This window comes from Vidua macroura, chromosome 18 (genome assembly GCF_024509145.1).
Source record: "Vidua macroura isolate BioBank_ID:100142 chromosome 18, ASM2450914v1, whole genome shotgun sequence".
Taxonomy (NCBI): domain Eukaryota; kingdom Metazoa; phylum Chordata; class Aves; order Passeriformes; family Viduidae; genus Vidua; species Vidua macroura.
The window spans coordinates 2789705-2893250 of NC_071588.1; the positions used below are offsets into that span (position 1 = coordinate 2789705).

General features: G+C 48.5%; 8 protein-coding genes and 2 long non-coding RNA genes across 17 annotated transcripts; 5 read left to right on the plus strand and 5 right to left on the minus strand.

Annotated features, from left to right (window-relative positions):
- Positions 1–679: 679 nt before the first annotated feature.
- ABCB9 (ATP binding cassette subfamily B member 9) lies at positions 680–14149 on the plus strand. The gene is made up of 12 exons (XM_053994088.1): positions 680–760; positions 2251–2942; positions 3286–3400; positions 3853–3983; positions 5010–5215; positions 5598–5795; positions 7369–7497; positions 8635–8823; positions 9366–9539; positions 10942–11101; positions 11192–11328; positions 12367–14149. Exons 2-12 carry the CDS (start codon positions 2330–2332, stop codon positions 12703–12705), a joined length of 2391 nt encoding a protein of 796 aa, XP_053850063.1. The 5' UTR covers positions 680–760; positions 2251–2329; the 3' UTR covers positions 12706–14149.
- Positions 14150–16898: 2749 nt separating this feature from the next.
- Positions 16899–19666, minus strand: LOC128816365 (uncharacterized). Of its 3 annotated transcripts, none has more exons than XR_008439868.1 (4): positions 19605–19666; positions 18045–18135; positions 17447–17551; positions 16899–17200 (listed from the first exon to the last, which is right to left on the minus strand). It is a non-coding gene; the product is annotated as an uncharacterized LOC128816365 (long non-coding RNA). The 3 variants fall into 3 exon arrangements; XR_008439867.1 differs by lacking the exon at positions 19605–19666 and adding an exon at positions 18752–19368; XR_008439866.1 differs by lacking the exon at positions 19605–19666 and having other exon boundaries at positions 18045–19368.
- A 307-nt stretch (positions 19667–19973) lies between these two features.
- VPS37B (VPS37B subunit of ESCRT-I) lies at positions 19974–34050 on the plus strand. Its single transcript, XM_053994111.1, has 4 exons — positions 19974–20157; positions 27916–28087; positions 28684–28766; positions 29873–34050. The coding sequence occupies exons 1-4, from the start codon at positions 20053–20055 to the stop codon at positions 30374–30376; spliced, it is 864 nt and encodes a 287-aa protein (XP_053850086.1). The 5' UTR covers positions 19974–20052; the 3' UTR covers positions 30377–34050.
- A 4120-nt stretch (positions 34051–38170) lies between these two features.
- Positions 38171–56225, minus strand: HIP1R (huntingtin interacting protein 1 related). 3 transcript variants are annotated; one of them, XM_053994120.1, is made up of 32 exons: positions 56068–56225; positions 51229–51292; positions 50661–50803; positions 50301–50357; positions 49997–50077; positions 49832–49908; positions 49466–49527; positions 48266–48406; positions 47748–47805; positions 47585–47660; positions 47269–47406; positions 47136–47194; positions 46998–47070; positions 46485–46668; positions 46311–46399; positions 45583–45699; positions 45047–45148; positions 44580–44774; positions 44232–44379; positions 43852–43938; positions 43466–43573; positions 42997–43133; positions 42320–42430; positions 42143–42201; positions 41964–41994; positions 41782–41844; positions 41217–41317; positions 40456–40561; positions 39662–39785; positions 39462–39523; positions 39165–39356; positions 38171–39072 (listed from the first exon to the last, which is right to left on the minus strand). In XM_053994120.1, exons 1-32 carry the CDS (start codon positions 56158–56160, stop codon positions 39067–39069), a joined length of 3144 nt encoding a protein of 1047 aa, XP_053850095.1. In that variant the 5' UTR covers positions 56161–56225; the 3' UTR covers positions 38171–39066. The 3 variants fall into 3 exon arrangements, 2 of the variants coding, with proteins under 2 accessions (XP_053850095.1, XP_053850096.1); XM_053994121.1 differs by lacking the exons at positions 38171–39072; positions 39165–39356; positions 39462–39523; positions 40456–40561 and having other exon boundaries at positions 39696–39785; XR_008439922.1 differs by lacking the exons at positions 38171–39072; positions 39165–39356; positions 39462–39523; ... (5 more) ...; positions 42143–42201; positions 42320–42430 and having other exon boundaries at positions 43042–43133; positions 43872–43938.
- A 2409-nt stretch (positions 56226–58634) lies between these two features.
- Positions 58635–72474, minus strand: CCDC62 (coiled-coil domain containing 62). Of its 2 annotated transcripts, XM_053993611.1 has the most exons (12): positions 72400–72464; positions 72024–72171; positions 71559–71751; positions 70800–70966; positions 70419–70520; positions 69920–70088; positions 69733–69834; positions 68685–68773; positions 67788–67888; positions 63286–63451; positions 62524–62643; positions 58635–58825 (listed from the first exon to the last, which is right to left on the minus strand). In XM_053993611.1, exons 2-12 carry the CDS (start codon positions 72057–72059, stop codon positions 58796–58798), a joined length of 1275 nt encoding a protein of 424 aa, XP_053849586.1. In that variant the 5' UTR covers positions 72060–72171; positions 72400–72464; the 3' UTR covers positions 58635–58795. The 2 variants fall into 2 exon arrangements, with proteins under 2 accessions (XP_053849586.1, XP_053849585.1); XM_053993610.1 differs by lacking the exons at positions 58635–58825; positions 62524–62643; positions 63286–63451 and adding an exon at positions 66282–67197 and having other exon boundaries at positions 72400–72474.
- Positions 72475–73432: 958 nt separating this feature from the next.
- On the minus strand, positions 73433–80221 carry DENR (density regulated re-initiation and release factor). 2 transcript variants are annotated; one of them, XM_053993613.1, is made up of 8 exons: positions 80009–80221; positions 78806–78908; positions 78068–78087; positions 77871–77955; positions 77160–77249; positions 74997–75113; positions 74371–74510; positions 73433–73721 (listed from the first exon to the last, which is right to left on the minus strand). In XM_053993613.1, exons 1-8 carry the CDS (start codon positions 80219–80221, stop codon positions 73677–73679), a joined length of 813 nt encoding a protein of 270 aa, XP_053849588.1. In that variant the 3' UTR covers positions 73433–73676. The 2 variants fall into 2 exon arrangements, with proteins under 2 accessions (XP_053849588.1, XP_053849589.1); XM_053993614.1 differs by having other exon boundaries at positions 79797–80094.
- On the plus strand, positions 80184–84131 carry GPN3 (GPN-loop GTPase 3). The gene is made up of 8 exons (XM_053993612.1): positions 80184–80267; positions 80347–80455; positions 81114–81281; positions 81703–81827; positions 82481–82596; positions 82897–82993; positions 83368–83496; positions 83894–84131. Exons 1-8 carry the CDS (start codon positions 80220–80222, stop codon positions 83954–83956), a joined length of 855 nt encoding a protein of 284 aa, XP_053849587.1. The 5' UTR covers positions 80184–80219; the 3' UTR covers positions 83957–84131.
- Positions 84132–84791: 660 nt separating this feature from the next.
- On the plus strand, positions 84792–89617 carry ARPC3 (actin related protein 2/3 complex subunit 3). Its single transcript, XM_053993615.1, has 7 exons — positions 84792–85015; positions 86086–86185; positions 87155–87231; positions 87485–87553; positions 87814–87940; positions 88245–88339; positions 89098–89617. The coding sequence occupies exons 1-7, from the start codon at positions 84809–84811 to the stop codon at positions 89158–89160; spliced, it is 738 nt and encodes a 245-aa protein (XP_053849590.1). The 5' UTR covers positions 84792–84808; the 3' UTR covers positions 89161–89617.
- A 275-nt stretch (positions 89618–89892) lies between these two features.
- Positions 89893–90872, minus strand: LOC128816201 (uncharacterized). 2 transcript variants are annotated; one of them, XR_008439809.1, is made up of 3 exons: positions 90640–90872; positions 90362–90512; positions 89893–90257 (listed from the first exon to the last, which is right to left on the minus strand). It is a non-coding gene; the product is annotated as an uncharacterized LOC128816201 (long non-coding RNA). The 2 variants fall into 2 exon arrangements; XR_008439810.1 differs by having other exon boundaries at positions 89894–90257; positions 90687–90871.
- Positions 90873–90975: 103 nt separating this feature from the next.
- ANAPC7 (anaphase promoting complex subunit 7) lies at positions 90976–98567 on the plus strand. The gene is made up of 11 exons (XM_053993404.1): positions 90976–91206; positions 92272–92458; positions 92940–93059; positions 94144–94255; positions 94479–94632; positions 94740–94882; positions 95118–95235; positions 95602–95798; positions 96456–96680; positions 97094–97244; positions 98111–98567. Exons 1-11 carry the CDS (start codon positions 91106–91108, stop codon positions 98298–98300), a joined length of 1698 nt encoding a protein of 565 aa, XP_053849379.1. The 5' UTR covers positions 90976–91105; the 3' UTR covers positions 98301–98567.
- Positions 98568–103546: the final 4979 nt, after the last annotated feature.

A 103546-nucleotide genomic window follows, 5' to 3' on the forward strand; every position in this document is an offset into this window, starting at 1 on the left:
CCTGACATCTGTGCCTGTGCTAGTGAGGGTCACAAGGGTGTTTTTAAGCCCAGCACTCCAAAAACACATGGAAATTTTGGGATAATGGCACTGCCCCTCTGTCACCTGTATAGCTCACCTGAATGCATGGGTGCTGTCCAGGGAAGAGCCTGAGCCCTTCCATTCCTAAAGAATTGGAGTGGGAGGTGAAGGGGAAAATAATCACAAGCTGTTTTTCTTGAAAGTGGATTCCTTTATGTTAGGGGTTAATTAAACCCTTGCCAAGTCCCTCTTGAGGGGTTAATTAAACCCATCGAGCCCCTCCTTAAGGATTAACTTAAATTATTATTTCGAGCTCTTTTCCCGATTGCTTTTGAGCCAACTCCTATGTTGTATTTTCCCTCTCTACTGCAGAAATGACACAGAACCAATAAAATAATTTTTAAAAATTTAAAAACGTGTCTATTTGGGGAGGATAAAAAAAACCTTCTAAGGCGGGGAGAATTCCGGGGCTGCCTTTGCCGCGTCGGGGCAGGGTTTACCGGGACAGGGCGGAGCGGGGGGACCGGGGACCCCCCCCTCGAACCCCGAATTTGGGGGTCCCCGGCGCCGCTGCTCGGTCCGGCCGTGGGCGGGGCCGGGCGCGCGCCGCAGGAGGGGGCGTGGCTGGGGCGTGGTCACGGCAGGGCCACGCCCAGCACCGACCTTGTTCCCGGGACGCGCCGCCGCCGCCGCCGCCGCTCGGACCGGGCTGATCCCGCCGATCCCCGACCCGCCGCCGGTAAGACCCGTCCGGGCGGGCCGAGGCCGAGCTGCTCTGAAGGGGGAGCCGTGTGTGGGTGTCCGGCCGGGCTATGGCGGGCACGGCCCTTCCCGGCTCTCCCTCTCCCCGCCTCGGGACATTCTCCTGCGCGGGGACGGCGGGATGCGAGTGGGGACCTTGGGCGGCTCCAGCTCGGGGGCTGGGGACACTGCTGCGGCTGGCGGGGAGCTGCGGTGGCTGCCTCCTACTCCTCCTCCTCCTTCTCCTCCTACTCCTCCTCCTCCTCCATGGGCCGGATCCGCGCAGCTTTGCAGCGGATGGCAGCAGCGAGCACCCTGGGAAGCGTGTGCTGCTCCTCCCTGGCACCGCTGCTCTGCTTTGCGTCCATCCCTCCTTCCCCACCCTCCCCGTAAACCCCCGCGCTTTCCCCAAATTGCAGCCTCTGCCGTGTTTTCCTCCGCTTTTTAGTTTTTTTTCTCCCGCTTGCCCGACCACCGAGCAGCTCTGGCCCAAGGGCGCAGCTTGTCCAGCGCCAAGGGCTGCCCTTCGTCCCGGTGCTTTGGTTTTGGGGCGCTGCGGTCACACAGGCCGGAGTGTGGCCGACACATGGCACCCCTTGCGCGGTGCCTTCCGCACTGAGCGCCGTCACCAGCTGCTGACCCAGCACAAATTTCAGGAGCCGGTACCTCCCTCTTGCCAGTCCTCGGGGCATGGCACCGGAGCAGGTGAGCGGCTCGGCTTAGAGCAAGTCGAGCTTTCCGCCCTTTGCCGTGTCCGTTCAGAGCCTGCCCCGCCATCGCTGCTGCCGGACGGACCCGGGCGAAGGCAAGGGCAGCGTCCCGCCCGCCCCGGAGCCTTCCCTCCCGCGGGACGCGGCTGTGGAATTCCAATCCCTTTTCAATTTCCTCTCGGGATTTTTGTTGTGTCATTGAACTGCACGCTGACTGCACAGCGGGCTCAGCGGGCTACCCCGAATTGATATCCAAGAGGGCTGGGGACAGTAAGGTGTGGCAAGCTGCGGTACATTTGGTTTAGTCTTATTTTGATGAGGGGGATCCGTTGTAGAGCTGAGCTGCTCCCTTGTCTGCTTTCCTCCGGTGTTGACTGCTTGGTTTCAGCTTTGTCCTGGGAAAGGTGGGCAGGGACTCTGGGATCATGCCTGTCCAAGTTTAACACGTACACGGCTCCGTAGTGCGGGACACGTGGCTGCACGGATGTGAGGGCAGCACCCAGCAGCCGCCACAGCAAGATTCCCATCGGGATGTGCAGATTTCTGCTTTGGGATTCAGCATGGGTGAAGGCATCCGGGAGGGAAGTTTGTCTTCCTTTGTGCTGCTCATTTAATGAAATACCGTGTGCAGCAGGGGAGGGGAGGGAGGTGCAGATAGTGGTGTCTGGGGTCAGGATGGGTTGGTGGGGAGCTGGCACGGTTGCCCCCCCATCCTGCTTCCCTTTCCCTGCCTCCTCCCTGGGGTAAATAACCCCGTCCCTCTCTTCTCACCCTGCAGCAGAGGCCGACATGAGCACGTCCTTCCTGTGTTAGGGCTGCCCCTCACCACGTCAGTGACCCCCAGCCCGGCGGCGAGGATGCGCGCCTGGAAGGCGGTGGCCAGCACGCTGGCGCTCAGCGGGGCCGACGTGGTGGTCACCACGCTGCTCTACACCCACGGCCAGGGCGGCCGGAATGTCCTGCAGGACCTGCGGCACTTCAACATCTTCAACTCGCTGCTGGACATCTGGGGGGGCTGCCTGTACCGCAGCTGCGTGCTGCTGGGGGCTGCCATCGGCGTGGCCACCAACACGGCCTACGGCCCCCGGCGCCTCAGGGCGTCGCGGACCTTCATCGCCGTCGTCTGCCTCCTCATGGGCATCTACATGATGGTGAAGCTGCTGCTCTACTCGGAGGTGCGGAAGACCATCAGGGACCCCTGGTTCTGGGGGCTCTTTGCCTGGACCTACGTGGCGCTGGCGGCCACCTTCGGGCTGTGGCAGCTGCTGGCCTGTGTCACCTCCTCCCGCGAGGCGCTGGGGCCCAGCTCCGAGTCCCGCGCCGAGGTGGAGGAGAGCTGTGATGGGGGCACCCCGAGGGACAAGAGGGAGGAGGCAGCAGGTCCCACCATCCATAAACTGCTGTCCTACACCAAGCCAGATGCCTTCTTCCTGGGCATCGCCTCATTCTTCCTTCTCGTGGCTGCCCTGGGTGAGTGAAGGGACCAGGCAGGCCGTGGTGTGCTCCCATTCCCACCAGGAGGGATGGAGGAGCCATGGTGATGGGGCATGGAAGCACCCTAGGACTGCTTTTTTGGGTGCTGGGTGGCATGTGCTGCATGGCGTGGATGAAAAATGCAATGCTGGCAAAATCAAATGCGATAGGGGATAGAATCCCCGTGTGCCACATTCTCAGGGTGTATTGTGTGATTGTGTATTGAGTATCGCTGTGGTGGGGATGGGGTTGTCCACAGGCTGTCACAGCTGGGAATACAGGTCCTGTGCCAGTCCCATGCAGTGGGGCTGAACCTCTGTGTCCTGTGCTTGTCCTGCAGGAGAGACCTTCCTGCCCTACTACACGGGGCTGGCCATCGACGGCATCGTGGTGCAGAAGAGCATGGATCGCTTCTCCACGGCAGTGCTGGTCATGTCGCTGCTCGCCATAGGAAGGTAATGCAGGGGCTGGATTTGGCCCTGGCAAAGAGTTTGGGGTTTTCCCACAGGAGCTCGTGGTGATGGTGGGGACAGGCACCCACTCCACCAGTTTGCTGCCAGGCCCCAGGGATGTGCTGTGAATTCTCTGAGCAGAGAGGCCATGGCTGGTAGTCACGAGGCCTTTGTGTGGCCCTTCATGCCCATCTGCTGTAGGAGGGGGAGCAGGAATGGACACAGGGAATGGGTTCCCTGGGGAGTGCTGTTCCAGCAGTGCTGCGTTCCTTCCCAGAGCTTGTGACTACCATGGTTAGGACCAGCCACCGCTCTGCTGGTGGCACCCAGGAGAGGTGTGGGCTGGTGATAAGCGGTGTCAGCACTGCCCAGGCCCTTGGCCGGGCGTGGGGGTGTTGGTGTTGCTGAGAGGGTTTCGTGTCCATGGCTCTATAACGTTTCTTATCTGCAATTAGCTCATTTGCCGCAGGTATCCGGGGCGGCGTTTTTACGCTCATCTTTGCACGGCTGAACATCCGCCTTCGGAACTGCCTCTTCAGGTCGCTGGTGTCTCAGGAGATGAGTTTTTTTGATGAGAATCGCACAGGTTGGTTCCTCTCTCCCCTGGATTTGTTCTAACCCCTCTATCCCATTCCAGATTTTTTTCCCCGTGGCTTGCTCTACTGTCATACAGCAGACCGGGGGCAGCCAGAGGTGGCACCCACGTGCTCGTGGTTAGGAATAGAGGCAGAAAGCTCTTCCCTTTCTGTTGCCTCCCACCGTGGGGATGTCCCATTGCCATCTATCAGCCTGGCATCCAGAAGTCCCACCCCTAAATCTCCCATTTCCTTCCTCCTATCTGTGCCTGTTGGTGGGCCGCTCTCCAGCTCTGCTCCTGTCCCTGAACCCTCGGATGTGTGAGGCTTGCTGGATGTGCTTGTTGCCTTCCCCGCTTCCAGTTCAGTCCTGTCCCAGTCCCAGGCTGTGTGTGCCACTCTGGTGTAACTTGCACACATTTAATTTTGTCTCAGTGGTATTTTTAGTTTTGAGGCTGTTGCTGTATTTAGCAGTCACTGCACAGTGCCTTGGTAGCTGAGGGCAAGCACAGATGTTACTGGAAGTGGGATACAGATAACCCTGGACTTGCACAAAAGCATGGGAATTCAGCTGGACTCAAACACAGGCCAAGGATTCAGGAGTTCAGTGTGATGTTTGCTGGCTGTAACACTCAGCTCCACCAAAAGGCACCGCCAGAGCTTCATCCCTTAGTAGCTGAGCCATGTCCTCAGGTCCCTTGGGCCAGCTCAGGCTGTGGGCTGCCCTCCAGCACAGGATGCTGCCACAGTCCCCTTTGCTGTCCTACAGCCACCCATGGTGACTCAGGGATGTAGCTTGTGCCTTCAGATGCCACCTCCTGCTCCTCTTGCATGCAGCAATCCAAGCTCCTCTGTTTTGCTCCGCATCCACAGCGGTGGAGAGCTGCCCCCCTTCCATGCCACCCTTCAGACCCCCAGCCGGTTGGATGGGGAGCTCCATCTGGCCCCTGGCATGGGATGTGGGACACGGTTAGGCAGTGACCTGCCGTGGTGACCACGTCCCTGCTCTCCCCTTCCCCGACCCCTCGTTGCTGCAGGGGACGTCATCTCCCGCCTGACGTCGGACACGACCATCGTGAGCGACCTGGTCTCCCAGAACATCAACATCTTCCTGCGCAACGTGGTGAAGGCCACGGGTGTGATCTTCTTCATGTTCAGCCTCTCCTGGAAGCTCTCCCTGGTCACCTTCATGGGCTTCCCCATCATCATGCTGGTGTCTGATGTCTATGGGAAGTACTACCAGGTAGGCAGGAGCAGCTGGCATTGCCACAAGGCTGGGCTGGTCTCCCTGTGAAGCCATCAAGGAGCTTGAGGGTGGCCTTGGATCTGGTGGGAGTGATGCTGGAGTGTTTTGCTGCCAGCAGTGGGGTGACATTAAACCTGTGTGGGCAGACAGGTGTAGCTTGGGCTCTTACCTTGCTTCATGCTCAGGAGTGGAAGCATCTCTGATAGAAGAGGTGGCTGGGCTGTGGAATGTCCTGTATGCATCTGCCTGTCCTCATGCCATCTCTCCTCCCACTTTGGAGTCGCTTGGTGGGGTCCCAGAGCCCAGGGCGAGCAGGGACATGTGCCACGGGCAACCTGCCGCCCGCTGAGCTCCCTCTGCCTCCCCCTGCTCCCTGCAGAAGCTCTCCAAGGACGTGCAGAGCGCTCTGGCCAAGGCCAACAACACGGCCGAGGAGACCATCTCGGCCATGAAGACCGTCCGCAGCTTTGCCAACGAGGAGACAGAGGCCAACGTGTACTGGCAGAAGCTGCAGCAGGTGTACAAGCTCAACAAGCGGGAGGCCATGGCTTACACCTACTATGTCTGGTCCAGTGGGGTAGGTGGATGGCCCTGGGGCTTCCCTCTGTGGGGCTGGGATGGGCAGGGGAGTCTCTCCAGATCCCAAAGCACACGTGGTTCTCCTCTGCTCCCAGGGAGCTCTGTGGGGTGAGCCCAGCCCTGCTGTCTGCTGCCAGAGATCCCCGGGCTCTTGATCATTTGTTATTTTTATCCGTCAAAAAACACATCCCGTTCCACCCTGAGGCAGCGATGTGTCGTCCCATGGAGCTGCCTGTTTTCCCCTGCAAATGGGGCAGTAATTGATAAGAGCTCAAGGTCGTGGAGCGGCCCATGGCTGCGTGGTGCTGCAGTGCGTGCCTGTGCCAGCTCCGCTCCGGGGCTCCGGCTGGGAACAGCCGCGGCGTTGGTTGAGCTTCTGCTCGGGAACGGAGATCTTCTGCGTGTGGGTGGTGGCAGGGGAGGCTGCTGGGCTTTGGGCTTTTTTTCTTTCCCCCCCCCCCCACCCTGCAAAATGCTTTTTCATCGTTTAACACCAGATGGTTTGGGATTTCTCCAGGGCAAAAGCCTCACGTGAGGCTGCCCTTGTCTCTGCACGTTCGGGGATCGAGGCAGTCGCTGGTGAAGGGTCTGTGAGTTATGGTGCCTTCACGCAGCTGTGAGAGACTTTATGGCTTCCCAAGTCTGGAAACAAAATCGAGCATTATTAGCATTGTTTCTGGGCTCCCAGGTGAAGCTGGAGCATGAACTGGGTTGACACTGATCCTGACAAATCTAAGAAGGCAAAAGCTCTCAAAAACCGCTCCTGCAGGGCTCACGTAGAAAGAAGACAATGGATATAGCTCAGCCCTGGTAGGGTCTTTCTTGGAGGGACCGCTGGAGCTTAAGGTCAGGTCATGGCAGAGCTATAGAGGAGGCATTTTTTCCCCCTGTATTTTTGTCTGTGTGAATTTACAGCCTCTTCTGGTCCCACAGGGCACCAGGACAACGCTGCTTTTTTGGAGCACCTGGGCAGCATGGAACAAAACCAGCTGAATAAAAGGGGCTGGTATTTGTCACATCAGAGCTGATCTGTCTCCTTTCTAGAGCAGGTGGTACCCCCCAGACTGTCTTCAGGTGACAGCTGAGGTTATGCTTCAGGGACTTGTACAGGCAAGGAGGATATTCTGCATTAATTCCTGGCTTGATTTTGTGTTCTAAATTAAAATGTGTCACACTCATATAACAGAAAGTTTATTTTAGTGGTAAGGTGACTACATGCCTTGGATAATTTGAACATAGATTATTATGCTTGAGGACCTTAGTCCAAGAGAGAAGTTCATGAGATGCTCTGTTATTTCAGATAAATTCTGCCTCCTTGGCAGTTGTCCCTCGGGACTTGTTTTGTTGAAAGATATCTGCCCAGCTCCTTAAATCAGCCCATGTACTTGAGTTGTTTTTCTCATTTCCATGCTCGCTCCTAGGGCTGTCAGCTGCACTGTCAGGGATCCTCAGCTCAGGGCTCAAAGAATAAATGTCAGCACATGGAAGTTTGGGCTGTTGTGGGAGTAATGCCAAATGCACCAAAATACCCATTTGTCCTTGCTGATTCCGGGGTGTTTTCTTGCTTTCAGCTGACCCTGCTGGTGGTCCAGGTCAGCATCCTTTACTATGGTGGGCACCTCGTGATCTCTGGGCAAATGACGAGTGGAAACCTGATATCCTTCATCATTTATGAGTTTGTCCTGGGGGACTGCATGGAGGTGAGTCAGTTTTAGCAGGGAATCCCAGAACAGGTTGGGTTGGAAGGGACCTTAAAGACCATCTCATTCCAGCTCCCTGCCATGGAATGGCTCCCTGCCACCTTCCCAGGTTGCTCCAAGCCTCATCCAACCTGGCCTTGGACACTTCCACAGATGGAGCAGCCACAGCTTCTCTGGGCAACCTGTGCCAAGGCCGCCCCACACTCTGGGCTACCCCTTCTATCTCCCAGAAGGTCCCAGGGCAGTTGCAGGGATAGATCCAGTGCTGACTTTCCCATGACACGCCTTTGGTGCTGTGGTGCTGCCAGAGGGAGGATTCTCCCCTCTGCTGCCCATTCCCCCCTTGCTGTGGTCTCACAACCTTCATGTTCCTGAAGCAGCTTGTCCCCCCAAAAAGGCAGCTGGGACCAGAGGGGTCAGGCTGGCCCCACTGAAGGGCAGAGCCCTGGCTGCCTGCCAAGCACATTTCCTGGCGTGAAGAGATTACAAAGCTGCCTGTTAAATTTCAGGCTTCATTAAGAACTTAATTATATTACTTTTTTTTTTTTTTTTCTTTCCCTGGAATAGGCTGCAAGCTGTTGTGATGGCAGCACATTAGCAAGATGGGATTGTGGGTGGGATGGTAGAGCCCACCCAGGGCTGCCTTCCCCTTGCAGAGGCATAAACTTGGCTAATCCAGGCAGGAATGATCCAGTTGAGGTTTCCTCACAGCCAAGTGTGGTTTTGGTGGTGCTTCAGCCTCTGTGCAGGGGCAGAGCAGAGCTAGAGGCAGCTCGCCCAGCTCTCACCATCTGTTCAGATGACTGCAGCCTCTGGTGGGGTTTCCAGGCTGTGGTTTTGGTGTAGATTTAGTTTGGTTTGGGGTGGTTTTCCCCCTCCTGGTGGGAGGGGCAGTTACAGTACAAACTGTTCTGGAGCTCTGTGTATAATATTGAAAAACACTCTTTCCCTGGGTTGTCCATATATCCCTTCCATACCCAGCAGAGGAGGGAGAGTTTTCTTTCCCTGTGTCTGATGCCTGCAGTCAACATCGGGCGATGGGAGACTCAGGAATGCTTCAGCCATTCCCCTTTTGAGTGGCACTGGCTGATTTCCCCATCACTTGGGAGGCTCCCACCGCTGCCTCTTCCCTTGCAGTCCATCGGCTCCGTGTACAGCGGCCTCATGCAGGGAGTGGGAGCTGCTGAGAAGGTCTTCGAGTTCATCGACCGCAAGCCCACGATGGTGCATGACGGCTCCCTGGCCCCGGATCACGTGGATGGGAAGGTGGAGTTCAGGAATGTCACCTTTTCCTACCGCACTCGCTCCGCAACCCAGGTCCTCCAGGTGAGCCCCGTGGGCACTGCGCACTCCCAGCACCACGTGCTGCTGCTCCATCCTGGCCAGGAGCAAACCCCAGCCCATGGGGAGTGTCAGCTGCCTGTCAGAGATGTGTAAAGGCAGGCTCAGTGCTTGCTGGAAAACAGATTAAAAGGAGCAGCGGGTGTTTAGGGCCAGCCTTCCTTACAAGGAATGAGATTTATTAATAAAACCTTTGTTCCCCGCTCAGGCATTAAACATGTCAGCGTGGTACGGGGCTTTGTGCCAAGCTGCCTCAGACTGTTTCCCTGGGAGAGGGGCTGGGATCATGAGGCAGGGGGAAGCAGCAAAGATGTCGGTTTGCTTTTTAGAGGACCTGCTACATCAGCAGGCAAATCTGAAGCAATTTGGAGGCTTTTTGCTTCCTCAGAGCCAGGAGAAATGGCTGATGTGGCACATCACCAAGGCAGAGGGGCACTCTGGCCAGATCCTGGCTCCTTCTCTTGCGTAGTGCCCCAGGATGTTGAGAAGAGCCGGGACCTGAGCATGCTCTCCCATCCATGTTGCAGAACGTGTCCTTCACCCTGCACCCCGGCAAAGTGACAGCGCTGGTGGGTCCCTCGGGGAGTGGGAAGAGCTCCTGTGTCAACATCCTGGAGAACTTCTACCCTCTGCAGGACGGGCAGGTGCTGCTGGATGGGCGTCCCATTAACATGTACGATCACAAGTACCTGCACTCCGTGGTACGAGCGACTGATACCTGTATTCTGGTTGTGATACCTGTGTTCTGCTTAGCCCACTTGCCACCTGCAGGGCTCTGAGGGGATGCATGGCACTGCTGCACGTTGCTTTGGATTTGATCTGGCAGCTCCAGAAATGTCCAGAAAGCTGGAGGCTGGAAGTGGTCCAAGAAATGAATTTGGATAATTTGTGGGGGTGGAAGGGAAGGGGATGGAGGGTGGTTTCAAGGGGAAAGGGAAGCCTTCCAAAAACAGAACAAAAAACATCTTTTGTTTGGTATTTTTTGGCCAACACAGTAGAATTATGTTTTTAGCTGTTGGATTAATTACCATCTAAATTGGGTTTGGAAAAAGAGTTTGTATTCCTCCAGCAATTTCTGCCTTAAGATCTTACAGTAATTCTCAGCTAATGGGGAGTTAAACCTCTCAGGATCCTGGCAGCAGCTGGAGCACCAGAAGGGCTGGTGCTTTGCCTAGGAGAGGGGTCTGGGCCCCTCAGCTCTCATCTGTGTGTCAGCACAGATCAGCCTTCATCTCTGCAAGTAACTGCCTCCTTTGTTTGCCCCCAGAGCAAATGGCCTCAGCAGTCAGCAGGAAAACCTGAAAACAATTGATCAGAGACGGGGCTGGAAAGCCAAAGTCACTGTGACTAATTTACATTCCCTGCCTGTACAGAGGAAAAATCAAAGGCCAAGGAAATCTTTCAGTTTAGAAAGCCTGGTGTGGTGTTAGGGGCATGGAGAGAAGTCAATTAAAATATGACCGTGTCTCCCTGGCTCTCTCATGCACAATTCTGAGTTTGAAAGATTTGATTCATTCCAATATCAAGGGTTTGATAAAGTAGCTGAATGTGACAGTGAACAGCCATGGCTGTAAGGCAGGACAGGGAGACTGTTGCTAAGTAATTAAGAAATTGCAGCAGTTACCTCCCTAACTTGCTCATTTGGGACTAAAAGATGCAAGAGGGCTCATTCACATGGCCCAAGTGTGCCTACTGGCCTTGAAAGGAAAATCAGCAAGGGCCTGGGAGAGGGTCTCTCCGGCTTGACTTATCCCAGGAACCGGTTTTCCATTCTGGGAAAAGCAAACAGTGATGGGAATAACATATCTGGAGCAAAACCACAGCAGGCTTTAGGAGGGGGAAGCCCATCCCAGATGCCAACGTGCCAGCATTGCATCAGGTTTCTTTCCTGCAAAATGGCTTTCCAGCAGAAGATGCAAACTGAGCACCCTGACGTTGGCATCCTCACTGGAAGCTCACCTTGAGCACTTCTCTGTCTTGCTTAATGACATTTCTATATCTTGATCTCAGTCCTTACTCAGCAGGAACAAATATCAATGGTCAGAGATATCGTGCAGTGCATTTTCTGCTCCTGACCCCTGCTCTCCCTTTGCTTTCCTGCAGATCTCCCTGGTGAGCCAGGAGCCCGTGCTGTTTGCCCGCTCTATTGCAGACAATATTTCCTATGGCTTAACTTCGGCCTCCTTCGAGTCCGTGGTTCAGGCTGCCCAGAAAGCCAACGCCCACAACTTCATCACCGAGCTGCAGGACGGCTACCACACAGGTACCCACCCGCTGCTGGGCCTGGCAGCTGCGCGTCCTGGCAGCTCTTGATTTTCATTTTGACCCCTTCCTCTCTCCCTTGACCCAACAGAGGCAGGGGAAAAAGGAGCTCAGCTGTCAGGTGGGCAGAAGCAGAGAGTGGCGATCGCCAGGGCCTTGATCCGAGCACCTCCCATCCTCATCCTGGACGAAGCCACGAGCGCGCTGGATGCAGAGAGCGAGCACGCGGTGAGTGGGTGACCTGGCTGTTTGGGCCAGAGAGGGTTTGGAGGACAGACTGTAGCCTCAGTTTCCAGCCAGTGGACAAACTTACTCTTGATACAGTGCAATCAGAGGGTTGAGTAAAGCACGAATTCCAAATTTGCTTCCAATGCTCTTGGAGCCACCGGGAAAGGAATAATTCCATGCTCACAGCAGCCAGTGCCTGACAAACATGATGAGGTAGGGATCTTTGCTGATTTTTTTCAATGTGGAAGGTGTTAATTGGCATACAGAGACTCTGTGCAGCCTTTTAGGACAGGATACAGAGGAAGACCCTATAAAATGGTGCTGCAGCAAGGAGAGTAGGAGTGCCTGAGCTCAAATCCTAGCCGAGGCACCAAAGAATCCACACTTGCAGGAAAAGCCTTGAGCATCCTGTAAACTGGTTTATCTGTCTGGAAGTTTGGCCTTCTTGATGCAATGACTCAAGGGAAAGCCTGTTCAAGGTTGGGATGTGAGGATGTGCCTCCAATCCCAGAGGACAATGCTGCTGGGGTAGCACAAGTATCTGACCTTGGAGCAGCTTGCTGCCTCACGGGTGTTACGTGTGTGGTACCTGGTGCCAGCCCAGGGCTGGCTTTGGCTACCCAGGGGTGTCAATGTGACATGTGCCTGATGGCCACCTGCCTGCCTTTAGACGTCAGTGCTATTGTCTCTTGACTGGGAAAAAACCCTCTCTTGCCTTGATACACTGAGGAAAGAATCCTGCTTTTCTGAGCAGCTGCATTCACCAGGCATCAGCTTCCTGCAGTCTCTGCCAGCACCACGTGGCCTCCAAATTTGGGGCCCGGCTGTAACAAGTCCCCAGCTTGCAGGATCAGACCTGTGCTCATAGCTCACCTGGCTGGACTGAGATGGTCTTTGAGCTGCAGCTGGGAGCTGGGCTGGACATGCTGGTGCTGGTAGTGCTGCAGGGAGCAGAGGAAAACACATCTCCTGTCCAGAGGTTTCTGGACACAGACCACAAAGCTGCTGCCCGGGCACTAACGCCTTTTCTCCCCGCAGATTCAGCAGGCGATTTACGGCGACTTGCAGAACCACACGGTGCTTGTCATAGCTCACAGGCTGAGCACTGTGGAGAGGGCACACAACATCATTGTGCTGGACAAGGGCCGCGTGGTGCAGCAGGGCTCGCACAAGGAGCTGATGGAAGAAGGAGGCCTTTATTCCAAGCTGGTGCAGAGACAAATCCTGGGGCTGGAGGGGGGTGGCATGGACGGTGTCCAGCCTGCAGCCCGGGGGGATGCGGCCAAGGTGCCCGGAGGGCTGGAGGAGGAGTTCAGGATAGACCATTCCCTGTCAGCCGCGGCGCAGGACGATTTCACCAACGCTGCTCCCAAGTGAGGGTGGCCGGCGCTCGGACGCTCCCTGGGATGGAGGTGGCAGAACAGCTGGGATGGAGGTGGCAGAACAGCTGGGATGGAGGTGGCAGAACGGCGCCGCTGGCTCGCCCCACGTCACACACCCTGCACACCCAAACACACACCATAGAGCTTCCTGCAGGACACCTGCCGGCTGCCAAAACAGGGATTCACTCGAGGGAGCTGGGTCTTTAGCAATTCTCAGATTTTCTACTGGGTTTCTTTTCTTACTACCAGTAACTCCTCTCGACTGGGACTTTTCTCCCATCGATCTGCATGTGTAACTGCTACTAACTGTAATGGATGTTAAATGCATGCGTGGAGGGGAAGGTTGAAAATCCCTCCAGGAATTCCAGGGGGTGGCTTTTGTGGCTGGATAGAAAAACAGTGACTGTAAAGCAAGGTCCTGCTCCCTCCGTCAGTCTATGGGGCTAATCCAAAGTTGGCTGAAGCCTGTAGGGAGTTCCCTTTGGCTTTGGTGAAAACTGGATCACTCCCATGGAGCTGAATGCCGAGAGAGTTTTGCACTGAGTGCCTGCAGGCTCAGGCTCTCAACCATTGCTGCTCAGCTTGTATTACGTAGTATCCATCCTTGCTGGGACAAGCCAGGGGACCAGGAGGCAGATGTTACTTTCTGATTTGCTCTTGGTGCTTGGTGGGTGTTTGTTTTTAAGGATGAAACGTTTTACCATAACTGGGTTAGGTTTTGGGGCTTGGGGTTTTTTTGGTTTGATTTGTTTGTAGTTTTTTAACGTTATTTGTGTGCACTGTGCAATGTCTGTCTGGCTCCAGCATCCACTGAAAATTGGTCTGTTGTTTCAGAATGTTTTTTTAACTCACAACCCTGGTGCTGGTGTGAAAAAAAAAAAAAACACTACTAAAGACAGGCAAAAAAACACTAAAAGACAGCACTTTATAAATCCCACCAAAGCTTTGTTCAGCTTCAGGCCATGCTAGCGACTTCACTGCATGGGAAATCCGTTCTGTCACGTTCCTTGAAGTCCAGCTTCAGCTGCCTGAACTTTATAATGTGTTTCTTTGAATATAATTTATTTTAGTATGAGGGGTAGAAAGAAATGTGTTGCTCCTAGCCCTTTGGAGTAATGGCTCTGGCTTAGTAGTGTTATCCTGCTATAGATTGGTGAAAAACCCTATGCAGCCAGGCAAGTGCTATTTTAAAAATAGCATTTCTAGGGGAACACTCACTTCAGACTCTGCATAGTTAAGAAATTCTCTCAAGCACTTTAGCTCTCATGTTTTCTGATACTTGAATGCTGCTGCATTTTCCTTTCCAGCAGGTTTGCATTTTTGTTATTGGCAATGTTTTGTTTTCAGTTAGTGATGTTTTACAAAGTCTAAATTTAGTGTCCTTGAGGAGGGATGCTCAAAAAAAAAAATAAAATACTACCTCTGCCACTCAACATCGAGCCGCTCTGGTTGGGAGTTTTTTTTGCTTTCTGGGTTTTCAAGGTAACGTTCATCTGACACCACAGCTGAATGCAGCTGCTCTTGCACTTGTTCTGGGGAATGACAAGAGGAACCCACAGTGAAGGAGGTATGTAAAACACTTCAGTATCTGACAATGGCTGTGAGCCCAGCAGTCGGGATAACTCATTTCCATCCCAGATCCCGCTGGGTGTCAGTCTCCCAGGGAAGGACAGGCAGTCTAACCCGTTCTCAAAGCACTGTGCTTCCTGACTGGAATCTTTTCAGCTGCTGGCTTTTGTGATATGATAACAATCTGTGCCTCAGAAGAAGAACAAAATCTCCTTTTGTTTTCCCTCCCTCCACTTAGGGATCTTGTGTGGCGCTCTGAGCTCCTCAATCACCCCTTCAGTAAATGGCCAGGAGTTCCTGCTTGATGAAAATTTGCATTGTGGGTATGAGGAGGTTGGGGGTTCCACCCAGTGCTGACAGGCAAGTGATTCATTCTGCATTTTTATCAGTATCTGGGAGCAGAATGTGGCCACCAGTTCATAGAAGTGGAATTGATTTCTGCTTAATTAAAAAACTGGGGGAAAACCCAGCCAAAAAAATTGGGCTGCCTGGGAACTAGGAAAGCCAACTCAGCCTGCAAAGTACGGGTAGGACAGTGATCATTAGTACATGAGATGCCAGGAAAGAGAATTTGATTATGTCCTCTGTGTCCCTCCCAGGCATGGCTGCAAAAAGGGAACTGGAGGATGCAATTAGATTCATTTTATTGCAAAAACTACACTGAATTTCAGGAAGGGAACCCTGTTTCCCAAGGCTGCTGTGATGATAATCCCAGCATTGTATTCCCAGGTTAGGTCCAAACAGCTTCAAGTGAAATGGCACACTGGAAACAGCAGATTGTCTCTGCTGGTGGCACCAGTCCCAGCTGATAACAGGGCCTGACTTTGTTCATTGCCACAGGTGCTGAATTCTCTCTTCTGCATCCAGATAACTCAAGGCTACTTTTCCCCTGAGCCTCTCATCTTGTGGCTTGAACAGGCCCTTTTATTCTGCTGTTGGCATGTGACAAGTGGCACTGCTTGTGTGCTAAAGCTGTGAGGGTTTTCTTATGCCCTGGAAGATGGGTGGGAGCTCCACACACCACCAGAGATGCAGCAGAATTAATCTAATGCAGATCTTTTTGCCTGGGACTGTATAGAAAATCCTTTCTAAATCATTCCAACTACTGCTTCTTTTTGAAGTGAAAATCAGGGTCAGCCGTGCCCATTAGCCAGGCTGAGCCTGGCAGTAAAGCTGTGCTTCCCCAGAGCAGCAGTGGGAACTGCTCCAGTGCTGGAACACGAGCTGCTTCCTGGAGCTGCCCAATCCCTCGGGCCTGGCTGCCTGTGGGCAGTCTGTGTTTCAGGCTGTTCTCCTGGAAACAAGGCCACTGTTCCCTCTGAAACCCTGGACTGTAGAACTGTGTGGCTGTGGCTTTGCCCAGAGTTGGGAACGTGAACAAAATCAGTTTGAGAGCTTCTCAGAGTGATGGAGATAAAAAGTTCCTTTTCTTCAAAGGGAAAAGTCCTCACAGGGAACTCAGAGGGGTTCATCTGAAACCTTAACCTGGGGGCACTGAAGACTGTCCTGGCAGAACTGTAAGCAATTAAGCATTTGAAAGCACAACTGATTGCAAAGTTGACTGTATATATCCCATGGCAGGTTCTTTGCCTCACTATTAATAAGCTCTAAGCATTCCCTGTAATAGGTATAACCACAGCTTTATTTGATTTAAACAACAGTGAACCCCATCCAAGGTGAAATTTGAGAAGAGTGGATCCTACAGTCCCCAGTGCTTCCCCAGGGACAGGGATTTACCCTGTACCTTTGCACAGCCAGGGTCTGTGGCTGACTGACCCAGTAAATGATCACACAGTGATGGAAAAAAACAAAAAAACACAGCTGTGTTTATTCCAACAACTTGTCCCCTGCCACACCAACCTCTGCCTCAATAACCAACTGTGTGTTTCAGTGGCTGCACTTTCTAGGCCTTCAGCAGGTCTGAAAGTGCCACAAGCAAACACAGAGATGTGGTTTAGTCTGGGGAGAAAAAATAAAATCTGCCTCTTCTATTCCAAATTCACTGTGAGCTTAAGGCAAAGAAAATAAGTGCAGGTAAATAAACCTGCTGCTTTTCTGACACCTGCAGCTCCCTGAAAGGAAGGAGTACATTACAAACACCTAATTCCTGCTCTCTCTCAGACAGCAGGGGCAATGATCTCTCACACAGAACAGCTGTTTCTCTGCCAGGATGCTGAATATGCAGGTCATGTCCATGTGTGAAGGAATCTGGGTTGTGAAAACTAAACAGAAGTATGGGCTGTGCTTAATATACAGAAGGAAGTTAAATTGCAAATAAGCCCCAAAACTTATCTGCACATTGAGCAACCAGACTAATAGGGGTTAATGTACACCAGAGATGAGATTTGCAAATCCAATGTGTACATAACCAACCTGTTTGTCCAGGAAAAGAAAGTAAGATGTGAAGGTGACTTGCAAAATATGTCTAAATCTAATAAATATGCATGAGGGCAGTGCTACTGACCATAAAAGGATATGAGGTAACAGGAGGAAATTCAAGATCAAGTTTAAATAGGAAAAAAAAAAAAAAATCTAGCATCTTATTTAAACCAGTCTGGATGCCAGTTCTCCCCAAGACTGGAGCCTGACTTCTTATTCACCATGACATGGTTTCCCCTGTAATCTTCACAATTTTTTATTCCATTTCTCCTGTAATAAGAAAGCCTGACTTCTGTACTTTGCCTGCTTACAGTTCTAATGTACTCGATTGCTGTCACCCTTCAAAAGGATTTCAGCAAAGGCAAATAGGAACCAAGCCTGGGGAGATGATAAATCCCAGCCTGCAGCACTGCAATATTTGATAAACCCTGTAGCCCAAAATCCTGGTTTATCTGCAATCCTTCATATCCTGTCCCAGTGATGTGCTGTCACAAAACCTTTATCTTCCATGAAGACTGCAGAACGGGAAGGCACCCTCCTACCTGTCCAAATAGAAAATATAATTATACAAAAGCAGTTGACTTCTATCTCGTGTCTCAGCCTCAGCTGCTTTTCTGGACAACTGGAGAACTCAATTACATGCAGGTGCTGACCAAAGTACTCCAAAGCAACCCTGATGTTTAATGCAGACTCCTCTCCACCATCACCAGAACCCAAATTATCCACCCAGGGAGAAGCAGTATTTTCAATGTATGTTGTACTTGAGCACAAATTAGTTATGTTCTTACCTGTGACTGAACAGTTCTTATTATCCCACTTTTTCAGCAAAAGGCACCACGGTTGAGAGAATCTGAGAACTCCACTCAGGATCACACAGCGAGGCAGTGGTAAAACTAGATTTACAACATGAAGCTGAGTCAGACTCTTCTGAACCACACTCCCCCCAAACCATTTATTTAGTTATGGTATGAAGTTCAAATTACCAATGTTCTTGGGAAGAAAGGGCTTCTCCTAACCCCTCAACTAATTCCTCTGTTTGCATGTGTGTATATCTATACGAGTGTTTGCATGTGCAGATTTACAGCAGGTTTAACCCGTGGCTGTAATTCTGTTTGATGGGCATGTGCAAATACAGGCTACGGTGGAATGGTGTTGGCAGGGCGACTATCTGCTGGTTTTAAAGAGAAGGCAGGGCTGTGGTGACTGTGCAAAGCCCTGCCAGTGCCCAGGGCACGGCTGCTGACTCACCTGGTGCAGAGCACATACCTGCAGCAGGCAGGTGTGCTGGGGTGGTGAGTGCTGTGATACTGGGACATGCCTGTATCACTGAACACCTTCTCCCCACCCTCGGCTCAGCTTCCTGCTGCACAAACATCGCGCCCTCACCTCCCTCTGAGCACACCCTCGGATCTGCACCCAGCTGTCAAAAGGGCTGGAAGGCTTCCTCTAGCAGGGTCACCTTGCTGGTCGTTATTCCCTGTGGATAATAATGACAAAGAAGGTTTTCAGGAGGGTGGGAGGTGTGGGGAGCTGAGTTTAGTTATAGGACAAAAGAACAACCATAAAGCTGTCACGTCATCACAGTGTCCTGCCAGGAACTGCTGGGTCACTTCCTGAGTGTGACTGCAATTTCATTGCATCAGAATTGTATTTGGTCACTATATGGATTTTTTTTTTTTCCCCCAGTTAGATCAAAAATATCAACTCCAAAGGACAAGGACCATGTGGCCATTCCCTCCCCTGCTCCCTTGGCTCCTGGCTCCTTTTGGCTCTCTCTCCAGAGTTATACACACGGAAATAATACACACACCCACACCCACGCAGGGACAAAAGCAGGCCAGGAAGGTGCTGCATGCCAAGTGATGCATGTAACTTAGGCTCTTTTAACACAATTAATTGTTTCCAGGCATAATTGCCTTTATCAGCTCTGCTAACAGCAGCAGTAATTGGGGAGCTGCTGCTCCTAAGGGTTACCACACACTGCCTACTCCAGTGCTGGTGACATGACTGATAAAAATCAGAAGAACAAAATATATGGTGGTTTAATTGACGCAGTTTTTACTACATTGCATTTCAAAAGTATTTAAATTTACCATGAAACACATCTTTGATGGATTATGTATTGACCTTCACTGTTGAAGAAGAAAGTGCTTAAGATGGATGAAATGGCCTAGCACCAAAGCTTGGCCAGATATGATTTTTAGCTATTTTTAACCTAAATAAGTACTCAGCTTAGGCTTGAGAACAATAACGCAATCACTCTTTTGAGATTTACTCCCTGGGTAAGGAAATGCGAGTTAAATCTAACTGATTTTCCTTCCGAATTTACAGCTCCCGGAGAACAGGGACAGGAGGAGAGGGAACGGCCTCAGGCTGGGCCAGGAGAGGCTCAGGCTGGACACCAGGAGGAATTTGTTAACTGAAAGGGCGATAAAACATCGGAAAGGGCTGCCCAGGGAAGGAGTCCCCATCGCCGGGGGTGTGCAAGGAACAACTGGACGTGGCACTCATGGCTGTGGTCTGGTGGAGAAGGTGGTGATCGGTCACAAGCTGCACTCGATGATCTCAGAGGTCTTTTCCAACCTCAGTGCCTGATCCCTCGGGATTCCGAGGGCCCCGAGCGCCTCACGTGAGCGCCGCACACAAAGTTCGCTTTGTGCGGGGCTCTCTGCCTGGCGCTCTGCCCGTGGAGGGGCTTCACCCCCTCAGAGGGGCTGCCCCCACAGACCCCTCACAGGGGCTTCACCCCCTTACAAGGGTTTCACCTCCTTACAGGGGCTTCATCCTCTCACAGGGGCTTCCCCCACAGACTCCTCACAGGGGCTTCACCCCCTCACAGGGGCTTCATCCTCTCACAGGGGCTCCCCCACACACCCCCCACAGGGATTTCACCCCCTCACAGAGGCTCCCCCCACAGACCCTTCACAGGGGCTTCACCCCACACACCCTTCACAGGGGCTTCACCCCCTCACAGGGGCTCCCCCACAGACCCCTCACAGGGGCTTCACCCCTTTACAGGGGTTTCACCCCCTCACAGGGGCTGCCCCCACAGACCCCTCACAGGGGTTTCACCCCCTCACAGGGGCTCCCCCACAGACCCCTCACAGGGGCTTCACCCCCTCACAGGGGCTGCCCCCACAGACCCCTCGCAGAGGCTTCACCCCCCCCCCACAGGGGCTCCCCTCAGCCCGGGCCCGCTCAGCCACCGCGGCCCCCCTCCCCAGGCCCCTTTGGTTCCGTCCGGCAGCGCCCCCCTCCCGCCGCGCAGCCCCCGTGGTACGCCCCGACACGCCCCCCCGGCAGGGGGCGCTGAGGGCGGTGCCCGCCGGGCCGGGGCGAGACCGCGGCGGCACTTCCGGTCCGGGGCCGGGGCGGGAACGGCAGCGGGGCCGGGATGGCGCTGGACGCGCGGCGCCTGGAGGCGCTGAGTCTGCAGGAGCTCAGCGCGCTGCTGGACGACGAGGAGCAGCTCCAGGACATGGCCCGCGAGATGGAAGAGGTGAGGGGCTGCCTCATACTCCCCGCCCGCGGCCTCTCCTCGGGCCGCCCCCCCCCTCAGCCCGCGGGGGTCCCCGCCGCCCCCGGTGCCGCTCGGTGTTGGGGGGGTTCATGACTCCCCGCTCCCCGGAGCCGCCGGGCGGTCTCGGCCCCGCCGTGAAGCTGCCGGTGCGTGAGGAGCCCCGGGGGCTGCGGGGAGCGCTGCCGGTCCCTTCCTTGCTCCCCTTTCCCTGCCGCCCCCGGCCCTCGTTCTCCGGCCCCGGCCCTCCCGGCCTTTTGTTCGCCGGCCCGCGGCGGGGGGATCGGTGCCCGCTGGGTGCCGTAGGAGGGGTGAGGGCTCGGCGGGCTGAAAACGCGAAATTAAATCAATTCCAACCGCTGAATTAAGAGACTCTGGCGGCCCGGAGGTGGGATCAGCTTTTTGCGTTCGCACAGCCCTTGTTTTGTGCCTTGGCCGTGGTGAAGGATTTTGCCAGGGTGAATTCAAAACAATGTGAAAGAGATTTCTGTGTGCCTCGGTTGGTATGCTGGGCGCAGCCGGGGCTGTCAGGCTTTTCTGCTGCTTGTTTTGCCTGTTTGAAGTGTCTTTGTCAGTGCATCAGGCTCTAAGTCGTGCTTTTGGATCTGTGATTCTTAAAACAAAATAGGAGCCTGTTTTCTTTCTCTGGCTGTGGTTGCCTTTAACTGGCTTTTCTATGTGCCAGTGGACACTGGGTGTTACAGCTCAGATACGAGACTGTTCTGGGTTTATTTGGCCACAGATGTCCCTGAAAGAATCTTACTCTTAGTCAGATAAGAGCAAATAAGATGAAACTATATGTATGAAAACTTGAAAAGAAAAAAATGTGCTCTGCTTCTCTGGGTCCTGTATTTATTGGGGGATTTTTGTTTTCTTAAATTAGAGGACAAAAGCCTCAGGGGAAGAAAAACAGTGGCAACGTGTTCTTGAGAAAGGAGCTTAGTTTATTAAGTGAAATCAGTTATAGTTGTGTTCTCTCAAACTAAGATTCTGGCCCTTTTGGTGCTTCTGAGGAAATTGTTCCCAATCACCTCAAGCCAAATTATCAAAGTATTACACATGGAGAGGCCCACTGAAGGCTGGGGCTGAGTTGATGAGGTGTCCTGGGGAATTCATTTGCTGCATTATGCAACAATTTAAATTTTGAACTTTGTGCCAATAGATTTCTGAGAGTGGGGCAGCCATAACAACTTTTTGTGCAAGCCTGTATTTTGAGAACTTAGAAGAAACAGGCGGTGCTGTAGAAAGCAGAGCATGCAGAGAGCTTTTGGAGGCCGTGGTGTGCAGGGGGCAGGAGCACCCCGCTGAATAAAAGCTATTTAAGGAAACTCAGCGGGTCATAATGGGCTTAACTTGGTGAAGATGTGAAGGGGTGCAGTGCTGCTGGCTCCAGTGTGACCCCTGACAAGGGACACGAGCACAAGGCCTGCCTCGGTGGGCTCTTTATTATTATTTATTTGTCAGTGTGGACTTACTGTAGATCAGAAGTGACAGAAAACCTCATGACCTCAGTAGAAAAAGTCCTTCTTCTCTACACAACCAGAATTCTTGATTTGACCCTCAGGTTTTCCTCTTTTGTTGGCATCTTAAGGCTTTTAAATTGTAGAGTAAAGTTCTGTGGGCCCGAGGGAATATTTTGTGGTGTTTGGAAAGTGTGGCCAGGTTTGAAGGTGCTCAGGCTGTGTGGAAACACGGCTGTGCTGCTGTCTTCTATAATCCTCTTTTATTGCAGGTGGAGGCTTTTACTGGAGTCTGTTCAACTAGAAATGTGTTTACCCATCTTGGAAGGAATTGGCCATGCTTGAATATTTCTTCCTCCTTCTGTTTTTGCCTTGACTGGATTGCTTATTGCCTGTGCTGCTGAGACCTGAGTTTTCACTGGGAAGTGTGTGGCAGGAAGAGGGAGAGAGGGAAATCCTGACCATTAAGGAGGCACCATGGTGACTTCACTGCTGCTTGGCTGTCAGTCCATATGTATCCAGGTTGTGGGGTTATTCCAAAGTCCTTAAATTCCTAATTTTACTGTGACATGCCAATTAAATCATGATTCCCGAATCCCTTCTCTGAGGTCACTTGTATTTTCAGTGGCAAACTTGGTTAAAGCTGATTATCCCACAATTGAAAAAACCCTTTGTTCTCCTTGTTGCAAGGGAAACCCAGCTCAAACCCCAATGTTTTGTTCACAGAGGAGGAGGATTTAGAAAAACCACTTGGCTTTCTTGCTAACAGCTAAAAATAGGCACTTCCAGCCTTAGAGGGAATGAATTCCTGTGTGACATTTGAGCAGGATTTGTGGGGGTGTGTGTCTGTGTCTGTGAGTGCCCACGGGGTGATGTGCTCCCAGAACGTCCTGCACGTGTGTCCCCAGGTGGGTGACACTGTGGCATCAGGGCTGAACTGCTGCTTTTCCTGTCTGAGCTTGGGTTTGCAGGGCTTGAACAACGAACATCTTGTCTGCCAGAAAAAGGAAGGAAGCTGCTTGTCTGGTACTCCCAGTCTTTTAAAACTGAGGAGGGGTTTTTTTAATCATCTTTCAGGTTGATGTCCAGTGCGTGTGCAGCATCCATCTTCATGAAATTGGCAGTCACAGGATGGTTTGGGTTGGGAGGGACCTGAAAGATCATTTAGTTCCAAACCCCCTGCCATGGCAGGGTCATAAAAATAATTTGTTTATAGAAGTCAGTCCTGGTGAGATAACCCTAAAAAGCAGAGATGAGAGAATTTGTGACCTGACACTGGTGATGATTTGATGAATTTCCCTGTGAAAGTGAATTTTCTTTTTATCTCCTGGAGCATCACTTCTGTAACAGTGCAGTATTGTGTTACTGACTGCTAAGGTTCCATGGCCAAAAATTGTTTGCTTTTCAATACCTTAATTATGTGAAATCAAGAAGTCAGAAATGTATTGCCTTCTTCTCATTCCAGCATTTCAGAGTACACTGGCAAGCACAAAAGGAGTTTTTTGAGCATGGTCCTTTTCTCAAAAGCTGATTGAACAGATCATGCAGGGCAGAAAGTCCAAGTTAAAGTATGTGCATTCATGCCCAGATTTCTTGGATTCCTGCTCCTGTCCTAAAACCACATTGTGCAAGTGGTCATGTTCTTGTTGGCCAAACATGAAATTTAGTTGCAAAGTTAGGAATTAGACTTGGTGACAACTACAGATTTTTCTCTTCTAGCTGAGCATCAAATGAGTAACCCATCTGTGTCTGATGAGTGCAAATTGCAGTGCTGAGTGTCTTGCCTCTGCAAGAAATGTCTAGGAATTGCAGCTTACCTTCTAAGCTTTATTTTGTCATTTTCAAGTAATCAGAAGAGCTAAATTTAGCCAATCTAATTACTTTGCAGTATGTTTTAATATTTATTACAGAACAGATGTTGTTAGGGGGTGTATTATTATTCACGAGTCCTTGATGAAAAGCACTCCTAAATCTTTTGTAAAAGAAGTCTCTTCTCCTACTCTGCACCTGTCAGCTCCTGTTTCAGGGGTTAACTTGACACTCCAAGTGTGCATCTTTATACTTCCACAGTGTGACTGCATATTTTCTTCTTAATTTACAAGTATGTGTAAGTGAAAGAGAACGTGGGAATGGTAGAGGCTGGAGAAATCTAAAACTACTGTGGACGTGTCCTATGTATAAAGCAATTAAAACGGTGCCACACAAAGCTGCTTTTTATTTATAGCTCCTTAAGAGACTTTTTCTCGAAGGTACCAAGAGACTCCTCGCCGTGGTGCTGGCCAGAGCAAGCTTATAATTAGAGCAGCTCTTGATGGACTTTGTGGGTAGTCAGGATTGCTCAGTGTCTCAGGAGACAGCTCCTCTGGAAATGTGCTTTGAGATGAACCAGGGTGACGCTTCTCAGAGACGTTTTACACAAATAACTCTTGCTTGCATTATTTTGGAGTAAGGGATCAACATTTATAGTATGAATGTTGCTAAGCCAGTACTAGTTCTGGTTTAATTTTATCCAGCTTTTTTTTTTTTCCCTTTTTTAAAAGTGGGATGAAACAAAGCTGCAGTTCATAAAAGTAGTAGACTCTAAATTCCCAAAGCAGTTCTGCTGCCTGCTCTTGGAATTGCTTATTAAATAAATCCTTGAGTAAAGTTATTCAAATTATGTCCATTAAAGAAATTCATTTTTTAAGCAGCTGAAATTTTGAAGTGCTGCATAAACCATAGCTTTTGTTTTTAATAACCTCCGTGTGTCCATGGCTTCGTTTTCTTGCCGCACAGCTTGGTGTTGAGTGCTCTGCTCAGGAGTGAGCAATCCTTGTACCATGAAAATCCCCTTATAAGCAGCTCAGTATGGTTGCCTTGTTTGTCCCATTCAGAATTCATAGTGAGAGCTTAGCAGTTAAAAAAAAAAAAAAAAAAGTCATATATTCTCCTTAATATTGTCCTGTCTCACTGTGTCTCGTGATTCTGACTGGTATTTTCATCTGGTTTCAGATTAACAGTTCAACAGTTTCCTGCCTGTTGAAGTGCTCATGACCTCAAGAGTCTTGTTAGGAATTCTGCTGGACTCCCATGCTCCTGGCTTTTATCTCTAAATAACTTTTTTCCTTGCACTTCCAGTGGGCAGGTGAACAACCAGCGCAGGAGCAGTTCCCTGCTAATGCACATTTTTGTCACATGTGACAACAAAATACCTTTTGTTGGGTTTATTCCTTCCTCAGCCTTTGTCTTAGGCTTGTGGAAAGCTGTGAATGGATGCTGAAAGCATGCTTTGTGCTGCACTGATAATGTTAATAGACTGCTCATGCTGGACTGTGCCTTTGACCCTTGGATGATTTTGCAGCTGTTTTTTTTGGTAGTTTTAAATTACTCATTTTTAGAAAGCTTTTCTACAGCACACTTTAGGCAGACTTTACAGTGTTTGCTTTCTGATTCCTCAAACTAACTTCCAAATGTAGTGGAACAGTTGCTGTAGTCAGTTTACACAGATCTTAATATGAGTGACAGAGATTATTCTGGTTTATAGATTGTGACTGTTTTCAAGTTGCATCACTCTGGGATTATATCTGCTCTGTTTGTGAAACAGAATTCAAAGACTTCAAAATTCTTTCAGTGACATGAAGTGTTTCAATGTCCTGAAACGAGTGGATGGCTCTTCACCAGCTCCTCCTTAAGTTTCATTAAACATCATTCCTAAGTTTGCTTTGTATCTGAGGAACTGGTTCTTCTCATGGTTTTGGGTTTTTTTGGTTTTCAAGTTTTTTGGTTTTCAAGTTTCTCATCTCTCCAAGTGTGCATTGTTAAAAGAACTTTGACACAGACCAATGCTGGAAGTGAAGACTTCAAGAATGACATTTTAGTTCGCCATTAAGTGTCAATTACCATTTTTGATCAACTTCTGTTAGAAAAAATATGCCCTTCTCAGAAGTGCTCAAGTATGGAGAAAGCTTAGTCCTGTGTAATTTCAAGTACTAGAACTTACAGTACAATTGCAAATACCATAACTTCTTCAGTTTAAAACAAGTATTTTTAAGACTTTTGCTAAAGCTTTGTCTAGTCCATAATTATTAGATATCAGATCCAAAGGACAGGATGTCACTCTGCCTTAGATGTAGGCAGGTCATATTAATCAATTTTTTCTTATTTTTACAAGTCAGATACATAATTTCATAGTGATATTTACTCATCTTCACCTATTTGAAATTATTTAAAAGGGAAGTTATTCAGCAGATCATTATGAAAGATGAGGAATTTGTTGCTGCTTCTTCCTTCCTGGTCCTGTTGAGAAGTATTCTGACACTTGAGCCAGGGACGACATCACTAAAGTCTCATCTGACTTCAGGAAGCCTTTTCTTACTCTGTTTATCTGGAGTTCTACCTCCTCCTCTTTGCTATAAATGATTATACTAAAAGCTTCCTTTTCTTGGTATTTGTCCTCTTGAAAGGCTTATAGGTTTGTGTCCACTGGCTTTTTTCCTGCCCTGGGTAAATGTACATCTTCTTCATCCTAAAAGAGAGATCAAAGTTCACTCATTAAACTGGTCTCTCCTGACTGACTGTGCACCTGCTTTGACATGAGAATATCAGCCTCCCAAGCAGTGAAAATACTGAATTTGCTGTGAGGAAGTAGTGAGCTCATTAAAATGGTGAAAGAGGCACCAGAACCCATCAAGCTTTTTGCACACGATTCTCCTTGGCTGGCAGTTCAGGAGGCAGCCAGTAACAAGGCTTGTGGTGATGGCAGGGGGTTGGTAAGAGTTGGATGCCACTAATTAAGCTGTTAAACCCTGTGTATTTTAGCTCCCTTCATAATTCTTTTTCAAAAAATGTAAAACAAGGGGACTTCAGCTTTTTGAAAGCAACAGTACTAACAGGATCGGATCATATGAGAATAAACAAATGGAAACCAGTTTAATTTAAATGATTTTGCATTAAATTCAAAGGTAAGAACTTTCTTCTTATTCTTTGAAGAGATCCACACTGAAACACAAGCATAGGGCTGGATGCTTATTTAGGCTTGAGGAGACAAAACAATATTGAAAGTGTAATTTCTGAATTTCACATCTTGGAGTAGAACTGGGATTGATGTAGAATTTAGGACTCTGCATTATCCTTGGTGGTTGTTGTTGGGTTCTTAAGTGATTTGGCAAGAACAGGGTGAGAGTAAAGTTTGGTTTTTGAAGAGCAATATCTGGAGACAGAAGTGTTTAAGTAACACCAAGTGAGTTTTGAATTTAGGAAATTAAAGTAGCATATAAATATTGCAAAAGGAAGTAATTGCTCTCAAAGACAGTTGCTGTACTTGGAAAAACACCTGAATTTTGATGCTGACCTTTTCTGGGACTTTTAAACAGCTCATTTGGGTTTCCTCTTTTCCTGTTTGTGGGGTGTGGCTCTGTGTCCACCCAGAAGTGTGGCAGGAGCAAGGTCTGTGCTTCTGTTTGCAGGGGCTGTAAATGGGAGCAGCTGCAGCTGAACAGGGATAACCTGGACTAGAGGGGACACATGGATGGAGGAGGTCACAAAAATGTACCAAACTCCTGTTGGTTTTGAAGGCAGCTCAATAGAATTAGTCTGTTGTGCCCTGGGAGGACTATTCCACTTGTTGATTCAGCCTGAGAATCTGAAATTAAATCCCTTGGTTGTTTTTTTGTTTTTTTTTTTTTTTTTTTTTTTTTGTTTTTTTTTTTTTTTTTTTTGTTTTTTTTTTTTTTTTCCTTTTGATGTCTGAATATTTTAATGAATCTGATGTGACATCCAGGGCAGACTTCTCCAAACACTCAGCTCTCCCAGAGCTCCTGAAGGCTCTCTTGATAAAATCATGTGCATGTGTGAGTGTGAGCAAACTGGAATCTGGCTGAATCTTGGGTGCGTGAGAATTGTCACTTTAGGCTAGGAACTGTTAAGCAGAAGGATTAAACTGAAAAAAAAAAAAAATGAAGGTTTTGGCATCAATCCAGCATTGGTGTAACACAGTTGGGGAATATTTTGGAGGAGGAACAGTCACAATGCAATCCTTATTTTTTACACATTAACAAGATAAGGGATGATATTCTTCTGCACTCATTGTATCTCACTGCTGGAATTCAGATTTTTTCAAGAGCTGTTGCTTTATCTGTCAGTTTTCATCATTTGTTCATCAGGTGCAGATCCAGTACCACAGCACTAATTCTTACATACTTTTGTTTATTTAAAAGTTTTCAAAGTCTCATTTATTGCTTAATAATTTCACTGTCATTTCACACACTTTTCTTTTTTTTTTTTTTTTTTAATTTATGTCCAGGCCCAAAATGTTCAGCACAGCAAGGACATGACTCTTGCCAGCAACCGCAGTCTGGCAGAGGGAAATCTCCTGTACCAGCCAAAGTTGGAGTCTCTAAAATCAAATTTAACTGAGAAATATCAAGAGCTGCAAGTTCTTTTTGAAGCATACCAGATAAAGAAAACAAAACTAGGTAACGCTGGCTGTTGACAATTATGATTTGCTGGTTTTTAAGTGAATGTAAATCTGTTTGCCTGTTTGTTGTTTGGTTTTTGGCATCTCATTTTTAGCTGTGTGAATTAGGGTACAAAGTGAAATGTCATTCTTGTGTAGTGCTGAAATAGATCACACGTCTGATGATTTATTAAGTGACTGTCACAGCTAGTAACAGATACTGTGGGTTCTTCCTGTTACCTACCTGTTCTTGACCTACTCTTCTCTAAATTATCAACTTCAGTTACCTTGCTAAAGAGCAAAACACTTTGAATTTTCAGTGACTATTTATGAATAAAATGGAATATTACATTTAACTTTCATACTGAATTATAGTGTACATTTGGTACTGCACTTGCTGAAGTGCTTTCAATATTAGAAATATATAATTGGAATTAAATTTCAGCTCTTAGCACTCTGACAATATTCCTGAACTTGTTAATGTATTTCTTCCTGTGCATCACCCTGTGTAGAGCTGCAGTCTGCTGGTTGTGCAGATGTGCCTTGGAGGTTGTTGTGTAGTTCCAGGTCACTTAGAGCCAGCTGTCATTTTCTGTCCTTCCTGTGCCTTTGCAGACAGACAATCCAGTAATGCTTCCCTGGAGACCCTGCTGGCACTGCTGCAGACTGAGGGGGCGAAGATTGAGGAGGACACAGAGGTAAGGACAGAGCTCCCCAATTCTGCCACTTCCACCCATCACCAGAACCTTCCAGTGTCCATGGCTGCAGTGCTGAGTTGAGCATGTGACAGATTAAGGATATGGTCTTGTCTCTACTTTGAACTTCAGGCAACAGCTATTTGATTCCAGCAATTTTATTTCTTTTTTATCTGAGTAATATTTTACTCTTAACATCATTGAGTTCAAGAAAGAAAGTACTCTTTTAGAAAAGATAGGCAAACCCTCTTAGTTCCTTGGCTTTGCCTTCAAATGTGTAGAGTTTAAAAATGTGGAATCTTTTTTCAGTGGGGTTTGCCTGGTACATGTATTCCTTCATAATAAATGTCAATTAGTAGCCTAATAAAAAAACCTGTGCCTGTGCTGCTTTTCCTCCAGTGTTTCTGGTGAAATATTCCATTGTGATTTCAGTGTGTCTGTGCAGGTGCCAGTGGTCACCACTTCCTGAGACAAAAAGTGCTTGAAGGGTGGTGTGACTGCAGAATAATGGGAGTGTTTGGTTTTTTTTGCTGATTTGCATGCAGGAATTTTCTGTAATTAATTAGGAGGAAAAAAATGTGCTTATTAGCCTTGAGTTGTGATCGTAAAAAGACATTCCCAGGACAAGCTGAATTTTGTGATTTTATGTTTGTTCAGCACTCAGTCATTAAACATCATTTACCCAAAGCCACAAATAAGGGTGAGTCTTAAGCCTGACTTAGCAATAATCTCTGTGCTGAGTCTCACAGAGTTCCCAGTGTTTCTGTTGGCATTCAGGCAGCACTGAGCTGTAATTCAGCTTAGCTGGCAATCTGGGAAGCTGCTGGACTTGGTTTGTTCCCGTTTCTGGTGATCGGGGGAACACTCAGAGCGAGATTCAGATGTTTTTACTGCTGTTACTTCAGTATAAATTTATGCAAAAGTGATATTTAACTCTCAGTGCTTCTGAGTAATAACTAAAAGTTCTGCTCAGAATTCTTCAGTATGCCAGTCATCTTCCATATGCCAGCTGGAAAATCACAGGCAAAATGCTGCTATTTTTGGGATGTGAGCCATTTAGATTCTGTTGCAGTAGGCTGTTTCCTAAGAGAATGTTCTGTGTTTGACAGAATATGGCAGAAAGGTTCCTTGATGGTGAAATACCACTGGATTCCTTCATCGACGAGTACCAGAGCAAGAGGAAACTGGCTCACCTGCGCCGGGTGAAGATCGAGAAGCTGCAGGAAATGGTGCTGAAGGGACAGAGACTTCCTCAGGTTCAGGCGCCGCCGCAGCCGAGGGCAGCCGAGCCCGCAGCAGCCCCTGCCGATCCCTACAAGGCGGATGCAAACCCTCCTCCCTCGGTGGTGCCGCGGCGGATCCCGCCCCCGCCGCCTCCCTCAGGCCCGGCAGGACGCTTCCCCACTCCCTTCACCGCAGCCATGAGCTCAGGACCAGCTCTCTCTTACCCAGGTGCTCCGTACCCTCCTCTCCCGCCCCGGCCGGGAGCAGCTCAGCCCACGAGTCAGACGGCACAGCCGGGATACCCAGCTCAGTTTGTCCCCCCCTATCCTCCACCTCTGCCCCAAAGACCACCTCGCCTTCCGCCACATCCCGGCTTTATCCTCCAGTAAATATTTGGGTGCGCCTGACTTATGTATTGGTGCTTATATTTCCTTTTCCCCCATCAGAGACTTGCTGTAGGCAATGGGAAGCCTCTGTTCTTTGCACAATGGAGCACAAAGGCCGAGCTGTGGCACAGAGGTTTGCAGTTGCTTTGCTAAATGTGATGATGTTTGTTTGCAAAGGTCAGTGATGACGAGGTTCTCCTAGGAAGGTGATGAGGTCTAAATTCTGTAAATCCATCAAATTGGGAAGGCACTCGCAGTGGATTTGCTGACGTTACAAACAGAGTCGTGCTCTGAATTCCTCAGTGATGGTAAATCAGCATCCTCCTCTGTTCTGATGTATTCCCATGGCAGCTGGATGTATGTGTTGCAAACGGGGAGCTGGTTGTCCCTCTAAGGAATTCTGTGACAGTGTTGAGATGGTAACAACCATACCTGACTGCTGGGCAAGGGGTGTGCACAGGACCCCCCCTGGCATCCTTTCACATCCAGGGCCAGGTGCACGGCGGTTTCAGAGCTCACTGAGCTGAAACTCCTGTCAGAACACCTTGGGGGGATTTAGGCAGGGAAAAGGACAAGAGTTTCATTTCTGCATTTCAGTTGTTACCTTAGTGTGTAATCAAAGTAGGCACTACTCCCACTCCTAAATAGCTCGATACCCTCAAAGTCCTGGTCTCTTGAAATGCAACTAAACTGTTTGTAGAGCCAGTTTAGGGTTTTATAGACACTTTACCAGGCAGTTTTATTTCCTTGCCTATTAAGACTCTTTCTAATGGTTGGTTTTTCTCTCCTTTTCCACACCTTGGATACAGAAATGATTTTTTTACACAGGTGCTTAGCTTTTGCTACCATGTGATTCCAGGAATCTAGGCAGGGTATTTTCTTAATCAAATACTGGATTTTCACATGTAATTGCCCACTTGAATTTCCACAATTTCATTTTATACCTTAACTCTGTCTCTCACTTGGCAGAGCTACTTTTAACTTTTCCATTTAGTTTAGTTTTGCAGTTTGGGGCATGTGTATCTATCTGGAATTGGCAGTTAATGTTTCTCTGCAAGTAGACAAAAAAGAAAAGCCTTTTGAAGTCCATGGTGGCTGTTTGCATCTTACAGAATCTGTTCTTAACTTCTGCCACTGGATGGGAGAGGCTTTTTAGGGCAGCTCAGATTTCACTCTCAATGTGACTTTTGAAGCCTAAGGTGCAGACACATGCTGGTATTTTAATCCAGCACTGGGGGAGGCAAATTTTGACACTTGTTTGCACAGAATGTGTCTGTGAATTTGTTATCAATCAGAAGCTGTCAAAGCCCCTGGTTATTTCAGTTATTTTGGTATCATTGTGCTGGAATGCACTACATTGTTTGGAAGTTTGTACTACAAACATCAGTCAGAATAGAATATCTATTTTTTTTTTCCTTTATGTAAGTCCTGGATTGTCCCTTAATCATTTCCTCTGGAGTGTGGTGGTTAGCAAATACTAATCTGAAATTAAGCTCATAACAGGAAGCTCTCAATTCTGAAAACATGAATATGGTCATTTGGCTTGGTTTGCCTTCTGCAGACAGGGCAGAAGGTTGGTCAGTGTTACTGGCATCTGAACCAATTCCCCAGTGTAAGTCTGGCAAGTTTTTATAGATGGGGGATTTTGTGAAGCAATGTGCATTGGATTTGTTTGCAAAGTGTGTTTTTTCTGTAATCTAGTGATGGTACAGGATGTGGTTGTTTTTTTTTTTTTAATAGTGTGGTATCTTTTCTTGGTATTATTTTCTCACTGAAGCTTTGTGTAAAGCATGGTTAATTATGACTCGTTTCAAAGTAACTTTGCTGTGCTGTTAGTGCTGGTATTTGGGTGGCAGCTGTTGTATCTGGATGCTAAACATGAGTCTGCTGTAGAAATGGTTTGTGTCCTAGAAAGAATTAAAGTGGGTGGGGGCTACCAGGGTGCTGTCTGAATACAGAAATTCATACTTTGAGCCTGCTACACAAAAACTCTAAAACACTCCCAAAATTAGTTTTACTAAGATTTCATAAAAACAACCAGGTATATTTTACACTTATCAAGTGCCAACTTTTTTTCTGAGAGTTGGAAATCCTCAGAAGTGATGGGGGTGATAGATAAGTATATGGTGAATTTGCACTGCATTTTATGTATCAGACTTTATTGGTATTAGTAGTCCAAAAATATTTTTACTACTTGTTGAATCTTCTGTCTTTTGGTACCTTTTGTGATAACAATGACCTTTCAGGGATACTTTATCTAAAAACAACCTCTTGTGCACACTAAATACAGACAAAGCTAATGCAATTTTTTTGTCTGAAAGCAAAACAATGCATTATTGCATATGCATGTGGCTGATGTGCCTTAGGATCACTACTTGTGATTGTAATTCTAGGATATTAGCATTTTTATCATTTGAATGGCCATTGCTTAACTCTAATTTAAGGGCTCTTCGAGAGCACTGACTTTTACTAAAAACTGACCCTCATACTTCAGAAAAAACAGCTGTATCTGCTATTTGTAAGCTTATAGTTGCCTTCACTGATGGGTAAGTTTGAACATAGCTGATGTAACTAATGTGATGTTTCAGTTATTGCAAGCTCATAACTGAAGTCCAGCTGCTCATGGAAAATGTTTTGCCATTAATTTTGTGTGTGTGTGCACACAAACTGTAAATATTTACTTGACTGCTGGTGATGTTCAAGGGTAAAGGAGAAGAATGACTGTGGAAAGCTGTTCAATCCTTTCAGCAACAAACTTGACGAAACACTAACCTGGCAAGAGCTGTGTCAGTGCTTTCAGCCTGTTGCCCTTCAACAGCTTCTCCTGTTCTGTTATAGCTAATAAATTAATTCTGCTCTGGCTAGGATGTTTAGAATTGTACTAATTTGCACTGTTTATAAGATAGTGAGATTAAAATGCCATAGGCAAGCTGAGACTTGAGAGGGGGTGGATCACGATGCTTGCCAAAAAAAAAAAAAATTTATATATATATATATATAAAGGATTTTTGATGTCTGCTACAAATAGCATATACTTCCCCAAAGCAATTGGAGTGGAGAAAAATCCTTTAAATACAATGTGTAACACGGCTTTAGAGTGTTGGTAGCATTGGAAATGCTCTCTTTGGGCAGCATTATTTGTGCCAGTCTTTTGTGTGCAGTTCTGTGAGCTGGGACTTGGAGCTGGGACTGCAGCGAGCAGTTCTGGCTCCTGGCTGGTCTCACTGCACTCGGAGCTGCCTCCCAGAGAAGGTGGAGTTGGTTGTTCCAGCACAGCTGATCCAGACAGGTCACCTCGGTACTGCAGGAGGGAACAGGAGCTGCCCTGGGATGCCAGGAGGCACCTGGGCACTGCCTGGTCGAGGTCACCATCCCCACCCTCCACAGCCTCGGTCTCCACCTCTCCTGGGACTTCTCTGCCCTCTCAAACTGGAATCACAGAGCTCAGACCAACAGTTCTCTTACCCTCCCGTGGAGCTGCGTGGCGGACGCGGAGTTCGGAGGGGGCAGAGTCGTCCTGTGCCTGAACAGTTCCTCTGTGTGATCCTGGACTCTCTTCAGAAGGGGCAGTTTTATAGGCCGAGCAAATTGTGAAACATACAGTGGAGTTGTTTGCATAATAAGTCTTTCTGTTATCTACTGTGTTCTGATTTTAAATAAAATAGCATATCTCTTGGTGTCCTGTCCCCTCGTGGCTCTGTTCAGTCCTGCTGCTGATTGATACTAATGATATATTAATGATTTTCAACCCTAATAGTGTTTTTTTTTTTTTCTGTAGCAACATAAACACTGTTGTAGGTGGATGTAGAACATAAAATTTGCAAAATGCTTTAATTATTCATAGTAAATCTGTTGGCTGTGTTTTTAGTGACTGGATGTAACGAGTCCATTTTGTATGGAGCTGATACAGTATGGGTTTGCTCACAGTAGATTTCACGTGTTGTAATCAGGGCAATGAGGTAGGTGGGCTGTCTGTCAGGTAAAACCCCTTTGCTTTTCTTCTAATTTCCTATAATTAACTAGTGGAAATGTTCAGAATCACCTGGAAAGGCTGGAGGGAGAAAGCCTTTTCTTTTTTTAAGAGAGGAAAATCAGCTATCAGCCAAGTTAGGAGAAATGAGTCAACCAGAGTTATTTAGGAATATGAGTCAGAGGGCAGAAAAGACCTGATGTAATTTTCTGTGATATCTGTCACTTTAGTAGTGATGCAAAATAGAAATCCTAGTGGGGAATAAGCGATCAGGGAAGAAATTCCCTTTTTAAATTGTTCCTTGATCCGTTCCCTTTGTGGTGGCTGCAGAGATTGGATCACCTTCTGCAGAAAAGGGAAAGTGCAGATGAGGAAAAGCTGCTCTGCTGACTCAGTGCAGGTGGGCGAGGGCAGGGGAAGGTGTTATGTAAAAGCTGCAGCTCTTCAGCTCGGCCCTTCAAGAATTTGCTCTGTTTTGTGGCTTGAAGAGCTGTGGGGCTCCAGCTGTGCCTGTTCCAGCCCTGGGGTTCTGCTGGCCCTTCCCTGTGCTTGGTGTCCCAGGAGGTTGTTCTGGCTGGGATTGTTCCCAGTGCAAAGGCACTGTCACCTGCTAGGGCCAGACCTTGCCAGGGAAGGGACTCAGGTGGCTCTTGTGTTTTGGAAACAGAAAAGCGAAATGGCACAATAAAAGGTGTTGTGCTGGGGACACGCTGCGGTGTCTGTGTGGCCTTGGCTTGTCCCTTCCCTGGAGGTGGCTCTGGGGGCTGTGCAGGTCCTTCCCTCGCCCTTGCTCCTGTAATTTGAGTCCCCTCACGTTGTACATTAATCATCCCCCATGCCAGGCTTTTACAGCTTTGCCTCTTCACCCCTCAGAGGCTCAGTCACCAGGAACTGGGCATGTTCCTTGAGGGTTTTTCAGAGATGTTGGCTCTCCACTGAAGTTCTGGAGGTGCCCTGCTGAGGCTGTGCCCCAGGACACCTTGTCCCTGAAGGAGGCTGTCCCTGGGCAGCCTGTGCGGGGCTCTCAGCCTCACTCTCCATTTTTCCCCCTACCTGCAGGACAAATCCAGGCTGCTGAGGCTGGGAGATGTGCCAGTGTATACCCTGGAGCCTGCTGTAAGCTAAAAGCTATTTTTTAAATACTGCTTATTTCCAAACCGCTCAAAGGTGCTTTTTCTGCACTCCTGTAGGTGATGAGTAGGAATTATTTTTTCCTTCAAAGCTAAAAATGTTTCCTTCTCACCACACAATCCCACACCTTGCTACGTGCACTTAAAACTGTACATTATTCCAGCAACCACTGCTGGGGATGAGCTAATTTCTGTTTTGCTAGTCCTGAAGGGAGCCAGTCACAGAAGATGGGAGGTGACAACGTGGCTCCAGTTCTCAGCACTGGAATGAGACCACCTGGCTGAGGAGAAAATGCTGGAAATACCTTTTGGGGTGTGTTGTCTCACATGGTATGAGGGGAATCTGGATCAGCTTTGTATTTTTTTGTTTTTATTTAAACTTGCATAAAGCAAGTTAAACTTCCACGAAGCATTTCTTAAATGATTTGATTAGCTGGTGCTTCTGGGTTACCCCAGTCATTTTCCTGAGTGGGTCATTCAGGAAATACCATCCCTAAATACTGTGCTGCCCAAACTCATCTAATTCATGCCCGGTTGGGCACCGCAGAAAAATAACTTTTCTTGCAAAGAAGTGGCTGCTTTTTGTGGCTTCAAGGGCTCTTAAAAACTTTTGCAGAAGTTTTGTGGTTTGGTTTCTTTACCTGACTTCCTAGAGCCTGCACCAGCCTGTTTTCTATTTGTGTGCTTCATTTCAGTGCACTTTTTGCCCCCAGTGATCTGACACCTGTATTTTGCTAACTTTGCTCTCTGTTGCTGCTGTTGCTGAGCTGCAGCTGCTCTGTGTGCTGGTGTTCAAGCTAATCTGTGGTCACTGGAGGTTTGGCTACTGAGGAAGCCTAGAGGAGGGCTGTGATAACAGCCTGCTTGAAAGCTGCTTCGAGAAAAAATAAACTGTACTTTACTCACCTCGGTGGAAGGGAGCAGAAGATGGATTATTTCACAACTTGGTTATTTTCCACTGCTTCTCTTACAGGTACTGAGCACAATCTGTTCTCAGGAGCACATGAAGTGAAAGATCTTCCTCTCTCCAGAGCCACAATAATGGTATTTAAAAGTCATTAACAAATTGGATCCTGCACAACAGGATGTCTTGATGGGATCTCAAAATAAACCTTTGCAGACACACAGTTTGTCATTCTGATATTTTCGTCAGCTACAAATAGCAAACACTTTCCAAAAAAGTATAGGACTGAAGAAAAAAAAAATTAGACTGGACAGTAAGAATATTTTTTGTACAAAAATTAACTTAGATTACATTTCAAGTGGTTTATAGAGCTTAATTTTATTTGTGCTGCTACTTTTTGAGACTTTTGATTATGCTGGCCTGGATGGTTTTAAGTAAATCAGTGTGACAGCAGTGGGGGTAAACAAGTTCCATTTAGCCACAGCATCAATCTCAAAGCCACATTTTATTTTTGAATTCTTTAAATATAACGAATCCTTTAAGTAGGACTGTGGCTAGACTTAGGGTAGTGAGAGTTTAAAAGTTTGCATTCCTGGTTAATCAATATTTCCGGGATGAAATGTGATGGTGTGAGTGGCTGGGTGACGTCAGTCTCCCAGCAAATATATCTTTATCACTGTCTATAAATAGACCTTGAGCTACTGCAGAAAGCACTTCCTTGAGAGAAAAGGGCTCTGAAAGAAACGCAACTCAGCAGGGAGCTGGCCCCTGTCACTGCTGTGTCACTGTCACTCGATGTGACAGCAGCCACCCGAGGGCTGCGGAGCCCTCTCCCAGGGCTCATGGAAAGGCTGAGCAGGGAATAAACCTCTGGGCTGGGGTGACCTCAGCAGCACCTGCAGGATCAGAGCAGCTGCTCCCCTCGCCCAGCACCCCAGGGGAACACCAGAGCCCTTCTGGGCACTGCACTTTGCCCATACAACGGGCTGGGAAACGAGCCCTGGCACTGCCCATAAACCCATGAACCTGTCCAGGCAGTTTGGTGATGTGTAACCTCAGGAAGCTGCGGCCATCACGAGACTGTTTTGTAACTAAAATAAATAATGAAATACCTTATAAATGTGTTTACCTGAGATACAGCCACTTGTAATTCTTGTTAACTGCTTTACAGCCTCTTGGCAGTCACAGAGATGACTGGGTTTTACTGTGGCTTTTATGAAGTTTGATTGTAATTGGGCCTGAGGGTAACAAGGGATGGGATGTAAATGTTGACTGAACATGACAAGGACCCTCACAAGTCACCACCTAAACACAAGGCAGCTGTGGCCACCTTGTCATGCTGAGCTCTGAATGCTTCAGTCTTATCACCCATATGATATGGTGAATCATATACAGCTGCCTATTATATATATCTCTAATAGATATATAATAATATATATGCAACATGTATAGAGTATGTACTCTTATAAATCACCTAGATTACCTATCACGTATCTATAATAATTATATATAAAATATAATTATCTCTTATAGATTACATTTTATATATAGTGCATAGCAGTATAGGTACATAAAATATGCAAAAAAATATATATATATAGGCACATGGAGAACCATAGATACATAGAGAGGACTCTATATATTTATGTGAATATACAGATATATTTATTCACATTTAGCTCACTTACTGCCTCTCTCTGCTCCACAGCTCAGGCCCAGTTTCCTGCAACCAACCCTGTCATGGCCCTGGCCCTGTCATCAACCCCCTCCCCAACAACAAAGCAACACAAAAGTATTTTAAATATTGCTCCTTTAATAATCTACATCCTGGTAGTTGCTCCAAGGGAAGACACAGCTGACAGGATTTTGATTCTGCCCCCGCATCTCTCCACATCAGCAATTCCTTACTGCTGCAGACTTCTCTAGTCCCTGGCTCCCGTAGGCCACAGTTAGATTTAATTCTGCTAATTATCTTAAATATAAAACATAATGCAACTGATCCCTTGACATTGCTGTAGTAATAAAAAATAGAAAAAGGGGAAAAAAAATAAAAACGTTTGTATCCTTATTGCCAGTTTGTGGTAACTGCTTTTCCCTAACAAAAGCCCTGCTCCACATGTTGGGGAAGGCAAACATTTCCCTTCCTGCTGAGGGCTGATCCCACACCAAAATGAAGTCAAATATTCCTCAGGCTGGAAAAAGGGGAATTAAAAAAAATGGTTTCAAGAAAAGTCCACCAGTTTCCTACTGTAAAACCAGTTCACAGTTCTTGGAAAGGGTCTGAGCAGTACAGTAGAGCTACATTTACTGAAAACTTCTAGTGCTGATAAAGTCCTTAAAAAAAAAAAAATTAACCCAAATGAACCCCAAATTAAATTAAACAGGAAGAACCGGTTGGCAGGCGAGGAGGAGGAGAAAAAGGAGGAGGAAGAGAAGAAGAAGGAAGAGAAGAAGAGGAAGAGGAAGAGGAAGAAAAGAAGGAGGATGAGGAGCAGAGCACTCAGCGGTGCCCGGGGAGCGCAGGAGCCCCGCCACTCTACAGTTCAGAAAAAAAGGAAAACAAAAAATAAAATCTGTTCCTCAAGAAAACATCCAGTTTGGGATTGTTTCCAGGCCGGGCGCTGAGGAGACCCCGCGCGTGAAGGCACAGCAGCGCGAAGGCAACGCGGAGCGTGGGGCCGGGGGCTCGCTAGGGCTGCAACGAGAAGGGGACAGGGACAAACCCGGTCAGAGCCCGTGCCAGGAGCACCCCCCCTGCCCGCTCTGCACCCCCCAGCCGGGCCCCACCTCCCCCAGGCCGGGTTTCTGGGCAATGGGGGGTTTCTTCAGGATCCCTCGTCGCGGCGCCGGCGCCGGCCTGGCCTCCCCGTCCTCCGGCGCGTCCTCGCAGCCCCCGGCCAGGACGTAGTGCTGCTTCCTCAGCTCGCCCAGACGGACCCGCTCGCCCTCCAGCCGCTTCTCCAGCTCCAGCACCTTCACCTGCCCCCAAAAAAACCATCCTGGGACCCGTGCTGGGGGCACAGGGACTGCCACCGCGGGGCCGGGCCCGGCCGCGGCCGCGCTGAATCCACCTCAGGGCCGCACCTGTGTTTCCATCTCTTCCTTCTTCAGCTTGATGAGGGACATGCCCGAGAAGTCCATGGTGTCTGTGGGGGACAGCAGGGCCCCTACTGAGTGCGCCCCTCACATGCCAAAGCAGAGCTGGAACACACCTTGGGGTGTTCCCCAGGCCAGAAAGGGAGTTAGGGTCGGTTTTTCTACCTTTTCCTTGCAAAAAACCTCACCTTTCTCCTCTATCTGCTCTTGCCCTGACTTGGTGGAAGCCACCACGTTTGCTGCCATCTCGTTGACGTTGCGTGAGCACTCCTGGAGCCTGGCCAGGTTCCTGCTGCTCTTCTCAGCCTTCACCTGCAACGAGCACAGGAATGGCTGTGGGTGCCCACCACAACCCCCCCACGGAGCTCCAGGGAGCCCCAGGAAGAGTCAAAGAGCTTTTGGGCATGAAAACCTGGGAGTGGAAAGAATGGATGGATGGACAGATGGGAAGGTTTATCCTCAGCGATCCCATCATGGCCAGACAAGGTGATCCCTGCAAACCAGCTCTGCTCCCACTTGAGCCAAGCACTCAGTGAAGACACAGCTCTGGTTTTTTAACCGTGCTCTTGATTTTAAACCCATATGGTGTAAAAAGCCCTATGGATCCTCCTCCCCTCACACCTGCATCACTGAAAACTCCACCCCTCACTTCCACCCACACCAACAGGAAAGGTGGCCAGGACCGAAGTCCACCATCCTCGACTCCAGCTCCTGCACTGCTTCTCTGGATTTCTTGTTAGCTATTAACATTTCCTTTACATAACCAGCCTGACAGGAGGAAGATGGGAGGTTTTACACATCTTCGTTTCCAAGGCAAGCCTCGGGTGCGGGAATATTAACACACGGATTAAAATCACAGACTGGAAAACAGCAAGAGCTTCCCTTCCCCCTGCTCTGGGAGACTGCAGGATTGGCAGAGAGGAGGGGAACACCCGTGGGACAGAAGGAGGAGACACCCAGAGGATGCTGCTGGGACACCCACCTTGGAGGCAGCCACCAGCTGGGCTGTACTGGCAGCGATTTCGTGGGAGCAGACGATCAGCTCCTCGTACTTCCCTGTGTGCAGGACAACCCTGTCTGCAGACTCCCTGCAGGGGGGGTCAAAGGGAGATTGTGTCAGAGACACAACAGCAAGAGCAGATTATTTATCTCCTGCTAATACCCTCGGAAATCAGCAGCTGGATCCAGCAGCTTTGTAGTTACAGAATCATGGAATTGTTACAGTTGGAAAAGATCTCTAAGATCTTTGAGTCCAGCTGTTATTAAAGCTCATACACAAAGCAATTATTCAAAGCCATGATTCAGGTGATTTGGACCGAGGCAGGATTTTGTTTTCACAACGGATGAGATTTTTACAACTTTTCCCAAGAGACCCCCCTACATTTCCTGCACTGGCACAGGGCAATTTCCAACCACCCCATCCACAACCATCTGAGCAGGAACTGGGACAGGGGGGATTTGATTTCACATTCTGCAGACAGGGAGGAACTGCCATCCCTAGCTGGGTGACCGTGTGGTCCAACCCAGGCCACGACACTCCACGAGGAATTAGCAATGAACCAAACTGAGGGTCCATAAAAACAAAAACCTCCATAAGGAGCCAGCAATGAGGCTCTCCACAAGGAATTAGCAATCCAGCAGTGGGAATTCTGGAGGATGGGGTGACAGGGAAGCACCAGCCAGCCCTGGGTGCAGCCCATGGAGCTGTTTTCCAGGGGAAGCTGCTGGCCTGGGGGTACCTACACGAGCTGTGTGGCTCCCCAGCCCACGGCCTTGGAGGCAGAGATCAGCCCTTCGGTCCAGCGCGAGTTCTTGGCGTAAAACTCCTGAGTTGTTGCTGCCCCCTGTTGTTATGAGAATATTATGGCCTGGATTAACTTGTGTCTAATATACAACAACATATAAATCTCTATTAAATACCCATATAAAGTGTAATAATGTGGAAATTAATGTATAAAGCCGTAAATCAAGGGAGCGACAGCATTCCTGCGCTCTTCATGCTGCTCTTACTGAACTGCTTAAATAATTATCAAGAAAAACAACATCAGAGTCCCAAGCCTATAAATTTGAGCTGGGATTGGCTTAAAACACACAAGTTTGGGCCATCATCTTTAGATGGACAATGCTTTGCAAGGGTGACAGTGATTTGTGCAAGAGAGCACAGGGATGAGCAGCCCATCTCCAGCAAATGGGACTGCCAGAGTGCTGCTAACATGGGAAACCATGAAATCCAGAATGTTTCTGCAATCTGGGGGAAATTCTCCTGTGTTTCATCAGCACAAAGAGATGAGTGTAAGGGAGGACTTACCCGGCCACTTTCCACTATCTCCTTCTGTAGGTTCGTAGATGTTGTTACAAGAAGTCTGATAGCCTGGAATGAAGGAAAACAGGTTTTGGGGTTTGATGGGGGTCTTACAGAGGAGGATTGATGCTGCTGCTGGTGGGAGCTTACAGTTTTGTGCACCCCAGATGGGTTTCTGCAGCACTGACCTTCATTAGATCTGTGCAGGAGTTCAGAATCCTGAAGGGAAGCAAGGGAAAGTGTTCAGTATCCAGGGAAGCTGTGGCCTCAGAAAATGGGGCTTTTTTTGAGACCAGCCAGCCTGTTTTGGAGCAGAGCACACCCCAGCAAGGCACAGACCTGTGACATGTCCCTCCTCAAAACTCACCGCTCATTCACTTCCAGCTTAACCCCAGAGCTCTCGTTCCTGGCCTGGCTCATCATCTCCTGTTGGGAAACACCACAGGAAGGGTTGGATGCCATGTTGGGTGAGGAAGGTGGAGGAGTGATGGACACTCTGCCTCCCCAAGGCCCCAGAATGGCCCATCCTGCAGCTCTGTCTCACCTCTATCCTCCTGACAGCATCCTCGATGGCCTCAGAGGTGGAGGCCATCTCCTTCTCAACCATGTCCCCCAGCTCCTCCTGCTTGATGTCCAGGCTCTTGGGTCTCAGCTCCTGCCAGAGGAGGCAGCAGGCATGAGGAGGTTTTAGGCAGAAAAACAGAAGGGAATATTTATAAGGAATAACTACAAACTAAGATATCCAATTCCTTCCCGCCCCCACCAAATCATTAAAGCTGCAGGAGCAGCATTCTGCAGTCTGCACAGTGAGGGTACATGTGCCACCAGCTTGCAGCAAACATGGCATGGGACCTCAGAGGTAAGAAATGCCCCAAATCAAGGTGACAAAACTCCATCATAGGAGCAGCTTCTGCTCCAGAGGGCCCTGGAGAGCTGAAAGTGGTGTAAAAGAAAAGACTAACAGGGGCTTCACCAGGAGAAATATCTGAAAGATGGGAACTTTCCTTCCACAGGGGTTACTGGGCTGAAAGACTTCAGCTGATCTGAGGGTGACCAGCTCTGTGCACCAGCAGGAAGGGTCCCAGTGCTCAGAAGCTGAGATGGCTCAAGGAAAGCACCAGAACTCGCGGGTGTGGGGGACAAACCACCCTGAAGTGTTCCCTGGGACCCACCCTGCCAGTCCCAAGTGGGAAGGGGGCTGTGCTGGGCTCCATCTCCTACCTGGGCCAGCTGCAGGACCCCTCGCAGCGCCTCCCGCACGTCCCCCAGCTCGGCACTGCCCAGCCTCTGCCTGTCCTTCAGCTGGTCCAGGTACTCCAGGCTCCGCTGGCCGCACTCCCGGCACGTCTCCGTCAGCCCTGCGGAGAGCACAGCTCAGTGCCAGCCCTGCCTGGGCAAGGGGTCCCTTCATCCCAGCCCTGCCCACCCTCATCTTCCTCCTCCCCTCATCCACAGCTGAACACCAGCAGCATCCTGCAAGTGTCTTCTAGGAGACTACAAATAAATTTCCAGGAGCAGCGTGGCCCAGGGAGGGGCACTAGAGGGCAGGGAATGTCGGGAAGGGGAGCATGGGGAATGTGCTGTCCTTGGTAAAATCTGTCCCTGGCAGAGGGGACTTTGTCATGGCCTCCCTGAAGAAAAGGCCCATGAGAAAAAATCCCCCCAGCACCCCCTGCATCCCTGCACTCACGGTCAGCGTGGTCCGTGGGGGCCAGGTGGGAGGTGGCGCTGCCGTTGACGATGGTGTCACCTGTCAGGTGTGCAAAGAGGGCCAGAGCCCCCACCAGCCCCGCAGCATCTGCCACAGACAGCACAGGGTCAGGAGCTGCCAGCCCCTGCCAGGTCCTGGGGGCTGCAGCTCATCCTTGAAGGCACTCAAGGATCACTACAAGACTCTGAGAAGTTGGGATTGACCCCTCCAGCTTGAAGGAGCACACGGGAACCCCCCAGCCCCGCCCGTGTCCCTCTGTCACCAGGGCACCGCTGCTTGCCAGTGGCCCCGGAGCTGCTGGGGGCTGCTGGGTGTAGGGGAACACGAGCAAGCTGGGAGCAATGGCAGTCCCCAGCCCCAGGTACCTGCCATGGAGGCCACGTACTGCGCGTGCCCCTTCTCCAGGGCATCCGTGCACTCCAGCGCCGCCTGCGCCCGGCTCAGCAGGTAATCTGCAAGGAATCCCATTTCATTTCCTTAGCACCGCCAGGCTGGTGGGTGTCTGCACCAGTGCCGACTCCACGAGGCACCACTGAGTGGAAGTGTATCCCTGGCTGGGGAACAGCACTAAAATCTGAGCGAAATAGTGCTGAACATGAGAGCTGAAAATTCATCCTGGGAAGTCTGACCCCAGCCACCTCCGGCATGATGGAAAAAAAGCCATGGGAGAGCAGAGATACAACATTATCTGTCCAGGAGGGAGAAGGCACGGCGTGTTTCAGCCCCCTGCATGAGCAGGACATACCTGGGGAGCTGGTGCAGCGGAGGTGCAGGGGGTCATCCAGCTTGGCCATGGCATCACGGAGGATGGCTTGGGCTTCTCTCACTGTCTCCTGCAGGACTCCAAACTGCTCATCCAGCAGCTTCTGCTGCAGGCTCTGCTCCTGGTTGCTCTGTGAGGCAGGAGGAACAGGTGAGTGGCACAGCACCCCCGTCAGCAGCACATCCCTCGAGAGCCCCTTTCCAGGATCAGACCCAACCATCCCATGACTGCTGGTGCAAGTGATATCCCCCAGGCTACATCAGCTGGCACCCCCCAAACATCTCACCCTGGTGAGCAGAGGGGCAGTGGGCTCTTCACACAGCACTGTACCTTCTCCAGGAGCCTGCCCTGGAGCTCTCGGATCTCCCTCGTGGCCTTGTCTGCCTCCTGGCTCAGCTGCAGCTCCTTCTCCTGGATGAGGCCCCGTGTGGACAGCAGCTCACACTCCTTCTCGCTCACCGACCGCCTCAGCACCTCCTTCTCAGAGTGCAGAGCATCCACCTGGGCACTGAGCTCCACACCTGCCTGCCATGGGGGGCCAGGACACCCTGTCACTGCCCTGTCACTGCCCTGTCACTGCCCTGCCACTGCCCTGCCACTGCCCTGCCACTGCCAGCAGCCCAACAGACACGCAGGGGGAGCTCAGGACATGCCCAGCTCGTGACACTGATGGGCTCAGCCCTGTGACAGCTCCTTGGGCTGCTGCTGAAGCTCTGGCTCAGCAGTGGTGGCAGGTGCAGCCCCCTGTGACAGGGTTTGATGGGGACCTGGGCTCGTGCTGCCCCCCAGCCCCGTACCTGCTTGGCGTGGCTGAGCGAGCGCTGCGCCTGCTCCAGCTCGTCCCGACGGGCGTCCAGCTCCTGCCTCAGCTGCTCCATCTGCATGCTCTGGTCCTCCAGCTGTGCCCACACACCGTGCCCAGGGCTCAGCCCCTGCCCCGCTCGGCACCAGCACCAGCTGGGATGCAGGGCATGAACCCAGCCGTGCTTTGCAGGGAAGGGGTTTTGGGGTCTTGGGCAGGGGGTGTCTCCTGGAAGGGCTCCTTTTCCCACACCAGGAATTTTAGGAGCAGCCCCCATCTTGATCCCCAGAGAAGGAAAGCATTCAAACCCATCATTTTGCATAGTGGCATTTTCTTGGGGGAAAAAAAGGCAGATTTGAGCAAGAGGGAATGAGTCGTATATTAACACCTTCCTGAAGAGCCAGGGCAACTCTTCCTTGGAATCAGGGCACAACAGCAACAACCACCCCTTTCCCTTGCTCCCAAACTTTGCTTCCCAGGCTGGGGAGGGCTCAGTGCTGGCAGGGAAGCAGGGAAGGATCCAGAGCTCACCTTCATCTCGGCCTCTCGCTTGACCTGCTCCACCTGAAATGCCAGCTGCTCCTTGACACGTGCCACCTCCTCCTGGCTCTGCTGTGTCACTGTCAGCTGCTTGGCAGTGTCAGCGTTCTGTGGGGGGACACGGGGCTCACCCGGCGTTCCAAGGGGGACCCTCACCATCCCCACACTCATTCCAACCAAATTCTAGCTCAGAGAATAAATCCAAGATGCTTTTCTCACAGCATCCAAAATGCCAGTGGACATGGATTCAAGGGGTGCCCCCTGCTTGGTGCTCAGAGGGTGATGGGACCAATACAGGGGGACTGGACAGGCACAAGCCACACCAGTGGTGGCAGAGGAACCAAGGGACAAAAGCAAGACTAAAACACCCAAAGCAAAAAAATTAAACATGTGAGTGGCACAACTGAGACACAGGATCCCCATCACCAACGTATCCCTCGAGAGCCCCTTTCCAGGACTGGAACCAAGCATGCCATAACTGCTGGTACAAGTGACATCCCACCAGCTACACTGGCCACAGAAACCAGCAGAAACAGACCAAAGAACAGCAAAACACCCCGAAAAACAACAACAACAACACCCAAAGGGACTATGATGGAAGAGGGAAAGGGTGCTCAGCTCTGCCCTGGACACCCCAACCCCAAAAGGGAGGGGGAGGGATTTAATTCGGGGACACTGCCCTCAGTGTCAGTCCCTGCCTGCAGAGGCAGCAGCGTTACCTTCCTCAGGAGCTCGGCGTGGGTGTTGATGAGCTCGCTGTGCTTCTCCTTCAGCTTCGTGTAGCGGATCTCAGTGGCGTTGGCTTTCTCTGCAGGGGAGAGAGACCTTCAGGGACCACAGCGAGGGCAGCCCCCGGCCCCGGGCACCACAGGACACCCCAGTAGGGCACCTACTCTCGGCCTCGGCGCAGAGCCGCTGTGACCTGTCACTGTCCTGCTTCACCCTCTGCAGCCTCTCCAGCTCATCCCGCAGCTGCTCGTTGTCCACCAGCGCCTTCTGCTTCTGCTTGCGCTGCTCCTCCACTTCTCCCTCCAGGCTGTTCACCTGTGCCTTGAGCTGGGTGATGTAGCGCTGCGCCTGCGGGGGTCACCGGGCACTGGGGGACGGCCCTGCCCTCCCCAGCACCCCCACCCAGGTGCCCCGCTGCAATTAGGGCAAAGCAGGCGTGGGACGCACAGGAAAGCTCTGCCTTTTACCCTGGCAGTCACTCTGTCCCTGTTGGTACCATGAGGACAGCAAGGGACAGGTCTCACATGCCTCCACCCCATCAGGAATCACATCCTGGCACGGGGAGAGGTCCCAAAACACAACACTGGACGCCAGGACCGCACTCCTGCTGCATCCCTTCAGGGTTTCCACAGCACGGCACCAAACCCCACCCCAGCTGCCCCCCAGCCAGGCTTTACCTCCAGCTTAATCTTCTCCATCTCTGCACGCAGCGTTTCCACCTCCTTCTTCAGGCTCTCGATCTGAGCATCCCTGTGGACAAGGGCAGGTTGGTCCCACGTGGCAGCGGCCACTCGCCCCTGCTGGCCCCCCCATACCTGTCATCCCAAACGCCGTTGGGTGGCCCGAAGGTTTGCTCAAACAGATCCGAGGTGATCTGGGGAGGACAGAGGCTGCTGAGCTGAGCCAGGACACGGGAGCCTGCCCCCCATCCCAGCCCCAGGCCCCCACCTGCGGCTCCGTGGTGGAAGTTGTGCTGATCTCAATGAGGTTCTCTGGCTCCTCATCCTCGGGGGCCTCCTCGGGGATGACAACGACCGGCTTCACGTGCTCGGCCAGCGCGGACGCCCGCAGGAAGTTTGGGGGGCTCTGTAGGGACAAGAAGTTGTTGCAGCCTTGCAGGGATTCAGGAACTGCAGCAGGCAGAGTGCCAGGGGAAGGGAGGGAGCCAGCCCTGTGCTGCTGATAGGTCCCCCTGCAGTGTCCCCAGACCCCAAACCCATCCAGGGGGGCACCCTCAAGCTCTCCACACCAAATCCTGCCCTACCTCCGGCAGCCGAGGGATCTGGATGAGCCGCTTGAAATACAGCATCTCAGATGCCTTCCTAAAGAAGTTTTTAAGGCTGCAGAGGAGGGAAAGACAAAGGGGAGATGAGAGGGGGCTTGGAAGGAGAGAGGGGACCCCACTGCCCCACCTGGGCCCCGGTTACCTGCGGAACTGCTCGTGGAAGCGGTCCCGGTGGCCCTGCAGGGTGTCGGCCGGCAGACCTGGGGGAGGAGGGACAGCTGTGAGTGATCCGGGGCTGCACGTGTGTTTACAAGCTCCCAGACCCCTCCTCTGCAAAAGCCAGCAGGGTAAAAGCCAGGAGGGAGTGGGATGTGAGGGGTCAGGATGGGAGTGGGGTGTTCCCATCCCTGGCACAGGGATCAGGGATGTGGCACAGGGAGATGTGGGTGTGGGAACTCCAAAATACCCACACGAGGCTGCTGGAATTGTGCTGCCTGTGTGGGGGGCTGGCAGGCCAGGGGACGTGGGTTTGAATTAATCAAGAACAAGTCCTTCTAATTCCTTTATCCAGCATGTCTGTGTGGGACAGAGCAGACCCCTAGAGCCCAGCTGGGATACAGGGACACGGAGATGGATGCCTCAATCCACACCAGCCTCATCCCCAGACCCAGAAGCCCACCCCAGGGAAACACCAGCACAGAGCACACCCCCGGGACTCACAGGAGTGCAGCTTGAACATTAACTTGACGGAGTAGTGGTAGAGGTGGCTGCAGTCCTGGATGACCTGGATGAGGGGGGCCAGGCGGCACTGCACCGCCGACATCTGCGACACGGCCATCGAGGTGTTGAGCTGCCTGAAAACTGAGGGGAGCCGTGTTTGCAGAGCCGCCCGCGCCCGGCCACGCCGCTTGATCATTAACCACGGCGGATGTGGGGCACGGGGAAGTGCCAGGGCTGCTGCCTGAGCTGAGAACAACCCTGCTCCGAGCAGCAAAAACACCCAGAGGGACCATGCTGGCAGAGGGAAGGGGTGCTCGGCTCTGCTGTGGATACCCCAACCCCAAAAAGGAGAGGTTTAACTCCAGGATGCTGCCCTAAAGCTGCTGCTGCATGACACAGCTGGGAAAAATGAGAGGTTTTGCTCCATTCTATTTAATCATGCAAGGATCTGGGAGAGGATGCCAGGGCAGGGGACGAGCCCGGCGGCACCGCAGCCTCGCCTGCCCCTGCTCGGAAACAGATCCCTTCCCTTGGCAGGGATCCAAGCAGCATATCCACCCTGGCTTCTTCCCTGCTTAGCTTTAAAGTATTTATGAATATAAATTCTCTGTATAACTGGGTCAGGAGGAGAAGCAGGAGGCTATTGGGAGCTCGGTCTCTCCCGCTGTGCCGTTTTCCAGGGCAGCTCCGTGTTCCTCACTCTAAGCAGAGGAAGAATCTGCCACCTCTCTAAGCCATCTAAAAATTCCTAAGGAGGTGAGAGACAAGAGCAGGGGCCTCCAGACCTCCCCGGAGGCATTTCAATGAGGGGAAATGAGTCTTTAAAAAAAAAGTACAGCCCCATCCTCTGCTTCAGAGGGACAGAAGGCATTTGTGTAATGGATATGATTAATGTGGTTGCACAAAAAAGAAATAAAAACATATTTCAGAGCAGTTCTGCTCTGAAAACAACACTCTGCCTTGCTCAGGTGGGTTCAAAGCAGCCACATGCTCTAAATATTTTCCTACAACCGCCCCTACAGAGCTTCAACGGGGGAATCCAGCTGAGAAACCACCTCAGAAATCTCGTGGGAGGAGGAGGAAGAGGGACCTGAGCCTCCAACCTCGGCCTCCCGGAACTCCATTCCCGACCAAAGAGTGAAACTATTGCTCAAGAGCCCCGGGGCGAGCGGGAGGGACCTGCCCCTGCCGCCTCCTCACCTGACTCCGACAGCTTCAGCTCACAGTCCAGGTAGTCAAACAGCTCGACCGTCAGCTGGAAGCTGCCAAAACAAACCAAAACTCCATCACTTGACAGCAGAGACATCTTTGCTCCAGCTGCTCGTGTTCATTGAGAGTCCTCATGATGGCAAGGGCTCTGACTGACAAGAATTTGGGGCTTTTTCTCCCTGCATTTACACCCCACAGTACTCTGTGGGTGCAGAGGGATCGGGCACCATCCAAACAATTCACAAAATCCTGGTGACCGCCCCATGCTGGGGTGGTTTTGTCAGCAGGACACTGCCAGCAGGGGGTCATGGAGCTGGTGACCACACCCTGGGCTCTGGGTCCCACCAGGACACTCACATGTTGTTCACATCCGTCCCTGCAGTCTTTTCCAGCACCTCATCCGACACTTCGAGGCCCGGGGGGAACTCGGGATGCTTTGCAAAAGGAAGGAAAAAGCCATCAGTTGCTGCTGGCATGGCACATGCCCTCGTTCTGGTGGCGTGGAGGTGGCAGAGGCCTCACCTTGACGTGGAAGGAGATCTTGGTGAGCAGGAGCCGTGTGTAGATGCTCACCAGCTGCCCGTACCTGTCGTGCAAATGGCCCTGCAGAGACACGAGGGGAGATGGGGAATCCACAGTGAGGTAACCAGACCCAGCAGATCCCACACGAGCCGGTGACCTGTGGCTCCACCATGCACACAACCATCACCCAAAGAGACAGCAGGTTGTTTCAGGCAGTGCTTCACCCTCTCTGTGCCCACCGTGTTCCTCAGCAACCATCTCCAAACCCCCTGGGAGGCTCAAACCTGCGCTCTGCCCCACTCACCCACAGGTCCCCCGTCTCTCGGATGTTGCTGCGGTACCTCTGGCAGTCCTGGAGAACCTGGGGACACAAAAGGGAAGGATGTGGCACAGTGGGGCTGGCTGTGTGCCCTGATGCTGAGGAAGAGGAGGGATCCAGCCCCTTACATCACTCCAGCTCTGGGAGAAGTTCCAGACTTCCCTCAGCACCCAAAGGTCGGGGATTTGCACGGGGAAGTTTCAAAGATGTGAGACAACAGAGCGCCTGGGGAAGGTGGCTGGGGCAGGGAAGGGATCCCACTCCCTGTGCAGAGGGATGTTGGCAAGAGCCAGAAACTCCCCCCTGGCAGCGAAGCAGGAGGGACGCTGCAGAGGGGACACTCACGTTGGGGTGGCCGTCGCGCAGGACCTTGTGCAGGACGTGGCAGAACTTCCAGCTGAGGATGGCACTGCTGGGCAGGGGCAGCCCGATGGCGTAGGACCAGAAGGTGAACGCTCCCTTCTCGTGGTGTGTCCCCAGGATGATCCCTTCCAGGGAAGTCAAGGCCAACTGGGCACACACAGAGCAGGGGACAGGCTGGGCTGGGGACTGTTCCTGTTCAGCTTTCATTGAAAAGGGGACACTGAGTGCCCCGTGAGCACAGGGATCACTGGCACAGTGCTGCACTCCCAAATAAAACCCCCAGATAAGATCACCAGTTGTCATTTTTGGGTGCAGCTCCCCCTGCTGAGGGCACACTGGGGCCCTCTGCATTTTACTGCCAAAGAAATGCAATTTTATTGCACTGCTCGTTCTCCTTTTCACTGATGGATGAACCCAGGTGATGCCAGCCCCCAGCTGAGCTCTGCACAGATCTTTGTCTCCCAAATCTCCTGTGGCTCCAGCATCAGGGGGTGACACCCCCAGACCCCAAACTCCTCTGTGCTGTCCTGGGAGCCAAGGGAAAGGATACGGCGGGCATGTTTCTCCTTCACTGGTGCTTCCTGTGTGTTTATGGCTTTGCTGATGCTGATGGCCTGCAAGAGGAGGGGAGAGTGGCTGTCAGGCATGGTGTGATCCCCATGGCTACCCCGACACCCCGAAGTGCAGTGCTGGTGCTCTTGGGGAACACCCTGAAGTTTAGAACACATTTGTCACCTCAAAGTCATTTGTAATACATCAGAATAGGCCTTTTTATTCACAAAAAAAGCATCCATTAAAGCCCCCATCCCCAGCAGGATCTGATCACTGCTGCTGGTGCTCCCGGCTGTCCCTGTCCCAGGAAACCAATTTTTGCATTTTTGCAGCCTGAACTCAGCGCCGTGCTCGGGGAACATTAAAGCACAATAGTGAGATGCCAAATTCCAGGGTTGTTTGTGTAATCACAAGGAGCCTTTGAACCACGGGGGAGTGGTTTGGGTTCTTCTGAAGATGTTGCTGTGTGCAAACAGCACGTGGGGAAAAGCAGCCCCCAAGCAAGGAGGGAGTGGCAGCCTCAATGCCCATCTTGATGGAGCAAAAATCCAGAGCAATGTGATTATCAGAAGAGGATTATCTATATTTTGATGTGTTTGATCACAGCAGACTTTAAATTAGGAATTTATTCCAAAAGATGACCCCAGAGTGGGGTCGGTTGCATCCCCCACATGTTGATGGGCTGCAAGTACAAGTTGCTGTGTTTGATGAGGATCTTCCTCCTCCTCCTCAGACTCAGCTGAGCTGCTTCACCCTCGCAGGAGTGCTTGGGCTGTGCCTGTGTCCCTGAGCCCTCTGTCAGCAGCAGAGGAAAAAGGTCCCAGCTGGGAAGGCAGGAAGCCGCCACTTGTGCCGGAAGAGGAACTCGGTCCCTCCCTGCAGCTCCACAGCACTAAAACCTTATAAAAATCCTATCTACCTGCCCAGGAAAGCACCTGCTTCCACATGGCTGCTTGTCCAGGGACACCTCTGAAATGCAGGAGGAGGAACCTGACCCCGAGTTATCGAGTGCTCCTGACTTATGCAGGAGGAACCCAACACCAAAGGGGCACCAAACTCACCCCAAAAGAGTCCAGAACAGCTTACCCACGAACTGACCATGACAGCAGCAAAAGTCTGAATCATCCCAAGGAGTGATGTCCCAAAAGGCTGAGCCCAGCTGCTGGGGAGAGGGGCTGGCTTTGCCTTTCCTGCACCAGGAGAGTCCCGGTGTTACCCCGCCATGTGGGGCCGTAAAGCAGCAGTGGAGTTAAGCCGGTGACTTGCTGTAATCCTCTTATCCCCAAAGGTTAACGAGCCTGGAGTGCCCGGGAACAGGCACTTGCAGCACAGTTGCCTCTCCAAAAGTGCCTTCACAGCCACCCAAAAGCCTGGAGCTGGCAGAGGCTGTGCCCTGGATGGCAGCTTGGCCAGAGAGATGTGCCACAGCTCCTCAGGGATGCCAGCACCTCCCACGGGATACTGACAGAAAGGATGGTTTATCCCTGGACCAGGCAAGGAAGGATTTGGAAATGCATTTACAGTGAAGAGCCGCTGAAGGAGTTACAGCATCTTTCCTGAAGTGTTTTGCATAGAGGGAGCAGGGCAGACACACCTCCCAAACAAGGAGTTTTGCTGCCTGCCCTAAGACAGGCCTGTCCCAGCCCACCATGCTCATCCCAACCCATCCATGGAACCCCACGGGGGTTGGAGGAGGCACAGCCAGAAGGGTCAAAGTGTGAGATGGGCAGACCCCCAGGAAAGGAAATGTTGTCCCCTATCCCCAGGGACAGGACCTCAGCTGCTCAGTGAGCTGACACCCTGCTGGTCTGTCCCAAAACAGGTCTGTAATGCCCACTGGCAATGGTGGTTTTATTGCATTTATTGCCCTTAGTCTCACTGATAGCCTGACCAGCCAAAATTCAGCCCAGGAGCTGCTGGAGAGGTTGGTTTCATCCCTGAGGATTCAGTGCAGAGGTTTCACTGAGCCATTTCATGTCCAGCACACGGACATGCAGGGGCAGCCCCAGCCCACCCACAGCACCACAGGTCCAGCATGGTCCCAAATAAACCATGGTGGCACCAAACCAATGCCAGTCCCTCAGGGCTGCCAGCTCACGTGTGCTTTCCCTGCCTCCAAGCATCAAGCTGGCCAGGAGATCCAGGAAAATGGGATGGTGGCACCAGCATGGGGCAATGCTGCAGCCTGGCACACGTGTGCTGTCAGATTGCTCCTGCTGGCTGTCTGGCAAAGCCAGGCTGTGGAGGATGGCTCCAAAACGGGGAGGTTCACCCTTGACCCAACCTCTTGGGACACCACTGGCACGTCCGGAGATGGGCAGGTCCTGGCTGTCACTGCAGGTGCACAATCAGCCCGGCCAAAACTTTGATGCAACCTGTGGACTGCTCCCCATCACTGGCAGGCCAGCTGGGTGAGGAGCCAACCCCAAAACCTGCCGGGCCGTGGGCTGTGGGATCCCACAGGGCTGCAGCCCCAGTGCTTTGCTCACAGCCCGCACGTACCAAGCCGGTGACTAAAGCCGGGATCAAAGCGCCCAAATGAAGGAGCGCAGTTTAACATCCACCCTTTCATTCCTGGCTGCTTTTAATTAGGGCTGATCCTCCCGCCCACAGCTCCCCCGGCATCCCAGCGGGTCCCAGCTCCCTCCGGGCAGTGGATGCCAGGTCCCAGCACGATGCCACAGCAAGAGAGATTATTTGGCAGCTGGAAACCTCCCTGGCCAGGCAGCACGAGAGCTGTCAGAACAGCTGAGCCATGAACTCCAGAGTTCCCTTCCTAACGCTGCTCCTTCCCAAATTACACCAGGAAAACGCCACTTTGCAGTCACACACAATGCAATCCTGCAGGTTCCAGAGCTCATTGGATTTTTAACCTGTTTGTTTAAGAAAAGCAAAAACTGGCAGCAGAAAAGGACAAGTTTTTCCTCCTGCCAGGCTGCTGTGGGATGGTGATTTCCTACTTCCCACGCACAGCTTCTCCAAGGGGGACATCTACATCACCCTGAGACAAGATATGGAAAAGCATTTTCAGGGAAAGCAGGTGACCTTCGTGTCACCCACAAGGACCTGGGATCTCATCAGGGCCAGTAACTCCTGTCTGTAACCACAGACATCACCTGAGCCCTCACAGGGGAAAAGGTGATGGGGCTCTGGACTCTGGTACAGAATCCTCAGGCAGCAGAGGGGACGTGCCAGCAGCACCTATGTGACACAGAGATGAGGAGGGGACGTGCCACCAGCACCCCTGTGACACAGAGGCGACCGGCGGCCGGCTGGGCAGCTGCTATAATTAGAGGTAAAAGGCAGATCAATACCCACGTTCTGACACTGAACAGTTCTGCTCTCACTGAAGCGCCACTACAGGAAACCACACCAGGGTAAAGCTCCTTTAGGACAGTTTTTAGCAGTTGCTGGAAAAAAAGGTCAGTTCTGGGCAGTGAATGTGACCACCAGCCAGCGAGCAACCACCTCTTTTCCCTGTCCCTACCTCCGCTCACAGCATCCCTGTGACTGCGCGGATTTCCAGAAGTCCCAGTGAAAAGCCCAAGGTGCCCTGGAAGGGCGGGGGAGGAGGGTCCCGTTGGTGCCGGGCACGGGCAGCCCCCGGAGCACGGGGCAGCGCCGCGGCCGCGATCGTTTATCAGCGGGGCCCAGCGGGACGACTGAAGGAGACGCGTCCAGAGGGAACCGGAATTGCCGGTTTTCTCGTGTTGCTCCCCAAACCCAGCAAGCTCCGTTTCCTACCCAGCCCCGTGACCCTGCGAGGCCTGAAATTCCCACCTGCCTTCGCTGGCGCTCTCCGGGGCCAAATCAACCCAGGGGCTGAGGAAGGAACCGCAAGGCAAAGGGGCAAAGGGGAAAACATCTGCGATGGATGCACAGCCTGCAAAAGCAGAGGGGTCAGAGGAGGCACGCGGGAGGGCACTGTTATTTTTGCTGGGGCAGCAGCGAGCCCGTCACTCTGTCCATCCCTCTGCCCATCCCTGCCCACGCTGGCTGAGTACTTCATTTCCCACCAGCCATATGCCAGCCCCATCAATGCCCGACCACTGAACACCCTGTGGGGGCCACAGCAGCACGGACACCCCCGCCAAGCCGGCCACGATGGAGCACAAACGCCTTCGGGCTTTGTTTCCACTCTGCCACCGTCCGTGGGTGCAAACACCCCGATCCCCGCAGGGTGACCCGCGGGTGACCCGGAGCCGCGGGGCAGGGGTGAATCCACCCCCGGCGCGAAACGTTCCCCGGTGTCGGTGGGGCCGGGGCTCGGCAGGGATGCGGAGATGCCCATTCCGGGGGCTCGGCCGCGCTCCCGCCAGCACCGTAAAACTTTCCCCGTGTGCTGCCGGCCGTGTTTACCTGCGATAAGGCCCGGGAGGTGCGGGGGGGGGCGCACGGCCGGCGCGGGGCCCGGCTGCCCGCGGCAGCGGCGGCGCACGGCGGGGCCGCGGCCGCGGGTCCGGGCGCGGCGGGACGGGCGGGCGCCCACGCGGGACCGTCCCGCGGCCGCGCCGGGAGGAAGCGGCGGCGCAGGTGGGGGCGGGGGAGCGCGCGGCGGCGGCACCGGGGACGGACGGGCGGACACGGGGACGGGCAGAGGGACGGCGGCCGCGCTGCCCCGCCGGGGCTTCCCCGGAGCCCGGCGGGGACCTGCGCCCCCCATCCCGTCTCCATCCCATCGCCCGAGAAGCCCCCGCGCCCAGCGCGCCCCGAGGCGATGCCCCGCGGAAAGGGCCGGCCTGCCCCGTCCCCGAGCCGGGAGCAGGACCGGGATTAAAATCAGGACCGTAACCGCGGCCGGTCCCGCGGCCCCGCCGCCCCCTCCCGCCGTCCTTGCCTGGCTCTTGTCGAACTGCTCCCGCTCCGCCTCCAGGCTGTGCCCGCCGCGGCGGCTCAGCACCCGCGCCGGCACGCTCTTGATGCTGTTCATGGTGGGCCGCGCTGGGAGCTCCCCGCTCCGGTATCCAGGCGCCGGTATCCGCGCTCCGGTATCCGCGCTCGGGGCTCCGCGCTCGGGGCTCCGCGCTCCGGGCAGGAGCGACCGGCGCCGCCCGCCCCCCGCCCCTCCCGGCCGCGCACTGCGCCGCGCGCCGCCGCGCCCCTGGCGGCCGCGCTCGGAACTGCAGCGCCGCTCCCCCCGCGGGCAGGTGGGACCGCGCAGCCCCGGGGGGACACGGAGCGGGGACACGGACACGGAGAGGGGACACGGAGAGGGGACACGGAGAGGGGACACGGACACGGAGAGGGGACACGGAGAGGGGACACGGAGAGGGGACACGGACACGGAGAGCGGACACGGACACGGAGCGGGGACACGGAGAAGGGACACGGACACGGAGAGGGGACACGGAGAGGGGACACGGACACGGAGAGGGGACACGGACACGGAGCGGGGACACGGAGAGGGGACACGGAGAGGGGACACAGACACGGAGAGCGGACACGGAGAGGGGACACGGAGAGGGGACACGGAACGGGGACACGGACACGGGACACGGTCACGGAGAGGGGACACGGAGCGGGGACACGGTCACGGAGAGGGGACACGGAGCGGGGACACGGACACGGAGCGGGGACACGGACACGGAGAGGGGACACGGAGAGGGGACACGGAGAGCGGACACGGACACGGAGAGAGGACACGGACACGGAGCGGGGGACACGTCCCTTAGCGGCCCCCGCGGGGCAGCAGGCACCGAGGCGATTCCCCAGCTCAGGAAACACCAGGAACGGCGGTCACCGCCAGCGCGACCGCCCCTTCTCAGCGCCCACCTTCACCCTTCTCCCACTGCACCTGCACACACGCGCAGCTCGTTCCGAGCCCCGCAGCTCCAACACCAATTCCCGTTACCAAAGTCAATGACCGGAGCTCGCGTCCACCCTGCGGAAAGGCCGTGGCTCAACAGAAGCTTTGTTGTCTTTAAATAATAATTCAAACCAAGGATACAATAGCAAAGGGCTCCCTGGAGTATTTGAGCTGCTTCCAGAATTAAGGCACCGAGTTTGAAGCGTTTCCATTCGAGGATCAGAGTGTGGTCAATAATGTAGTTGGGCTTTAAGTCACTTAGTGCTGAATAAATTAGCCCAGTTATTCCCCTTCTTCCCATTCCACAAATCCAGAGCAGCCCTGACACAAAATCCTAAGGCTCTGCAGATCCTTGATGCATCACTTGAGCTCAGTTTTCTATATTGATTTAAAAGTCATCATTTTAAACTCTCCAGGGGTTTAAACTCAGTTAGTTCATCCAACAACCTCAAGACCTTGCACCAATTTCTCTGTGTAGCTGCTGGACAGCTTCAGGGTGAGCATCATGGCATTGTCATCATTGGCTTTTTAGGGGGAATTCTTGTCATACCCACAGCAAGAGATTGTGAGGATGGAGCCTGAGAAGGTTCTGTGCAGGTAGAGGAATAAATGCACTTTAAAGGCTTGAGGAAACTTGGAAAGAGCTGGAGCAGCTGAGCTTCCCTCTGTGGGTAATGCTGGTGAGCAGGCAGGGAAAGAGTCTGGAGAACAGCAGCTCTCATCAGAACTGGCCACCGACTTCTGGGGCCATTAATACCTGCAGGAAAGGCTGCCCCTGGAGTAATTAAAGAGCAAGCAGAAAATGAAATGAAAGAGTTAACAAGGAGACCAAAGGGTGTTGTGTTTCTCTGCAATAATTGGTGGCAGTGGATGGAGCAGAAACTCCCACCCTTGGCTCCCCCTGAGCAGGAAAAACGCTGGCACAGGGCTGTGGGAGGGGCACTGGTGTCCCAAAGTGCTCCCAATCTACTCAGGACTGGGCAGCCCACTCATGTCTGTGCTGAGAAATGTCAGAAATCAAGTGCTAAATGTGTTAAATAGGCAAAAGAGAAACAGCAAAGTATCACCTTTATCAGATTATTTGATCTCTACGTTAAAAAAGAAGTTCAAATTGTGATAACAGCACATCTTGCCCAATGAGCAAACATAAATCCAGTTTAAATGCTAAAAAAAGGTTACATCATACTTGGCTACCTCTACAGTGCAAACAGAGGCCATACACACCTGATCCCATAAACTTTTGTTGGAAAAAACAGCTCCTGAGTGTGGAGACTTGTTCTGCCCATCTTGTGGGTGACAGCTCTCCCATTTCAGCAACAGCAGAGGCAGTTCCTGCTTACAACACTAATTGGGAACTTCCTATAAACATTATTCATCTGTCTCTACAAGGCAAGAAATCCAGAACAAAAACAATGTGCTAAAAAAAAAAAAAGGAGAATGCTTGGCTGTGTCATACTCTATAAATATTTCTGAGCCACCATAAAAAAAAAAAAAAAAAGAAAAATAGTTCCTATGTTGTAACAATTACACACTTCAGATTCTTAAAAAACAAGCTAGTGTTTAACCTGAGCTCTCAGCTATAAAAATAGCTTTGTAAATCTTGGCGTAATTCTGTGTTTTATTTCAAGATAAAATACATTCCTGCAGAGTCACATCTTCTTGCCACTTGTGAGACTTTCAAACACTCAGGAGGACCACGGGAAAAAATTAGGTAACTTTGCACTGTAGCTGCTGGGTCAATGATCTTCAGTCCTCAGAATTACCTCTGTGTTGGAAACAACTTCTTCCTCTGTAGAAAATTGAGAAGTTTTTTATTAAAAAGCAAGAAGATTTCCTCTGAAATATCAGAAGCAACCACATTATGTGAATTTACTACACAAATTTTCACACTGCAAACAGAGTAAGAACATGGAGTAAAAATATAAAGAGGAAAAGGTAAACAAAGTACTTCACAGAAAGGCAACAGTCTCAGGGCCACCACTGGGGTGTTGGGAAATAAAACCTTTCCAGTTGGCTTTGAGGAAAGGAGTGATCTTTGTGCCCCAGGCCAGCCACTGAGTCACCATTTATGAGCACTGGCACATGCTGCTGTGTCCAAAACTGAAAATAGCCTTTTCCTCACTGCTCTCCTCCTGAGTTCTTCAACTCCCCTCCCACCCAACCTCTCTCTAGAGGCAAAACAACTGACTGACGAGAATGGCTAAATCATTGGCAGCTAGGGAGGAAATGTTTATCAGCGCACCTGCCCTCAAATGAGTTTCAAAGCAATTTAAAACTAAACAAACACAACCAAAATCAATTCAATCACTTCTGTATATGAAACTGCACAAATGTTTGGCTATTTCTGGACCTGCTCTGCTTCAGATCTAACTGATCAGAGTGATTCAGTGCCTTTTAACACAGAAAGAAAATGAGAATTATGCATTAGCCAGTGACTTGGAGAGCCACTCATTCTTGTCATGGATCTACAGTGGATTGTGGCGTGTTTGTTCCACCTGCTCTTTCTCACTTGAGGCAAATGTGATTATTTCTGTAGGCTCAGCGTGCTCTCCCCACTCTGCTGCCTCAGCACGGGGCTCAGCACTTTTGGGGATTTGCTCCTGAAGCTTTGTAACATCAGTGGTTTCAGGATGCAAGTCACAGTGCTGGCTCCAACCTATAAAACCTCTGTCTGCTTTTACCTCAGGGCTCTTTTCAGGAAAAGAAGAGCTCTCTCTGTGCACAGGAACGTTACAGCAGAGGAAGGTTTGGCATTCCAGCTCCTCAGCATCCATCTCCCCCAAGTGCCCCATCAGCTGCACTCCACAGACCCCACGGACTCTCAGAGGAGTCTCAATGTCTCCAGGCTTAATGCAGAACCAGCAGAACATGAGTGCAGCAAGCCAGCCTGACTCCCCAGGGCACAAACAGCTCAGGGACTGCAGCTGGAATATCCAAGAGAGAACTGAGCACCAGCTCCCCACGGGCTGGAGGCTGACCCACAACTGGAGTCACACAGTGTCACAGCCCAGCTGGCTCTGGGGTAACCTCCCTTTGCAGGCACGAGCTTGGGCTGTGTCAGCACTGGGAGGTTTCTTTTTTTTTGCCAGTTTTTCTCCTCATTGTTGCTGGTTCTTATTCAGTTTCATGTGGCGTTCAGGATTTTAACCATATCTGGTTACTCTTTTGTCCTCAGAACCAGACAAGGTGGTGCCTACTGCAAGCACCCAATCCACAATAGGAGAACAAATAATCAGAGAGTGAGAAATTTCCTGACTCAAAAAGAAAAAAACAATCTGCTGTGGGCAAGGCTGCTTTGGATATTCTGAAACAGCTCTATTCAATACATTCTGATTTTGGGGCTCTGAGCCCAAGAACAGAATCCTAAAACAGCCCTTGGCCTTGGCACTGGAAAAAACGTCCCAGTCTCTCATTCAGCAATGTTCACATCCTTGATCCTGTTATCTGTAACACACAGAAGGGTTTTAACTACAATAAGGAGAGTGCAGGTACTGGGGAATGAAGCTGTGAGATCTGACCGCCCCAAGGATGAGGAACACGCTTCACAAAAGTTTAATTATTTGACTAAAGGAACTACTTGCTGACTTAATATCTGTTTGCTGTTACAGTACTCACAAAAGTTTTATTGGAAATGCACTTAGAATCCTCTGCCAGGCCCATCTCAAAAATCCATAAAGTGTATTAATATTGCAGATGCATTTATAAAGAGGGAAGCAAACAAAAAAAGATCAAGCTGAAAACACCTTCCTGCTCAGGGAACATCACAGAGAAAAAAAGGAAGCTTGGCATCTCTTTCTTCTGCAGCAGGTAACTGGCTTCTGTGAAGAGTTCCTGCAAGTTCTGTTGTTTCTATTGTAATGTAAAAATACTACATGGAAATCATAGGACTCAGAGAATAAAATTTCCAGAGCTGCCAGGTTCAAGCTGGTGAGCAGCAGGGGTACAGCTCTTGATTCCCCCTTCTCCTCCCCGCCCCAGCAGGGCACAGAATCCAACATGTACCACTTCCCCCTGATTAAATTCTAAAGGCTGTATCTCATATTTATTCCGTTCTAAAGCTCAGTTTAAAACAGCCCCAGGTAAGCCTGGTTTTAAGCACAGGTTAGCTGGCCTGCATAGATTAACTCAAACACGCTTGACGAGTTTTTGCCCAGAACTGCTCTGAAAGTAGATCAAAGTTCCACAGATGTGGCTCAGGATCTGCTCCCGCCACTACACACGAGTTTGCTTCATTTTCTATCCACTAAAGCTGAAGGAGAAGCCAATTTCCAAGCTCAAAAATGCAGCATCAGATCCTAAAGCAGAGTCATGGGCAGACTGAGCTGTGACGTGCCAAGCAGTGAGCAGGAGCCAGACAGCTGATGGGGCTGGGCAAGAGCCACAAGCAAGCACTGTGTGCAGGGAGCTTTTCAGGAATCCTCCTACTCAGGAGTCTTTGCAAAAGACTAAACTGCTGCTGTCTTTGCCACTGAATGAAATCCTGCAGAGGAACTTCTGAACAAAATATCCTTTCAGTTTATGCAAACGCTGGCACACAACCTTTACAGTCAGGCCCAGCACAGCGAAGGGTTTATGGTTCTGAATGTTATAAAAATGGCTTTGTCTGCTCCTTACAGCAACGTTGTTCTGGTCAGGTTCATCTAAGGCTAAAAGGAGTGCAAATTTTTAGAGAGAGGTGAAATGTGTGAGGATGAAGATGAGGGTTCAGCACTGCTCTGAAACCAGGAGCCTAAATCCTCCTTTTGGGATATACACCAGCACAAGTGTGCTCATTGCTAGGGACAAAAGGTACAATGTCCTTGTCAAACAAGGTAGAAATTCTTATGGATGTTTACCCACTAAACAAGTGACCCTTTCTCTGCTTACTTCTGCTGCCCAAATACTCAACAGGAACTTTATCAGCACTAGTGCTCATAAAATAAACTGCCATGACAGCTACATACAGGTTCTTTTCTTTGACCACTGAATATATTTTCTGACCCTGCAATGAAGGAGTTAAAACTACTAACACACAAGAACTCTGCCTTTATTTAAGCTGAGTTTCTGGTTTAAATTCACACCCAAAGTATCCTATATATTCCCTATACTGCCCTCCTTTCCATGAATATAATAATAAACCAGTTCTGACTGCGAGTCTCTGGGACAGCAGAGCAGTGAGTGTGTGCTGAGCCTGAGAAGTCATCTCATTTGCTTCAAGTCAGAAAGAACCAGTGTTCACTTTTTTCTAGACCTCCTGCAGCTTGCCCCAAAATGACTTCTGCCTTCCATCTGTTCAGACAGACACAGGAGTCAAATCCTGTCATGACCTTGAGCAGCCAAACAGAATCCTATAAAAAATTCAAGCACTAAGGCATGCAGGAATTGTCTCTTCACAACCAATACCCTCCTCATGCTTTGCTAATGCAGTGCAAGCCAAGCATAAGGGAAAGGATGTTCCCACTCAGTATTCCTGAGACCTCAACTTCATCCTGGGAGAGCAATCTGTACCTTACTCATGTTGTTGGTGTTGGGAATGCTTGCGTGGAGAAGGCTGAGCTCCAGATCAGCCAGCATCTGTCGGGACTGGGCCAACGAGCGCTCCAGCTTCCAGAACAGGGAACTGGTGTCCTGCAGGACACAGAGAGGGAGCCAAAGTTATGGAAGGGTCTTTTTTTTTTTTTTTTTTGGAGGATTGCAAAGAATTATAACACACCAAGAATCAGCATTTTGATTTTGAAATGTTTCTGTTCAGAATACTGCAAAGTAACAGACTCTAACTGCTGGTGTTTCTGATAAACACAGAGCTCTTTCCTAATGCCATTTTAAACAGATTTCCACACGTGGGTATATTAAGCACTCACAAGAGAGGTACTTCAGGGATAAAGGGGAGAATAAAGACATGAGAAAGAGGGAAAACAAAGCAGAACAGGAAAGAAACAATGTCCAATAGCTTCTGCTAACTGCATCCACATGTACCCAGATATTTAGTGGAATTACCAAATAGCCAGCATCCATTTTCCTCAAGCTTTTCATTCCAAAACCTTATTCATTTTTAAAAAACTCATTTATATTTATGCTGTCCAAGACATATTGAGGCAACAAGGAGCTATTTAAAAAAAAATGTTATCACCTTTACCATAAGCCTGCTGTCTCATCATTTGAGTACCCAGTTCTTCCATGCCTGGAGACATTTGCATTCCTACCATCAGTCATAATTCCTCATAATTCCCCTCAAAATCAGTCAAGGACACTGTGCAATAAGATACTGACTGTGTTCATGCAGTATCTCTTTGCTGGTTTAGTCACTGCCAGGTCACTGATGTCCAGAGGGGAATCTTCATCAGAGAATTTCCCAGAACTTTGGGTCATGTTGCTCTTAGTGGATGTCAGGGGAGGAGAAGTCAAGCAGAGGGAATTCAGTTCCACGTTTCCTTCACTGTTAAAAAAAAAAAATCAAGACATTGGCAGAAACAGCATCACCATCCTTTTTAAACTTTCAAGGGAAAATCATGGCACAACATAAATAACTGTGGGCCCTGAGCCAAGGAAACCAAGAAGCTTGGGAGATTACCCTGTTCCTCAGAGCATTCCCACATTTAACAACTTCCCCAGATCAGTTTCATCCTCTGAGCACAAGGGTTTGACATTCAACCAGTCTTAACCAGCTCCATGACCATGTGCTTGAGTGTGTATTTAACCTTGCAAAGAGCACACAAAGGGAAAACTTTGCTCTCCCCAAGATTCTGCTACTGGCTCTCCTCTCACACCCAAATCCCTTTCTGGTTCTAATCAACCATTAGGCAAATTAATATTTGTCGGTGTACCTTTCAATGTTTTACAGTCATCATCTCACAGAGATCACAGGAGAGCTTTCCCAAAGAGGCTTGAGTTTATTTTTAAATATAGGAGCAAACCACATTCATCAACACAACAGAAGCAGAGTGCTAGCCCTGCCTGGACTGGCGAATAATGAAAAAATATGTGTATTTTAAAGCAAATATTCTCTTTGAATTGATGACATTTCAGTAGATACTCTTTAGATACTTATTTTGGTGTGACAATGCATTCCATACCTGGCAAGACTGTTAAAAATAGGTGTATTTTAAACTGACATTCAATCTAGGAAAAAGCCCTCATGAGAGCTGCCAGCTCATGAGTGTCTGCTGTGTCCCATTTCACTTCTCCCATAAAACACTGGAATAAAACAGGCTCTTTTAAGAGAGAAAAGCCATTGTCTGTGTTTCTGACAAGGAAAGGTTCTGTGGAGATGTAAGGGAACAAGCAGCCTGGAACAGGGATGTGAGGAGATGAGATGAGATGAGTAGGGCTGTCCTGGAAAACACACAGGTTGGAAAGGAAGGGGACACAGGCTTGATTTTGAGGCAGGGAAGTGGCTCGGGAATCGGTGGCTTAGTCCAGCCCAGGCAGACTCAACAAGTACCTGCTGATGCTCCATCTGTAAAATGAGAATAGAGATAAAAATCCAAAAGCAGCAAACGTTGGCCCAACATAAATGAAGTCACCAAGTCAGAGCACACAGAAATGGCTCCTGCACTCTGGGATTTCACAATCCCCTCTGCCATTGGGGAAGGCATTTGACTGTTAACAGCCTCCTTGTTGGCTGTTCCAGAACTCAGGAACTCATGGCAAAAATATTTGCTGGGATGACAGGGAGGTGCCAGCACCCTTCCCTAAACACAAACTACATCATCAGCACTCTGAAAGCAGCAATGGAAAACTGGAGGATCCAGATCCAAGTCCCAGGAGGAATGTTGTGCTGGTCTCTGCCATTAATCCCTTCACAGAAGCAAGGCTCCTGCCTTCCTCCCATTTACGGGTGAGGATTTATTGCCTGCCAAGTCCGAGTCAGCAGAGGCTGGAGAGCAGAGAGTCAGGGATTTGCACTGAGTCAATCCATCTCCAATTAGCTGGGCCCCAGGACCAAATGTGGGCATCAAGAAACCTGGAGAGCTCAGCAGTAAATCCCACAGCTCCCCCCTAACTGGAGGATATCTTCTAGCTGCACTGCCCAGGATGAATTTGTTCCTTTCCCCTTAAAATTCACTCAAGGACAAGACAAATAGGGCAAGACAAAAAGTGAAAGCAGCTTTCATGATGCAGCCTCAAAAGGGATTTGGAGGGATGGCAGTATGTCATTGGTGCTGCTGGGGGAGTTGATAAGGAAGGTTGGTGTAGACAGAAGGGGAGTGGAGTCTTTCCAATGATTTATAGGCAGTGGAAACTAGAGAGAGCCCACACGGAGAGTGAAGCTCAGCTAAGGCACGTGGGAATGTGCCAGGCCAGCAGTCTTTTTCAGTGGCTGCCCATTCACCTTGTTTCTGAACAGGTCTGTCTCACTGCAGCAACAATTCCTACAATATTTCTGTTTCAAAAGCCACACAGAATGAAAGCATCCATACATCAGACCTTTCCATTCCATTACATTAATCTGTTTGGGTGCTGGGCAGGCTTGCTGGCAAACACTGTGAGCAGGTTTAAACAGCTGTTCATTTACTGTGCTTGTCAAACCACCAGCTGGAAGGCTCCTCTCCTCTGGCTAAAAAGCAGCTATGAAATCGCTGTGAAACTTCAGAAATCCTTCTAAAGTAGAGCTGGGTAAATCAATTTTTTGAACAGAAATAGAGGAACCAACAGAACAAATCCACAGCAAGTCCCAACTCTGAATGCCTTTGCTTATGCAGGCACAAAGCCACTTCTGTAAATGCAGAGCAGGTTTTTTATCTCGGAGACATTCCAACATCACTGAGGTACCTGGGTCTTCTTCTGACACTTCTCAGCATTAGAAACCTCATCCTGCTCGTCCCCAACCACATGTCCTTCTCCTCCCACAGCACAAACAGAAGGATAGAGTCCCATGAGCTGGAGAGTGGACAGATTGCCGTCCTTTAAATCTTGCCATCTCATTTCTTGCCCTGACAGAGGCAGCAGCCTGTGCTCAGAGCTGTGTCCTACATTCTTGCCCAGCCAAGATGTGATTTCTCAATAGAAATAACACAGTCACTAAAGCATCACACAAAACCTGCATCTGTTTCTTGCCTCACAGAAACATCACTGTGCAAGTCCAGCTCTGGTCAGAACATATTTTACCCATCAGAGTTACGAGCAACACCTGGGATTTCAAAAAATTGTAAGACTTTCTCAGTTAATTTATTTGGCTAAGTTATATGGTATTGCAGCTTCTCCTGCCCACACAGCTCTTGGGGATAAGAGAGGAGAAAAAAAAAAGCATAAAAATAGAATCACGATACTTTAAGAGCTATTTTTATTTTAAATTTCTTACTTTTCAGGTTGAAAAACTATATTTAAAACAGCACTTACTCTAACATAGCTTGAGATAATACTGAGAGTTTATACACCTAAGTTGCTACGCAAGTCTAGCTTATGCTTATTTCTTAAAGGCAACAAACTCATAACCTTTTTGAGCAGGTACATTTCATCTCTTGTGCAGTCTCCAAACAGCTGTAATCTCTTCCATGGTGCGTTTCTCCATCTCTCTTTTTGGATTTGAAAATCTCCAGCCATTCCAGATCTGAGAGTGGCTTCCACCGTTTATCTTCATTTACAATGAAGTTATTAATATCAGAATCAGAGTCAGACTTGCAAGTCACAGGAGTCTCTCTGCTTTCTTGGCCAGACTCAGCGTCAGATCGCTCTTCCCAGGTTTTGTTTCCATTATCAGTTTTGTCAGACCTGGTGCTGTTCTGGATTAAAGTGCTTTGCAAATCTACATGAGATTTGATTTTAAGCCAACGATCATATGAAGGCAAAGACACCTCAAAGGTTTTTTGGTCTCTGCTTTTCACTCTATTCTCTCCAATTTCCCTGTTTCTCAATGGCCTTGTGTTGTTTACCTCATGAAATTTTTCACTGTCTAGCTCATCAAAGCTTGATGCAATATCCTGCTTTTCTCCTTCTTCCACAGGCAGGGCCAAGCCTTTCACAGCTTTTTGACACTGGTTTAACAATGCTGAGGTAGTTTCCTCCAAGTCTGAAGCATTCAGTAACTGTCTATTATCTACTTCACACATCTCAGGGGTGGGTTTTACCCTACTTGCTGGAACTGGTGCAGTTCCACACTCCTCGCACATCCTGTGGCTGCCCTCAGTCCTACCCTTGTCTGTCTCGCTGGGGCTTTCAGAGGCAGGGAGTGTGGCCCCTGAGCTACAACGGCACGACAAAAACAAGTCAGAAACACTGCAGGTAAAGAGCATCCCCAAGTGCACTCCTAAAGCTCTACAGAACACAGGCTGCTGCCACGGTTCTGCAGCAGCTCACACACCACCAGTGTGCATCCTGCCAAAACCCCACAGAAAATCTGCCCAGATTTGGCTGTTACTTTTCAAAATCAGTCTGAGAGCTCCCTCATGTTTTAATCACAGTATGATGATTCTGTCTGAACCTCCAGGGTGTGCACCAATTCTCTAAGTTTACTTCCTAAAATAAACGTTGCTTTTTAAATAAAAGTAGCAGGGAGCCAGGTTAACACCCCTACCACCAGACTAGTTCACTTTCTAAAAAAAATCATGAGCTGTCTGGCCTGCTACAACACTTGGTCTGTGACTAATGTTCACGGACTCTCCTGACCAAATAAAACACAAGGTGCTTGACAGCCTCACTGGATGTTTGTGGTCGACTCTAGCAAAGCCATCCTGACCCAGCACACACCCGTTAGGATGTTAGCTGGGGCTGAACAGTGAAGTCTCTCTTTGAGGACATATTATTTAAGAAAAAAAAAATTAAAATGTCTTTACCTCCTTCTACTTGATGCATTTTCATGTTTTTGCCTGGAGTCCTGAGAGCTATCAAAGTTGACATGAAGGAAGTGCAAGTCCCTCTGCTGTTTTGCACAGACCTGTTAGAGGCAGTGAAGGGCACTGGTGAATGTCTGGGTGCAGGAACATCATCATCAGGTAGTACCACAGTGCCTGGCTTCCAAAAACATCCTAAAAATGTTTTTATAAACCAATGCCTGTAGTCAAATTATTGACAAAGACTTTCAAATCTAAGAGGACATCCCTGCATATATTTAGGAAAAAAATGTTTTGCAGCAATAAACAGGATTTCTATTACAAGATTAGAATATTCTTCTAAGAGGGAACCACACTGAACAATAAATAAAATATCATTACTGTTACCTGATATTTAATACATGCTGTTATTACGTTGTTCACAGCTACAGAATTACAGGACATGGATGATGATCATGGGATTTGGCTTTTGCTGCAGGGGATTTTTTGCGAAGCTAATGGAGAAGGTAACTACCCATCAATTATTTGCAATTAAAAAGTGGAACATGCTTTGAGAACCTCAGCTGAGAGCAGGTGAACACACAGGGTTTAGGTTGTGAAAAACAGGCCTGCCAGGACACTGTGTCCCTTACTCTGCTGAGTTCACCTTGGGCAGGTGTGCAATCCCAGTCCTGCTGCCCTTCACGTGACCTCCCAAGCCTGGAAGCACCATGGGCTTTTCAGCATAACCCCAAATGAAATAAATCAACATTCTACAGGGATCCCAGCAAGGCACAATCAGATCTGTGTTCCTTAATCAATAATATCGCAGACCTAACTGTTTTACACTGTTCCACACAGGTCTGATGTAACTGAAAATGCTCCTCTGGCCTCGGAGCAGAAACACAATCAGGGCTGTACCTGTCGCAAACTGGACAATTCTTTTTCAATCCGCACTTGCTTAGACTTGGCAAACTGAAAAAGTTGGTCCTTTCTCTGTGCTTCTTCCACTGTTTCAAAAGATAATAATTATTTTTATTACTTCAGGTGAATAGACACAAAGCAAGTGCATTGCTAATGTTGTGTCTGTAGCAGTAGGAGGTGGTACTGAAACAAAACAGAAGCAGTTTCTTAAGATCAACAGATAAAAAGAGCACAAAACCCCCAAGAAAACAAAAAATCAAGTATTTTCCTTGGACTTTTCCTCAGCACCTTTTTAGTGCTTCATTTTACTAGCAGCAATACTGTGCTTTGCTGACTGATTTATTTAACGTTTTCAGAAAGGAAAAGAGAAAAGGGGGAAAAAAAAGAGGAAAGCATAAAGGAAATTCAGTTAATTAATTTTAATTCATGCGTGTAGAGAGAAGTGCAGCAAAACAATTCCCCATTTTATTGGTTTTAAAATAATGAGACATGGCATCAATATCTGACAAAGGTCAAATAGCAGACTAAAAATGATAGGCAAGGAAATTATCTCACAGCAGAAGACACCTTTGGCCACTTAGTCTTTCAAGGTCTCTGTGGTTATCTCCAAGAATATTGCAGTGACCTTTCCTATCCACTGCAGCACCAGATGTTCTTCCACCCAAAACCAAAGGTATTATGGAGGGCAAGATGCAGTTTACCAAGGCCTGAATACTAAACCAGACTAAACCAATTCCATTACCTAAAGGAAGCAACAGAGAAGAGAAAGTCTCCACATTTTCAGGAGAGAGTCCCCCGAGCCACTCACTCCTCCCCGTGCAATCACCTTGGTGAACTTTGTGCTTTCACAAGATTTTATAAAGTGTCCCTGCAGAAGCTCCAGATATTGCTTCATAGAAGAATGGCACACAAGGGATATACTTTTATTAAACTGCAAAGAGGGCAGGTAACAAGCTGCCTCCTTCAGAGGTATCAGTGAATTGCTGCCCAGAACTCTCTGAGCCGTTGAAAGCCAAGGCATGAAAGGCCAGCTGCCCACCCTCACCTGCCAGGATCAGCTCACTCCTCAAGCAGCCATTTTCTTGTTTCAGGTGACTGATTTCTTCCTGGTTCTTGCTGCTTTCTTTCATCTTTTCAGAGAGGATATCTGTAAAACAAAATGTAGCATTTCCCAGAGTGAAAAGGAATCGTGCTGGCCTACACTAAATTAGGTGCCCAGCAGAAACATTTACCTTTCATCTTATTTACTTGACACATGACATCGTTCAGTGTCAGGTTGAGGTCTTGCTGCTCCCTGCTGTTACTGAATTCATCCTTTGCTGTACGCAGTGTGTTCTCCAGTGTTTTAAATTTAGATGTAACCTCACTAATCTGATCAGTTGTTTCAATTAAGGCCTTGTCCTGAAATAGGAAATACAATGAATTCTTATTTTTTTCTATCATGGATGGGTTTGGACAAAACAACAGTACATCCTTCTGCAGTTGTTAAAGTGATCCACAGACTTCTGAGCTTTTGAGGAAAAAACCCACCCAAACAAAATCTTGGAAACAAGCTTGTTTGTGAAAACAAACCAGTTTATTGATGACCATTTTTCCCTTCTCAAACAAGCCTAAGAATTAACCATGAGTGAGATCACCAGTGATAGAAGCCTTGTGGCACAGTCACCAACAGCTGCACTGCAGCTTGACCACATTTAGTGCCCATGAGCTGACAGATGTTACAGATGTTACCTTCATCTGAAGCATAGAGAGAAGCTCCTGCTCCCTCGCTTGCAGCTGGCCTGTTTTAGCAGACAGTTCCAAAATTGAGCAGTGGAGACTCTGATTTTTCTCCTAGTGAACAGAAATATGTGTCAGCTATTACTTCAGTGATTCAAAGTTATTTTTTTTTTCCCCAGTAAATGCGTCCACAACGTTATTTAAACATTGTGTATAGCAATGTGAGATCCTGGAGAAAAGAGGACTGGAGTAAAATCAATTTTTTTGATCCCCAACTTGCTTGTGATCAAGGGTCTTAATACCCTGCATGTCTCAGTTTTGGAATGTTACATTTCATCACAGGCATCCTGTAAATGCATGGACTACAAAACCAGACCATTACTCAACCCCTACCTCCAGAGCCTGGCAGTGAACAGATGAATCTGTTACTTTTTGAGTGAGCTCTTTAAACTTCTGTCTTGTGCTTTCAAGTGTTATCTTACTGTCATTATGCTGGGATTCTAATAACTTCAACTTTTTGGTCAGTGATTTTATAACTGCATTTCTCTCGTTCAGCTCACCTGAAAAGGAAGGAGACAAAGTTATACGTGAGAAAAGAGCTGAGAGGCTGTCATGCAATTTCTTAAATCTCAGAAATAATTTAACCCAGTGTTTTAAAATCACACAATTCAGACCTGGATGCTTATGTTGCACACCATGAAGGAGGATTCCCTGGCTACCCAGGTCAGATGGAACAGGAACTGCGTGGTGAGCTCTGTACTGAGCCTGTTCAGAGCCACCAGGTGTTTTGCTGGGCGGTTTGTGCTTGTTCAGAGCTGTGCAGCAAAACCTCAGGGCACAAGGCTCTATAACTCGCTGGCAGGTTGCAAATTTTTCTCTTCCCCCACGTTTATTTAATCAGATTATTTTTTAAAGAATTCATAGAAGCAATTCACACATTCAGACAAGAAAGAGTCACCCAATCATCACACCCCCTTCAAGATCAGATCACTTCAGCACCATGTGGAAGTTTAGATCTCAGAGAAACAATAAAATTTAAGGCTGAAGGGCAGGAAGTGGCTCCTTATATGATGCAAAACTGTTATTGAGGGGTTGAAGCACTTGAACATGCTTATAGGAGCAAGATCTCATTCTTTACATCACAACACTTACTAGTTAATAAGCTGCATTGTTCTGATAAAGTCAGTATCTTCTGGCGATCATCTTCCCAGGCCTGAATGTGTCTCTCATGCACTGCCACCATGTCATTGAGCTCCCTGTCACGATCTTTCAGTTCTGCAATTAACAGCTTGAGCTCCTGTCTCTGCCTCCTAATGATGCTGTTCTTGCGATCAGGGCTAAATGCCTACAAAAGGTGAGACACGGAGTGCATTTCAACACAAGGGAAGTGACAAATTCTCTCATCATAAACTCGAGGGGTTTATTTTTAGTTGAGCTATGTTTATATTATAAATAGAGACCGTTCCAAGAAGTTCCTTGTACTCGTGGCCCTTGACCGAAGCCCTTTGCAGAACAAGGTGGTACCACCTGCGCTCCATGACTCAACCCGGCAGCAGCACAATGAGTACCCTCCTACCGAAAATAGAGCCGATTGTTAACGGCACTTTCATGTTTTACCTGGGGCGAAGCAGAACGCTGTACTGATGAACTCATGGGGGACTGCGGGCCAGAGCTCTGCCAGGCATTCGTGGAACCGGGAACGCTTCAAGGATGTCACGTTCAGCATGGAAGCTCCCCCGCTGCACACCCGCGCTGCGCGCCGACCCTGAGGGAGCACAAGCGGCGTTGGAGCGGACGGGCCGGGGGGGCGCAGGCCTGAGGCGGGGCCCTGAGCTACCACCCCCGGGGAGCGACTCCCGTTCCCGGGCAGGGCTCCCCCGCTGTCCCGCCCGGCTGGGGCGGCCCTTCCTAAGCGCAAGGGCTTCTCCTGCCCTCCGCCCTCGCTCATTACACCCCCGGTTACCCCCGGTTAGCCCCGGCCGCCCCGACCCACCGGCACCGCCCGCCGTTGGAGGAAGCTCCGCCCCCCGCAGCGAAGGGGCCGCGGGTTCGAGTCCTGGGGCTCCCCGGTTCGGGTCCTCCAGCCGCGGGTTCGAATCCCGCGGCCGCCGCCTCACCCCGGGGCGCTGCTGGCGGGGCTGGAGCTGCAAGAAAAATGTGATAATTAACAACGTTGTTAATACGGGATGAGGAATAACCAGGCAGGAATGGTAAGGGTTGGAGGCAACTTCCCTGTCCAGCGTTAAATGGGAGGACTATGGAGATGCAGGCAGCTCTCGAGAGACACTATTTCCAACGACAGGGATGGAGTTATCTCTCCAGATACACCCATGGCTTATAAATAGAAATCACTGAAAAAAACAACCTTACAGGAAGAGAACAGAAAATCTGATGCATCACCCCCTTGGCTTTCAGCTCACCGAGGTTCTGCAGTGACAGGAGCATGTCACTTCCAGGACCCTGCCACCAGGGAGCATTTATTGTTATTAAATGGAACAGTGAAACAAAAAGCACCAAATCGATGCTCGAGGCTGTTTGTGGGAGTACAGACAGCAGAGCTGGCACCCCACCCGCTAACATGGCCTGTGGAATAGTGCTCACTATTCATTTGTGTTCATTACTACCATTCTCGAATGAGCTGCAGGTTAAAAGCATAAAGGCATTACAATTGCAGGGTTAGGAGATCTTTGGAATTACGAAAATAGGATAAATTTCTAAGTCATAGTCACAGATTTCTCAGTGTTTCCACTTAACAAAATAATTAAATCTGCAGGCATGTAGAATGACCCCTTCAGGATTCACTGTTCTTTCACAGCTAACAAACCTTGAGAATGTTTGTTCCATTCTGATTTCTAAAATTCTCTCCAGGTAAATGAAAGGTAAAAGTGTCTATATCAGCCACGTGCCTTATTCAGTTAAGCTCAGCAGAAAGAAGAGCAGATGAAAAACAAACTTTTAATGCCTTAAATTCTTATTTTCCTGTAAGATAGGTAAAGGAAAGTAGATGCAAAAAACCTCAGAAACTATTCAGTGAGGAACAGTAATTTTATTTAAATCTACTTCATGCTTAAGCATGGTAGAACCTCAATTTAACTTTGGCAAATATCACAAAAAACCCCCAAGAACAAAAAAGAAAACCAAGCAGCCTATACAGAGAAAGCCAAGGATATGGGTCCTCCACAGTTTCACTGCAGAGCAAATGGATTTAGAAGCCTCACTTTTGCTATATCATTTATAACCATGTAATTAAATAAAGGTAGTCTTCCACTATCACTTCTTGACTTCTCCAAGATCTTCAATGCTGTCATCATCCACCTAGGGAGAAAAAGGCACAACACAGCAAATTAAGTATTTTTGTTTTGCATGCCTCCTTCAATGTGCACCCCTGTACGTGCAGTGAAGTGTGGGAGAAGCAAACAGCCCCATTCCAGATCCCCTGCTGTAAATCCTGTATGAGTGACATGTGCTTACAGGACACAGCTGAGCCTGCAGGGCTGGGAATAAAGACAGGCCTATGGGGTTAAACCATAAAGAATTCCACTTGGGAAATGCCAGGACAAGGGAGAGTCAGAGAAAGCCCTTGCAATTACAGCTCTCAGCCTTACATTTCAGTCCAACCCACACTAGCTGATCTCTTTTGAAGCACAAATGTGTGGGGCTTGGGGCTTTTTTGTTTATTTTAATTTTGCAGTATTTTAAGAGGTGTTGAAAAATAGGATGGCAATGTAAGAATACTTAGACACTCACTGTTAAGAAATGGTCACAAAGAAGGCACAGATATTTGACAGCTGCATTTATTCTGACATGCCTCCCTCACTGTAGGGTGGGAATGCAACAACTGCTCTTTTATTTTTGTGCAGCAATCTGTGCTGCCAAAGATGAAACCCTTTTCCAAAATCATTGGTAAATCACAGGCTAGTGTGGAAAAGTGTGTGTCTTCCTGAGAGAAAGAAGGGTTTATTACCTCAGGCCACTTCTCCTGGATTACATCAATAATGTCATCTGTGAAGTCCCCCTGAATGATGATTTCATCTTCTCCTGTTACTGAGGCACCGCAGGAAAATTTCTGAGCAAAAAACCTTTGTGCTTCCTTAAGATCGATTTCTGCCCAGGGGAAAATGAACAATTTAAGTACAGTTGTTGTCATAAAAATATTTCCTCAAGATTAAAGCCAAAATCTTGTTTTAACTTGAAAAAGTAGTGGCACTTTACAGTTGAAGCTCTGCTAGAGTTTCCCCTGAAAGCCAAGTCTGTTGTTTACACCCAAAACATCTGACTCTACAAATGCTTCAAGGTAGAAACTGCTGAATGTCCTCTACATGTTCTGTTGAGGTGAGTCTGCACCATGTTTCAAAAAAAACTGTAACCCTCTTTGTCTGAAAAATCATGGCAGTAAATACCTTAATAATTTATCCCTGTGGGAAGTCAGTGTACCTTTGACATGCTTTGGAACTGCTAAAAGCATCTTTAATGCTTTTATGCTGACTTTAATCTCACAGCTGGAAGCAGATTCCCCCGTGGAATACAGCCAGAAGAAGCATCATGAGGTTAAAGGCAGGCACATCCAATACCAGGAAAACCCAAACTCACCAAATGTGGCAAGGCCACACACTCTTGTGACATATTTTTTCTTTGCTCTGGGAATTTTAGCTATCGTAACTTTCTGTGGCACAGTCTTCTTCTTCTGTTTTATCTGACCTCTTCCACCTTTAAAACAGCATAAGATTACATGATTAATTAAATTATGTCATAGTTCATCAAAGAAAAAAGCATACAAGGTCAGATTTTGTCCCTATAAACAAAGAAACTGTTAACTCCCCAACACAAAAATGTATTTTGCTTATTGTCTGAGATTTACTATTATTTAAGAAAGATCCCATGGTATCAAAGTCCAGTCTGATGGGAAATAACAATATATACATGTGAAATGTGCATTCAAACACAGGTTGCACAGCAGACCCCCACTACAATCAGCAAAAAAAGGGGCTTTTCCCCACACTTTACCAACCACTGTGTTTGGTCTACATTTACATTGTTCCTTGGGCGTAGCTCGAGAAATAAATTTTTCTTTGATATTTTCCACAACTATTTTAACATCCTCATGGTTTGTGTCTGAGGCAAAGCAAGCTGCTCATGCCCATTTCCTGAGGCCACAAGGTCTCGCTTTCCTCAGGCTGCTGGGTTAAACAGAGGATCAAGTTCTGGACACCTGTGCACGACCCCACAATGAACCAGACGTGGAAATGTGAGCCAGCAGCCAACCCCACACCTGTGACAGCAGCCAGCCACAGCACCCCAATTCCACACCATTTAACACCACCCTTCCCCCTGCCTGCTCCTAGGCCAGCCTGTGGGAACACTCCCCATCTCAGGCATTTCTGAGTCAGAGCAAAGCATGCAAAAGATACATTCCACTCATTAGGATTCCTCAAGCCAGATTAAGATCTCAGCTAACTTTGTGTACAGTCATCATGTTTTTCCAGGGTAACCAAAGTTTCATGTTTCTGAGCCTTCTCAGCATGAAAACCTAAAGAATTTATGACAAGTAAACCAACCCCTGTGACTGTTTCTGTTTCTAACACGCAGCACTTCCAATTCTGTTTTATTATAAACTGGCGTCTGAAAATTTTTAGACAGTAAATTTATGCCTTAAATTTCCTTCTGTGAGTTTCAGCAGTGTCTTATGAAGTTTGTTCTTGTTTTCCCTCACACTCTTATAGTCACTCTTACATCATCCTGCTTAACACCATACTGTAAGTTTTCATGGAACTTAAGATTCTAGGAGAAAAATCACCAAATATTTTAAACGCTATTATTTTAGAACCAAAAGCCAGACTGAAAACTAATCATACCACCCCTCATAACAAATTAATGTTGAAATAAAATCTCCTGAAGTCTCTGGGAAAAGCATCCAAGTTACAGAACACGAATTACTGTTGTCACTACACATTGCCTGCTGAGAAGGTAAATTAAACTGGTTACCAAGATACCAAAAATAAAACAGAAATATACGTGGCATAAAATATGACACTTACTGGGTATTAACCATAATTTCTGGAGCATAACACACAACTGACACTGCACAGGCAAATGCATATTAACAGCTCCAGAACTCTGATTTATGGTGGAAAGCATGTTAATTAATTCAGCAGAAAGAGCTCTAAGGATCGAAGATAAAAGTGTGTTTAAATTGTTCCACAGAACTTTGTATCTTCCAAAGCTGGGTTTTGAAAATGTTTTTCATTAGTACTGCTGGGAGGAGACACAGCTGCTAATGGAGACACAGGTAACAAATTTAAAACATGAAACCAAATCCTGTTCTGTGAATACAGAGAGGTGGAAGGAACAAAGGCAAAAGCAGAGTCATGAGGCATTAACAGAGGGAAGCAGCCTTTGTTCCACTCTGCAAGCAGCCCATAAAGTGCTGCTCAACAGGGCACAGCATTCCGGGAGAAATGCCAGCTGATTTCAGCTTGGGAGGAACTGCTCCCTGAGTGAGTGTGACAGTGGTGACAGGGACAGTGGGGCACAGGATGCTGGTCACCTTTCCCTGCCTGGCCCTCCTGTCCAACATTTCCACTGGCACAGACCACAGGGAGGAAGATATTCCCTATATTCCCTATATATTCCCTATATTCCAGAGCTAACCACCAAAATGCAAGGGATTCGTGCCCTGCTGCAGACCAGCAGGTGAGAAAGGGATGCCCCAAACTGCTTTGAAATCAGTACCACAATCAACTATTTAGACCTTGCCTCTCTTTTGCTTCTTCTTCTCCTCTTCTTCTCCTCCTCCCACATTTCCTTGGCCTTCTCCAACCCCAGCTTCCTGTTTAGGTGAATTTTCTTAAATGCAGCAGAAAGGAGAGAGGGGAAAAAAAAAAAAAATTAGTGATCAAATACCCGCAGCTTTACAGGAACAGAAAGTAAGGTAAAGTGAGATTTTGCTGAATCAGTAAACTATGCTGAAGTGCAGCAGCCTTTTGACTGATGCATGTTACATCTTCATTACAGTATTTATGCAAATTAGACTCCAGAAAAGCCTCAGCTCCAAGCTACAGTGACAATTTCAATAAAGGCTCTTGAACAGAGAGAGCCTTTAATGATAACATTAATAATGAAATTCCAAATGCAAACAAATAAGTTCCCCATTATTAAAGACCTTTCCTCCAGCCATCCACTGCAGACTGGAAAGACATAAAATCCAATAAACTAACTCTGATGGGAAACATGTGCATGGGTGACTGTTTATGGCAGGAACCTTAAGAAAGCTCAAATATTATTAATGAAACTACAAATTCATTATTTAGTGTTTCCTGACATTATAAAATTCATTTCACAGCATCCAAAGCATTAACTTTCACATGATACATCAGGAAAAGGAAAGAGATAAGAAGTGGACAAGCTCAGATATTTCTAAATATGTCCAAGGACACATATCAGTTAGAAAATAGAAAATACTCTTACCAACTGTAAGTTTTGCAAACTCATCTGGAAAATTCTTTTCTAACCATTGTCTGCATTTAGTCACATCAGGCATGTATTCACAGTACTAGAGAAAAGTCATATGAATGTTGTTAGTGGAGGAATGACAAAATGCATCACAAATACACCAAAACAGGGCACAATAGGACAGAAGGAAATTTGGACAACAATTAACTCACCTCTGTTGGCAACGAACAGACTGGAGAAAGAAGGAGGAATAAAAAGAACAGATTACAAAAGGAATTTTTACTTTTCACCTTTTTACTTACAGCTTTAGTAATTAAATTCTAAATGGTGTTTCAAAGTCAGGGATGAGTTCTTACATAACTTCTGGTTATAACCACACACTGACTCAAAAACATTTCTTTATTGTTGCCATTCCACATTTTAATCCCTCTCTCATTAGACCTGTGCTCACACGCTCTGCATTAGGATAAAACCATCACAGCAAGAGCTGCCAGTCACTGAGGGAAGGGGAGGAGAAGTCCAAGGTTGGGAAAAGCTACAGAACAAAACACCACATCTACCTGAGGCAAAAGAGACACTGAACAAAGCACCAGGTGGTTTGGTCAGCTTTCCTTTCTCCAAGAGCTGCCAATGTCCCCGAGAGGGGACAGCCAAACCAACTGTGCAGATTTTCACACACAACAGGGCTGTTTCCTACTCTATCCCAGCCTGAAGCAAAATTACATTCCCATCTAAAAACACACCTGCCCAGGTAATTTACTTCTCTTTAAATTTCACCCACCTAACTACAAACGGAACGAGCAAAGAACGCTTCTGAACACAGTACAGCAGCTTAATGCATTCCATTTCTTGCTATCCCACTAATTCCCAGAGGCCTTTTCCGTGCCAATGCCAGTGGCTTCCTGCAGGAAGAGATGTGTGCTCCCACTCCCACCCCAGGCAGGACTTGCCTCCGCAGTAGAGGACCCGCAGGGGGTAATCGGCGTCGGACCTGGCACCGCTCCTGCAGTCAGGGACCACGGGCTCGGCCACGTCCGTGGCCATGTCACAGGCCTGGGGTCACAGGGACAGAATCAGCACCCACGCTCCGGCTCTGGGTCACTCACAGCCCTCCCAACCCAACAAGAGCCCCGGAGGAAATGGGGGCGAGTGTCAAAAGAGAGTGAGAGGAAAACGGGAGTCAGAAATAATGAAGACATGGGGAAAACTGCTACAAAGGGCACCAAGCGGTACTGGAATTCTAGCACGTAAGCCAAAACGCCACAAAATGAAGGGAAATCTTTCAGAAACCCACATGGAATTACAGAACACACTGGGTTAAGGACACCGTGAAGTATCATGTTAAATCAGTGGCACACGAACAGTGGGGGCACTGGGGGCAGGTACCTCTTGCATATTAGCAAAGGAAAGGGGTCATTTAAATCAGTGCCTGAAGAGTCACTATCTGATCCAAGAACACTGGCGAAAAAAACAGAGCATAAAAAAAAGGAAAGTAAACTCAAGCCACTAATGGATTTAATAGTGGTCTACACACACGTTTTAAAGAAAGGGACTTAGAAGACAGGAGTCAACAAGGAAAGAGTTTGGAACACACAAGAAATCCCCCAGGACGATGGGAACGAAGAGGATATGTGTGAGGGGGCTTCGGATGTGGTACAAGCTGTGCCGAGCCGTGAGGAACGCTGAGGGGAAGCTCCAGAGGCGGTGGGTTCGGGGAAGGGGGACAAGGCCAGGCGGGATGGGCACAGCGCGGCTGAGGCTGCTGGGGGCTCCGGAGGACCCCGAAGGGGCGCGGGGGTGCGCCGGGTGTCAGGGGGAAAAAGTGAGGGCGGCTCGGGGAACGGGGACACCGGGCATGCATCACGGACACGGCGGGCTGGGGGGATTCGTGGGGGCAGAACTGAGGGTATGGGGGGAGCCGGGGGGATGCGGTTCGGGTACCTGAGGAGGGACGGGCTCGCAGGGCGGGGCGGTGCCGGGGCTGACGGAAAGGAGGGCGCCGGGAGGATGCTCGGTACAAGCACCGGGGGGATCCCTGCCAGGCGCGGCAGCGCCGCGGCTCCGGAGGAGAGGGAGCGGGCGCGTGTGGGAGCCGCCAGGCGGGGGCTGAGCGGAGCGGGGCGGGGGGGGCCCGGGGGCGGTGTCGGTGTTACCGGAGGCCCCTCGGGCCGCGGCGGGTCCCGGTCCCTCACCGCGCGCGCACGTGCGCCCGCCCCAGCGCCGCCGTCTCGCGAGAGGGGCGTGCACGCTTTGACCCCGCCGGCTCGCCGTAGCGCGGCGGGCAGGGCCATGCGCTGAGCCGTCGGGGGTTCGGCCGAGCTACGGTGCGCCGCGGCGGCCATTCCCCGCCGGGCCGCCGCAGCCATGCCCCGCTACGCGCAGCTGGTGATGGGCCCGGCGGGCAGCGGGAAGGTGAGCGGGGAACGGCGGGGAACGCGGGGGGGCGGCGGGAGCTCCCTGACGGCTCCTGACGGCCGCGTGTGCCTTGCAGAGCACGTACTGCTCCACCATGGTGCAGCACTGCGAGGCGCTGGGCCGCGCCGTGCAGGTGGTGAACCTGGACCCGGCGGCCGAGCTCTTCAGCTACCCCGTCATGGCAGGTGAGCGGCGGCCCCCGGGCACGGCTGGGCTCCGTGCGACCGGACCGCTTCTGTTGCTCTGAAACGGAGCCCATGCAGCGGTGGGGGAAGATGTTGGAAAATCGTTTCAATGAAATAGCGTGTGATCCTTAAATCGGTGAATAATTCTAGTCGGGTAGCAAATAGTGCTCAGCGCCTATGTCAGAGGTTAATGCACTCTTAATCCCTGTATTTACCTGCACCAGTCATTGATACGTACTGGCAGGTGCCTCAGTTTCATGAACAACAACAGTGTTTGTGTCTGAACAAAGATGATACGAAAAGTGCACCTTGACCTGGCCACATAGCTGAGATACTTTCAGGAGAAGAGATTCATTAGAAGATCCAGGACCATAAGAGAAAAATCTGGGGAATGAGACGTTTCCCGACAACCACCAGGAACCCTCAAAAGACCCCGCTCAATAAGTCCCGGGAAGTATTTAGCATGTATTTACTTGGGGAATGAAGGCATTTGTGTAAGTTTCATGACCATAACCTGTTGTGTTTGGCTGCCGGCTGTGCCTGTGGCAGGGAGATCCCCCTGCACCCAGCGCTGCTGTGAAGTCCTGTTGGTTTTCTCAGCTGCCCCGCTGCCTGCAGAGTTCACGCCCTGCCCTTGGGGCCGTTTGTGTTGTCGCAGACATCCGCGAGCTGATAGAAGTGGACGATGTCATGGAAGACGAGTCCTTGAGGTTTGGCCCCAATGGTGGCTTGGTGTTCTGCATGGAATACTTTGCCAATAACTTCAGCTGGCTGGAGGAGAGCCTCGGGCACGTGGAGGATGACTATGTTTTGTTTGACTGCCCAGGTAAACCCACGCCAATGTTTTGGTATCACTCGTCATAAGCGTTGGGAAATTCGCAAATTGGAACATTTGGTTGTGGATGGTTGTGATAGTTCCCATTTTGTTGAGCTATTAACAGTTGTCAGAGTCACTTTCAGGTGTCTCAGGAGTGAACTTGGGCCTGGGCTGATCTGGGTGACTGCACAGATGTTTGGTAGCATCGTGAGCTATAGCAACTGCAGACTAACACTAACTGGAGACCAAAGGAGGAAAAACCCCCTTTTATTTCTTTTCTATTTCACCCAAACACAGTCAGAGCTGCCTGAAAAGAGGGTGCTTTCCTTACTAGTTTTTATTTAAGTGCAGTTCCCCTGTCTGCATAGAACTGTGGACTGTTCCTGTTTGCTTCCCATTCCTACCTGTTAACATCCTGAGTGTGCCCCAGGTCAGATTGAACTCTACACACACCTGCCAGTGATGAAACAGTTGGTGGAGCAGCTGCAGCAGTGGGAATTCCGTGTCTGTGGAGTTTTCCTTGTGGATTCTCAGTTCATGGTGGAATCTTTCAAGGTATCCATTTGAAATCTGTTGATAAAGTTCATTTTTATAAAGAACAAGTCTGAGCCATTCAGGGAGCTGGGTTTGCCCAGAGAAGAAAATTGCCAGGTCCAGGGAGATGTGGTTGCTCTGCCTCAGACACAGCCTGCAGCAAGGACAATCCCAGATTGTCACAGTAAAGCAGCACTGTGAGAGTGAACAGACTGGGACAGGCACAGAGGGATTGTGCAGTGAGTGTTCAGAGTCAAAACGTGACTGGGTAAACCCCAGAGCAGCCTGCTCTGACCTGGAAGTGCTTCTGTTTGAGCAGTTGTAGGAGCCAAATAACCTCCAGAAGTCCCTTCCAACCTAAATTCTTCTGTGATTCCATGAGAGCTTTCTCAGATCCCAAGAACAAGCAGGCCACCTTCCCCATTTAGCAGTAACTATCCCGAGAAGGGTTTGGGTTTTCTTAATGCCCTTTTCAGTGGCAGATCCGTATTTGAGGCTCCAAAAATTGAGGGGGTACTTGGCACCTCCTTTTTCCAACAGAGAGAATGATTCCTCATATGGCTTTGTGTCCGTGTTCATATATTCATTACCAGATTTGGCCTGTGGTTGAGTGTCCTGCGTGTTTGTGTTGTGGTTTTGTGTACTTTAATACATCATTTTTCATCCTCTTCAAGTTTATTTCTGGAATCCTGGCGGCTCTCAGTGCAATGATATCTTTGGAGATTCCACAGATTAACGTCATGACCAAAATGGATTTGCTGAGCAAGAAAGCCAAGAAGGAAATAGAAAAGTAAGTTCCAAAAAATTATTTACTCTGTAGTACAATATACTGAGGCAAAGTTCACTCCAAGTTGAGTCTAATGTTTCCCACAATTAAAACATACTCATTTGGAATGGGAGAAGATGGATTTTGTTTATTTCAAACAATAATCTTTAAACATCTGGGTAGGATGCTTAGCTTAGTCAGAGTCAAAAGAATAGCTCCATGTTTGTACTGATCTCTGGATTTTTCTGTAAATAATTATCTTGGATCTTTTGTGTCATTTTGAATGACAGACTTTCAGTGTTGATGATGACTTTGTTTCTCCAGGTACTTGGATCCAGATATGTATTCTATGATTGAAGATTCTACAAATATATTGAAAAGCAAAAGGTTTAAAAAACTGACCAAATCTATATGTGGATTGGTAGGTACATTGCTTTTGAGCTGGTACCCTAAAATTGATTATCACTTTTTGCTTCTTTTAACTCAGCTTTTTTTTTTTCAGATTAGCATGAGATTCTTGATACTACTGATAAGATACTTTTGATATCAGGATTATAGCCAATACATTTTCTTTGAATTCTTTTCTGTTGGCAGTTTTGGGAATTTGCTGCTGTGTAGAACTTAGGATTGGTAGCCAGGTGTTCTGAGTAGGGAATTGCCAATGGTTTGCAGTGTGACTTTAAATGGTATTTTAGAAGTCCAGAAAAGAGTGGTTTAAGGAAGTGGCTTTGAGTGCTGTGGTTGAGAGTGAACTTTTTGCATTTCCCTGCCAAGACCCTTTGAATCCTTCTGTAGATTGATGACTATGGTATGGTTCGATTCCTGCCTTTGGATCGCTCTGATGAGGAAAGCATAAACATCGTTCTGCAGCACATAGACTTCACCATTCAGTACGGAGAAGATCTGGAATTTAAAGAACCAAAGGTAAGGGACTGTTGGTGAGAAGATGAAAAATTAGAAAGTATCCATAATAGAAGTTGTGATAGAAATATGTTCTTTGCCTTGCTAATAAATTATTGTCTTAGTACGGTTCAAAATAAGCCACGTTTAGTCTTTCAGTGACAATGCTTGTATCATCTTCATTTAGTTATAACAATTAAATTCTTTAATATAATCTTGCATATGCAGGTTGATCAAATGGTTGTTTAAAAGTATTGCTTTGGTTTTCAAAATTAACAGAGTTTTAACCTTCAAATGTCAGAAAGTACCACTGAGATCACTAAGATTTTTCCTGCATGACTGTTCAAAGTCCCCTAATGATTCCTGCGTTCAACCCACAAAGGTTTATGTTTTTCTGTTTGTTTTTTTTTTTTTTTGACAGGAATGTGAAGAGGATAAATCTGCTCTTGTGGATGAATACTTTCAAGATCATGTGGATGAGTAAGAAAGATGTTCAAACTGGGAGGAAAATACTTGGCTTTTGGTAAAAAATAAAAATGAAATTAAAAAACCCCAACCCCTACACAAACACACTTGATGCTTTATCTGTAAAATAACTAATATTTATAATGGAGAGTTAGTTACATGACCTTGTAATTACTTTAATAAACAATTTTTTTATTATGCTTGTGTGTGTTATAAAATACATAGGCCAGTGTTAGTACATATAAAAAAGCAGAGCCAGAACTGGGCAAAAGGTTCAACAGACCAGCAACTCCTGCATATCCACAGGAAAAAGACTCAGAAAAATCTGTATGTGGGAGGTCTTGATCTGGCTGAAGTAAACCATTCAAAAATTCCATTAAACCATTAAAAACTCCAATTAAACCTTTCAAAAACTCCACAGTTGGTGAAACTACCGTGGTTTAATTCACCTCCAGATTGCCACTGGGACGAGCCATGCTTAGGGTGTGTTGAAAGGATAAACCCCAGCCCTGCAGTTGAATTATTGTGACTCACCTTCCAAACCTCCCCACTTTGTCTCCCTGACTCATGCCAGGAGTCAGATACCAGGGGACAATTTCAGCAACGCTGGGTCTCAGGGAAGGTAATGGTTTGATAGCAATTGGAGTGTGCACCTTAAAATATTGTATCCCTCTGAACACAGCGCCTTTGGACCCCTCTTGTGCTTCCTTACATGAAGTGCCCCGCGCAAGCCAGCTGCGAGCGAAGCATCCCGGAACCCATTCCCCGAGCGGGCGGTGCCCGACAAAAGCGCTGCCTCCCGGGACCCCTCCCGGTACCAGCAGTGCCTCTCCGTGGCCGTTCCCAGTACGGGCAGTGCCCGGGCACGGCGATGCCTCCTCCCGGGATCCCTTTCCCGGTGCGCTGCCTCCGGGGCGGTGCACGGCTCCCGCTTCCCCTCCTCGCACCGCCTCTGCCGCTGCCTCATTTCCTGCAGCGTAGGCGGAGGAGGAAGCTCTGTGCCCGCTGTCCTGCCCGGTTCGCCCCGCTTCCCTCCCGCCCGGCCCCGCCGAGCCGCCTCCTGCCCTTCGAGATGCCGGTGAGCGGCTCCGCGCCCGGCGCCGCGCGGCCCCGGCGGCGGCAGCGCGGGCAGGAGGGCGCGGGGCGGCGGGGCCGGGCCGGGGGCGGCGGGGGCGATCCCGGGCCGGGGAAGGGGCTCTGCTTGCTGCGGGGTCCGGCCGCGGGTACTGCGGGGGGAAAGAGGGGCTGCAGCTGCGGGGAGCGCTGCTGAGAGCGGGGCATGGCTCTTCGTGGGAGGCTGCTGCAAGGCCGGCGCCTTCCTCTTCCTCTTCCTCTTCCTCTTCCTCTTCCTCTTCTCCTCCCCCTGCCACGGATCCACCCGCAGCCGGGAGGGTGCGAGCCCCGGCAGCAGCGGGGGAGAGGGCGGTCACAGCAGGGCTTTGCTCTGGCTTTGTTCACACCACCACTCCGTGAAATAAACTGCTTTTTGCATCCAGCCTCTCCCAGTCACATCCTTCTCTGCCCCCCGCAAAAGGTGGGTTGTGAGATGAGGGATTCCCAGTGGCCTGCACAGCACCTTGGAAAGTGCCTAAAACTAAACTCATTAGTTGTTTAAAATCGGTTTTCCAGGAAGAATTTGTTGTATGCAGAAAGCTGGCTTGTTTTTCACTTAAATCAGTTTTGTTGGAGTTTTTTTGGTTTTTTGTTTTTTTTTTTTTTTTTTTAACTACATTAAGCCTGGCTTTATTTATAATGATCCACTATTAATAGCCAGACATGGAAATAAATTACCTATTTTTTAATGACCAACTAACTTTCAGTGCAATGCCCCAAAACTCAGGCAGGTGAGCAGGGCTGTTACCCCTTGGTGCTGCCAGGATTGGGTAACAGGATGAGGCAGCCTGGGGATGAAATGTGCCTGCAGACCAACAACACAGATTTTATCCCATCTCCTGGTGCTTTCCTGGTCTTCACCAGAATGGCACTAAGATCTGGACCTAAATAGAAAATATCAATTGTTTGTGCAAGGAAAAATGCTGGAAGCATCACAATGAACTAGGCTGTGACTCCTGTTTGATGAAGACACGTGATTGGATATGGAAGTGTCTATTTTCAGTAGGATCAATAACCAGCTCTCCCTGTCTCTAGGCTTACCACTCCACTTTAATGGACTCAGACACCAAGCTAATTGGGAACATGGCACTGTTACCCATCAGAAGCCAGTTCAAGGGCCCAGCACCTCGAGAGAGTAAGTTTATAATAATCTCTGAATTATTGGATGTAGCTCATCACCTCAGGGGATGCTCTAAGCCAGCCCCAGCAAGAGTGATGAGAAGAGTCACTGGTGGGAAATGGAAGGCTTTGCAGTTTAGAGAGGAGGGAAGTTTTCAACTACTTCAGTTGTGCAAATCATAGAAAATAATTATGCACAGATACCTGTGCTCCGTGTTGTGCTGAGTTAGTGGTTTCAGTAATCCAAGCCTCTGGTTGCTGTTCTGGTGCTTCCCCCTGTGCTCCTGGGCAGGGTTTTGAGGAGGCTGTGGTGGTGTGAAGCCTCTGTGTCAGAGGAAGTGGGGTTTAGCCACAGAGAACTCGCGCTCTGGGCTGCTCTGAGGGACAGCAGCACTTACGGGTGTGGGGCTTCAAAAACTGCAGTGAAGTTCCAGGCACCCCGAAAGGGCCCACGGGCAGCCAGGTACAGATTTCCCTTCAACACCTGAACTTCCCAGCTGTGGGATTCCCCAGAAATGTGGGGTTCAGTTTGAAAAGGGAAATGGAAAGGAAATGTTTCTGGATTTAAGCAGTCTTGGATTGTAGCAGAGGTCAGATTCTCACTGTGTTCTGCCCGCCTCCTTTATTTTAAGAGGATAATGGAATCTGAGTGGTTGTGCTTTCTCAAAAAACTTTTTCTATCCTTTTATGATGTTAAAACTCTGATGAGTTACTCAAAAGTGATAGAAAAGTGAGGAACTGCTGAATTGCTGCTGTTTGTGAAGTGATACCAGAGGGGAAGGAGAAGGGAGTAGGAAGTTTAAATATTACAGTCTGAACTGACAGTGTTTCAGAAGTTTTCTGTTACGTGGTGATGACTTCTGCTTTTTGTAAATACCAGGGTTTTGCTTTTGCAGTAATCCTTATTTATGTATTTCAGTGAGTAAAAGTTATGACAAATGTAGTGTAACAGTGCACTGCTTAACTCTGTATCTCTTCTTTACAGCTAAGGACACAGATATTATAGATGAAGCCATCTACTATTTCAAAGCTAATGTTTTCTTCAAAAATTATGAAATTAAGGTAATTTTTTGAGATACTGAGCATATTCTACTTCTTTGGAGGGTTGGTGCTGTGAATATAAATTTATTTTCAGGGAAGTAATTCTAAGATCACAAAAACTGCCCTTCAACTTAAAGTTGGGTAAATGTCATGAATTGCAAATCTCTCTTTCATGGGGAAACTATAGCCCAAAATGGCTTGAATTAATTCCTGTTTCAGACTTTATCAGTTCCACAAAGTCCTCCCATCTAAGGTTCCTGCTCTTGTTTTGCAGAATGAGGCTGACAGAACACTGATCTATGTGACCCTCTACATTTCTGAGTGCCTGAAAAAGCTGCAAAAGGTAAGAAAACTGAATTCCTGTGCAGGTGGGAAACAGTCTGTTCTGAGGATTGTTCTAAGGAAAGGAATTCCTGATAGTCTCCTTCCAGGGGAGAATAATCCTGTTCACCCCAATCCCAGTTGTCAGAGCCTCAAATACCTCAAGGCTGTGTTGCTCTTCTTGATGAGTTTTCATGTTCCAGATTCGTAAAGTATTTGGGTCTAATGTTCTGTCAGCTTTTGTTCATAACTGCTAACCCAATGTTTGCCTGGTTCTTCCAGTGTAACTCCAAGGGCCAGGGAGAGAAGGAAATGTACACACTAGGAATCACTAACTTCCCAATCCCAGGGGAGCCTGGCTTTCCACTGAACGCCATTTATGCCAAACCTGCCAACAAGCAGGAGGAAGGTAAGGCTGACCCAGGGCCTCTGAGGGTCACACTTTATTAACTGCACTTTTGTTAGAAAAATTACTTTAAACCTAAATCTTCTAAATCTGCTGTGTCTTCTGAAGGCAGCACAAGCTGGATTTTCTGACCTTGAGGATTCCCCAGGTTCTATAGATAAATTGAGCTAATCAACTCAGCCAGCTGGGAGTGCCTGCAGATGTGAAACTCCCTCTGCTTTAAGCAGCGATGTCTGATGTGTCCCTGTTAAATCCAGTTTGGGTTGGTGCTGCCCAGTTTACCCTGGTTTTGCTGTGCTGCTTTCAGAGGTGATGAGGGCCTACCTGCAGCAGCTGAGGCAAGAAACCGGCCTTCGCCTTTGTGACAAAGTGTTTGATCCTCAGAGCGACAAGCCAAGCAAGGTACGAGTTCAGTGGCATCAGCACAGAGTTAGTGAGAGGTCGGGGGTGTTTGTTCAGCCACGCGTGGAGAGAAGCAAGATGAGGGGGTGAGGGTAACTTCAGCCAAGCCTGTCTGATTTTGCAGTGACATGGCAGCTGCAAGTTGTCAATAAATTTAATCTAATGTGATATGACAGTGAATGCCACTTTGGGTTACTTTCAAAAGCAGGGCAGTAATAAGAAGGTGTCTGGTTCAGCTCTTCAAAGCACTGCACATCTGCTCGTGGCTGGGGTTGCAAATGGAGTTCACAAGCAGGAGAGGTGCTGTTTCTCTTCCCAGGCAGCTCTGATTTGAGAGCTGCTTTGAAGTCGACTGTTTTGCCTCATGTCCAGATTGAAAAAATCACTAATCAATGAATGAGTCACCTCCTGAGTGTTCACATGTTTCATGTGCTAATGTGACTGCATTTAATGTCAAAATCACTTAGGCTAATTTACTTTCAAAGGCAGAGCTTCCTGATGCATCCCTCATTTATGATTGTATTGGAATAAAATACAATAAAAGTAAAATAAGACAAAGTAGAATTTCTCGTTCTAATTCAAAGTCCTGTAATATGAACTCATTGTGTCCATTCCTGTTGTCTTGTTCACCTCAATTCAAGTAGAAACCAGTGTGTAAAAAAACTATGTGTAAAATATTTGTTGTGTGTCAGAGACTGAATACTTTAAAGTCAGTGGAAACCACTTCTGATTTTCTGACTCTGTACTTCCTTCTGCAGTGGTGGATCTGCTTTGTGAAGAGGCAGTTCATGAACAAGAGTCTCTCAGGCCCTGGGCAGTGAAGCAAAGTGGCAACAACTTTAAGCATTTCCACAGCAAGATGTTTGAGTCTTTTGCCTTTTGTTTTGGATACATTTTGTACCAAGAAAGAATTAAGTGCTTATGAAGTAAAAAAAAAAAAAAAAAAAGAAAAAAAAGAAAAAAACCAAACCTGTCAATGAGTGATAGAGGGAGAACAAAAAAGATAAGTTGTGTAAGCAAATATTATTAAGCTGGTGCTTAATAAGTGATTTCTAACGTGCTGTTTCAGATGCAAGCTCTTTGTAGTCGTGGCTACAGCATTTAAAACAGGGCTTGTATTTAAGAGAAGTGGGCTTGGCTGTGGGGCAGGGGAGCTGTGTCATTGCTCTGCTGGCTGGAGTCTGGGTGTCGTATGTCCAGGGAAAACAGACCTCTCACGCTGTGTTGTCCAGTGCAGTGATTTTTACCTTGTTTTCAATAAAATTTGCTTGTAATTAATGTGGGAACTACTGTGTGTCTTATGGACAGCCTTCAAAGAAATCAAAGAGGTTTTTTCTTGTTTGGTGAAAGGCTTTGGGGTGACCTAATTGTGGCCTTGGAGGTTTTGAAGGGAGCCAACAAGAGCCTGGAGTGCCAGGACAAGGGGGAGTGGCTCTGAGCTGACAGAGGGCAGGTTTATTTTGGATTCTGGAAAAAAAATCTTCCCTGTGAGGGTGCTGAGGCCCTGGCACAGGTTGCCCAGAGAAGCTGTGGCTGCCCCATCCCTGGAAGTCTTTAAGGACAGGTTGGATGGGGCTTGGGGCAACCTGGGATAGTGGAAGGTGTCCCTGCCCATGGGTGGAATGAGATTATTTTTAAGGTCTCTTCCAACCCAAAGCATCCTGTGATTCCATGATTACTGTGTAACATTAATCAGTAGGAAGTGACTCATTCTCACTGAAAACTGGGATTAATATAGGCCCTGCAGTTTGTAGCCATTTAGCTGTTTATTTAGCAGTCTGTCTCCTCAGAGCTGTGCTCCCAAAATGCCTTTACAGGGTAACACAGGCAGATCCCACACAGCTGGGTCTGTGGCTGCCTTCCTGATGGTGCATTCAAACACTCACAAACTGGTAAAAAGTGGCTGTCCTGAGGATTTCTGGAAGAACACAAATCCACTTTTAGTTTATTCAGGTTTTGTTCCTCGATGGCAGGACTTGTGTCACAGTCACCACAGAGCACTAACACACTTTTTAGTGTTACCTGAAGCCCAGTGCTGGTGACGTTTTGCTGCCTGCTGTATTTGTCTGCTGAGAGCTGTGTTCCTCTCCCAACAGCAATGATGGCACGTCCAAACTGAAAGTTCTCACCGATTCCATTTTTAGGAGTAGGATAGCCATGTTTTAAAATGTTTCTGTAATAAAGGTGGGAAAATAAAGTTTATTATTCATCTCTCAGTCTATCCTTGTAGTTAACGGAAGGCCCAGTGAGGCATTTCCCAGAAGAAATGTAGGTTTTGAAAGGTTTTTCTCCTCCTTTACCAATTTTTATATGCAGGAGCGCCGTTAACTCGGGAGACCTCACTCACATTTAGCTGCCGCAACCATCAGCGTATTCGCAGAAGGACAAAGGGCGGACTCGGGAGCTGTGGAGGCACGGACAGTGTGTGTCTCGCCCCGGAGCACCCAGAGGAGAGCGGATCCGCTCACAGCCCTGCCCGGCCCCCGCTCTCCCCTCACGGCCCTGCCCGGCCCCGCTTCTCCCCTCACGCCCGTTCCCGCCGCCGCGAGGGCCCCTTGGCGCGGGCTGCCCGCCGCGCGCCTGTCGGGCCGCGCGGGCAGCGCCTCGGCCGCCTGCAGGCGGCGGCGCGCGAGGACCCCTGGGCGGCGCCATTTTGGAGTGGCGGCGGGCGGCGGCGGCAGCTCCGTGGCCGGTGCCTCGCTCGGGCTCTCTCCCGGTTCCTCCCTCGCCCCGTCCCGTCCCCTCCGCCCCGCCGGCGGCAGCAGCATGAGTGTGGTGGAGCACGTGCGCGAGATGGCGGCCGCCGGGCTGCACTCCAACGTGCGGCTGCTCAGCGGGCTGCTCCTCACCATGAGCGGCAACAACCCGTGAGTGCCCCGCCGGCAGGGGGGCGCGGGGCGTGAGGGAGCGGGGCCGCTCCTGGGCTCTCCCTGTCCCCGTCCCCGTCCCCGCCGGGGGTGGAGCCCGCCTCTGTTCGGGTTTCAGCATCAGCGTCCCTCTGGGGTGCCCGCTACAGCACGGGTGTCCTGGCAGAGAATCATAGAACCAGCAAGGAAAGAGCCTTGAAGGTTGTTTTGTTTCAGCCCTCCTGCCATGGGCAGGGACACCATCCACTATCCCAGGTTGCTCCAAGCCCTGTCCAGCCTGGCTTTGGACACTTCAGGGATGGGGCAACCACAGCTTCTCTGGGCAGCCTTTGCCAGGGCCTCACCACCCTCACAGGGAGGAATTATTCCTAATGCCCAATCTAAGCCTGCCCTCTGTCAGTGTGAAGCCATTCCCCCTTGTCCTGGCACTCCAGGCCCTTGTAAATTGTCTCTCTCCGTGCTTTTTGTTGACTCCCTTCAGGTCCTGGAAGGCCACAGTTGGGTCATTTGGTCTGCACACATATTAAGAGTTTTATAGAGGGGGTTTTTATAATGTAGGAACAGGGATTAGGACCAGAACAGCTGTACAAGGAGCTGGGTTGCCTTTTAAACCTGAGTCTAAACAAAACACTGTTCTTTTAAACTTGAGTTCAAACAAAACTCAGTTCTGAAATCTGAACCAGCAAAATGCTGGATCCTTACCTAGTAAAAGGTGAATGAATCCTAGGAGAAAGTTGATGCAGTGTAATGGATGTTTACAGCCTGTGGCTTGTTACAGAAAGGATGGGGGCAGTGGCCAAGCAGCCAAACATTGAGCTGCTGTTGCTGACGAGGTGTCAGGAGTGGCTGTTGGATTTGTTTGTTTACAGATAAAAGAAATTGGTGAGATAAGCCCTGTGTGAGGAGTCAGTGCTGTTACCCAGTGGTCCTTCCAGTGCAGTGAAGGAGCTGCAGCAGTTGCAAGTTGAAGCCAGACAAATCAAAGCTACAAATACTTTGGATCTGTAAGGTTTGGATTCTTTTGCAGCCATCTGATCTCAGCCTCTCTGTCTGCATTTCTTCTAGGGAGCTGTTCTCTCCCTCTCAGAAGTACCAGCTCCTTGTCTATCATGCAGACTCCCTCTTCCATGACAAGGAGTACAGGAATGCTGTCAGCAAGTACACCATGGCCTTACAGCAGAAAAAAGCCTTAAGTAAAACCTCCAAAGTCAGGCCTTCTACTGGGAATGCTGCATCAACACCCCAAGGCCAGGTATTTAAAAATTGATAACGTGCTTCATCAAGTGATCACCTTCCCCTTTCCATGTAATGTTGCTGACTCAAATCTTGACAGAGTCACTGAGGCTGGAAAAGATCCTTTAGACTGAATCCCTGCCAAGTGCATCACTAACCACATCTCTGAGCATCACCTTTACATGTCTCTTAACCACCTTAGATTGTGCATTTATCATGTCAAATAAACCTGACATTTAAGGCTAATTAGTTGGATAATATCTGTGGTGTTTTCTAATGCAAAACTTAAAATGGTCTCCAGCATGAAATTTTTCAGTATGTGTACTTCATACTTTTAATTTGAAGACAGGAACAGTATGAACTAGCAGTGAGTTGCAGTGTTAACTTACATGCACCAGATATTTTTCAACACAGTATAAATATTTATGAGGAAACCTTATTCAAATTTTCGTACCTGATTGAACCAACATCATATTTAAATCTTTTATTTTTTGTTTCAGTGTTTACCATCAGAAATTGAAGTGAAATACAAAATGGCTGAATGTTACACAATGCTGAAGCAAGATAAAGATGCCATTGCTATTCTTGATGGGATTCCTTCCAGGCAGAGAACTCCAAAGGTGAATTCTGTCAGGATTTTGTCACAACCTCGTGGTCAGTGTATCTCTAGGGCAGAACATATTATGTAGGTTTAATGGCATTATGTCTTTTTCATTAGTTAAATATTGTTTGGTAGCATTTCCTAATTTTAAATTAGCTGATTTGGACCCTTTTCTTTAAAATAATACCAATTTTGTATTTCCTCTGATAGAAAGAATTTAAAGAAAAAAAATTAAGGAATTAAATGTTTTGTGCATCTTTATTAACTTCTTGTATAGTTGGAGCAATGCCAAATCCTTGAAAGGCTGGAGACTTTGGCAAGTAGAAGGTTTGCTAGTGCTCCACCTTTTAAAATCTTTTAATCCTTTTCAGCAACAGTTTAGATAATGTTAAATATTTAGATCCCTTTGTGGTCTGCAGTGCCAAATCTGTGGAGTCTTTGCTCGCTGGCTCTGTTACTCAGAGGGGCTTAAAAGATTAACACATCAGATCAGTCAACTGTGTTTCATGTTAAATTGTCCTAAAAGTGTACATGGCTTAAACTCCAGTTAATTCTGAGTGTTCTGACCAACTTGCAGAACAGACAAAGAAGAAAAGATTGAGAAAAGCAAACCTTTTGCCTATACAGACCAGCAAATGAAAGTGCTGCAGCAGAAACAAGCTACTTGTGTTGTGAGGAGCTCAGATAATTTCTGTTCCTTGGTCAATCATGGCTCCATTCAGAAGCTGAATGGAAACTTTCTCTGACTTGCCAAGCTAATTCAAACACTTGCATGGACACAGAGGGATTCCTGGAAGAGACTGATTAATGGATGTACAGATCCTTCTTGGCATCATGTGCTTGCCCATCTTTTGTCTTCTTTGATGCAAAACACAGGTTTCAAGGTGCACCGTGCACGTGCAAAAGAATGTAGATTTTATTTCTGTACTCAGAAAGAAGCCACAGTTTCCATTTTGTACTATATGGTACCTTGGAGTGTTCTCAGAAATGCAGGTTCTGCTCAGAACAGAGGCAGGCAGGCTTGAAGACAGAGTTGTGACCTTTCTTAGTGATTCTTTCTCCTTCCTCACACTCGACTGTCCCCACATTTCTGTTTTCTGCAGATCAATATGATGCTGGCAAATCTCTACAAGAAGGCAGGCCAGGAGCGCTCCTCGGTGACGAGCTACAAAGAGGTGCTGAGGCAGTGTCCCTTGGCCCTGGATGCCATCCTAGGTGGGTGTCTGCACTCTGTCAGCACTGCAGTGTTCAGCCCTGTTAAAATTTTAATTACACTTCTGTAACTGTCTTGCATTTGCATGTCATGCCCACACTGTAGAAATTGTAGCAAGCCCTGTGACAGCTGTTTGTCAAGGGAGGGAGTTTCTGCTCCTCAGACAATTTGTATCAAAAGCAGTTTTTGGGTGGTTGAGACTGATGTATGAACCCCTCTAAGCAGGCTTGCTCTCGTTGTCGGTGAAGGGAGCAGAAGTGGCCTCCATGACCATCAACATAATCCAGAGCATTCCCAACTTGGATTGGCTCTCCGTGTGGATCAAGGCATACGCCTTTGTGCATACTGGAGACAACACCAGAGCAATAAACACCATTTGGTAAGAGTTGAAAGAGCGTGGTGCAATCAAATCATATATAAATTCTTATATATAATGGTATTCAAAATGTCTTTTATAAATAACAGGCATTTTCTTTTCCCTTTAAGCTCTTTAGAGAAGAAGTCATTGCTGAGGGATAATGTGGACTTGCTGGGGAGCTTAGCAGACCTATACTTCAGAGCTGGAGACAATAAAAACTCTATCCTAAAATTTGAACAAGCACAAATGCTGGATCCTTACCTAATAAAAGGTGAGTAAATCCTGAGAGAAGGTTGACCTGAAGAGTAACAGCTACATGCAGTGGAATATTGTATATTGTTTACCCAGCTTTCAGTTCAGAATTGACATTCAGAAGCTGCATGTCTTGAGCCCTTCTAGGTAGTTGCACAGTTTAAAGTAGGTGTTTGTGGTTTGTGTGGCTTTTTTTTTTCTTGTGAATGAGCTTTCTATTTCTTGAGGATTGATCCCCCAACGTGTGTCTTTAGGAATGGATGTTTATGGTTATTTATTGGCTCGCGAGGGTCGGCTGGAGGATGTGGAGAACTTGGGCTGCCGGCTCTTCAATATTTCTGACCAACATGCAGAGCCCTGGGTGGTGTCTGGGTGAGTTGTTTTCTTTTCTTTCTCGCCTCAGCTCTCCATGTGCTGAATGTGGTGGGTTACAGCTGACACAGTGGGTTCAGCTTGTTTTGTTCAGAAGGTGCTTTTCTGTCCTGTCTGTTGTGTTCTTGGGTAACTCTCTGTAAATATCTATTGTGTTTTTTTCCTGTATGTGAAATTTAGAGTTACACACCTGTGCAATACCAACAATATATTAAATACTAACAGTTTTAATTCCTGTACTGGGTGTTTTTAAATTTCTGAAGCAGTTCTTTTCTTAACTTCAAGTACAAGAAGTTCAAAACCCCCATGACTGCGCACAGGCACCGCAGGCAGCGTGTGTTTACAATCCCTCTCCTTTTTCTGTAGGTGTCACAGTTTCTACAGCAAAAGATACTCCCGTGCCTTATACTTGGGAGCCAAAGCTATCCAGCTGAACAGCAACAGTGTCCAGGCCCTGCTGCTGAAGGGAGCTGCTCTGCGCAACATGGGCCGGGTGCAGGAGGCCATCATCCACTTCCGGGAGGCAATCCGGCTGGCGCCCTGCCGCCTCGACTGCTACGAGGGTGAGCCCTGGGCAGCTGCTCACAGCTGCTCTCCGTGAGGGATGGTGCCATGCTGGTGGTGAGGGAAGGGAATGGACAGCAGTTCTTTCCTCCTGTAAATAACTACTACCCCAAAACCTACGGTGTGGTCAGGTGAGGGATGCGAGAGAACGCCTGGGTTTGTAAGAATGATGTTCAAAAAGGGGTTTTCTTGGTTTTTGTTTGGTTTCATCTGGAGGTAAACAAGACTTGGGTGTTTTGAGCAGCTCACTTTTGGATGATGATGGTAACTGATGGTTAGTTCTGCTGGGAGCTTTGTTTTATTGTACTTGTTGAAATATTTAAATCTTGTTGATCTCAACAGCAGCTTCAAGTAGTGAAAAGTCCAGGTGAAGTACTAATTCTCTCAGTATTGGAATTGGACAAAAACATTAGATTAGGTGTACTTAGGTTGGAGTTTTTTTTCAGTGCCTGACCATTAATAAACATCAAGTCAATTATCTGTAGAATGAGTATGTTGACAAGCATGGATTCACTTTCTCTGTTACAATTTATATTTGCTTATTGGAGTGTCAGCTGTTCAACACCCGAGTGCTACTAAGAGCAAATAATAGTAGAGAGCTGAGTGCTTGTGGTGCTGACTCAAACCCTGAAGTGTTTCCAATCTGACATCACCAGGTCTCATCGAGTGTTACCTGGCATCCAACAGCATCCGTGAAGCCATGGTGATGGCAAACAACGTGTACAAAACCCTGGGGGCAAATGCACAGACCCTCACCCTGCTGGCCACAGTCTGCCTGGAGGACCCAGTCACACAGGAAAAGGCAAAAACATTGCTGGACAAAGCTCTCACACAAAGACCTGACTACATTAAAGCTGTGGTAAAGAAAGCAGAACTTCTCAGTAAGTTCCTTTTTCCTCTGGGTTGGTTTGTTTAAAAATACCCTTGTACATGGAAAGGTGTTCTGGAGCTACTACATCCATGTGAAGGATGTGACAGTGATGATACAGTCCAGGGGTTTATCAGTTCTATCCTGAGGGAAAAATCACAGGATTTAATTGAATCCAGCAGCTGATATTACAATTAAAGCAATTGCAAACAAAGTGTTTTGACTTCAGAGTAGATGTAATTGTGAATGTAACAGCTATTGCAAGAAAAAGTCATTGTTTAGAGTTAATCTGCTGGAAGCAGAGCACTGCTCTACTGACAGGTCTAGAGGGACAAATAGCCTTGTGTTGGGAAGACCGTGAACACTGTGACTTTTTATAGATTTGTCTCAGCTATTGATTTAAACAGTAGTTTTGCCTGTGAACAGGCAGGGAGCAGAAGTATGAAGATGGGATTGCCTTGCTGAGGAATGCCCTGGCCAACCAGAGTGACTGTGTCCTGCACCGCATCCTGGGGGACTTCCTGGTGGCTGTCAACGAGTACCAGGAAGCCATGGACCAGTACAGCATAGCCCTGAGGTAAAGCACCCCTGGGACTGCAGGAGCTTTAAAAGAACCAGTAATCAGTTTCACTGAGTAAAAAGATGAGCTCTTGATGGATTAGGATGGGAATCAGAGGTGGCTTTGTATCATTCTCCCTTAAAATAACAAAACCACACAAATGACACCCTGCTCGTGAGTTGGTTGGTCTTAAGATTTCAAACTGAGAAGTGAAAAATGTAGGAACTGTATTAATGCTAAATATGTCACTAGGCTTGTGATTCCTTGACTAACAAAAGGATTAAGGCATGGAATTATTTATAGTTATTAATTATTTTATAGTCAGACTTTAGGATCCATTCCTTTACACTAGAAGGTGAATGTAGAAATTAGCTGTTTGATAAATTTAAATAGTATGATTCAACTTAACATAATCTAAATGCTATTTTAGGGTGTTACTTTGTTAAATATTCCCATGTTTTGATTGCAACATCTTCAATTTGCCTTAAATCCAGCACATTATGTCCTCTGCAAACTTGCACAGTTTAAATGGGTCAGCTGGTTCTTGCCTGCATAGATTATATTTAGTCAGAGTCATTTAAATTTTTACTGCTTTCATGTTGCTTTATAATTAGTATTGTTGGGAGAGGTGACTAAGTTTTCTGGAAGAGTGGGATGTTTAGATAAACGTGTTCTCTGGGATCAGAACTGTTTTATAAAGAGATTTAAGACTCAGTGTTACAGCAGCTCAAGGGGAAGTTGCATCATCATCTAAAATAAGCTTCCTGATGATGTTAAACAGGAAGTGCAGACAACAGGATGAGATTTTATTGTTACTCTTTACACTGAGGCCACAAAGAGAAAAAAGTTTCAAGACAATGCTTTATTTTCCTTCCTTTCTTCAGTTTGGATCCAAACGATCAGAAGTCACTGGAAGGATTGCAGAAAATGGAAAAAGAGGAAAGTCCAACAGATGCCACCCAGGAAGAAGATGTGGATGACATGGAGGGAAGTGGAGAAGAGGGGGACTTGGAAGGCAGTGACAGCGAAGCAGCTCAGTGGGCAGATCAAGAACAGTGGTTTGGGATGCAGTAAAAGCCTCCTGCTGCTTGTTTTGGCACTTGAACACACCACTGGGGCCACTCTTCTTAGAAGAATAGAAACCCTGATTCTTTTTCAGTAACAAAGGACTTGTTTTTTTTTAATAGACTCTGAAAGCAATTAATAGTTCTGTGCATCTCAATACTGTGGAGATTCTTGATGCTTCTTATTTATTAAGTGTAAGGGACTAACTGCATCCAAGGTTATTTGCAACTTTCATTTTGAAAAATTCCTGGTAAAACTAAAACCATCAGAATCTGAGGTGTGTAATGAGCCTGTTGTTTGTGATGAAGACAATGTCTGAGTTCTGTCCAGGGCTGAGTGTGCTTGGGCCAGTTGTAAATACAGTGGTTTGTACTCCTTTGTGGGAAAGGCCATGCTCATTTGTGTGCAGCCATTTGAGTCTGGGGGAGCTGCTTGAGTGTGGCTGAAAGCAGCACTGTTCTTTTGCTGTGTTTGTTGAATTAATTTGTCTTTTTCTAGGGCATTACCTGTGCTGTCCAGGATACATTTGGGACAATAAGCAATTTGGACTTCCCAGACACTTTTTGTAGCTGACTAATTTCTCTGTGTACAGAATTGAGCCAGTGGTGGAGAATTAAAGTCATTTCTTCAACCCTTACTAAACACTACAATCACTTAAACTCTGTACATGAGCATTTATTTTAAAATGCAGTTTAGTTTTATTTCAGTATGTTTCTGGAAGGTTTTGCAGCAGTGACTCAAAGCACTTTACATTTTGTGTACTGACATTTAAAATGCTATAAAAAGAATTAATCCCTCTTGCACTGCTGAAGAAATGTTAAATTATGCAAATACACATATTGTCCTGTTTTTCCCATGTTTATATACTTCCTGGCTTTGTCAGGTAATTTTTGAATTCATGTCTTTTTCCCTCACCTTTTGAAGCAAAATTGCTTCATGTACAAATTCCTAACCTCAGCATTTCAAGGGTGAACTGCTTTGGGTAATCTAGAAACTGTTTCAGTTCTGTGGGCTTGATGTGTGGGAAGAGGAATTACTTATTTTTCTTACAGTTCTGATTCCCTTAGTCCTTACCAAAATGTGATTTTATAATCTTTATATCAAGAGTTTAATTCCTTTTGTATTTATTTTGTTACCACAGGTATGCTGGAGCACACAGACTTTTTAGAAAGCTAAAAAAATAGTTTTGAGTATTTGAGTTGGAGGAAAAATGGCTGTTTGTTACAAATACATGACATGGAAAAGAAGCTTCTCCCTGAAAGGCAGATGAGGGTAAAATATCCCTCTGTGATGTTGTATCAAAAATGCACAACAAAAGAGGGAGATTATTGTCTGTTTTGGAAATGTTCTGGTGTGTCATGGCTTACAGAGGAGTCCAATAGTTCATCCATTTAAGAAGAGAAAACAGCTGCGTGTCTGTTCTCTCTGGAATTCTGTGGGCTTTAGAGTTTCCAAAATACCAAACTGAGTTATGGTTCTTTGAAGGTGGTAGGGGAAGAACAGCAGGGCAAAGCTGTCGTGGCAGTTGGGTTGGCATAAACTGCTCCTGCTCTTGCAGTGAGCAGATTCATCAAATGTGTAACATCTCAGGGAGAGAAAATATTTCATTAATGACTTTAATTAATGAAAGGCCTTGTCCTCTTCGTATCTTTGCCATTGCTGTGGGATGCAGTGGATGGATTTCAGCTCATCACGTGTCTCATAACAGAAAAAATGGGCAAGATATTCAAAGCATCTATTTTTATATTAAAAAAACTTTGCTTTCTCCTCAAACTCAGCATTCACCAGCTGAAAGCTGGGTAGCTGCATTAGCTTTCTAGTTGTATTCCAAACCTCTGCTGAGAATGAAAATTGAGTTGTTTGTGTTACTAAACTAAAGGCAGGATACATTTAATTGATGAGGAGTATTTGAGGTATGTGCTGTATTTTTCAGCCATTTCATTCTAATGGTTCCTTTGAATAGGTCACTCTTTTCAGGTGGTAACCACTGGCTTTGCACATTTCTCTGAACTATTTACATAGAAGAGGAAACTGGAGAGCCACAGTTCTGCTGAAACTATTCTGTAGTGTGTTTGTAGATAATCTGATAATATCTGCTTTTAGAACAGGCAGGAAACTAAAACTACTTCAAGATGAGTCCTTGAGTGCAGCTTGAGCAAACAAGTCCAGGCACAGCTCAGAACACCTAGAGATGGCTGTTAAAAGTCATTTGTATCCTCACAGCTTTGGTTTCCTGAGAGCTTGGTTCCTTACTGGGCATGAGAAGTTGTGAGGGTGTGCAGATGGAGCCTGGTGAGTGCCTGCTGTGTTGGGCTTACGTAGCTGTGTGTGATCTTTGCTAAGAGTTGCACTGTGACTGTGGAACTTTGAGGTGCCATACATGTTGAGATTGTGTAGAGAGATACATTCGGCCCTCACTTCAGAATTCTAGAGGGATTCTGCTTGTCTAGTAATGAGTCTTCATTACTGCTTTAATTTTAGAATGTGATCTCTGGTTCTGCACAGGTCTGGTACTCTCCAATGCAGTTACAGGCATTTAGTTCAGGGAATATAACAATTAGCCCTTAATAAGCAGCTGACCTCATTCCCTGCCTCAATCACATGCTCTGCACCCAAGAAGAAAAGATCACGAAGCCAAGAACTGAAGTTCAGGCTGTGTTAGATCAGTGATAGAAATGAAACAGTTTGGACGCGAGGCAAGGAATCTGTTGCCATCCAGTTGTACTGGAAGTGAAGTGTTGGTGTGTCTGAGGTGCTGGGTAAGGGCAGAGTGCCCCTGTTTGCCTGAAATCCTTGAATTTAAATCACATATTTCATTACTATTCATTCATTTTCATTCTTTCCTACTTTGACAGGAAGTGCTGGGAAAGGGACAGAATTTCTTCAAACTGTACATAGACTTGGCTAAGGGCTAGAAGGCTGAATTTACCAGAGTCTGAAAGCAGCACACATTCATGGTGTGGTTAGAAATTGCCTAAATAATGCATTTACTCTTATCATGTGCTGATAACACCTGCAATACTGGCAGTGTTTCTAATTCTGAAGATTTCTAGATCATGGGAATCCTGGAACTGAAGCAGAAATAAAGGAGGGACTGAGGACTGCTGGCCAGTATCAGTATTCTCTGTTGAATTGAGGTGTTTCTTTTGCTGCTGCTGCTGGTTACAGAGAGATTTTTGATTAACTAGGACTTTTTTCCCCCCCTTTCAGTAACTGTCTTCCTCATTAAGCCTCTTTGTGTGGTGATTCTTCCCTTCTTGCTTTTCAGGAGCTCAGTGATGTGGAAACTGATCCATCCAGGGCAGAAGCAGGCAGGATTTCTGATTCAGCAAGCCTTATTCCCTCCTTTAGATCTCAGTGGTAAGGAAATCTGAAAGGCTGTCTCTGCCATTGTCATTTCAGGTTACACAAACATACCCCAACCAAGTATATTTAAAAAACACAGATCTGCAGTCTCCATGGGTCTTAAATTTAGTGACCTTAGGAGGGCTTAAACTCAGTATAAACCTGTGATTTCAAACTAAACAGCCTTAACCAAATGTCCTTTAGAAGCTGGCCAAGAGGAGGCAAGGATGTATATAAGACTGGGTGTTTGGGGAGGAAATTGATAATCAAATACAGCTATTTTGGTGCAAACAGGGAAAAATAAAATGTTCACGTGGGGAACTTCAGTGTAACAATTTATGTATTAAGGAAAGCCCTTTGGCCAGTCCCCATCACTTGATGGAACTACAAAATAGAAGGAATAATCTCTATTTTCACTCACTGGCTTGAGCCTGGCCTTTGCTTTGTGAAGTCTGGGGTGTGGGAGTGGGTCCCCAGTGGATGTTTACTCTGTACAAGCCTCTCTTTCCAAGAGCTTCCAGAGGGGCCAAGGGCTTTTGTGAGTTTGGAGATCAGATTCCTTTTCCTCATCTATCATCCCATCAAAACAGCAATGTGGCAAATAGGGTGATGGTTTGGGGTATGAGGTAAAATCCTGGGGCCTGATAAATTGATGTTGAAAGTTTGCTCTGCACCTCCATGTGGGTAAACTGCTGGGATGAAATCTTTTAGAAAACCTCTTCAGGTGCTCAGAGCTTCTCTCATTTCTCACCCACTTGCCTGGGGGTGGATGTGGGCTCTAATCATACTCAATTTCACCTCGAGGTAAAAATAGGGATATTGCCTGCCCTCTGTATTTAGAGTTTAATGTAATATGTCCATAATGCCTCATAACTTGAGCTATGGGGAGTGGTTTCTTTGCTCTGTGCTGTCAGTGGGCTCATCCATGTGGTGCTTTCGAGCTGGGGGTTTGCAGGGAGGAGAGGAGGAGGAGGGGGAAGATGTTTATTTCAGTATCTCTTACCACATTCTTGCACTGAGCACCTTGGCAACCCACTGAGCATCACGTTCTCCTCACATGGCTGTACTCCAGCTGGGGGCCTCATTCTGCTTAAACTTGCAGATCATCATTTAAAGCAATGTTTAAGGTGTGAGTTGGTGTGAGCTGGCTCAGGAGCTGCTCACCAGCCGAGGAATGCAGCTCGCTGTGACAGCAGCACGAGCTGGGTGCTGAATAACGACTTCCCATCGCGGCTGAGCTTTCCTTTTGGCACCGGTGCCGGGGACAAGTTCCACACGCATTAAAAAAGGGGCAGGAGAGCAGCCGGGCTGGAGCGAGCTCTGAGAAACGTTTTCCCAGCCAGGCTGAGGCCGTGAAAGGCCAGAGATGCTCTTGCCCCGAGCACCTGCCCCGGGCTCAGGTGTCCCAGAGGAGCGCTGGGGCTGCCGTGCAGCGGGACGGGCGGCGCTGCCAGCGCTGGCCACGGGTGCGCTAAAGGCGGCTGCGGGAAGAGCCGCGGGGGAGATAAGGGAGTGCGGAGCCGGGCTCTGACAGCCCCGGGGCGAGCAGCAGAGCTCAGCCTGCCGCCACAGCACTTCCATAGTAGGAAGCAGCCGCCAGCAGCTCGGCCCGATGCGTTAACGCATCCTCCACCATCCTACAGAGCTGCCGGACCATGGAATTCGAGCCTTGTATTTTTAAACTGCTGCGTTTGACGGGTCTCAGATGTGTCACCTCATTCGGATAACGCTGTTTGCCAGCAGGGTGCTGCTATCAGGGGCTGGAGGCTAAGAGGCATTACATTTAATGTAAAACACATTCCTAAGTTGTCTCTTATTCCAAACAAAATCTGGTGTTTGGGCTTTGGAGCAGAGCATTACAGGACACTTGGAAATTCCAGCTTTTACCCTGGGAGTGCTTTAGCCTCGCC

Coding starts and splice junctions, on each gene's coding strand:
- ARPC3 (XM_053993615.1), top strand. CDS start 84,809: ATGCCTCCTCCCGGGATCCCTTTCCCGGTGCGCTGCCTCCGGGGCGGT. Junction 87,941..88,244: donor TGCCAACAAGCAGGAGGAAG/GTAAGGCTGACC, acceptor TGCTGCTTTCAG/AGGTGATGAGGGCCTACCTG. Junction 88,340..89,097: donor AGAGCGACAAGCCAAGCAAG/GTACGAGTTCAG, acceptor TTCCTTCTGCAG/TGGTGGATCTGCTTTGTGAA.
- ABCB9 (XM_053994088.1), top strand. CDS start 2,330: ATGCGCGCCTGGAAGGCGGTGGCCAGCACGCTGGCGCTCAGCGGGGCC. Junction 2,943..3,285: donor CCTTCTCGTGGCTGCCCTGG/GTGAGTGAAGGG, acceptor CTTGTCCTGCAG/GAGAGACCTTCCTGCCCTAC. Junction 11,102..11,191: donor GCAGGACGGCTACCACACAG/GTACCCACCCGC, acceptor TTGACCCAACAG/AGGCAGGGGAAAAAGGAGCT.
- ANAPC7 (XM_053993404.1), top strand. CDS start 91,106: ATGAGTGTGGTGGAGCACGTGCGCGAGATGGCGGCCGCCGGGCTGCAC. Junction 94,883..95,117: donor GGATCCTTACCTAATAAAAG/GTGAGTAAATCC, acceptor GTGTGTCTTTAG/GAATGGATGTTTATGGTTAT. Junction 95,799..96,455: donor CCGCCTCGACTGCTACGAGG/GTGAGCCCTGGG, acceptor TGACATCACCAG/GTCTCATCGAGTGTTACCTG.
- HIP1R (XM_053994120.1), bottom strand. CDS start 56,160: ATGAACAGCATCAAGAGCGTGCCGGCGCGGGTGCTGAGCCGCCGCGGC. Junction 50,804..51,228: donor GAAGGAGAAACATGCCCGCC/GTATCCTTTCCC, acceptor CTTCCCTGGAAG/GGATCATCCTGGGGACACAC. Junction 41,318..41,781: donor AGATAGTGGAAAGTGGCCGG/GTAAGTCCTCCC, acceptor TCATAACAACAG/GGGGCAGCAACAACTCAGGA.
- DENR (XM_053993613.1), bottom strand. CDS start 80,221: ATGGCTGCGGCGGCCCGGCGGGGAATGGCCGCCGCGGCGCACCGTAGC. Junction 77,956..78,067: donor TCTGTTCGTTGCCAACAGAG/GTGAGTTAATTG, acceptor ACTTTTCTCTAG/TACTGTGAATACATGCCTGA. Junction 74,511..74,996: donor GTGTGGCCTTGCCACATTTG/GTGAGTTTGGGT, acceptor TCCCCTGGGCAG/AAATCGATCTTAAGGAAGCA.
- GPN3 (XM_053993612.1), top strand. CDS start 80,220: ATGCCCCGCTACGCGCAGCTGGTGATGGGCCCGGCGGGCAGCGGGAAG. Junction 81,828..82,480: donor TCATGGTGGAATCTTTCAAG/GTATCCATTTGA, acceptor ATCCTCTTCAAG/TTTATTTCTGGAATCCTGGC. Junction 82,597..82,896: donor GCCAAGAAGGAAATAGAAAA/GTAAGTTCCAAA, acceptor TTGTTTCTCCAG/GTACTTGGATCCAGATATGT.
- CCDC62 (XM_053993610.1), bottom strand. CDS start 72,059: ATGAGTTCATCAGTACAGCGTTCTGCTTCGCCCCAG. Junction 70,967..71,558: donor ACAATGCAGCTTATTAACTA/GTAAGTGTTGTG, acceptor CTTCCTTTTCAG/GTGAGCTGAACGAGAGAAAT. Junction 70,089..70,418: donor TCTCTATGCTTCAGATGAAG/GTAACATCTGTA, acceptor TTCCTATTTCAG/GACAAGGCCTTAATTGAAAC.
- VPS37B (XM_053994111.1), top strand. CDS start 20,053: ATGGCGCTGGACGCGCGGCGCCTGGAGGCGCTGAGTCTGCAGGAGCTC. Junction 20,158..27,915: donor TGGCCCGCGAGATGGAAGAG/GTGAGGGGCTGC, acceptor ATTTATGTCCAG/GCCCAAAATGTTCAGCACAG. Junction 28,088..28,683: donor GATAAAGAAAACAAAACTAG/GTAACGCTGGCT, acceptor GTGCCTTTGCAG/ACAGACAATCCAGTAATGCT.